The sequence below is a fragment of the Pipistrellus hanaki genome (assembly GCF_964339955.1).
Source record: "Pipistrellus hanaki genome assembly, chromosome: 1".
NCBI classification, from domain to species: domain Eukaryota; kingdom Metazoa; phylum Chordata; class Mammalia; order Chiroptera; family Vespertilionidae; genus Pipistrellus; species Pipistrellus hanaki.
In genome coordinates this window covers 134496198-134638020 of record NC_140503.1, presented here as the reverse complement: position 1 = coordinate 134638020, position 141823 = coordinate 134496198, and the positions used below count along the sequence as shown (strand labels likewise).

Here is a 141823-nt window from a genome sequence, read left to right as displayed (position 1 = left end):
ACTCATTTTAACTCAAAAGGGAAATAGTGCATCACATTCAGTCCTACAGGGAAAGCAAGATGTAGATCATAAACAAAGAAAATTTATTTTCTAGAAATCGGTTGTCTAATTTCTTTAAAAACAATTTCTAGACTTGATAGCTAATGGCAAGCATTATATGTTAGAATAAGTCACTTATTCAATGTAAGCGCTTGGAACTAGCTGCTAGCAAGGAGGTCCTGGAAAGTAATACAGAACAGCCACCTTTTGTATCCAGCTTCCATACCACCAGAAATCTCCACTGTACTAGTTCATTGTGGCAGCTTTAAGGCCAGTTACACAAGAATTTTCAAAGGCTAAAGAGCACAGAATATATGATTTTTATACTGAGAATAATTGTTATTTAATTTCTTTGAAAGAGAAACCTTCACCCAGGCTAGACGGCTCAGTGAATTGGAGTGTCTTCCCAGGCACCACAGGATCCAGGATTCGGTGACCAGTCAGGGCACATACCCAGGTGTCAGGTTTGATTCCCAGTCTCAGATACTGGAGTGGAGGCAACCGATAGATGTTTCTCTCATATCCATGTTTCTCTCCTTTTCCCTTCCTTTCCCTCTAACATCAATTAAGAAGAAAGAGAAATCTTCAAAGTTAGAAAAACTGAAATGAAAACTCATAATTAAAATTACTTTAAATTAATTCATATACAGTAGCAATGTCAAAAAAGTTCAGGAGGAAAGGAAATAGCACACAATGAGTACCAAAAAGTACCCATTTGGCTCTAGGAAGCAATAAAAAATAGTTAAGGAATTTTCTATTGTAAAAAGAAAACTGATTTCTCACATTATTAAACATTAAAGCATTTGAAACTATACTAGTAGTATGCAGAAATAAGTACTTTAAACTTTTAAATGAGAGTACCAAAGCTCAAAAGAACATGTCAAGTGGGAGGTTAACTAGAACTTTTTAAAAGTTTAACAGAGACATTTCATTTATATCCAAAAATAAAAACAAAATTAAACAAATGTAATATCCTCTGATAATTAAAGTAATTAAAAGGGAAATGAAAAATACTAAGGCTCATAAATTAAGCACAGGCTAAAAAAGATCCTCATAAGGTTTGAAACCTTTCATTTCTTTTTTAAGAGGAAATACTAAACTTTCTGTAACAAGAAAAATTTTATTTCAACAATCCTTGTTTTGGTAAGTAAGAAACTCATTATGTCAATACCCTTAAACCTCCCTTAAAAGGAAATAACTTAGCTGGATTGGAGCAGGAGTGGTAATTCTTCTCCAGTCCTTGCAGATGAGGGGCTCATCATGTCACAGCCCTCATTCCTCCTTAAGATAAGATGGCATCGGCATGCTGCACATCAGTAAGGTTATCACAGCTGCCAGATTTTTTTATGGCCACCCAGCACAGGTTTTTGTTCTCACAATATCTGGAAACGGCCTAGGAGGAGAAATGAGATAGAGCACAGAGACATTCAAAATAAGAGTTGCAGCCTTCGCAGAGAAAGCCACACATTCCCACTTCTTTATATGGATTATAGTTGCTGCTTTGTTGGAGAGCTGTGGTCTACACTGCTTGTCCTTGGGATCCTATTTTATGTTCATCCATGAAGTTAAGTAGTTTTAGGAACTCTGATTAGATTGACAGAGCAAAGGGGAACTTAGACTTTTTTAAAGTTTTTTTTTTAAGCATGTCAAAGGTGTGACAATCTCTTAACAATAATGTCATCTGTTGTCTGTACACTTGGTTCCTTAAATATAATAAATATTAGTGGCCCAGTGCATGAAATTCGTGCATGGGGGAGAAGGGGGTAGTGTCCCTCAGCCTGGCCTGCAACCTCTCCAATCTGGAACTCCTTGAGGGATGTCTGACCCTAAACTGGCAGTTGGACATCCCTCTTGCAATCCGGGACCGTGGGTTCCTAACTGATCACCTGCCCTGCTTGTCTGATTGCCCCTAACCATTCTGCCTGCTAGCCTGATCACCCCCAACTGTCCTCCCTGCCAGTCTGATAGCCCCTAACTGCCCCCCTGCCAGCCTGGTAGCCCTCAAATACCCACCTTGCCATCCAGCTCACCCCCTACTGCTCCCCCTGCTGGACTGATTACTCCCCAACTGCCCCAGTCCCCCTTCCAGCCTGATTGCCCCTAACCGCCTCTGCCCTACCACCATGGCTTTGTGCAGATGGAGGTGTGGAAGCATATTACCCGGTCTGATTAGCATATTACTCTTTTTTTAAATATAGATTCAGTTGGGAAAAGTCATTGTTTAGTCAGCTATTTACATTCTATTCAATATTCATTAGTTAGAATTTAAGCAAATTTTAATGAGGCAGGCATGTTCTGTATTTTACTGAAAGGTAAAAAAGGCCTAGTGATTGAAGCACCATAAAGGTACTATTTCACTGGCCCATCATGACAGAGCACATCTTATTCTAAAGGACCATTAAAGTACCACAGAAACTGTCCATTTCAGTTGTAATTTTGTTGTATACTCCCCAGAATTCATAAGTCATAAACATACTTTGTTGCACATACTTTACAATTGCCATTAAAAACTAATATACTTTCTACACCCAGTGTTTGAAATGCATATTCTATAATTTAAGTATCACTCTCTGAGGTTAGTTTTGTCTAACAAATTAAAGGTACTGAATTGTGATCTATACAGAAAAGACGTGAATTTGCAAATTGAATTAGGAGTGATAAGTAGAATATGGTTGGAGATATTATTAGTGATACAAATGTAATAAATTATTCATATATGGCTAGAAAATAGAATATAGTTTCAAAAATTCATCAAAGTTTAAAATGGATTTAAATTATTCTGAATCATGGTTACAGAAAAAGGTAATTTTTATAATATGGGATTCTTATATACACCCTAAAAAATACCGCTAACATAATATGAAAGAGTTAATAAGTCTTATTCAATGTGCTAGTTAAAACATCTTTTCATTTTCTTAATACTACAATACATAATATGACTTATCCACAGATACTGGTTTTCGTGTTTGGCAGCAAATCCCACTTTGTGAATCCACAGCCTTACCTCTTTCTTTTTGAAGAGGAGCAGGTACAATAGGCAGTCCATGGTTACTTGCTAAAGACCGAAGGTCAAAATAGTATTGGGCATAGACACTGGCAGAAATGTAAAGACGAAACCGGAGTAGACCTAGGTATTGCCTTTCCAACTCATTTCTGGGGGGAAAGGAAAACACAAAACCACCACAGGGCAATTTTAGTCAACTTGGTTCTCTTCAAAATTGTCATTCTAATCTATTAGGTTGGTTCTGAGTTTAGTTTTGAAACAAATAAAGGCTACCCAGCAGGGCTAATATGTTAATTTCAGACAGGCAAATAAGGGTCAACAATTTGTGGTCCCCTTTGCATCCCAGGACTTTGAGTTTGGGACAAGGGGAAGGAGGTTATGTCTCTTGTGCACAACAGCTGCTGGGTAGGGGCTCAGTCATCAGAGCCCCATTAGTGTAGCTATAGATTTATTCTCCTTGCTCACTCACAGGGCCCCACTTAGTGTTCAGATGGAAGGAATGATGCCTGCTATTTCTTAGCCCTGCAGAACTTGCAGACATTTTCACCTGGCTGATAACAGAAAGGGGATTAGTAAAGTAGAGATGTGCCAACAAAAGGATTGGGCACGTCACCACAGCAACAAATGGATCCATTCAGAGCCACCACTATTATTTCTGAGGGAAAAACTCTTGGAAAATTATCAGACACCAAAAAAGAAATTGAGGAAGAGACAAATAGATGGAAGCATGTACAATGTTCATGGTCATGAAGCATTAACACCTTTAAAATGTCTATTCTACCTCAAAGAATCTATTTCAACCAAATTCCTATCAAGATGCCAATGCCATCTTTTACAGAAGCAGAACAAATAATCCAAAGTTCTATACGAACCCACAAAAGACCCTGAATAGTCATAGCAGTTGAGAGAAAAACAAAACAGTTTAAAGGTATTACACTACCTGCTATCAAACTCTACTACAAGGCTATAATTATCAAAACAGCATGGTACTAGCATAAAAACAAACATAGATCAATGGAACAAAATAGAAAGCCCAGAAATAACCCCACACCTAAATGGTTAATTACTATTTGACAAAATAGGAGACTTTATTCAGCAGCATAAAGACAGTCTATTAAATAAATATTGTTGGGTAAATTGGACAGATACATTCAAAAAATGAAGCTAGACCACTTCTTACATCACATACAAGAATAGTCTCAAAATGAATTATTAACTTAAATGTAAGAGTCAAAACCATAAAACTCCTAGAAGAAAACAGAGGCACTAAAACCTGGAATATTTCTTTTAGTGATTTGCTGATAGATTACCCTGTGCAAGCGAAATAAAAGAAAAAAATAAAGAAATGGGACTACATAAAGCTAATAGTTTTAGTATAGCAAAAGAAAACATCAACAAAATAAAAAGACAACCCACTGATGGGAAAATGTATTTGACAATGATATATTTAATAAGAAATTTAATATTCAAAATTTATTTAAAATATATAACTCAACATCTTATAAAAATATACACAGCCCAACACCAAAAATACAAACAAACTAATTAAAAAATGGACAGAGGACCTGAACAGACACTCTCCAAAGAGAGCATAGAGCTGGCTTATATACATGAAAAGATGTTTACCATCACTGATCATCACTGAGATGCAAATTAAAACCACAATGAGATATACTCACACCTGTCTGAATGGTTAGCATCAATAAATTAACAAATAGCAAGTGTTGATAAGGATGTGGAGAAAGGGGAACCCTCGTGCACTTTTGGTGGCAATTATACTGGTGCAGACACGGTGGAAAATAGTATGGAAGTTCCTAAAAAATTAAAAGTGGAACTGCCTTATGACTCAGTGATTCTACCCTGAGTATATATCTAAAGAAAACCAAGATACTAATTTGAAAGAATATATGCACCTTATGTTCACTGCAGTATTATTTACAATCCTCAAACTGTAGAAACAACTCAAGTGCCCATTAACTGATGAGTGAATTAAAAAGCAGTGGAATATCATTACTCATCCATAAAAAAGAATGAAATCCTGCCATTTGGAAGAGAACAGATGGACCTAGAGGGCATTATGTTACTGAAGTAAGTCAGTCAGAGAAATACAAATAACATATGATTTCACTAAAGAGCAATATAAATGAACAAGCAAAATAGAAGCAGACTCACAGGTAAAGGGAACATTTTGAAGGTTGTCAGAGGAGAAGAGGGTTGGGGGGCTGGGTAAAGTAGGTGAAGAAATTGAGAAGTAAAGATTGTCCATTACAATGCAGTTATGGGGATATAAATTATGCCATAGGAAAGAGAGTCAATAATACTGGAATAACTATGCATGGTATCAGGTCAGTACTAAAAATATTGTGGAAAACACTTTGCAAAGCACATGTTTTTTTAACCATTATGCTGTACACCTGAGACTAATATAAAATAACTATAGGCCCAGTGCACAGATTTGTGTTCTTCGCAATCTGGGACCCCTTGGGGGATGTCAGAGAGCCAGTTTTGGCCCAATCCCCACAGGCCAGGCCAACGGACCACACCAGTGCATGAATCTGTGCACTGGGCCTCTAGTATGCATATAAGATCTTTGGTTAATCTCTTCCCACCCTTCCCTCTACCCTCTTCTCTCTGAGATTCATCAGTCTGTTCCATGTTTCCATGCCTATGGTTTTCGCTCCTGCATTAAGCATCTGCCCCCTGGTGGTCAGCGCATGTCATAACTACTGGCTGGTCAGCCGGTCACTTAGGCTTTTATATTTAGATATTGAATGTAAAGTCTTACTGAAAATAAATGAAATTTTTAAAAGGGGAAATAAAAGACCTAAACTGGTAGACAGTGTTAAGGAAGCCATGGAGGTATTTACATTACTGTTGTTTTGGAATGTGAGCTTCTACAAAGTTTGCTACTAAATTATCACACAGATTATTTTTAATACAATAATAACACATGAAGGCATACTAATTAATGAGGAGGAGTATGAAATGTTATAGCAAATGTGGATAGAAAAATGTATGTAATTTTATGCCTAGTTCAGTCCTTTGCACAATGTAACCTTTCAAAATATTTCTTATTTGGTAAATTTTATGGGGGCAAATAAGGCATTTGAAAATGGTTAAAAATGTCATCAAAACCTTGCAAACTTACAAGTCCTGGATTGTAGGGCCCCTTATCAATGAGGAGAAGTGACAATTCCATACAGGCAGATCGTGCAGATACTTGTAGGCCTGAATAATCGCTTCCAAAACAATGCGTTTCCAGTTAGATGGACACAAATCTATTTCAGCATAAATTAGAAGTCGTTCTATGTAAATCTGCAAAGTAGAACATTAGTCTTTGATTCTAGTTCAGTTTAAGTGCTGTGTTAAGAACTTTCAGTAATGACAGATTTCATCAGTTTTTGACATGCCTTTTATTCTTAGGTTCTAGACTAGGGGTGTCGAACTCAATCAGAGAAGGGGCCAAAATCGAAAATCCAGCCTAAATCGCGGGCCGAATGGTTTACTGAACAGTCATAAACTGACAATGTCATAAACTGACAGCGGAGTGCAGTGATGACAGCGCGGTGCGGGCCACATTGCAAGGCCTGGCGGGCTGGATTTGGCCCGCGGGCCTTGTGTTTGACACATGTGTTCTAGACTCTAGAACCTAAGAATAAAAGGCATGTAGAGAGACTGCTTGGCCAGCCAAAGCCACAGGCCAAGAAACAGTTGCAAATCAGACACTATTATTGCCTACTTTCCCAGGTTAATTTCCTGTGTGCTTACCAAAGAGTCTCTGGTTCAACTCTTGGCCCCAGTCAGGACTCATGTGGGAGGCAATCAATAGATGTCTCTCTCTTATACTGATGATTCATTCTCATATTCTCTCTCTCTCTCTCTCTCTCTCTCTCTCTCTCTCTCCCTCGCTCCCTCACTCCCTCCCTTCCTCCTCCCCTCCCCCCTCTCATTTCTCCTCTCCTCCACTCTCTTTTCTACTTTCTCTGAAAATCAATGGAAAACATATCCTCTGATGAGGATTAAAAATAATTTTTTTAAAAGACAGCTCCCCACCACCACCACCCCCATGCCGAAACCGGTTTGGCTCAATGGATAGAGCGTGGGCTTGGGGACTGAGAGGTCCCAGGTTCGATTCCGGTCAAGGGCATGTACCTTGGTTGCTGGCATATCCCCGGTAGGGGCTGTGCAAGAGGCAGCTGATCGATGCCTCTCTCTCATTGATGTTTCTAGCTCTCTATCTCTCTCCCTTCTTCTCTGTACAAAAACAATAAAAATATTTTTTTAAAAAATAAAAATAAATAAATAAAAGACAGCTCCCCCAGTGGCTGCTGAGTGCTGCAGCAGAAAAGGCACTGCAAACAGGTGTTTCTGGGGTTGGTTTCTACAATTGTCAAGTATTCTTGGACTTAGTGCCTTTGTAAGAAACACACATGCACATCAAGGGTAGTCCTTTTATGCCCACTGAGCCTCACATCTCCATCACGATTCTGAGAAATAAATCTATCTCTGTCTTACACAACCTGAAGCTTAGTCAGTTCTGTTGGTTTCAGGTGGAAGCAGAGCTACCAGTCTCTGTCTCCCTGGTTCTCTTCTAAACCTGCCAGGGAGCTGGTGAGGTCTCACGATTTCTTCACATGTATTACATGTCTATTCTACAAAGAACTGGGTGAAGGCAACAGCTAAGCAAAGATTATAGAGACAAGCTGTGATTTGTTGTTACATCAAAGACTTCTTTGAAGAAGAGTATGTTTACTGTCTGAGGTTATCAGATAATCTCAGATAGACAACTCATATTAGCCAAAGGTCTTCAAACCCAACTATATTTTAGAAAGCAAACAGTTATTGAACATTATGTGTTATTAGTGAAAGTTTGCACCAATCTCCCAAAGCTAAATGCTCTCAGATATCCTATGAATGAACCTCCTTTCAAGGTTCAACTGTCAACTTTCTGGGAATAATTAGAGACATATACAACACTAGAAATCACTCAACTTCCTGCAATCTTTACTGTAGACTTGGTATGTGCCATTAATCATTCATTTATACCACTTGCTTTCCTGAGTCACTGTAATTGGGATTTCTCTTTTCACTGAAACTCTTCTAGCAATGAAATCTATCCCATCCCACTTCTGAAGAACACCTCCCACAATTACCTCTTTTGAACACTTCCCTGTGGCCCAGACACTCTCCCCAATATGAATATCTTTATATGGTGCCCATCCCACCCCCACAACCCTTAGGGTGCTTCCTCTCTGTTTGCTCACAGTGAAGGCCCTGATGCTGCTTCTCAGCTCCCACTCTCCCCTTCTCCCACTGTAGTCTGCCCCTAACACTGTCACTTGACTGAAACTACTACTGCTAATGCATTAGCTCATACAAACCAGAGCTCTTCACCCCACTTCCCACACATTCCCTAATGTCATGTGGGGTACTGCCATTTGCCTAAGTGCTTGGCCAAAGACTTCCAATTGAGTTAACTTGCTGCAATCTGTTAGCAATTCTTGTTATCTCTGCCTGTCACTGGTAGTTAGATCACTTTCTAGTCTATTTGCCACTTTCCACCTTTGTCAGTTATTGCCATGACTTCTCGGCCTCTATTCAGACTCCCAGCTACAGTCATTCTCCCCAAAGCAGCCAGGATAGCCTTTTTAATCAAGAGCACTTCCCCACCCTGCTCAACTCTGCCAAAGGGTTTCCACCAAACAAATAAAAATGTCACTTCTCCCATGGCCTGCAAGCTTCAAGGACCAATCAGATGGCATATGCCCTCCTGGCCCTCATGTGCTACATCTTTCCCTCATTCCACTCTGACCATACTGCCATACCTCACTCTTACTCAAATACCAAGTATGAGTTCCTGTCTCAGAATCTGGTACTTGTTCCCTCTGCACATACACCAGAGTTCCTCATCTTCCTCAGTTCAGTCAGGCCAGGGTTCAGAGGTCATCTGTTTACAGAGGCTCTTTCTGATCACCTCTCTAAAGTAGCTGACCTAAGTAAGTACTCTTCCCTCAGACCAAGCAGGAGACTTTCCCTTTTAGGATTGCCCGAGGCAGGAGTGATACAATCCCCATTCCTTCTCACTAGAATGGACCACTCATTCCAAATGACACACTCTCTCCAGAGGAATCCTGGATGAATGACACAAAGGTCCTTACACGGCTATAGCTGAGCAGGCAACTAGCAACGCCTTTTCAGGTCCTATGGCACTAGAATCCTGGCAATGTCACAGGCAGGAACAAGAGGACAGCAAGGACAGAAGAATACCCATCATCCAAGGAACAGCAAATTCAGGGTTCTTGTTCTCAGTCAGGACACAGGTTACAACTGCCTGGGAAATGCAGCCTGGGACTCAGCTTAGACCTACACTGAACCTGTCACTGCCTGGGGCTTAGAAGGTTCTGTTATTGTCCCATCCTGCCCCATCAGCACACCTTGTAAGTGTGTGTGCACTGCGTGTGCCTATGTCTCCTGAGGTCGTGAAGGAGAAATTGGAAATCTTGCCCTCCTGCTGGCTTTAATAGCAACCATTTTGTGGCGAGAAAAGCAAAGACATTGTTAACCATAGTGATTATTAAGCTCAAATGTATGAACTTTACTTTATTTGATAGGTTTCCCTTAATAAAGTTCTGAAAGAAGAATTATCTTACCAAAGTCGTTATTGCATATCCTGCTGTTACATCATAGGCAATGAAGAAAGGTCGAATAAATTTGTAAATTGAGTCGGGATCGGGATTATGATGAAAGCATTCTTCAGGAACCTTTTCTTCCTGAAAGGAAGTACCCATTGAAGAAAAAATATTAAGTATTTTTGTAACAGCAGTGTTCCACTTGTGCCCATGTGCTGCTTAAAATAATTTTGATTGGGTGACATGTATTTTAGCCTTTTAAATAAAATAATGGGACCTTAAAAAACAATAGTGATTGAATATCGACACTCATTAAAGATACAGGCACAACCTCAGAATATTTATATATTCCTTTCCTCCTTCCCCCTATCACACTCTGTCTGAATGTGAACTATTTTTACGCTCCAAAGACTTGTTGGTCATCATGTCATAGTTCTCTGCAATCAACTTTGAGAATGTAACCATCGGGTTCTAAGACTGTGCTGTGTGTACAGTGCTCATATTGTTGTAGAGCATATCTGAAGTCATTTGAAAATTTTTGTCATTGTAATTAATTCAATATTTAAATAGCTGTTTAATTTTCTTCTAGAGATCTTGACATATTAAGTTTATGTACAAATATTCATATTGTTTGATGCTATTGAAAATTTTCTTTTAAAAATATACATTTTTGTTTTTTGAGTATGTTGACCCACTTTAGCTCACTAATTATACAAAGCTGAAATTCAGTTCTTACTGACATATCCTATATAATAAAAGGGTAATATGCAAATCAACTGAATGGCAGAACGACCAGTTGCTATGATGTGCACTGACCATCAAGGTGCAGAGCCTCAACACAGGAGCTGCCCCCTATTGGTCAGTGTGCTTCCACAGGAGGGGGGCAGGGGCGCTTCTCAGCCAGAAGCCAGGCTGATGGCTGGGGAGCTTAGCAGCTGTGGCAGGAGCCTCCCCTGCCTCTACCACAGCACTAAGGATGTAAGCCATCAGGCAGACATCCCCTGAGGGCTCCCGACTGCAAAAGGGCACAGGCCGGGCTGAGAGGCTTCCCCACTCCCAGTACATGAATGTCGTGCACCAGGGCCTCTAGTTTCTTATATAACACTAGAGCCCTGTGCACAAAATTCGAATTTGTGCATTGGGTGGGGGTGAGGGGTGGGTGGCCCTCAGCCCAGCCTGTGCCCTCTTGCAATCTGGGAATCCTAGGAAAGGGTTCCAAGGCTTGGCTGATGATCAGGGCATATCAGGGCTTTCCTTCCCCTGGCTGCCGGCAGCTGGCTGTATTACTTGCCATCAGTGCGGCTCTGCCACCCCAGTACCCAACACAGGGCACCTCACTCTGGGGGTGACAGGTGTTGGGTGCGATCATTGGCTGGCTTAGGATTTCCCTCTGTGGAGCAATAACTGGCTGGCCCCGCACACCTGCCACCACATCGCTAGCCAGTGGGCTGGGCCGCTCTCTTTTTTTTTGTGGGGCCATAGATCAATCACTCCTCAGAGGGAGGCCCTGCCCACGCACCACAGTGCTGACTGTGGATAGCCTGGGCCTTCCTTTTTAGGGCGACTGGGCAAGGCACTCTGCCCACCCACCTGGGGCTCTGAGAACAAATGGTCTCCGCAGAGGGTGGTCTGGGCCTCCCTCATTGGGGCAACTCTGGAGCCGCCCCACTGGATGGATCGCCCCAACAGCTGGTGGCATGAGTCTCCCACATTAGGGCAATTGATCTCGCAGAGGGTGGCCTGGGCCTCTAACTGCAGGGCGATCGTGGGGCAATGGCTGGGCCCCCTGACCAATTGCATTGCACCTACCTTGGCTGGCCTGGCACCAGTGCGTGTCATAATGTGGTCATTCAGAAGGTCATCTGTGAGGTCGTTCTGCTGTTCAGTTGTTTGGTCGATTTTCATATTACACTTCTATTATTATAGACTAAAGACTATTGGAGAGCAAGTTTTTGCCTGATCCCCATAGGCCAAGCCAAGGGACCCCACCTGGTACAGGGATTTGTGCACAGGTGGGGTCCCTTGGCTTGGCCTATGGGGATCAGGCAAAAACTTGCTCTCCAATATCCCTCAAGGGCACCTGGACTGCGAAAGGGCACAGGCTGGGCTGAGGGAGCCCTCACCCCAAGTATATGAGTGTTGTGCACTGGGCCTCTAGATTCTTATATAACTAAATGCCTGGTACACAGTTTTGTGCACAGATGAGGTCCCTTGGTTTGATTTGCAGGCATCAGGCTGAAACCAGCTCTCTGACACCACCCAAAGGGTCCCAAATTGCAAACGGGCAGTTCTTGGGTTGTGCACCCCAGAATCGGGCTCCCTCCTCGCTGGTTCTGGGTACATCATCTTGAGAACCACAGCTGCCAAGTCACAGCAGCTTGGCAGCTCCTGTGTTGAGCATCTGCCCCCTGATGGTCAGTGGGCGTCATAGCTACTGGTTGGACGGTAGTTTATGCATATATATATATATGTATGTGTGCGTGTGTGTGTGTGTGTGTGTGTGTGTGTATGTATGTATGTATTCCTTTTGCAAAATAATTAGATACAACATGGGATGGGGAAGAAAACTTAAAGGAAGGTAAGGTTAACTCCCAGCTGGAGAGAGTAATTTTCTACTAGTGATTAATTTAAAAGAAATCAGCATGGAATAAACACAAGTATCTGAGAGAAAAAGACAACCTCAATACAACTGGCACTTACTGTGACAGGATGGAGTCTCTCTTCAAAAATGTCCTTGGATCTATTTCCACTTCTAGAAAATAAGAACGTGATTTTAAAAACTAATCCAGGAATTGTATTAGCAACACATCTATTGGGAGTAGAGAGAATCGTGGCAGGAGTTTAACCTTCAACAAAGAAAGTCCTTCTACAAATTCTTCTCTTAGATCCTGTAGGAATTTTCTGACCGCTTTTTACTCAGCATATCAAATTCTGTGAAACCTTTTCTGTAATGACCTGCCAGAGCTGCCTTTATAAGCACTGACCCTCCATAATAGGCAATGCTAGTCAACCAAATCAATTGCCCTCCTCTAACCTCTCATTGGCAGACACAGGAACATTTTATAAAGCAGTAGTGGTGGGCAATTCTTCATGTGAAATGAGATTCCTGTTTGTTTTCTCTTACTAGTTTCCTATATTATATTCTTATTATATATTTCTTCTTTATTCTTTACAATAGTCTGAGTTTAAAATTTGCCTTTGTACTTCAAAAGTGACCACTCTATTTATTTGAGAGAGAAAGAGAGAGAGAGAGAAAAAAAAAAAAGGATTGGCTGCCTCATATACATGCTGAATTGTGGATGAAACCAGAAACCTAGCTCTGTGGCCTTACAGAATTGAACCTACAAGCTAGGTATGTGCTACCCTAACTTGGAATCAAACCTGCCACCTTTTGGTGTACAGGACAATGCTCCAACCAACTGAATGAGGGAAACCAGTCTTCTGGGTTTTTTTAGGTTTAATTTTCCACATAGTGGTTCTCCAAGAGTGTTTTGCAGGCTTCTCTGGTTCCACTAGACCAGTGGTCGGCAAACTCATTAGTCAACAGAACTAAAATTTAACAGTACAAGGATTGAAATTTCTTTTGGGAGCCACATTTTTTAAACTTAAACTTCTTCTAACACCACTTCTTCAAAATAGACTCGCCCGGGCCATGGTATTTTGGAGAAAAGCCATACTCAAGGGGCCAAAGAGCTGCATGTGGCTCGCAAGCTGCAGTTTGCCGACCACAGCACTAGAACGTTTTCAGGAGACCCACAAGGCCAAAACTGTTTGTATAGAAATATTAAGGCATTGCCTGCATTTACACTGACATTTTCAATGAATGACTGCATAAAAGCAAAAGTCAATAAAACTGGTTTTTGAGCAAGAATCAAGGCAGGGATCCCCTTCTGTACTAGTAGTCATTCTACTCTTCACTGCCACTTGTTGACAAGAAATCTGCTTTATTTAAGCACAATTTTGATAAAGCAGGGACAATGAATAATGTTATTAAAAATTGAATCTTTTTACACTCTAGAATAAGGGGAAGTATGCATTAAGCACTCCTGCATACTGAAATGTGGTTGTGTTAAGAAAAAGCACTTGGAATTGTTGTAAGCTGAATGCCCTACTGTTTTCAGATAATAATTTTTTATTTGATACTACAACTGTCATTCTCTCAAGACTGAAAAGTGAGCCTATCACTTCTAGGAAAATAACGTATTTTTCTTGCCAATTGCATAGTTCCAGCTATCAAGCTAAAAATCAAGATTGGGGAAAACTTGTACCCTTTTTGTGACCTAACAGCTTTTCAATATCTAAAGGTTTTTCTGGGAAGACTATTGGTTATGTGATACTAACTAACAAAAGTGAGTTTTGATACTGTATAAAGAAATGTGGAGGAGAATCCAAGATGGCTGCACAGGTAAACACCTAGCCGCAGCTGCACACAACAATTTCAATAAAATACAACTAAAATATAAAATGGACATTACCCAGAACGACAGGAAAGTCGACTGACTGGAAATTCTACAATGAGAAGCAATGAAAAAACCAGAAGTAAGAGCGGAGGAGCTGTAAAAGCCTAAGGTACGGAGACACGCTGCATGCGCAGAGGACGGAGCCGGAGAGGAGGGGCTGCTGAGTGCCTGGGTGGCGTTCCCTAGCGGGAAGGAGATAAAAGCTCCGCCTGTGCTGAACCCCAGACCCAACAGCGCTGAACCCCAGTTCTAGGCCAGACCCCGGGGACCCAGGCTCAAACAGAGGGAGCCGGGGCTGTGAGGCGGAATCCCAGGGGAACGGTGAAAGGCAGAGCCCCCGGAGGCGTGCACAATACGTGCAGAGGACGAACTGTTGACTCTGCTGCCAGATTGCCCTGGCGGGAAGGAGAAAAAGGCTTCTGACCGTGCTGAGCCCCAGTTCCGACTGCTCTGAACCCCAGTTTTAGGCCAGACCCCAGGGACCCAGGCTCAAACAGAGGGAGCTGGGCTATAAGGCGGAACCCCGGGGAAGCAGCGAAAGAAGGTACCGGAGGCGCGCACATTGTGCGCAGAGAAGGGACGGTTGGCTGTGCAGCGGGATTGCCCTGGCAGGAAGGAGACAAAAGCTGCAGACTGCTCTGAAGCCACCTCCAACCCCCTTACAACTGAACTGAACCCCAGTTCCGGGGTCATTGGGGAAGAGACTAGACTGTTTGGTAGCAGGCAAAAATCGAGGGCACCTTTCTCTCAGAGGTGCTCGCAGCGAGTACTGAAGGACCCGGGGGAAAACTGAGACTCAGGAGCTGCATAGGGTGTGGTTGATGGAAGCCAAGCCTGTAAGCTCCACCCTGAAACTCCACCCCATCAAGGAAGCTCCAAAAATGCCGAGACAACAAAATAGATCACAAACGAAAGAAATGGAGGACAAAAAGCGATTGGATATAGAGTTCAAATCTACGCTTATAAGGTTTTTCAAGAATTTCCTAGAAAAGGTCGATAAGACCTATGAGGATATGAAAAGGGATCAACTAGAATTAATAAGGAATCAACAAGAAATGATAAGGGATCAATAAGAAATAAAGAATACATTGTCTGAAATAAATAATATTATACAGAGTCCTAAAAACAGAATGGAAGATCGCAAGAATCAAGTCAAAGATTTGGAACATAAAATGCCAGAAGACACTCCTCCAAAGAAGCAAGAAGACAAGAGAATCCAGAAAATTGAAGATAATGTAAGAAACCTCTGGGACAACTTCAAGCGAACCAACATCAGAATTATGGGGTCCCAGAAGATGAGAGAGAGCAAGATATTAAAAACACACTGAAAGAAATAGTGACAGAAAACTTCCCCCACCTGGTGAAAGAATTAGACTTACAAGGCCAGGAAGCGCACAGAACTCCAAACAAAAGGAATCCAAAGAAGAACACACCAAGACAAATCATAATTAAAAGTCCAAGAGCAAAAGACAAAGAGAGAATATTAAAAGCAGCAAGAGCAAAGCAGGTAGTTACCTATAAAGGAGCACCTATACGATTGTCAGCTGATTTCTCAACAGAAATCATTCAGGCCAGACAGGAATGGCAAGAAATATTCAAGGTGATGAATAGTAAGAACCTAGAGGCAAAAATAATCTACCCAGCAAAGCTATCACTCAGAATTGAAGGCCAGATAAAGAGCTTCACTAATAAAAAAAAAAAAAAAGCTAAAGGAGTTCATCACCACCAAACCAGAATTATATGAATTGCTGAAGGGGTTTCTTTCAGAAGAGAAGGTAAATAAAGATAAAAATTATGAACAACAAATACGTAACTATCAACAACTAAATCTAAAAACCAAGGAAATTAAAAAAAAAAAAAAAAACCTGATGAACAATATTAACTGTTGAATATAATAGAATCAGAGGTATGGAAGGGGAGTGAACTGATGATTCTTGGGGAAAAGGGGAGAGGGGGATGTGGGAAGAGACTGAACATAAACTGTGCACCTATGGATGAGGACAATGGGGGTGGAGAAAGGGCAGAGGGTGGGGTGGGAACCTGGTGGAGGAGAGCAATGGAGGGGCGGGGGGGGGGGGGAGAGGAACATTTGTAATAATATGAACAATAAAGATTTATTTTAAAAAAAATTTTTTGAATATTAACCCCTTTATCAGATGTATCGTTGGCAAATATGTTCTCCCATTCAGTGGGTTGTCCTTCCATTTTGTCAATGGTTTGCTTCGCTGTACAAAACCTTTTTAGTTTGATGTAGTTCCATTTGTTTATATTTTTATTTTGTTTCCCTTGCCTGAGATGATATACCAAAAGAAAAAAAATTGCTATGAGAAATGTCAGAGGTTTACTGCCAATGATTTCTTCTAGTATTTTTATAGTTTCAAGTCTTACATTTAAATCTTTAATTCATTTTGAGTTTATTCTTGAGTATTGTATAAGAAGATGGTCTAGTTTCATTTTTTTTTGCACATATTTGTCCACTTTCCCCAACACTATCTATTGAATAGTCTGTCTTTACCCCATTGTATTTTTTTGCCTCTTTTGTCAAATATTAATTGACTATGGCCGAAGCCGGTTTGGCTCAGTGGTAGAGCGTCGGCCTGCGGACTGAAAGGTCCCAGGTTCGATTCCGGTCAAGGGCATGTACCTTGGTTGCAGACACATCCCTGGGCAGGGGGTGTGCAAGAGGCAGCTAGTCGATGTTTCTTTCTCATCGACATTTCTAGCTCTCTATTTCTCTCCCTTTCTCTCTGTTAAAAATCAATAAAATATATTAAAAAAAAAAAAAAAGAAATGTGAACTGATACTCTCCAAATGACCAATGTATAATGTGATTATGAAATTATTTACAATGTAAGAGATTCATTTAGCATAGAAGATGTATGCATGGGTACTAATTTAACAGAGACCTTAGTACAAGTTCAAGGATAGGATTTAAAACCGTGGTAACTACATTAAGAAGACAGCTCCTGTGGACTTCTGGTACAGTATGAAAGAATATCCAAAATTATCTGAAGGCTTTAAAAATAAAACTTTTCTAGCCATAAGGATACATGAGGCTGGGTCTTTATATTTTTTATTCAGAACAAATTATTGAGATGACATTGAGGTAAGCAAAAGGATTGAAGACAGGGTGTACATGAGAATCAGCTATCTTCTGTTGAACCAGACATAAAGAGATTTGCAAAATGTAAATGAGTGACAATTTCTATTTGGCATATTTGTTGTGGAAAGTGATTCTCCTTTATAAAGAATTATGTTAATGCTATAGCTCCTTATCAGGGGTATTTCTGTCCCCCAGGAAACATTCAGACATGGTAGACATGTTTTGTTGTCACAATGGGGCCTGGGAAGAGGATGCTACTGGCATCTAGCCAGGAGAGGCCAGGGATGTTGCTAAACATCCTGTAATGCACAAGGCAATCCCGCACAACAAAGAAGTATCCTGCTCAAAAGTTCAACAGTGCTATAGAAACTATGTTTTAACATACAAGGAACTTATTTTTAAATTCTCAATTTTAATTTATAATCCAGTAAATATCAACATAGCCCCATATCAATAAATCTTTGGGATCCTCAATAACTTAAGCATTAGGAGTCCTACGACCAAAAAAAAAGTTCGCTTCAACAATGTAATAAAAGCACTATAGCTTACTCCAATAATATCTGTAGTTAAAACCTAAGAATAACGTTATATCTTTGAATTTTATTAGCTAGAATAACAGGACTGGTTTTAAAACTCACCTGTTTTTTATGTTGTAATATATTGCTAGTGCCAGGCTGTAGAGAAAAGAAAAGGTTAACAATTGACTTTATGTCAGGTCTGAAGACATGTTTTAAAAAGGTTGTGGTGGGGGAAGATCATCCCATCTGCCCAGTAGCCATGAGATCTCATTCAAAACAGTATCTCCTAAGCACTTTTTGACTTGTTGTAGGTCTTTTTCAGTTAGTAAAATGAGGAAAACCAAAATGCTAAGGAATATGTTGTTAGAAGACATGTTTTGGGTGGTTATTAAAGCATATAAGTTATTACACTCTTGCCCTATCATTTGCCTTTCTACTCATATAATCTTTCATCATGTCCAAGTTAGATCTACTTATACACATGCTTAAATTTAAGCCATATAGTAGTTTTTCCACCTGCCCACCTATTATCCTTCATTCCCCTAAAGTTAAATAAAATGCTAAATGCTACACCAAACAGAATCATTTAAGGTCACTTTTAAATAATTGTTAAGAAAATTTAATGGAAAATATAAGAATACAATGGAGTAAAATTGTACACAGTGTAATATTAAATATATTTATTTCCAAATTAGTTTAAATACAATTTTAATGAGCAGATATAAGTGCTCAGATACTGTGTAAGTTACAATATCCCTACATTATTCCCAAATGCTGTGTAACATGAAACAAAGGGGTGCTGTAGATTAAGTTATATGCTTTTTCTCTTTGCCCAGATGTCAAAAATGAAGCTCCAAATAATTGAGAAAAAGAAAAACTGAATTTTGTAACTAGGTTTTAGAATATCAGCAGTTGTAAAAAGGCCTGTAGAATTGTTAGCAACAAAGATGGGCATTAAAATCATGCTTTAAACAGTTTCATCTTAAAAATAATTTTAAAATCATAGAAATTGAAACATATAAGTTGAAAGAAACCAATGAACTTGTGATGGATGATATTTAATTCAGCAACCCATTTTACAGAGAAGGTAATCAAGGCTTAAAACTGATTTCCTCAAGGTCCCACCAAGAGTGAGAAGCAGTTCTCCTCCCTCTAACCAGGCAATGTGTTTCCCAAGCTTAGCTGTGCATTGGGATCATGAGAAGGGTTTTAAAAACTGCATTCTATCACCATGAGTTGATCTGATTCATCTGGCATTGGGTATGTTCTGGGGTTATTCTGAAAGCTTCTCAGGTAATGGCAAAGTGCAGCAAAGTTTGAGAACACATGAATTAGGATTAAAATCAAAATCATCCCAGATGCTTTTCTCTATATAAAGATGCCTCGCATCTTTTCTCAGCTTATCAGAAGGCTTGCGAGAGTGAGAGTGTGTGTTGGGGAAGGAGAAAGGGAATTCATGTGTTTAGAGACACATTTAGATAAAAGTGATTATAATAAGGCTCACCCATCCCATTGGGAATAATGCACTACTACTTCACAATGAACATTTTTTCAAAACCATTCCTAAAAGCCAGTGAGCTCTATTAAAATTCTCACCAAACCTTTATTTTAACAATAGTAAATGTGCTGAATGGTCATTTTCAAAACTGGATAAGAGCAAATGAAAACCTACAGTACTTCCAAAAATTAGATAATTTTGGAGGAAAAAAGCATATATTCAAAACGACTCTTGAATGATATACTGTAACATCAGAATCATCTAACTCAAAAGAAGCTATGGCACACAACTAGAGTAGACTGGTTTTTTACTCACAGATTTAGTGGTCAGATGAAGAAAAAGAGTCAGAGATTGTGATATAGGTGTCAAAACTCAGGACTTTAGAAAGAGATGGGTTTAATTTTTGCTGAAACTCAATTTGATCTCAACTGTTGTTATGAGAGAAGAAACTTACATTATGATTGTGAACTCGCTGTTTTTAATTAATGTAGAAGTTACTGAGAATTTAATTAGCAAAAAATCTGGTACAATATAAACAAAATTAAGTTTGTAAAGAAATTATGTTTTATGATTGAACAATAAAATTAGAAATGAGGATTTTAATATTTTCAGGTAGCATTTTCCAAACTGTATTCTGGAAAGTCAACCCTCACATCCCAGGGAGACACTGATAATGATCCTTGGACAACCCCAGTTGGATTCAGGAAGCTCTACATCCAAGTTTGGTTTTATTTTTCTCTTAAATAAGCTTGAAGGTTTCAGATTAGGGTGTGTGTTTGTGTGTGTGTGTGTGTGTGTGTTTAAGTCTTCAATTGTGGACTATGAACTCACAAAATTTAATGAATAGTTTTCATCATCATGACACTGTTAAGTTTGCTTAAACGTAAACTTGACTGTGACTATGTTTCCAAAACTTCACCTCTCTCATGATTTTCTGCTTTGATTTTGTTATATATGGATCAATATAGGTCTTGAATATGCATTTATATATCTATACATTTATATAACTAAATTTAATATATCTATGAAATTAAAACATCAGCCAAACAAGTTTAACCCACAAAGAATTTAACTTGAGAAGTTGTTCCTTAAGACTGGTTTGATGCATTTTTCCCGAAAGGAGGGTGCATTTCAATATAGAAATAGTGCAGGAATAAAAAAGTACGATGGGGGAAATCTGACAAAATCCAATGAACTGTAAATGCAGATACACTCTGCTGCCAGTAGGGGACAAGCTGTCCCTTTTTCCTAAACTTCCAGGTTAGTACCATAGTTTTAGGCCTATATCACATGAAGAAATACTTTATTCCAGAAACATTCAGTAAAACACACCTCTCCTTTCATTGTGAAGTAGTAATGCCTCAAGTAAAGATAAATACTTTTGGGGGCCTTTTTAAATTGTTAAGTTGGTTTCTCTTCTTCCCTCCTCTCTAAGATTAAAATGGAAGTGGAAATCAATATATAATTGACACCAGTTTTTTAACCTCAGCACTGAAAAGGACAATCAAATGAAAGTACGTATGGGCCTATGTAAGAGGTCTGTCCCCTGTTTGTACTCACCACTGCACAGCAATTCTCAGATCAGGCTGAGAAATCGAGTAGTCAACATACATATTATTACATGAACTGTACTTTTCCCTAAGGTGACCAGGAGACACCTGAAGAGGTAGGAGAATAGAAGAAAATATCATAGTAAGTTAAACCTATAAACCAAACAATTAGGCATTACAATTGTTCTCATACTCTATGAACTGCTTTAGTTCAATACCATGTGCAACTCTATGGTAAACCCATTATATGCTCTAACTTCCAACTATGAGAATTGAGGAAGGGGTCATAAAATGCCGCCCTTGACATATTACCTATAATCCAACTTGGCAAACACCTATGATAAATTCCCTTTATAAGACTATAAAACATTTATAGATAAAACATCATTTTGCCTGTTTCAGATGCTTCTCTTCAAAGCTACTTACTCCTCATTAACCAGAAGCTCCAGATGGCATAATTTGAAAATCTCTATTTCGAGAAATAAATTATCCTTCAAGCTAGAAATATTTTAACTATAGCTAGAACTCTGATATGTTTCTTAAGCCATGCAGTTAACATGTAATTTACTTTTGGGATCTCATCAGACAAATACAGCATAAAGTGTGAAAACTCATTCAAATACTTTTATTCTAAATGGAAGGTTTACTATCATATAGGTGCAGTGTGGCATATAATACACCATGAATAAAGTCAATAACGACCAGAAACCTATATAGAGGGGAGTAAGAAGAATAGGAATCAAAGCACCAAAATATAGATTAGTTGGTAAAACATTAGGTGATATTTGCTCCCATTTCCCTCTATTTAAAATCTTTTCCATTATAAATGTACATTGTGTTCTATTTGAAAACAATGCTAAAATATTGAAAATTTTTAATCAGACATGGGGGTCACTGGTCTATGGGAGTTCATTTAGTAAAGCAACAATGTACAGTATAGTACTGTTAGATCCAATCAAGGAAATACTGAGCACTTCCCCATCAGTGTAGTCTACTCCCAATTTTTCAAATTTTCCAATACCAAATATCTAGTATCCACTATAGTGGCAGAACTAAACTGGTATCGAATCCTGCATATACTGGCTGTCAAATAATTACTTTCCTCTCATCCTGTTTGAAAATCTAAAACAATTGTTCCTTATGGTTAAAACCTTAGTATTGCTGGCTTGCAAGCTCAATAAACTACACAGAAAAACAGAGATAAAAAATGCAAATACTAAAAAAGAATCAAAGAGCCCAAATGCTAAAGACAAGGTAGTTTTTATAGGTATTCAGTAGGTCACTAGAATACACAGGCAAAAATCCTACTGTATCTTCACTCATTCAGAACAAATAGCAGAATAGATGGACTTTTACAATCTTTTCAAAAAAGGGAAGGGGTTCGTTACATTTATTTATTATTATTATTTATTTTCTAAAGTTTTACATGTCTCCTTTTCCTCCTGACTGCCCCAGTATCTATGTCCATTGGTTATGCTCATATGCATGCATACAATCCTTTGGTAGCTCTCTCCCCCTCTCCACTCCCCCCCACTCCCCACCCCCGCTGCCATTTGTCTGGATCTATTCTTTTTTTTCCTTTTTTAAAATATTTTTTATTGATTTTTACAGAGAGGAAGGGACAGGGATATAGTTAGAAACATCGGTGAGAGAGAAACATCCATCAGCTGCCTCCTGCACACTCCCCGCTGGGGATGTGCCCGCAACCAAGGTACATGGCCTTGACCAGAATGGAACCTTGGACTTTTCAGTCTGTAGACCGACGCTCTGTCCACTGAGCCAAGCCAGTTTCGGCGGCAATTTGATATTTAAGGGGGAGGGAGGCAGTTAAAGAATGAGTTATTAACAGTGAATTTTTTGCATTTCTTATGGTTCTAGGAACCTCATGTACAGTATATAAATATGTAGTGACATATTTAGGCATTTCGGTTCTCTCTTATGTTTTGAAACTTTATTTGCTATTTTTTATGTCAGTACATATTATTATTATTATTATTATTATTATTTTAACAATTTCGTTACTTATTTATTTATTTATTTATTTAAATAAATAAATCTTTATTGTTCATATTATTACAAATGTTCCTCTTTTTACCCCCCCTCCATTGCTCCCCTCCACCAGGTTCCCACCCCACCCTCTGCCCTTTCCCCACCCCTCATTGTCCTCATCCATAGGTGCACAGTTTATGTTCAGTCTCTTCCCACATCCCCCTCTCCCCTTTTCCCCCAAAATCATCAGTTCACTCCCCTTCCATACCTCTGATTTTATTATATTCAACAGTTAATATTGTTCATCAGATTTTTTTTAAATTTCCTTTCTTGTTCATCAAATTATGCTCATTATTATATTACAAATATGAGTGAGATCATGTAATATTTATCTTTCTCTAACTGGCTTATTTTGCTTAGCATAATGCTCTCCAGTTCTATCCATGCTATTGCAAAAGGTTAAAGTTCCTTCTTTTTTTTTTTTTAACAGCTCTAGAGGCATGGTGCACGAAATCTGTGCACTGTGGGGGGGGTGTCCCTCAGCCCAGCATGCACCCTCTCCAATCTGGAACCCCTAGAAGGATGTACAACTACTGGTTTAGGCCCAATTCAGTAGTCAGACATCCCGGGACTATTGGCTTCTAACCATTTGCCTGCCTACCTATCTGACTGCCCCAAACTGCTTCTGCCTACCAGCCTGATCACCCCCTAACTGCTCCCCTGATGGCCCAATCACCAACTTCCCTCTCCTGCAGCTTAGTCATCTCCACTGCCCTCCCCTTCTGGCCAAATAACTCCCAACTTCCCTCACCAGCCAGCCATCTTGTGGCAGCCATCTTATGATAATGTGGGGGCAGCCATCTTATGACATGGGGGCAAGTCATCTTGTGACAAGGTGGGGGCGGCCATTATGTGATGATGTGAGGGCATCCTGTGAGGGCAATAAGGCACGAAGGCCACCTAAGCTTTTATTAGTATAGACAGTATTCCATTGTGTAGATGTACCACCGTTTTTTAATCCACTCATCTGCTATTGGATACTTATGTTGTTTCCAAATATTAGCTATTGTAAATTGTGCTACTATGAACATAGGGGTGCATATATCCTTTCTGATTGGTGTTTCTGGATTCTTGGGATATATTCCTAGAAGTGGGATTACTGGTTCAAATGAAAGTTCCATTTTTAACTTTTTGAGGAACCCATACTGTTCTCTACAGTGGTTGCACCCGTCTATATTGCCACTAGCAGTACACGAAGGTTCCTTTTTCTCTGCATCCTCACCAGCACATGTAGTTTGTTGATTTAGTGATGACAAATATTTTGACAGGTGTGAGATGGTATCTCGTCGTTTTGATTTGCAGCTCTTGGAAAATTAATGACTTTGAGCATGTTTCCATATGTCTCTTGGCCTTCTGTATGTCTTCTTTCAAAACGTGTCTATTAAGGTCCTTTGGCCATTTTTTAATTAGATAGTGTATCTTCCTTTTGTTAAGTGATATGAGTTCTCAGTAAAATTTGGAGATTGAACACTTATCGGAAATATCATTGGCAAATATGTTCTACCATGCAGTGGGCTTTCTTGTTGTTTTGTTTGATGATTCATTTTGTTGTGCAGAAGGTTTTTATTTTTATGTAGTCCTAATTTGTTTATTTTCTCCTTATCTCCATTACCTTAGGAGCTGTATCAGTAAAGATATTGCTATCAATCAATGCAGAAAAAGCATTTGACAAAATCCAACACCCTTTCTTGATAAAAACTCTCAGCGAAGTGAGAATAAAGGGATCATACCTCAACATAATAAGAGCCTTAGATGACAAACCTACAGCCAACTTTGTGCTCAATGGGCAAATACTAAACTCACTTCTCCTAAGAATGGAGACAAGACAGGGATGCCCACTTTCACCACTCCTGTTTGATATAGTACTGGAAGTGTTAGCCATGGTAATCAGACAAGAGGAAGAAATAAAAGGCATCCAAATTGGAAAAGAAGAAGTAAAACTGTCGTTATTCACAGATGACATGATATTATATATAGAAAACCCCAAAGACTCTATCAAAACCTGCTAGACCAAATAAATGAATTCAGCAATGTAGTAGGATACAAAGTTAATACCGGAAATCTATGGCCTTTTTATACACCAACTAGTAGCCTAGTGCACAAAATTCATGCAGCGGGGGAGGAGAGGTTCCCACAGCTCAGCTTTCACCCTCTCCAATTGGGGACCCCTTGGGGGATGTCCAACTGCCAGTTTCATCCCAATCCCTGTGGGCAGTCAGACATCCCTCTCACAATCTTAAACTGCTGGCTCCTAACCACTCACCTGCCTCTGCCTACCTGCCTGATTGCCCCTAACCCCTCTGCCTGCTTGCCTGCCTGATAACCCCTAACTGCCCTCCCCTGCTGGCCTGATCTTGCCCCCAAATGTCCTCTCCTGATGACCTGATCTCACCCCCAATGGCCTTCCCCTGCCAGCCTGATCTCACCACTAACTGATCTCCCTTGCAGGCCTGACAGCCCTTAACTATCCCTGGCTGCCTTATTGCCCCTAACTGCCCTCTCCAACAGGCCTAATATCACCCCTAACTGCCCTTTCCTACCAGCCTGATCTCACCCCCAATGGCCCTCCCCTGCCAGTCTAATCTCACCCCAACCGCTCTCCCCTGCTGGTCTGATTGCCCCTAACTGCCTCTGCCTCAGCCCTCACCATTATGGCTTTGTTCAGAAGAAAGTCAGACATCCAGAAGATGTCCAGTGGACCCGGTCTAAGTAGCATATTGCCCTTCTATTGGTATAGATAGATTATATAGAATAGGATTGCTTAAATGGGGGGAGGAGTTTCAACAAGAGGAAATGCTAATGGCAGACAAAAATACATAATCCCTATATCTGGACTGAGAACCAGGCATATGCACTATACTGCCAAACTGATCATTAAAAAATTGAACCTCTTTCTTGCACCTTATACCAAAGAACTGTTGCCCTTAAAACCCTTCCTCAGCCCCCACCTTAGGTTCTGCCTTTGTAGTTCACCCAGATTTGGTTTTGATTGGTTGGTTTCTATGCCAGCCTATTGTCTCTGGGCCTATCTCCAGGCCTGATCAGAGAGGTGGGGTTGTTCAGCACTTGCCTCAGGCGGTTGGCAAGTGGGATGAACTGCTGACCTCTGGGAGAGAGAGAGAGGCGCAGCTGCAGGCAAGGCCTGGAGTGAGACAGCGAAGCAAGGGCTGATCAGCAGCTGATATGAGGCTATGGATCATACCCTGCTTCTCTCTCTGGGCCTTGCGAGCAGCTGCTGCAGCTGTTGATCAGCCCCATCTCTCTCTCTCTTTGAGAGGTCAGAAGTTCAGCCCATTTGCCAGTCCCCGCCAACCCAAGCCTGCTGTGCACACAGCCTGGAATTTGATTGTTCCTTCAGTTGTTTTGGACATTACAGACCCTGGCTCTTTATATATATTGTGAACTCATATAAAGAGAAATTAAAAAAGTAATCCCATTTACCATTGCACAAAAAAATAAATAAATAAATAAAATTTAAAAAAATTTAGATACCTAGAAATAAATTAAACTAAGGAGATAAAAGACCTGTACTCATAAAACTACAAGACATTGAAAAAGGAGATAGACAAAGACATAAACAAATGGAAGAACATATTATGTTCATGGGTTGGTAGAATCAACATCATTAAAATGTCCATACTACCCAATGCAATCTACAGATTCAATGCAGTCCCCATTAAAACACCAATGGCACATGTCAAAAATCTATAACTAACTTTCCAAAAATTCATCTGAAATAAAAAAGGACCCCGAATAACCACAGATATTCTGAGAAAGAAGAACCAAGTTGGAGGGATCCCAGTACCAGATATCAAGCTCTATGATAGCAAGCCATGGTTCCCAAAACTGCCTGGTACTGGCACAAGAACAGACATTTAGACCAATGGAATGGAACAGAGAGCCCAGGTTTCCTTAGATTTAAAGTTCAATAGCAAAGACTAGAAAAATTATCATGCTACTCTCTCCAAAAACCAACAAAAAAAAAAACTATCCTCAAGTCAGTATTAAAATTCTCTCTATATAAAAGCCTAATGACTGGAATGACTGGATGACCGGCCGGTGGCTGGTAGCTATGATGTGCACTGCCCCAGACCTTGTTGCTGGGGCCCTGACAGCCCTGATTCTGGTTCACTTGCTCCCCGAACCCAGACAAGAGCGAGGAGGGAGCCTGATTCCGCATGGAATTGCTGTTCCTTAGCCGTCATGCCTTGCTTGCTGCTGGAAATAAAGGGGGGCCAGCTAGCCAACTTCCCACGGTTCCTCTCCCCTGCAGACACCCCCCCTCGTTTGGTCCTGATCACCAAGACCCCACCCATGCACAAATTCGTACACCATGCCTCTAGTAAACAAACAAACAAACAAAAAACAAATAAATAAACCTTACAAAAGCAAACATTACAGTGGTAAAAGAATAAAATGCTATAAAAATGACAGGACATAAGTAAACACTATCAATTAAAAACTAGATAAAACAGAATATAAAGTGTTGGTGGCCCTAGCCAGTTTGCCTCAGTGGATAGAGCACCAGCCTGCAGACTGAAGGGTCCCAGGTTCGATTACAGTTAAGGGCACATGCCCAGGTTGTGGGCTTCATCCCTAGTAGTGGTTGTGCAGGAAGCAGCCGATCAATGCTTATCTCTTATCAGTGATGCTTCTATCTCTCTCTCAATCTCCATTCCTCTCTGAAATCAATAAAAACTAAAAAAAAAAAAACTAAAAAACAAACAAACAAAAAAAAAAACAACTAGAAAAAGAAAGTCTTGGCAAAGAAACTCAAGGAAATCTCCAGGAAGCAGAAAAAGACAAAATGGGAAATAAGAGGGGGAAATATTTAGAGATTTGTCCAGGAATACTGGTCTAAGAGTTCCAACTTCTGACTAATGGGAATATTAGTAAAAAGAAGGAATAAAGAATTTATAAAAGAAACAAAAATATCCCCTGAGAGTAGATAAGACCTGAAGTCTTGATGCCACAATAAAATGAAAAGATGCATACCAAAACATAACATGAAATTTCAGAATCCCAGGAATAGGTAAGCTTCTAAATATTTCCAGAGAAGAAAGGGTGACGGAAATTACTAAAGTTGCAAATATACAACATATCATACATTACCAATATATTTAAGAGCAACAATGTAATGAGAAAATAGTAGAAATGTCTTTGGAACTGCAAAAATTTATTTCAACTTATAATTCTCTGCTCTATTAAGTAGGATGCATTTCAGAGAGGCTACAACTCTGCCCATGTGTCCTTTCCCAGGAAAAAAGTTCTTCAGTGAAACAAAGGAGAATAACAATACAGAGGAAAACATAAACAAAGTGATTTTTTAACCAGTATTCCACCCAGCACACTGGTGTGTGGCAAGAATATTTACAAAATGCAATATCTATTTGGGCAGGGGCACTAACCTTTGCCCTTACATTGTCAAATAACAAAATGACAACAGCCAATACCACAATAGACATCAAAAGTGAATGAATCACAATTACACTTTTTTTTCATTGGTAAAAAAATATATTCTTTTGATGTGTCACAGAATTTTAGTCATTATTTTATGCATGCCATGAGATGAAAAAGTTTGAAAATCACTGACTTAAGAAATTGGGATCCAACACCAGTGTGTGTGAGATCCCAGATGACTTCAAAGAAATATGCTTAAAAGTAGGCACAGAACAGACCTTTTGAGAACAAGTGTATAGTAGAAGAGGATAACAAAAACCTAGGGAGATGGCTTCAAATAAGAAATAGAATGAATGTGTTTAGTACATGGAAAATATTTTTGACAGGCCTGTAACAAATGTCACAGCATGTTCAGGGGGGAAAAATAGAAAAGAACAAGTGATTACACTAAAAAACTAATTCCACACACATAAAAATAAAAACTTACTAGGTATTATGTTAATGTAGCATACATGTAGAATTTTTGTCCAATAATCATCTTTCTCTGCCAAATTACTAGATTGTTAGATATAAAACAGTTATTTCTGAAATCAGAAAGTCCAGCCTACTTTCTGAATTTGGCTATGTGAGATCATTTTGATGAGACAGAGAGGTGTGCATTATCGTGGAGAAGTGTAGCAGTGCTGAAATTTCAGTAATATAGAGGTGCCAAAAATGAATACACATTTTAACAGCTGATAACTCAATTTTCACTCCTTTTCAGGTTTAATTGATTCAAAATAATAGGTAAAGCCAGCCTATGCTTTGAACAAAGAAAACTTATTCTAAACTCTGACTAAACTTTTTTTTTTAATGGGGAGATATAAAACCGGCAATAGGTGACAAATTGAAGGCACACAATTATCAACTAAATAATTAATTCTTGACATTTGCTATTCCATTGCTTTATTTTGTCAGCAGTGCTTGGACCAAAATGGTCATAAGTTTGAAAACAGGTACTGACAAAAATTATTCACTTCTATAGTTTCTTTAAAATTTTTTAAATGAACTATCCTATATAATAAAAGACTAATAGCAAAATGAGGGAATGGTGGAATGACTGGTTGCTGTGATGTGCACTGACCACCAGGGAACAGATGCTCAATGCAGGAGCTGCTCCCTGGTGTCAGTGACTCCCACAGGGGGAGCACCGCTTGGCTGCTCTCCCAGTGGGCCTATGCCCACAGGCCACACCGCCCACCAGTGCATGAATCTCATGCACAGGGCCTCTAGTAAGTTAATAAACACCAGCATAATCATGCAGAGTGCATATACATTTTTTTATCTAAAGAATGAAGGGGGCAGCGTCCTAGGCTGCAGTGGTGGAGGTGGAGGAGGTTTGTAGCAGTAGCAGCATCCATGGCCGGTCCCCTGTAGTGGGCCGCAGCATTTATGCAGAGACATAGGACAGGCCTGTTGGTGGGTTCCTGTGTGGGCCTGTTTGAGGCCCAGATCTTGTACCACCTCTTCCCAGATCCTGTGGTTCTATGGCTATAGTACTGGCCTCAGGGCCAGCCAGCCCCGCTCTCCCCAAAGCTTCAGAGACTTTTCCAAGAGGTGCTACAGGACATTAGTGTCCCATCGGACCATGGGTACAAGGCCTTCACCACTTCCACCTTCCTGCCTGTTAGTGCTGGCTTTCCAAGACTCCCCGCTGGGGCTGTGGTGGGCATCCCCGCCAGCTTCCTGGGTGACTCAGTGACCAAAACTGACCACCCTATGATTGTCCACGGGCAAAGAGTGGACTGGAAAAGCCCAGAAGGTACCCGGCTGAAATACGCCCTGACCCTGTCCCATGATGCCCAGAAGCTTGTCTTGGCCAGGGAGGTGGTGTGCCTGGAGAGCAGTACAGCTGTGCTGCAGACCCTGTCGGCCCCAGCTTGGCTGGCAGGAACTTGGACACTGACCATAAGTGCCAAGCATTCCCTGGGGCTCTATGGAGGCCCCATGAACTTAAGAGTTGTCTTCAACCTGGTGGCAGCAGTGGTAGGCTTTGTGGCTTATGCCTTCTCTACAGACTCTCTCATTCACGCCCTGAAAGCCTGGCTGGACCAAGCACAACTTCCATGTCCCCAGCCTATTCTCAGGGTGGAGTGGAGTTCTATGAGAAGATTCTGTCTGGCAACCTGGCCCTGCGCAATCTCTTGGGTCCACCTGGAGAGAGGCTGCATATGTCCAGGGGGAACATCGTTCCCAGACATTGGTTCCTCAACAAACATTGACCCTACATGGCCTGTCGGGATTCCATGCTACAGATGTGGAGGGCAGCTCAAAACCCAGGCCACTCCTGAGGGGTTCATCTCACGGACAATTCCAGCTCATGCAGGCACAACCCTGCCATTGACCCTAGGGACTCTCCGTACCCACAACCCAATGTTTTTGGAGTGAAGCAACCTGGATTCTACCTCAACCCACCTCTTATGATCTAAGCGACCTTGGGCACATCCCTTTATGAATCTGAGCCTTGTTTTACTCCACTGTAAAATGGGGATGATGTACACTTCTGGCAGGATTGTGGGGTCCTCTGGCAAAAAGGGTATGGCATAAGTAAATGGATGTCCCTCCTTCTAGGTCTGTGAAACCAGTAGGCTGTGGGGATGAGTTCATACCTATCTCACCACCACAGGTGCTTGCAGGATGTGAACACTCCTACAGGGAAGAACCACTAGTGGTTTGCCTGTTGGTCAGATCCCAGTTTCCTTCTGCTGTAGAGGTTAAAAGCTTTGAGAGGTTGCCCAGCCAGTGTGGTTGAGCATTGACCCAGGAACCAAGAGGTTGCCAGTTTGATTTCCAGAAAGGGTACATGTCCGGGTTGCAGGCTCAATCCCAGGAGGGGGTGTACAGGAGGCAGCCAATTGATATTTCTCTGAATATTTCTATCCCCCCTCCCTCTCAAAAATCATTAAATAAAAACATTAAAAAAAAAAAAAAAAAAAGGAATGAAGGGTATACAAGAAAAAGGCATGGCCAGAGAACTAGATGGCTCAACAGTAACAAATAAATAAATATTTGCATAGTCATGATAATAGAAACACTGATTCTGATTTACTAAAAGCCATGATACATGTTGGGAGGACAGAAGGAAGGAAATAAGACCACATTGGAGGGAGAAAGCTAAGCTTTCAGCTGCTACGACAGTAAGTCAATAGATAACACAAAAATTGCCTTAGGCATTATATTACTGTTAATTTTGTTTAAAAAAATTAAAAGTTAAGGCACAAAATTAAGGCATATTTTTATACCACAATCATGTTACTGACATTTTACTTAAAGATCAGAACCCCTTTAAAAAATGACTATTACTGAGCCAAAAGCTTTCCTGAATATGTAAACTTGTTAATTAAGATAACAGAAGTGAATAAGAAAATCTTCCAAAAAAGGTTCATGCTAATGATACTGGGTTTAGAATAGATTTTTAACAATTATGGCAGACAATTTTTAATTCAAATTACTAATTTCTTACATAACTTTTCAACTATTTACTTACATGGTAGAAATAGTTGTTCTTTCTCTTTCCTCCCACTAAGAATAAAAAGAATGAACTGATCAATACTGATACAAATGACATAGAAAAAACAGAAGTTACTGATTACCTAAAAGATGACTAACATACAAAACTGTAGGCACACACTCCTCAGGACTGTAGAGAGGAGCACAGGATAGCATTTCCTTTACTCTCTCGCCTTCTCTTTACAGGTGAGCAGCCCATGGCTCTGGAAGAAACTGAGAAATACAGCAATCCTACCCGAAATGATCAGCTCCAGACAGTCATGCACACATGCCATGAAAACGAATGTTAAAACGCCCACTTTTTATTGAGCTGCATGGATGCAAATAAAATGGACCCTTCCCTGCCTGTACTTTTGCTGTCACAATCAACTGAAAGACTTGATCCGTGTGCCTTTTAAAGCAAGTAAACTCAATTGAACATAATGTTAAGGAAATAAGCAGGCAAGCAAAAGCATTAAAATCCTCCAGTTCTGGGTTTTTATCCTAAAACAAACAGGACAAAGGAAATTGACATAGTTGCACATGCTCCTGCTAAGCTTCTGGGGAACCCCATAAGGCTCTGTTCCTCTGACATACTCTGTCAGCATTACCTAGGGTGAGAGAGTTTGAATAGCTTCAAATTCTAATGTGACATAGCATTTGCTTGAGCACTATGTAAGATCACACATTCAATCCTCATATATAAACAACTGAAATGTTTTTTATTTGTTCAAACAAAAATCTGTGACCTAAATCCTATCTTGACTTACCGATCACTTGACTTTTCTTGAGGAAAATTGTGCCAGCCCTTGGATGGACAGAAGGGATTAAACCTGAAGCCCAGAAAAAGGCATACAATTTTGTTGAGTAGAAAAATTCATAATTAAAAAACAGCTACACATCAATTTGTATCACTTACTGTTGAGAAGACTTTTTAAGTAATGGTAATAAGCCAATTTTAATTTTAGTAAAGATAACAATATAAAAACTCTACTGGGAAAATTCAAAATTGCAGAATTTTGCTATACATGTGCAGTAAAACCAGGCTATGTCTTAGACTTTTTTTTTAACTTAGACCTAAATAATCTATGAATTATGTACTTATCAATTAGAAACAGTCAGTCTCTTTCATGCTAATATTAGCACATTTCAGAAAGAGTGTGAAGAAACAAGTTAAACTGTGGCCAATTATTGTCAAATACCTGCTAATATATCAAATATGCCCAAATCACATGAGCTGTATTTGGCAAATGTTCTTTACCATAAGTCTAATTCTAACTCCATTCACAAAATGAACTTATTTAGTTAGCTGTGGCTTACTTGGGGCTATTCAATGTGGCACATTAAAAAGAATAGTATCAATGTTTTATTCTACAGGGAACCTTTCATGACAGTGACTTTTTATACTTTCATGAAAGTGATTTTTTTTTCAATCTTTATTGTTCAAAGTATTACAGATGTCCCCTATTTTCCACAATTGTCACCTTCTAGCCCACCCCTAGGTCTTCACCACCCTACTGTCTGTGTCCATGGGTTATGCATATATATGCACACAAGTTCTTTGCTTGATCTATTCCCACCCATCCACCCATCCACCCACTCCAGCCTTCCCTCTGAGGTTCATCAGCTGTTTCATATTTCTATGTCTCTGGATCAATTTTGTTCATCAGTTTGTTGTTGTTTTAGATATGGATGGAGTGGTAATTGTTGCTTCTGAGTTGTATACAATAATTTCAAATCGAAATAATCAAGACTAGAGCAAGTTAAATAGACTCACTTTGTGGAGAGTTTATAATATATAGGCTGCATTCTAAAGAGCTCTGTATGCATCACCAAAATTAAATTTGGCACATTTGTCATCTGCATGTCAGCCTATTCTGTTTAGCAGCTGGTTACACAGTTGGTTCACATCTCTAAGTCTCTGTTTTTACATTAGCAATAGAAGGAGAATATACACAGGACTTGTTTGAAGTTAGAAGGACCAAATGGGCTATACATGGGAGTGAGTTGTAAATCTTAACTATATAAAGGTCCTTTTTGGTCTCTCATCCAACACTACTCATCTACTAACTGGTTTATAAAACACTCAGACAGAAGCACACCTTACAGCACCAAACAGAGTGAAGAGAAATTTCTACAGGTTCTCACTTGTTTTGTGTCTAAAGGTACAATTCATAAATTCACATAATTTATTCACTTTTTTCACACTGTTTTTATATTCTGAACAGGGAGTAGTTTTCAGTTATAAGGTGGATATAAAGACATATCCACCATGCAGGTGAATCCCTAGGCTTAATTATTCTATTTTTTTTTTAAATTAAAAGCTCAACTAGAGTTTAAATAGAATAAGAGCAATGATGTGTTTTCTCTATAAAATAATGAAATAATCTCTGACATTTAAAGAGAAAAAAAAGCCCAAAGAGGCTTTACCGTCTTTGTAAATGTATGTTTTCTACTTCACAAATCACTCTTCATTAGCTACATTGTTACCCAGGATTATTTTGAACCAGGTAGCATATCTCCTCTCTTCTCCCTCTCTCCTCCCACTTCTCCACTCCCCAAGCTCCTCTTCAGGCATCTGGTCTTTAGCACTTTTACCTCAACATTCTTACAGTTAAACAGGAATCTACTGGCAGTAGGGGAGATGATGAAGATAAACATTCTTGTGCACAATTTTGCCAAGACTTAACTGCCTTAGACTTTATGTTACAAATTAAAGTCTACATGTATGTGTTCTCTCTGGAAACTTTTGACCAACACTTTTGTGAACAACCCACCCCTCCTTTAGAACAAGCAATATGGCAAGGAAGTCTGTTAGGTCCCTGAAGTTAGACTGCGGGAAATTTGTGTCACCGTGGACATGTTAAAGTAATCAGAACTCCCTGGATCCTCCTAAATGTAAAAACCAAACAAATAACTATTCCTGTCATTTGAGAAATTTTGAGTTCCCTCTCCCACAATTTCCTTCTGTGTTCAAATTACAGTTGGAAGGAGTAAACAGCTTCTATTCAGGCAACTGAAAACTGCCTACGCAAGGACACTATATAGGTTCTATGTCAGTTATTGATTTTGAGTTTACATAACAAACCCTGCAATCTTTGCAGCTGAACTGTCCAGAATATCAACTATCTTAATAGGTGGGAGCAAGGGTTATCACTGGGCCCTACCTGATTCCTACACTAAATATCACAATGCTGGATAAGGATAGGGAGATGGGATGGAAATTGCAGTCGGGATGTTAAAGTTTTCCATGAGAAAAAGGAGAACATATACCCCAAATTCTTCCTGGAGCCCCAGGAGACGTTAAACAGAGCCATGAACAGGAAGGGACAACTGGAGTGTCTCAGGCTGAGCTGGGGATAGAAGGAGGAACTGGACATCTGGGTAGTAAACAGGGAGAGAAAACGGCCAGACATGACAGGGGAAATGAAGGCTCGGGATGCCAGAAAGAAGGCAAGAAGGAGTCTGAGGTGGTGCTCATCTAGAGGATCCTGCAGTCAGGTCAGCAGAGGCCAGCGGGGTAACGGACAGCAGTGAACACCTGCCACCTCCTTACCTGTGGGAATTTGCAGGTCACTGAGGTGCACCACAGGGTGGCATTTGCAGAACACAAAATCCGAGTTCTTATATGTCTGGCCAGCTTGAGTCACCTCACAGACATAAGACTCAGGGTGTGGATTCACCCACTCAAAGTTCCGGCCCACTTTGGGGCTGGCGTTGGGCTTCAGGCAGCAGCAGGTGAGTTTGTTCCCCATGAGGAACCTCTACTCCTAGCTGCTGGTACCGCCTTAGCTCAACAGTCCCTCCAACCCACCCTTTTACCCCAAAATGGCAAGCCACTCCCCTATTTCCCTCCTCCCCCCCTCCCCCGCACCCCTCTGCACAGCTGTCAGCTGCTGCTCCCTCCACTGAGATGACCAGTCTGTGAGGACAGCCACAGTCTCACTCAGCTAAAAGGTATGCCAATCAGCAACTGCTGAGAAACACAACTACTGCAAGAAGAGAGCACAGCCAAAGCTCCACCGCCTGCCACAGCTGCTTCTCAACTGAAAGCCTGTCTCCTAGCTGGGCCCAGCCAACCAGAACACATTCTGTGGTCACCTTGGTTACGAGGGACCAATCACGGCAGAGTTCCCTCCATGTGCACACCTTGCTGAGAAGGCAGTTGGTCATTACACTGGCCCTCCCTGCCCTGCAGCCCATCCACTCCCTTTCCCAGCGCACACCTGTGGCCCAGTCTGGGGTTCCATACAGAATTTCCTCAACACAGTCAAATGTTGTCAGGAGGAAAGGAAACCTACAAATGCCCTTGGCATGGCAACTGGGTGAAGAGTGAATACATTTTTTAATTACTGTACACGTTTTGGAGAAGAATATAAAACAATCAAAGAGAAAAAGATGTATACAATAATTACAAAATGTACAAACATTTACAAACCCTTCAATCAAATAGTTGTTTTCTCCCCCCCTCCCCAAAGGACCAGAGGGAATGTTCTCCTTTATTAAAAGGATAGGAGAGAAAGGTCACCTCAAAAAATCAGGGAAGCAGAGATTATTAATATTCAACAATATAAGGGACATAAGTATGTTTTGGTGACAAGAATGAGCAATGTATTAAAATGTGGAGACCACAGTGGGATGGGAAATGATCTAATGAACTTCAGCTGTGTGTTTTTTTTGTTTGTTTGTTGTTGTTTTTTAAATAGCATCTAGTTAAATCCTGAGAACCTGGATGTAACTAGATGCTATTAGTAATATTATTGCTTAAAGTCCTAGGAATGTCATTAGATAACATTTTGGATGATTATTGTAAGCTTGAGGCAACACTGAAGACTAAGTTGCAAAACAGTGCCTGCACTTAACAAGAGACACACCCCACAAAAATCAGACTTCATTTACCATACATTTAAGGCTTTTCCTCCAGGCCCCAGTCACCTAAGAAAATGTGCTCTTTCTGCAGACTCCGCTCCTTCTCCCGCCCTACCTTCCTCGGATCCACAAGAAGAAAGCCTGTCAAAGTGGGTGTACACCTGTCCCTACAGCACCAGGCAGCCCACTCTCTCCAACCCCCTTCTATTTTTTCCAACAGGGCCCCAAACACTGCTGCCAGATCTCAGGGAGCCAGGGCCCTGCGCTCACCATCAGACATCCTGTCATCATGGGGGTCTGCTGGCTTCTCCCTGCAGGGCAGGCTCCATGGATGCCTGGGACCCAGACACGGGAAGGAAGGAGCCAGCCCTACCCACCTTTTACCTCCACACCTCCATCCCGGAGAGGGGTATCTATGGAATCCGCTCGTGAGCTGGAGAAAGGGGCTACATCGCTGGCCACAGCCACGTCTGCCAGACTCCTCCCATCATACATGCGACCCCACAGAGCCCAGCAGTGAAGTGCCCACGAGGGCGGCAGTGGGGGCCCTGCCACCGCCCAGCACCCAAGCCCAGCCCTGGGAGCGTAGTCTGCAGCCTTTGCTGAATCTGAATCCCCACTGACCAGAGGCCCTGATCCTACGATCCACTTCCTCACTGTGGCCTCGGCTTAACCCGCTCTGGTCTTCCCGCAGCACAAGGCCAGCTGGGCAGGTCCCTGTTAAACCCTTCAGATGCCACCCCAAGTCCCAGCACCTGCTAAAGCCAGCAAGTGATGGCTGCGGGACCTCTGGGAGCCTGGCGGGCAGGTGGGGACCGAGCTGGATGACAGGTGAGTGCACACCTAGTGGGCAAGCCCGGCCCCTGTGTTCCCCGGGGGCTGAGGCTGACCAGCCCATCTCCTCGGTAAGAACCACGCTCCCATTTACTGAGGACGTGAAACCTGGACGGCCTGGTCCTTGTCCGTGTGGGGTTTGACCAGCTTTCCATCTAACTTTGGCAGATGTGTGAGGGCAGGCACCTGAGAGGGCAGGGCAGAGCTATCCTCCATTTTGTGTAACTGGACCCTAGCCCTCACCCAACCAATCAGGGTCAGCCAAAACAGTGACATCACCACCCATATAAAACCCTGGGCTTGTTGAAATTCGAGCTCTCATCAGCCATGCTGTTGGTATGAGTGGGACAGAACCCATGTTAACATGAAAAGGCTCTCTTGTTAATTGCATCGGACTCAGCTCCCTGCTGGTCCTTGGGCATCACGTAATCTCGGTACAACATCTGGGGTCTTGCCTGGGATTTTCCGGGATTCCCAAGACCCTGGGGGACCCCAAATCCGGAGATCCTGGCTGGCCGAGGTAGAGGTGTGTGGTGTGTGTGTGTCTGTGTGTTTGTGCGTGACTGAAGGAGTGAAGGATTCCTGTGGGTAGTGCCCAAACACATCTGGGAAGACGTGCCTTGAAGGACTATGGGCTGTGAAAGTTGGTGTGTGAACATGCCAGGGTCTGGAGACAGCAGCGTGAGCTGAGGTCTCAAATGTGGAAGAGGGATGGAGACCTCTCCCAGGTATGTTGGACTGGCGCTGTGGCTTGTGGCTATGGAGTGGGTTTCAGAGTCAGCGGCCGTGAGGTGGCACCGTGTCAGAGGCGAGCCCCGGGATGGTCCAGCCGCTGCGCCACGAGCGGAGTGGGGCAGCTCGGTTGCAGGCAGGCAGCACAGTTCCCAGATGGGGCCATGTCTATGTGCTGCCGAGCGTGGTCAAAGGAGGAGCCACTCCGGGGGTGTGGGACCTGTGGCAGCGCAGGCCGGGGAGCAGGCCAACCAGAGCGTGGCTGGGGCAGTGAGGCCTAGCTCGGGGGGTGGGGCCTAGCAGCGTGGCGGTTCCGGGGAGACCTCCAAACCCCCTTCGGGGCTTCAGGTCCGGGAGGGGAGGCCTTGTGCTCTCATGTAAGGCGGAAAGGCCAGTTCAAAATGAGTGCACATAGGGAGATAAATTAAAGCTGGTTTCTCAAAACAAAAGCCCTTCTGAAATTCCTGCCCTGATGCAGGTAAACAGAAAATAGATAACAGGTTTATTGAAGTGTTGATCCAAGTATGCCTTGCATGAAGTCTAGAGAATTGCTTTAAAAATGTAAAAATATTATTGATTTGGGAAATGCTAAGTATTTGATTTGCTACCTGAAAAATTTAAAGTTCTGAAAGTTTAGAGTCTTTTCTGGCCATGAAAACATTTTTTAATGAAGGAAGGGGTGGCACGCCCTTCCCCCCAGCTTCAGGTAGGCAAGTTCCAGCCTTCAGCCATCTTTAAAGAATGTGTTCATTTCTATTTAAATAGCTAAAGGTGGCTCCTTTGAAATAGCTTTCTGCCTGTGGTAATTTTTTAAAGGACAAGTTTACATATGAATATAATAAAGAACTGCTAAATATTTGACTTGCAAGCTCTGGAAGTTTAAGGTTCAAATTGAATTCAGAGAAGTATATGCAGTAACTAAATGCCTAGAGTACAAATAAGGGACAAGAGCCTGGAGAGAGATATTAGAGTGTTATATGGCAGGCTGAACTGTATTAGCAGTATTTTCCAGTTAAAATTATCAAAGATCTCAAGGATTGATTTGTTCTCATTTGTCAGATGAGGAATATATGTGATGTTTGAGCTCTATCCAAGTTGTTTCAAACGGACCTAAGTAAATTTGTTGAGAATTTATAGTGTGCCTCTTGTGAATGGTTTAAAAAGTAGGCCAAGTCATATTAATCTGTTTTGTTTTGCTTTATATGCCATTGTTGTTGTCATTTGTAATCACATTGTAAGCTTGAATTTGGGCTTGTACCTGCATCTTGTATTTTGTACATTCGGTTGTTTAAACTTTGGGAGTCATTTTTTTGTTTCAGTCATGTGTGTCTACTTTATAGATTTAAGTAGACTTCATCACGAAGGTTTGTAGTTTATTTAGACTTGTGCTAAAACAATGTGAGAATAATTATTTGTGTGATTTAACCCGCTGCGACGACTGCTTGGACACTTTTCACTGATGTTGGGGGGAGGGGAGGGGGCTTAGAGATGCAGATAAATCTGTATCTAGGAAAAATGTGGCATTTTAAATTTCAAGTGGCTGGAGGCCTGGGAACAGGGTACTGGACCTGTTCCCTTCTCCCTTGCCTTTTCTATAAGATTTGAGGCATGGTTATGTATTTTTTAAGGATATAGAAAGAAGGTTTAAAAGTTAATTTGATAAAGATAAAGATTTTTGTAAAGGTTGTAAAGAGAATGTCCTGATAGGTTAGCTAGGAGAGGCAAGCCTGTTAGTTTCCTCATGGACACTGGGGCAGCCTATTCAGTCTTGACAGAGCCGATGGAACCCGTACATCATTCCAGGGAGCCTCCTTGGACATCAAAGAAGGACTGTGGACCTCGGAAGGAACAAGTACTGGGGGAATGCAGCTGCTGAACTGGAAGTCTCAGTGCCTGCCCTAGCCTTGCCAGACACCGCAAAGCCCTTACATGAGTAAGGTAAGGGGCATTGCCAAAGGGGTTCTCATTCAGACTCTAGGTCCCTGGAAGTGACCTGTTGCCTAACAGACTGGACTCTATGGCAGCAGAGTGGCCAGCATGCCTCCGGGCAGTGGCCACCACAGCAATGCTGGTGAAGGAGGCAGATAAGCAGACTGGGCCAGGAGCTACACTGGCCGCCAGCCCTGCCTGCCTGCATCTGGATGATGGTTCAGAGGAGCCCATTCGTGGCTACATGGAAGTGATGCAGCGCTGCCATCATCAGAGGCAGCGGTAGTCACTCTGGACCACACCATTTGGGCACCGTTCCGAGATGGAGAAACTGTGCCATCCACAGAGAAAGAGGGTTACCAACTGCAGCCAGAAGGAATTGGCTGAACAGAAGCAAGCCACAGAAGGACCAGATGATTGGTGGACCCTCCAGATGACAAGACTGTTGGTCCCAGAGGCTCTAGGTCAGATGTTAGTTGCCCAGTGACACCAGGTTACCCACTTAGGTGTCACCAAGACTTCTGAACTTCTGTGAGGCAGATACTACCAAGCTTAGATAAGGTAATTAAAAGCCTAGTTGCTAGAAGTACTGTCTGTGCACAGGTAGATTCTAAGCAAGGTAAGGGGTCCCTCTGGGAATTCAGGTCCCAGGGAACTTCCCCAGGAGAGCATTGGTAGGTGGATTTCAGAGATAAACCACCAGCATTAAGGTCTAGGTTTTGTAGACATTTCAGATTAGGTTCCCACTAGACAGAAACTGCCTCTATAGTAGTCAAGAGATTACTCCAGGAGATTATAACTACCCGGTTTCCCCGAAAATAAGACAGTGTCTTATATTAATTTTTGCTCCCAAAGTTGCGCTATGTCTTATTTTCAGGGGATGGCTTATTTTTCCATGAAGAAGAATACGGTACACATTTATTGTTAAATGAAAATAAAGGAAATTTATTACCTGTATACGGTACAGTAGTACGGTAGTTGTCAACACAAACCAGACAAACTGTGAATCCTACAGTATCAAGAATTTACTCATTTATTCACTGACAATCATGTCATCATCTTCTGGAACATCATCATAACAATCCAATTCCTGAATTTCCTGGTGAATTTCTTGTGACTCCATTTCTTTCAGAATCAGTGGACCAAATCTCTCATGTTTAGCCTAGGGGGGGGCCTTATTTTCAGGGGGGCTGCCTTATATTTCACTCAGAAGGAAACCTGTAAGTAGGTCTTATTTTCGGAGGATGTCTTATTTTCAGGGAAACACAGTACTAGATTTGGGCTGCCAATATCAGATAACAGCCCCACCTTTGTAGCCAATGTATCTCAAAGTATAGCTCTAGCCTTAGGACAGGCATAAGCAGGACTCTGAAAAGGGGTTTAACTAAAGTGTCCTAGAATCAGTGAAAATTGGACCAACCTCCTATCCTTTGCCCTTTTAAGGGCCAGATGTACCCCTTACTGGGACGAGTTCCCCCTTTTTTGGGATCATGTATGGTAACCATTCCCTTGCTCAAGTCCTTACAGGCTCTGCAGTTTGCTTGTTCCAGATGCACTGCCAGTGCCCACCACAGACCTTGTAGCCCGGGAACTCGGTGTGGGTAAAGAAATTCACTGCCCAAGGACTCAAAGGGACAATCCTGAGCACGCCCATGGCGGTTGGAGTAGACGGCACCCAGATCTGACTATACCTCTCCCAGCTCCTACATGGCCTCGATCCTGGCAACTAGCGGCCTCACCTGTGAGATCCCCAGCCTGGGCTCCACACAGGCCAGGAGGAGACTTGATGCCTGCATGAGGGGAACTGGACTTCAGTGAGGACAATACTGATGGGAACTGTGGTACTAAGGGTCTTGGTAACTGTATTTGTTGTTTATGCTGAAAGGAAGTAGACTGAGTCAATGGTTTGACTCATGCACATAAGACAAGGGGGTAATGAGAGGGCAGGGTGGAGCTATCCTCCATTTTGTGTAACTGGACCCTAGCCCTCACCCAACCAATCAGGGTCAGCCAAAACAGTGACATCACCACCCATATAAAACCCCTGAACTTGTTGAAGTTCGAGCTCTCGTCCGCCATGCTGTCGATCTGAGTGGGACAGAGCCCATGTTAACATGGAAGAGGCTCTCTTGTTAATTGCATTGAAGTCAGCTCCCTGCTGATCCTTGGGGATCACAGAATCTCGGTACAACAGCACCCAGAGCAGGTGCACTTACCCCTCAAAATACCCTTTAATAGGTGCGAATTTTCAGCCGTGAAAACGTGCCGCAGGCTGCATGGCCCTCTCCCGCTGTTTCTCTCCACTAGCCCCTGACTGTCTCAAGCCCATCTCACCACACAGCCATTTCCACCCTTTCCCACAGTGCCCGACCCTGAGCGCTCCCGCTAACCGCTTTTCTCTAGTCTCTCCAGTTTGTTGCCCTGAAAGCGGTGCTGCAGAAGCGGCCTCTGTTCTGCTCTAGCGGCCGGGTGTGGGGGGAAGCCGCCTGGAGCTGGGCATGCACCCCTGACGTCCAGGGCACACGCTGGCCAAGCTGGGGCACGCGCTCTGACGCATGGGGCACGTGCTCCGACGCACAGGACGTGCATGCTGATACACGGGGCATGCGCTCTGACGCATGGGGCTGCGTGCACTGACGCATGGGGCACGTGGTCTGACGCACAGGGCATGTGGTCTGAGGCCCTGGGCCTGTGCTCTTGACTTCCGGGGCAGGAGCCGTGGGAGTGGAGCGCTTTGGTCCGGGAGGCTGGTGCGTGGTGCCGCCTTGTTGTCCCTGTGCTCCTTTTGCTCCAGGCTGGAGGCTCCTGGGTGTGGCTGTGATCACCTGCCCTGCGGGCCCTGCAGGTAAGCAGAGCCCCAGGGGAGCTCCCACCACCAGTGCGGGTGGAGGGACGAAGATCTCACTCCAGGCGCCCCTCTGAGTTTTTTTCTCCCGTTTGTCAGAAGCCATGGCTCGGTTGCCCCTCGGGAGTGAAGCTGTCTGTCCACAGGAGTGATGTCTGTGCAGTCCCATGTGCTGGGGAGGGGAGGCTGGTTCTGCACCACTTGTCTTGGACACTGAGGCACCAGGTGGTGGATCTGCTACCGGGCCCGGGGGAAGACCATGGGGCCTGCATCTGTGGATGCACCTGCTCAGTGAGCCTGGGAAAGTGGGGCATCTGGGCAGAGGTGTGCTCTGTTCTCTGAGGCCACCTTTCCTTTCCAGCCCCCAGTGTGCAGTCCTGTTCCCTGGAGGAAACCGGATTTCTGCCACAGAGGCTTTGGGGGTGAGGATGGGAGGTGTGTGTGGTGGCCCAGGCCTCCCTCCTGCCCCAGCTTCTCCCACCCGCCCCAGCTTCTCCCTCCTCCCTCAGCTTCTCCCACCTGCCCCAGCTTCGCCCCACTGCCCACAAACCCACCTCTCAGTCTGTTCCCACCTTCACAGTGCCTCCATAGGCACACACTGACACACAGTAGGTCTGTCACTGGGTTAGACCTGCCATCCAGAACAGTCAGGACAGGTTAGCATTAGGACATCTTCAGGCTGGGATAGGCACTGACCACGACCTGTGTATGGCTATTTACCCCATCTCTTTATCCTGCTGCACCAGGAACTGCAGTGTCAAACCCACTGGGGTCCTGTCAGGGCCCAGGATATCACTGTGCTCACTGAGCATGCCTTCAACACACCTGGCCTGGGCCCAGACAGGGTCCTTATCTGGATGGCATCATCCCTTCTTCCCATCCTGTGTCTGTTTTTGAGAAGGTGATTATTTCACTCAAGAGGTTCATTGAAATAGTCAGAGCTGCTTAGTCATTCCCACAGAAGAGCAGCCCCCGTGTCCGGCTCTGCAGAGCATCTGGCACTCCTCACAGTCCTTGGTGGGTCAAAGATGGGGTAAATCACAAAGCCCTAAGTACAGCTGCCAGCACTGCAAAATGATTGCCTCGCTGGTGCTTTCAGAGGGCAAGGTCTACAGCGACAGTCCTTCTCTGAATCTCATACTTGTTAAAAAGGGTAAAGATTCAGATGATCAGAAATCATGAACGACCAGGATAAAACCTCCACTTGCACGCTGTTTCTATGGTTGCTTTTTGGGGGAAGATCCTACCTTTAACAGCCGCCCAGCTTCTCTTCCCAACCTGGAAAGGTCACATGTTCACCTGCCAGAAATGGGAAGCTCTTTGGAGCCATCACAGCTATTGAAAGCATTGTAGTTCCTGCTTGTCCCCTGCTGGCTGTGTGACCACAGGGGAGTGCCCAACCTCTCTGAGACGGTTTCTTCCTGCTTACATCAAGTGATTAAACAAAACTTTGTCCTCCCAGTGTAGCTCAGTGGTTGAGCATTGTCTCAGGAACCAGGAGGTCATCTGTTTGATTCAGGTAAAGGCACATGCCTGGGTGTGGACACATTCCCCAGTGTGGGGCATGTAGGAGGCAGCTGATCGGTGATGTTCCTCTGTCATCAATATTTCTATCTATCTCTCTCTCTTACCCTCTCTCTAAAAATCAATAATAATAAAAAATAAAAAGTAAAAAACCCAAAAACTTATCCCTGGAATCCGGCACATCCATTTGCTATTGCTGATTGTGAACAACCAACATGCCCCTGGCACTCAGGTTTCAAATCTCGAAGATATACACATAGAGGATGCTCCAAGGTCAGCGGTCAAAAGGATTCATAAAGACCAGCCTACGGTGAAGGAGCCATCTTCCTGTCATGTTTCTGGAAATTTACTGTGATAGACATGGGAAATTATAATCTAGATAAATCTTTTGCAAATCTTGCTTCTGAGATGTTGCTGCCAACTTTCATAATTTTGTCTCCTCTATCCTCCGTACACTCATACATACACATCTGAGAGAAAATACATGCGCGCACACACACACACACACACACACACACACACATATGACATATACATATCTTACATTTTCCCACAATATGCAGCTCAAACCCCTGTGGGAAATCACCAGGCATCAGTACACAGGTTCTATTAAATGAAATTGGGGATGTAATTTGTTTTATTAACTAAACCAGTTTCCATGTGATGACAGTGAAAATTCTGTCTGGCAGCCTGGCTGTCTCTGTGGCGGCAGCATTACTTCACCAGGCTCATCTTGGCTGCCCTGCGAGAGCACTCCCAATTAAGAAGGCGCAGTTGAATGACCGAGTTGCTGTGCTCGGTGCTGCCAGCTGTGGAATGAGTGCTCCAACCTGGGGAACAGCTTTGGGCCTCCTCATGCCTGTTAACGACCTGCATCAGAATGGGATGCTTTCTTTGTCATTATACTTAGTTTTCTGTAGAGCCAGATTTGTTTTGTTCGTAAAATCATGACGGTGATAAATGAAGGGGGCACTATGACCCTTTGAGAGCCATGAGCTAAAAAAAATGGAAGTGCATATTTAATTAAAACAATTAGGTAGTTTCTGTTTCTCAAGGAAGGTGATGATAAATGTATTATTTTCACAAAATATCTGCTGACATCAACTATACATCACAGGGTGATATCACTGATCACAGAACAAATGGACTGAAGAAATGTCTGCATACATATTAAAGTGGTAGGGATTTTAAGACGGCTGTAAGCAGCCACAAAAGGTGAGTTTACATGTCACTCCATGAAGCATTGCTTTACTGGAAGATCAAATGACCATTGCAAATTAATTTATTCATTTTAAAATTTCTAATTTTCTTGTCCAAACACAAAACATGAAATGATAGCTGTCAGTGTGTTCAGTCCATTAGCAGAACAAGAACTTTTAATTTATTTTTTGTTAATCCTCATGAAGGAGATTTTTCCATTGACATTTTTAAAATTGAGAGTTAGTGGGGTGGGTGGGAGACAGAGTGAGAGAGACAGAGACAGAGACAGAGAGAGAGAGAGAGAGAGAGAGAGAGAGAGAGAGAGAGAAACATCAATATGAGAAAGACACTTTGATTGGTTGCCTATCGCAGGTGCCCCAACCGGATCAGGGACTGAACTCACAACTCAAGTGCCCTTGACTAGGAATCAAACCCGAAACCTTTGGCACAGAGGCTGATGCTCTATAAACCAGTGGTTCTCAATCTTTCTAATACTGTGACCTTTCAATACAGTTCCTCATATTGTGGTGACCCCCAAGCATAAAAATATTTTCGTTGCTATTTCATAACTGCAATTTTACTACTGTTATGAACTGTAATTTATAGGTCTCTTCCTGCATCCAACACTCCTCTTTTCCCCAAGAATTGTCAGTCCACTCCCCTCCCGTATCTCTGATTCTATTATAATCAACAGTTAATATTGTTCATCAGGTTTTTTAATTTCCTTGTGTTTTTTTTTTTAATTGATAAACTTTTAAATTTTAAGAATAGATGTTAAAATCTAATAATTTTAAACCTTGTTTTTTCTGCCTTGGGAACTGAGAAGCAAACTTGTTTCCATGTAAACTTGCCCTTGGGCTATCAAACATCATAGCCATTCAAATGTAAATGAACACATTGTTTAAAGATAGCTGCTGGCTGGAATTGGATTACCTATTCTGGGTGGGAAGGGCATGTCCTCCCCTTTCTCCATTAAAATTAAGGTGTTAGCTTTAAAACCTCTTTTTGGCAAGAGACCTTAAACTTTCAGAACTTTAAATTTTTCAGGTAGCAAATCAATTACTTAGCATTTTCTCAAATCAATAATACCTCCACACCCCCAAGGATACACTTCAAACAAAAGACACTTCCAAATAGATCAACCAACCTCATCCAGACCCCACACAAGGCACTCACAGATCAACACTCCAGAGCTACAACAACTCAACACATCCAGATCTAAGCCTTCATCACTTGATTCAGCAGACCCTCAAGTTCCCCAAAAAGTTTCCAGCCATGTCTGAGAAGCAGCCCTGTGTCATGGGCAGGTAAGGAGCGAGCTGTTCCAGGCCCAAATGATCCGGGCCTGGCCTCTGTTGCTCCGAGCTTCTCCGGGCGTGGCTGCTCCGGCCCCGGAAGGTGCCTCTCCGTGCCCAGCTGCTCTGGGCCTGACTTCTCCGGACCCGGCTGCTTCGGGCCCAGCCACTCCGGGACTGGCGGCTCCTGGCCTGGCCCCTCCAGGTCTGGCTGCTCCCGCCTGGCTGCTCTGGGCCTGGATGCTCCGGGCCCAGCCGCTCTGAGCCTGGCCGCTCCCGGCCTGGCTGCTCCGTGCCTGGCTGCTCCCAACCCGGTTACTTCGGGCCTGGCCACTCTGGGCCCAACTGGTCCCAGCCTTGCTGCTGCTGATCCTGGCCTGGCTGCTCCTGGCCTGGCTGCTCCAGACCTGGCGGCTCCGGGCCTAGCTGCTGCTGCTCGAGGCCCAGCTGCCACTGCCCTGTGCCTAGCAGCTCTGGGCCTGGCCGCCACCGCTCCAACATTCTGTCTTTTTAAAAAAAAAAAAAAAAAAAAAAAAATCATATATATTGCAATGTTGGCTGATGAGTTGAGTTCTGTCTTAATCTTCGATTTTTCAAGATCTTCTTTGTATTCTTTCTTAAGTAATTTTACTATCTTTGTGCTATAACTTGACTTCTTCACATTGAAAACTTCTTCAGTTTCTTCCTCCTCGTCCTGGAAGCTCAGCAGGCTGCCCCTTGGCGCCCCTTTGTTTTCCGGGGCCTCCTGCGCGGCTTCAGCCTGTTGCCATGGCCAGCCATCAGCAGTCGAGGGCCCAGCGGCACCTCCCCCGCGGGGGCCCTATCGCCCGGCTCCTTGCTGCTGCCCGGTGGCAGCTCCTGCTCCTCATGGCGCTCTTCCCAGTCTGGAGCTTTTGTCTCCTTTCCACCAGGCAATCCCGTGGCACAGCCAACAGACCCGTCTCTGCATGCAATGTAAGCGCCTCCTGGGGCTCTGCCTTCCGCCGCTCCCCCGAGTTTCTGCCTTACTGCTCAGTTTCTCTCTGTATAAGCCTGGGTCCCTGGGGTCTGGCCTAGAACTGGGGTTCAGAGCAGTCGGAACTGGGGCTCAGCACAGTCCGGAGCTTTTGTCTCCTTCCCACTAGGGCAATCTAGCATCAGAGTCAGCAGTCCATCATCTGCATGCTATGTGCGCGCCTCCGGGGCTCTGCCTTTCGCCGCTCCCCGGGTCTCCGCCTCACCACCCAGGCTCCCTCTGTTTGAGCCTGGGTCCCCAGGATCTGGCCTAGAAATTGGGGTTCAGTGCTTTCGGGTCTGGGGTTCAGCACAGTCCGGAGCTTTTATCTCCTTCCCGCTAGGGAACGCCACCCAGGTACTCAGCCTCACCCTCCTCTCCAGCTCCGTCCTCTCCGCGCGCAGTGTGTCTCCGTACCTTAGGATTTTACTGCTCCTCTGATTTTCCTTCTGGTTTTCTCTTTCTTTCTTGTTGAAGAATTTCCAGTCAGTCGACTTTCTGTAGCTTTGGCAATGTCCATTTTATATTTTAGTTGTATTTTACTGAAATTGTTGTGTGTGACTGCGGTTAGGTGTTTACCTGTGCAGCCATCTTGGATCCTCCAAAGATTTTTATTTTGATGTAGTCCCATTTGTTTATTTTCTCTTTAGCTTCCATAGCCATAAGGGCAGTATCAGTGAAGAAGTTCTTTTGGCATATGTCTGAGATTTTGCTGCCTGTGGATGCCTCTAGTATTGTTATGGTTTCCTGTCTTATGTATAAGTCCTATATCCATTTTGAGTTTATTTTTGTGTATGGTGTAAGTTGGTGATCATGTTTCATTCTTTTGCCTGTATCTGTCCAATTTTCCCAACACCATTTATTGAAGAGACTGTCTTGACTCCATTGTATATTTGTGCCTCCATTGTTAAATATTAATTTAGCATAGTGATTTGGGTTGATATCTGGGATCTCAATTCTATTCCATTGATCTATATGTCTGTTCTTGTGCCAGTACCAGGCTGTTTTGAGAACAGTGGCTTTGTAATACAGCTTGAAGTCTGGTATTGAGATCCCTCCTACATTATTCTTCTTTCTCAGGATTGCTGTGGCTATTCGGGGTCTTTTATTGTTCCAAATGAACTTTTGGAGAGTTTTTTTCTATGTCAGTGAAATATGCTGTTAGTATTTTAATGGGGAGTGCATTGAACCTATAGATTGCCTTAGGAAGTATGGATATTTTGATGATGTTGATTCTACCAATCCATGAACATGGTTTGTTCTTCCATTTGTTTACATTTTCCTCTATCTCTTTTTTCAGTGTCGTGTGGTTTTCCACATATAGGGCTTTTACTTCCTTAGTTAAGTTTATTCCTAGGTATCTTACTTTTTTTGGTGCGATGGTAAATGGAATTGCTTTTTTAGTCTCTGTTTCTGTAATTTTACTGTTGGTGTACAGAAATACCATGGATTTCTTGGTGTTAATTTTGTATCCTGCTACATTGCCAAATTCATTTATTAAGTCAATTAGTTTTTTAATGGAGTCTTTTGGGTTTTTTATGTACAACATCATGTCATCTGAAAATAAGGATAACTTTACTTCTTCTTTTACAATTTGGATGCCTTTTATTTCCTCTTCTTGTCTAATTGCAATGGCTAGTACTTCCAGTACTATGTCAAAGAGGAGTGGCGATAGTGGGCATCCCTCTCTTGTTCCTGTTCTTAGAGGTAATGGTTTTAGTTTTTGCTCATTGAGTATGATGTTGGCTGTGGGTTTATCATATATAGCTTTTATTATGTTGAGGTACGATCCTTGTACTCCCACGTTGTTGAGAGTTTTTATCAGGAAAGGGAATTGGATTTTATCAAATGCTTTCTCTGCATCAATTGATATGACTATATGATTTTTATCTTTCAATTTGTTTATGTGATGTATCATGTTTATTGATTTGTGGATATTGTACCATCCTTGCATTCCTGGAATAAATCCTACTTGGTCATGGTGTATGATCTTTGTGATGCTCTGCTGGAGCCAATTTGCTAGAATTTTGTTGAGGATTTTGGCATCTATGTTCATGAGGGATATTGGCCTGTAATTCTCTTTCATTTAATTGTCTTTATCTGGTTTTAGTATTAGGGTGATGCTGGCTTCATAGAAGGAGTTTGGAAGTGTTCCTTCCTCTTGGATTTTTTTTGGAATAGTCTGAGGAGGATAGGTTTTAGTTCTTCCTCAAAAGTTTGGTAAAACGCTCCTGTGAAGCCATCTGGCTCTGGGCTTTTGCTTGCTGGAAGCTTTTTGATGACTGTTTCAATTTCTTCCCAAGTCACTGGTCTATTGACATTTTTAGATTCTTCCTGATTGAGTTTTGGAAGGTTGTATTTTTCTAGGAATATGTCCATTTCCTCCAGGTTGTTCAGTTTGTTGGAATAGAGTTGTTCGTAGTATTTTGTAACAATCCTTTGTATTTCGGTGGGGTCTGTTGTTATTTCACCTCTTTTGTTTCTGGTTTTGTTTATTTGAGTCCTCTATCTTTGTTTCTTGGTTAACCTGGTTAGAGCTTCATCTATCTTGTTTATCCTTTCAAAGAACCAGCTCTTGGTTTTGTTGATCTTATGTATTGTTTCTTTGGTCTCTATGTTGTTTATCTCCGCTCTCATTTTTGTTATTTCCTTCCTTCTGTTTACACTGGGCTTTTCTTGTTGCTCTTTTTCTAACTCTTTGAGTTGTAGAGTTAGATAATTTGTTACCATTTTTTCTTGCTTTTTTGCAATAGGCTTGTAGGGATATAAACTTCCCTCTCAAAACTACTTTTGGGGTGTCCCATAGATTTTGGATTGTTGTGGTTTCATTGTCATTTGTTTCCAGGATGTTTTTAATTTCTTCCTTGATTTCTCTGGTAACCCAGTCCTTGTTTAATAGCATGCTGTTTAGTCTCCATGTGTTTGATCTCTTTGGATTACTTTTATTGTAGTTAATTTCCATTTTTATGCCCCTATTATCTGAGAAGGTGCTTGATACAATTTCTATCTTCTTGAATTTGTAGAGACTTTGCCTATCTTCCAACATGTGGTCTATTTTTGAGAATGTCCCATGTGCACTTGAGAAGAATGTATATTCTGTGGCTTTGGGGCAGAATGTTCTGAAGATGTCGATTAATTCCATCTGGTTTAGTGAGTCATTTAGGATTGATATTTCTTTGCTGATTTTTTGTTTAGATGATTTGTCAAAGGGTGACAGTGGGGTATTAAAATCTCCTACTATGATTGTATTGCTATTAATCTCTCCCTTAATGTTCTCCAGCAGGTTTTTTTTTTTAATGTATTTGGGTGCTCCCATATTGGGTACATATATATTTACCAGGGTTATTTCTTCTTGTTGGATTGCTCCCTTTAGTATTATGAAATGGCCTTCATTATCTCTTGTTATGTCCTTCACTCTGAGATCTAATTTGTCAGATATAACTATTACTACCCCAGCTTTTTTTTTTTTTCATTTCCATTCGCCTGGAAAACCTTTTTCCATCCCTTCACCCTCAGTCTATGTGCATCTTTTTTTCTGAAGTGGGTTTCTTGTAGACAACAGATATATGGGTCTTGTTTTCTTATCCAATCTGTTACTCTATGTCTTTTGATTGGAGAATTTAATCCATTTACATATAAAGATATTGATAGGTACTTATTTGATGCCATTTTTATTCTATACCCCTGTGTTCCTTCTTCGCTTTCTATTTATTTTTACAGTAAACCGTTTAGCATTTCTTGCATTGCTGGTTTGGTGGTGTTAAATTCCCTTGTCTGTTTTTGCCTGTGAAGCTCCTGATTTCACCTTCAATTTTGATTGGCAGTCTTGCTGGGTACAGTATTCTTGGATTCAGACCCTTCCTTTGCATGACTTTGTATATTTTATCCCATTCCCTTCTGGCCTGATAAGTTTCTGTGGAGAAATCAGTTGTTAGTCTGAAGGGGGTTCCTTTATATGTAACTTTCTGTCTCTCTCTGAATGCTTTTAAAATTCTTCTGTTGTTGGTGTTTGCCAGTTTAATTATAATGTGCCTTGGGGTCGGTCTTCTGGGATTCATTTTGCTTGGGACTCTGCGAGCATCTTGGATTTGTGTGGGTCTTTTCTTCTTCATCTCAGGAAAATTTTCTGTCATTATTTCTTGAAATACGTTTTCCAAGTCTTCCTCAGTTTCCTTTCCTTCTCAACCCCCTATTATTCTAATATTGTTTTGTTTTGTATTGTCCCAAAGTTCCCTTAGACTCTCCTCCTGCTTTTTCATTTTTTTTTTCCAGAAGCTACTCTAATTGGGTATTTTTTTCCATCTTGTCTTCTAGCTCACTAATGCGGTCCTCTGCTTCTTCTAGTCTACTCTTGATGCTTTCTATTGAGTTCTTTACAGTAGCGATGTAATTTTTCATTTCTTCTTGGTTTATCTTCATTTCTCTTGATTCTTACTCATAGTGTCAAATTTGTCTTCCATTCTTTTTAGCCATCTTACGATTATTACTCTGAATTCTTGCTCTGGTAGGTTGCTTGCCTCTAACTCATTTACTTCCTTTTCTGGTGATGCCTGCTTTTCTTTCATATGTGGGCTGTTTCTTTGTCTCCCCATGACCTTTCTTTTTAGGATGTCTGGTTGTGTAGTTCTCTCTCTTGCTTTGATTTAAAGGCTCAAAATACAACACAACCAGGTACAACACACAAGCACTGAATAGAAATGTGTTTGCGATATTCATAACCTCCAATAAAGGTTACTAGTACCCAGCTAACAAAAACATACAAACAAAAAAGAATAGGCAGATCAATCTTATAAAAAATGCATACAACTTCAATATAGCTAACATTCAACATACAACTACAAAGACTGTTTTTTTTTTGTTTGTTTATTTGTTTTAGGACAGTGACGAGGGAGGTGTAAATGGGCTTGAAGCAGGGGGTTGGAAATTAGATATAAACAAATAGGTGAAATTTTAGGAGGGGGTAAGCAGAAAGAATGGAGAAAATCTAGAGCAGGAAAGGGTTAAGATAAACAGGGCTCCAAAGGAAAAGGTTAGGAAGAGAGTGAAGGCATAAAGGTAGGGTTGAGATAGAATAAAGTGTTGGAGAAGTAAAGATAAATATATACTGTAGAACAGTAATCCTGAAATAAAATTTAAAAAATAAATAAAAATAAACAAAAGAAAATAAGATAAAAAAGGTAAAATAGTAGTAGTAATAATGTTGATTACATATACAATGTAATAATTAAAAAGGTAAAATCAAGTGAGGAAAAAGAAAAAAAATAGTTTCTTGGGTAAACGTTGCAAATAATGAAAAAAAAAATTAAAAAATTTAAAAAAATAAAATTAAAAAAATTTAAATAAAATTTGTAGTAATAAAGGTCATTTGCTCCCTCTATTGTTGTAATCCAGTCCTGATTTTTAAGCAGGTCTTGCTTTGGTTTTATTACACTAGGGTCAATTTGTGATTTAGCCTCTGGGTGGCAGTGTTTCTAGGTTGACTTCCCAGGCTCTAAAGTAGGGGTGTCGAACTCAATCAGAGAAGGGGCCAAAATCTAAAATCCAGCCTAAATCGCGGGCCGAATGGTTTACTGAAGAGTCATAAACTGACAATGTCATAAACTGACAGCGGAGTGCAGTGATGACAGCGAGGTGCGGGCCACATTGCAAGGCCTGGCGGGCTGGATTTGGCCCGCAGGCCTTGTGTTTGACACATGTGCTCTAAAGCTTCTCTAGCTCCCCCCCCCTCTCTGTTGCACTGATCTATGGAGTGAGAGAGGGGGCAAGTCTGAGCCAACTGTAATCTCCTATAATTCAACAATATCCCTCTGAGTCAGATCCAAATGTGTTGCTCTTTAGATATCTCCCCTATTAGGAGCCCCGTCCACTTTCGTGTGTGACACCCTCCCAACAGCCAGGAGCTTCTACTTGTAATCACCGCCCGTGTCCTCCAGTTTCCGTGCACCCTGTGTGTGCAGGCCTTTTGTCTTTGCTGCCAGCACTCACTCACCCTCTCCCTGCAAAGTCTGACCTTTTCGCCTTTTCACCGTGTGGTGGGGCACTCCTATGAGTCCAAGTGTTCCAGCCGCCTGGGATCAGCATTCTGGGTGTCACAGCTGCTTGGTGGTCGCTGCGGCTGTGGTTATTCAGGCCTCTGACACGATCAAATTTCCCTTTAAGATGGTGAGATTTCCCCGTCCAAGCCGGTAGGTAGCTCTGGGAAGGGACCTAGCCCCGCCGTGGGTGCTTCCCTGTCAGTTTCTTCTGGTGGTCCACTTTCTCTTGGCTTGTTAATAAACACTCACAGCACAAGACTATCAGCTTCTCTCTCTTTCTGCTTCGGGACAAGGCTCAGAATCCGCCTATCTATTCTTCCGCCATTTTGTCTCTCCTGGGGAGGGGGGGGTTGTTTCTTTATCTCCTCATTTTGGCTGCCTGTTTGGGCTTGATCTATATTAAATAGATGTGCCCTGTCTCTGACTTATTAGATCAGATAAAGACTCAAGCCTCCAGAAACTGCCTCTGCCTACTGACTGATAGGATTCCTATTTGAATTTCCCTCAAGCAATCAAGCAATCATTCTCAGGTGTGGCAAGAGGTTTTTTTTGTTGTTTGTTTGTTTTTTCAACAGAGGGGGGCAGTTGCTTTTGCCTGGAGGCTAGTTGTCATTTTTAGTCTCTTAAGTGGCTCCAGGAACTCTGCATTGTGGGGCAAGGTATTTTCCAATCAGAAAGGTCAATTGTCCTCTGTCCAGGCAAAGCTACCTGTATAGCAAGTGTCTGTGTGGGTAAGATGTCTTCCACTGCATGAGGGAATGCCTCAGCACAGGAAACTGGGATGTGTGCCTTCTGAGCTCTAACCCCTGAGCATCCAATCCTGGTTTCTGCTCACACAGCTCCAGTCCATTCTGTCCTCCCTCTGACAGAGCATAGGGTGGGTCGCTCCACAGGGAATTTTGTGCATTGACCCTTTAAAAGGGTGCCTATATTTCAAGCCATTTATCTCTGGCAGATGGCAACTGTGCTACTTTTCACAGCCAGATGTTATGTGGGTACCCTTCTCAGTTCTGGTGCTCTCTGCTAGGGAACCCAGCTTGGGGATTAGACACCAAGGATCTCAGTGGAGATCCCTCCCTCCTCACTGCCCACAGCTGAGATATCTTTTTGGAACGTCAGTTGCTGTCTATTGGCACCAGCTGGCTCTTTAATATTCCGCCCCTCTTACCTGTCTCTATGTGGTCTCCACTTTCGGTCCTCAGGTATTTTAGGGTTCTCTCCAGCAAGGTTTCTGTTGATTATCCAGGAAATTTTTCTGTAGTTTAGCTGTAATTCCAGTTTGGTCCTAGTAGCCTGTACATGCAGCCTCCACTTATTTCACTGCCACTTTTAATCCCATGATTCTATTTTAGAATGGGTATTTATAGTTGTCACAATGTAACTAATTGCTTATATTCATTTCTGGATACCTTAGGACAGTGTTTCCCAAACTTCTCTCATGATGATAATCACCTGGTGGAGTTGTTAAAATACAGATTCCTGAATCCCAACTAAAAAGTGCTAAACTAGAATTTTGGGGAACATATAGGTAAAATTGTATACTTAACTTTGTGCTCTTAGAGCACTAGTTAGGTATGCAATTGTATACTTAACTTAGTGCTCTGTCTTAGAGCACTAGTTAGATATGCAATTGTATACTTAGTGCTCTGTCTTAGAGCACTAGTTAGGTATGCAATTGTATACTTAGTGCTCTGACTTAGAGAACTAAGTTAAGTATACAATTTTACCTATATGTTCCCCAAAATTCTAGTTTAGTACTTTTTAGTTGGGATTCAGGAATCTGTATTTTAACAACTTCACCAGGTGATTCTCATCATGAGAGAAGTTTGGGAAACACTGCCTTAGGAGATTGTCCCCATATTTTAGTTTCAGTGTATATTTAAGTTTTCTAAAAGTAAAATTTGTCTATTTTGTCGAGTGTCAGCAGGTAAGGGAGGAGGGAAGAGAGTTGGTACTTGGTCACATGTTGCCATCTCTCTAAATTTAGGATATTCTCTCTTGTTGATGAAATTATTCAGAAAAACTTCCAAAACTTCCTTGACACCTTTTCTTGATGTTTAATATTTAGCATTATAAAAAGTCTTTGTAAATATTACTTGTAAAAGGTATTCCTTTCAGCTATATTTTTGACATCTACTCAATAAAAGAGTAACATGTTAATTGACCATACCTTAGTGATGCCCACCAGCCAATCACAAGTGAGTATGAAAATTAATCCAACAAATATTGTGGGTTAATTTGCATATACAGGCACTGAGCAACCTGGGATGGGGTGGGACGCTTGCATCGTCACCATAGCAATGATGCAGGTGTTCCACACCACCCCTGCCGCTCCGGGCCTCTGGGCATCTTGGGAAGGCAGAAAGGCAGCTCTGGCCAGAGCAAAGTGGTACTGGCAGCCAGGGGAACAAAGGCTGATTCTTTCACGAATCTTCATTCATTCATTGGGTCACTAGCATATATATTCTTCTATATATTTCACTCCTGATTTTTTAGTCCCAGTCATAAGGAAATAATATTATCACTATGTGAATCAGTTTTTTGGCTTGATAAAATCACTTAAATTTTTAAGTTATCATTTCCTAATACCTTAGAGAAAGTTCCAGAATAGGTATTTAGTCTTTTGAGTGAATTAAATACATTTTTTCATTTTTTATTAAGGTATTATATGTGTACAAAACTTACCTTTGCCCCTCCCCCCAACCGCCCACTTTAATATATGCCCTCACTCCCCAGTGTTTTGTATCTATTGGTTATACTTATATGCATGTATACAGGTCCTTCAGTTGATCTCTTATCTCCCCCACCACTCCCTAACCTTCCCACTGTAATTTGACAATCTGTTTGATGCTTTATTGCCACTGTATCTATCTTTTTGTTCATCAGTTTATAATGTTCTTTATTATCCATAAATGAGTGAGATCATGTGGTATTTTTCTTTTATTGACTGGCTTATTTCACAAAGCATAATGCTCTACAATTCCATCCAGATTGCTGCAAATGCTAAGAATTCCTTCGTTTTTATGGCAGCATAGTATTGATTATGTAGATGTAGCATATTTTTCTGATCCAGTCACCTAGGCTGACCGGCACCTAGGCTGTTTCCAAATCTTAGCTATTGTAAATTGTGCTGCTATGAACATATATCCTTTCTGATTGGTGTTTTTAGTTTCTTAGGATATATTCCTAGGAGTGGGATCACTGGATCAAATGGGAGTTCCATTTTTAGTTTTTTGAGGAAACTCCATACTGTTCTCCACAGTGGCTGCATCAGTCTGCATTCTCACCAGCAGTGCACGAGGGTTCCTTTCTCTCCTCATCCTCACCAACACTTGTCATTGGTTGATTTGTGGATGTTGGCCATTCTGACAGGTGTGAGGTGGTACCGCATTGTCGTTTTAATTTGCATCTCTCTGATAGTGACTTTGAGCATTTCAAATGTCTCTTGACCTTCCTTCTGTCTTCTTTCAAAAAGATTCTATTTAGGTCTGTTGCCAATATTTTTTATTGGATCATTTATCTTCTTTTTATTAAGTTGTATAAGCTGCCTATAGATGTTGGAGATTAAACCTTTATCAGTGATAACATTTGCAAATATGTTCTCTCATACAGTGGGCTTTCTTGTTGTTTTGTTGATGGTTTTTTTGTTGTTGTTGTGTGTGTTTTTTTTGTTTTTTGTTTTTTGTTTTGTTTTTTTGCTGTGAAAAAGCCTTTTATTTTGATGTAGTCCCATTTGTTTATTTTCTCTTTAGCTTCCATTTCCCTAGGAGCAGTATCAATGAAGATATTGCTTTGGCATATGTCTGAGATTTTGTGCCTATGGATTCCTTTAGTATTTTTATGGTTTCCCATCTAATGTTTAAGTCCTGTATCCATTTTGAGTTTAATTTTGTGTATGGTGTAAGTTGTTGATCTAGTTTCATTGTTTTGCATGTATCTGTCCAATTTTCTCAACACCATTTGTTGAAGAGACTGTCTTGACTCCATTGTATGTTCGTGCCTCCTTTGTCAAATATTAACTGAGCATAGTGTTTTGGGTTGATATCTGGATTCTCAATTCTATCCCATTTGTCTATATCTCTGTTCTTGTGCCAGTATCATGCTGTTTTGAGAACAGTGGCTTTGTAATACAGCTTGAAATTTGGTACTGAGATCCCTCCTTGTTTAGTCTTCTTTCTCAGGATTGCTATGGCTATTTGGGGTACTTTTTTTTTAAATTAAAGATGAATTTTTGGAGAGTTCTTTCTAGGTCTTAGAAATATGCCATTGGTATTTTAATGGGAAGTGCATTGAATCTACAGATTGCTTTGGGTGGTATGCACATTTTAATGATGTTGATTCTACCAATCCATGAACATGTACCATCCTTGCATTCCAGGGATAAATCCTACTTGGTCATGGTGTATAATTGTTCTTATGTATTGCTGGATCCGATTTGCTAGAATTTTGCTGAGGATTTTGGCATCTATGTTCATGAAGGATATTGGCCTGTAATTCTCTTCCATTGTGTTGTATTTATCTGGTTTTGATATTAGGGTGATGCTGGCTTCATAGGAGGAGTTTGGAAGTGTTCCTTCTTCTTGGATTTTTTGGAATAGTTTGAGGAGGATGGGTTTTCTTTCTTCCTTGAATATTTGGTAAAACTTCCCTGTGAAGCTATCTGGCCCGGGCTTTTGATGGCCTGAAGCTTTTGATGACTGCTTCAATTTCTTTCATAGCTATTGGCCTATTGAGCTGTTTAGATTCTTCCTGATTGATTTTTGGAAGGTTTTATTTTTTCTAGGAATATGTCCTTTTCCTCCAGGTTGTCCAGTTCATTGGAATAGAGTTGTTCATAGTATTTTTTACAATACTTTGTATTTTGGTGTTGTCTGTTGTTATTTCTTCTCTTTCATTTCTGATTTTGTTTATTTGGGTCCTCTCTCTTTGCTTCTTGGTGAGCCTGACTAGAGGTTCATCAACTTTTGTTATCCTTTCAAAGAACCAGCTCTTGGTTTTTTTTTATCTTTTGTATTATTTCTTTGGTCTCTATGTTGTTTATCTCCACTGTGATCTTTATTATCTCATTCCTTCTGCTTATACTGGGCTTCTCTTGTTGCTCTCTTTATGTTTGAGTTGTAGAGTTAGGTAATTTATTTCCTTCCTTCCTTCCTTCCTTCCTTCCTTCCTTCCTTCCTTCCTTCCTTCCTTCCTTTCTTTTTTGCAGTAGGCTTGTAGAGCTATGAACTTCCCTCTCAGAACTGATTTGCTGTGTCCCATAGATTTTGGATTATTGTGTTTTCATTGTCATTTGTTGCCATGATGTTTTTTATTTCTTCCTTAATATCTCTCGTAACCTAGTCATTGTTTAATAGTATGCTGTTTAGTCTCCATGTGTTTGCCTTTTTTTGGATTGTTTTTATTGTAGTTGATTTCCAGTTTTATGCCATTGTGATCTGAAAAGGTGCTTGGTATTATTTCTATCTTCTTGATTTTGCCTGTGACCCAATATATGGTCTATCTTTGAAAATGACCCATGTGCATTTGAGAAGTATATATATTCTTTGGCTTTGGGGTGAAATGTTCTGAAGATGTCAATTAATTTCATCTGTTGTAATGATGTTTCTTTGCTGATTTTTTGTTTAGAGTCCAATGGTGATAGTGGGGTATTAAAGTCTCCTACTATGAGTGTATTGCTGTCAATCTCTCCCTTGATATCCTCCAGGAGGTTTTTTTTTGTTGTTGTTTTTTGTTTTTTTTTTTATGTATTTCAGTGCTCCTGTATTGGGTGGGTATTTGTTTACCAGAGTTATTTCTTCTTGTTTAATTGTTCCCTATAGTATTATGAAGTAGCCTTACTTTTCTTTATGTCCTTCACTTTGAGATTTAATTTGTCAGATATAAGTATTGCTACCCCAGCTTTTTTTTTTCATTTTCATTTGCTTGAAAAACTCTTTTTCATCCTTTCATCTTCAGTCTGTGTGTATCTTTTTTCTGAGGTTGGTTTCTTATAGACAGCAGATATATGGGACTTGTTTTCTTATCCAACCCATTACACTGTGTCTTTTGATTGGGACATTTAATCCATTTACCTTTAAAGTTATTATTGATAGGTACTTATTTGTCACCATTTTTATCCTTTACCCCTGTGTTCCTTCTTCGGTATATATATATATATATATATATATATATATATATATATATATATATAATAGCAGACCCTTTAACATTTCTTGCTTTGCATTTCTTGCTTTGCTGGTTTGGTGGTGATAAAGTCCCTTAGTCCTTTTTGTCTGTGAAGCTCCTGATTTCACCTTCAATTTTGATTCATAGCCTTGCTGGGTACAGTATTCTTGGATTCAGACCCTTCCTTTGCATGACTTTGTATATTTCATTCCATTCCCTTCTGGTCTGATGAGTTTCTGTTGAGAAATCAGTTGCTAGGCTTATGGGAGTTCCTTTGTATGTAACTTTCTGTCTCTCTCTGTCCACTTTTAAGATTCTTACTTTGTTGTTGGTGTTTGCCAATTTAATTATAATGTGCCTTCGGGTCGGTCTTCTGGGGTTCATTTTGCTTGGGACCCTGTGAGCTTCTGGGATTTATGTGGGTTTTTCCTTCCCTATATCAGGAAAGTTTTCTGTCATTATTTCTTCAAATAGGTTTTCTATTCCTTGCTCAGTTTTCTCTCCCTGTGGCACTCTTATTATTTGGATGTTATTTTGTTTTGTGTTGTCTCTAATCTTCCTTAAGGCTCTTCTCATGATTTTAATTTTTTTTTTCTAGAAGCTGCTGTAATTGGGTATTTTATCTCATCTTCTCTTCTAGCTCACTGATGTGGTCCTCTGCTTCTTCTAGTCTACTCTTGATGCTTTCTATTTAGTTCTTTACAGCAGCGATGCCATTTTTTTTTAAATTTCTTCTTGGTTCTTCATTTTCTGTTTCTTATTGTCAAATTTGTATTCCAGTCTTTTCAGCCACCTTATGACCATTTCTCTGAATTCTTTCTCTGACTTGTTGCTTGCCTCTATTCCATTTACTTCCTTTTCTGATGATGCCTGCTTTTCTTTCATATGCAGGCTGTTTCTTTATTCTCCACATGGTCTCTCTTCTCTGGATGTCTGGATACGAAGTTCTCTCTCTCCTGCATTGATTTAAAGGCACAAAATACAACACAACCAGGTACAACACACAAGGCATTGAACTGAAATGTATTCACTATATTAATAACCTCCAATATAAGTGACCACCAGAGAAAGTAAAATTAGGGGATAGGAGAGAAAGAAGAGAAAAAAATAAAATAAAATAAAATAAAGGAGTGCCAAATGTAATTGGGAAAAGAAGAAAAAAAAGCAAGAGATTAAAAAAGAGACTAAGAAAGAAAAGGGGGAAAAATTATATATATGGGGAGAAAACTTCAAGAGAATAGCCATTAATACCAGAAAATGCCAGCAACAAGAACCTGGAGATTAATACAAACTTCAAACAACAACTAATATCAAGCAAGGCAAGGCAAAGCAGAAGTAACAGAAGCAAAAAATAAACAAACACAAAGGAAATCAAAAAAAAAAGAAAAAAAGAAAAAAGAAAAGAATAAGCAAAATAATCTCACAAAAAAGTATATAGAATCTATATAGTCAACATTCAAACAAACAAAAACATCAGGACAGAGAGAAAAACAATTTTTTGGATAGTTAAGACAGAGAAGATATTGAGAGTGAGGAGGAGGATCCATGATGGCTGCACAGGTAAACACCTAACTGCAGCCGCACACAACAATTTCAATAAAATACAACTAAAATATATAATGGACATTGCCAGAGCTACAGGAAATCTACTGACTGGAAATTCTACAACAAGAAGGAAAGAGAAAACCAGAAAGAAGAGCGGAGGAGCTGTAAAAGCCTAAGGTATGGAGACATGCTGCAGTGTGAGGTGGAAACCCAGGGGAGTGGCGAAAGGCAGAGTCCCCAGAGTCCTGCACATTGTGTGCAGAGGACAGACTGTTGACTCTGATGATAGATTGCTCTAGCGGGAAGGAGACAAAAGCTCCGGACTGTGCTGAGCCCCAGTTCCGACTGCTCTGAACTCCAGTTCTAGGTCAGACCCCGGGGATCCAGGCTCATACAGAGGGAAACTGAGCAGTTAGGCAGAAACCCAGGGAAGTGGTGAAAGGCAGAGCCCCAGGAGGCGCGCACATTGCGCGCAGAGAAGGGACGGTTGGCTGTGCCATGGGATTGCCCTGGCGGGAAGGAGACAAAAGCTCCAGACTGGGAAGAACGCCATTAGGAGCGGGAGCTGCCGCCGGGTGCGGCAAGGAGCCGGGCAACAGGGTCCCTGGGGGTGGGGGGGAGGTGCCGCTGGGCCCTCGACTGCTGATTGCAGGCCACGGAGCCAAGGAGCTGAGGCTGGGGGATGCTTCCTGGGCAGTGCCGACCCCGGCAACAGGCTGAAGCCACGCAGGAGGCCGCGGAGAACAAAGGGGCACCGCGGGTCAGCCTGCTGAGCTTCCAGGACGAGGAGGAAGAAACCGAAGAAGTTTTCAATGTGAAGAAGTCAAGTTATATCAAAAAGATAGTAAAATTACTTAACCTGTTAACCAGGGAGTTCCCTTCTTAATGACGCAACCTGTAATGGGTGAGTACTCTTTCACTAGGACATGTCAGTATGTCATGCCCAGAGGACGTAATTTCATATTTCTTTTTATTTATACTTCAAGAAAATAAATGAAATATATACATATTTTTGTTTATTTATATATATAAAGCACAAAGGAAAATAAAAAATTACCAAAAAAATAGAAAAGAATACCGACAAAAAAAAAAAAAAAATGGACACGTCAAATTAAAAAATTATAAATTTTTCAAACAATGATAAAGATTACAAAAATAGCTGAAACCGGTTTGGCTCAGTGGATAGAGCGTTGGCCTGTGGACTGAAAGGTCCCAGGTTCTATTCCGGTCAAGGGCATGTACCTTGGTTGCCCTTGTTTCTCTCTCATCTCATCGATATTTCTAATTCTCTATCCCTCCCCTTTCCTTCCTCTCTGTAAAAAATCAATAAAATATATTTTTTTTTAAATTGCAAAATATATATACCATCCCTCTTGGGGCGCAACATATATTTCAAGGACGTACTCATACATCCTACCCATTCCCGATATTGTTTATGTTTGACATATTTATAGGTCCCATTTGGTTAACAGGTTAAGAAAGAATACAAAGAGGACCTTGAAAATTCAAAGATTAAGACAGAACTCAACTCATCAGCCAACATTGCAAGATAATTGCTTCTAAAAAAAAAAGAAAGAAAAAGAAAAAAAAAGACAGAATGTTGGAGTGGCAGCAGCCAGGGCCAGAGCGGCCAGGCCCAGGGCAGTGGCAGCCAGGCCCAGAGCAGCAGCAGCGAGACCTGGAGCAGCAGCAGCAAGACCTGGAGCAGCAGCAACTAGGCCTGGAGAAGCCGGGCCCGGAGTAGCAGCAGCCAGGCCCGGAGCAGCAGCAGCCATGCCCGGAGCAGCCAGACCCGGAGCTGCGGAAGCCAGCCCCGGAGAAGCCAAACTGGGAGCGGCCAACCCAAAGAGGCCAGGCCTGGAGAGCTGAGTCAGGAGCAGGCAGGCCCAGAGCAGCAGCAGCCAGGCCCGGATCAGCTAGGACGGGAGCGGCAGGCCCGGAGCGGCCGGGCCGGGAGCAGCCGGACCCATAGCAGCCAGGTTGGGAGCAGCCAGGCCTGGAGCAGCAGAAACCAGGCCTGGAGCGGTAGCAGCCAGGCCCAGAGCAGCAACAGCCGGACCCAGAGCAGCCGGACCCAGAGCAGCAGCAGCCAGGCCTGGAGCAGCCAGACCCGGAGCAGTGGAAGCCAGCCCTGGAGCAGCAGCAGTCAGTCCCGGAGCATTCAGGCCCGAGGCAGTGGCAGCCAGGCCTGGGGCGGCCAGGCCCGGAGCAGCCAGACCAGGAGCGGCCAACCTGAAGAGGCCAGGCCTAGAGAGCTGGGTTGGGAGCAGCCAGGCCCAGAGCAGCAGCAGCCAGGCCCGGATCAGCCAGGCCATGAGTGGCAGGCCTGGAGCGGCCGGTCCCGGAGCAGGTGGGCCCAGAGCAGCCAGGCCCGGAGCAGCAGCAACCAGGCCTGGAGCAGCAGCAGCCAGGCCCGGAGCAGCAGCACCCAGGCCCAGAGCAGCCAGGCCTTAAGCAGCCAGGCCTGGAGGGGCAGGGCCCAGAGCAGCTGGGCATGGAGCACCCAGGCCCAGAGCAGCAGCAGCCAGGCCCGGAGCCGTCAGGCCAGAAGAGCAGCCGGGCATGGAGCAGCAGCAGCCAGGTCCGGAGCAATCAGGCCAGGAAAGCAGCCTGCCCAGAGCAGAGCAGCAACTAGGCTCCATATAAGTAATCTTAAAAAGCAAGTCTTATAACTAACTGTTCCCAAATAAATCATCTTCATCCAAGGAAAAAACTAAAAAATTTTTAAGAACATAAAAATACTCAGCATCCAAAAAGTTAAAATCATGATATCTGGCATCCAATCAAAGAGTAATCCTATCTAATAAAAAAGTAACATGCAAATTGACTGTCACTCCAACACATAAGATGGCCACCCCATATGGACACAAATGGCCATCACAAGATGGCCGGCAGGGGAAAGCAGTTGTGGACAATCATGTCAGCAGGGGAGGGCGGTTGGGAGGGACAAGGTCAGCAAGGGAAGGCAGTTGTGGACAATCAGGTCAGCAGGGAGGAATGTTTGAGGGGACCAGGCCTGCAGGGGAGGGAAGTTGGGGGCGATCAGGCCTGCAGGGGAGGGCAGTTGGGGGTGACCAGGCCAGTAGGGGAGGGAAGTTGGGGGTGAACAGGCTGGTAAGGGAGGACAGTTAGGATTGACCAGGCTGGTAGGGAAGGGCAGTTAGGGGCAATTGGGCCAACAGGGGATCAGTTAGGCATTGATTGGGCTGTCAGGGGAGTGGTTAGGAGGTGATCAGGCTGGCAGGCAGAAGAGGTTAGGGGCAATCAGGTAGGCAGGCAGGCAGGCAGGCAAGTGGTTAGGAGCCAGTAGTCCTGGATTCTGAGAGTGATGTCCATCTGCCCATTTAGGCTCACTGGGATTGGGCCTAAACAGGCAGTTGGACATCCCTTAAGATGTCCCAGATTGTAGAGGGTGCAGGCTGCGCTGAGGGACACCCCACATACATGAATTTCGTGAACTGGGCCTCTGGTGAGAATATAAAGACAGGGAAATATGGCTCATAAAATGACTAAATTAGTCAAAATTGACCCAGAAGTGACACAAATTTTAGAATGAAAGAAAAGTAACATAGAGAACATAATTGCATTCCACATATTCATAAGGCAAAGAAGAGATATGAAAGAAAAAAGCGACTAACCTAAACTTTTTAAATGTTTGAAGTAGTAATACAATGGATACACTAAAAGCATAGTAGACAATTCAAAGGAAAGATTAATTCATTCCTGTTGAGGAACAGAAACCATAGAAAGGAAAAGACTAAGAAACAAAATGACAAAATGAAGATTGTCAGTGAGATGTGGACAACACCAAGCAGCCTAATATTTCTGTAGACATAGATATTATCCTATCTAATAATGAGGGAATATGCTAATTGATCCTCACATTGTCACAAAAATGGCAGCACCCACAGCGAATAGAGAATATGCTAATTGACTGCCACTTCCTCAAAGATAGCGGCACCCTCAGCCACAAGATGGCAGTGCCTAGTCCCCTCAGCCCTACCTTCTTCTGGAGTCTCACAGTACCCTCAGCTCCCCAGCGTCCGAGGGCTGGCCTGAGGCACAGGCAAACCTTGGATGGTGGCTGCGTAGCTGCCCAGGGCCACTCGAGGCTCAGGTAACCAAGGTCGACATAGGCTTGTGCTGCTGGCAGTGGCAGCATCAAAGGTGTGCTGGGGCAGTATTCCCCTGATCACTGGGTTCTCTCTTGCCTCTGAGGGCTCCTGGACTGTGAGAGGGGGTAGGCTCAGCTGAGGGACCCCTTGCTCCAATGCATGAATTTTCATGCACCGGGCCTTTAGTTTGATAATAACGTTTATTACCTTTGTTTCCATTCTATATTATGCTAGAGGTTCTAGTCCATGCAATCAGGCAAGAAAATAAATACAAAGAGTAGAGAATTTGAAGAAAAGAAATAAAACTCCCTTTAATTACAGACCATTTGATCATTTGTATAGAATATCAATTGGCTTCTGGACATATTAGAACTAATAAATGATTTTCAATGATGCAGGATACAAAAGGAATATTGATTTTCTATATACTAATATTTCATTTGACAAAAGTATAAATACTAATAGTAAAAGTTATAAAATACCTAGGAATGAATATATAAAAATATATTTAAGACTTGTACACTGCAAATGTATAACATTGATAAGAAAAGCAAAGAATACTCATACAAATGGAGAGAGATATTTGGTTCATGAGTTGGAAAACTCAGTATTAACAAGAGATTGATTGTTCCTCGACTGATCTATTGAGTGAACACAATTCCAATCAAAATCTCAGCAAGATTTTTTGGTAGAAATTGATAAGCTGATTCTAAAATGTCCATGAATATGCTAGAGGGCTTCTATTATCCAAAACAACTTTATAAAGAAAGACCAAACTTGAAAGGCTAGTACTACTTATCTAAAGAGTTATTAAAAACATAATAATCAAGACAGTAAATTAGACAAGTCATAGAGGAAAAAAACTTAAAAAAAATACTTTTTTAAATCAATCTCTATTGTTCATATTATTACAAAAGTTCCTCATTTTTCCCCCCTCCACCAAGTTCCGACCCCACCCTCTGCCCTTTCCCCACCCCCATTGTCCTCATCCATAGGTGCACAGTTTATGTTCAGTCTCTTCCCCTTTTCCCCAAGAATTGTCAGTCCACTCTGATTCTATTATAATCAACAGTTAATATTGTTCATCAGGTTTTTTAATTTCCTTGTGTTTTTTTTAATTGATAAACTTTTAAATTTTAAGAATAAATGATAAAATCTAATAATTTTAAACCTTGTTTTTTTTGCCTTGGGAACTGAGAAGCAAACTTGTTTCCATGTAAACTTGCCCTTGGGCTATCAAACATCATAGCCATTAAAATGTAAATGAACACATTGTTTAAAGATAGCAGCTGGCTGGAATTGGATTACCTGTTCTGGGTGGGAAGGGCATGTCCTCCCCTTTCTCCATTAAAATTAAGGTGTTAGCTTTAAAACCTCTTTTTGGCAAGAGACCTTAAACTTTCAGAACTTTAAATTTTTCAGGTAGCAAATCAATTAGCATTTTCTCAAATCAATAATACCTCCACATCTCCAAGGATACACTTCACACAAAAGACACTTCCATATAGATCAACCTCATCCAGACCCCACACAAGGCACTCACAGATCAACACTCCAGAGCTACAACAACTCAACACATCCAGATCTAAGCCTTCATCACTTGATTCAGCAGACACTCAAGTTCCCCAAAAAGTTTCCAGCTATGTCTGAGAAGCAGCCCTGTGGCATGTGCAGGCAAGGAGCGAGCTGTTCCGGGCCCGGATGCTCTGAGCCTGGCCACAGTTGCTATGGGCCCGGCTGCTCCGAGCCTGGCTGCTCCGGGCCCAGCTGCTGCCGCTCCAGGCCTGACTGCTCCCAACCTGGATGTTCCGGGCCCAGAGCAGTTTTTCCAGGCCTGGCTGCTGCTGCTCTGTGCCCGACTGCTCTCCCGGCCTGACTGCTCCGGGCCTGGCTCCTGTTGCTCCGGGCCTGGCCGCTCCCTACCTGGCTGCTCTGGACCTGGCTGCTGCTGCTCTGAGCCCGGATGCTCTGGGCCCGGCTGCTCCAGGCCTGGCCGCTCTGGGCCTGGCCAATCCGAGCCCGGCCGCTCCAAGCCCGGCTGCTCTCAGCCTGGCTGCTCCCAACCTGGCTGCTGCTGCTCCTGGCCTGGCTGCTACCGACCTGGCTGCTCTAGGCCCGGCTGCTCCAGTTCTGGATGCTCCGGGCCTGGCTGCTGCTGCTTCAGCCCAGCTGCTCCGTGCCTGGCTGCTTCAGGCCTGGCCACCCTAGGCCTGGCCTCTGCTGCCCCAGGCCTGGCTGCTCCGGGCCTGGCTGCTGCTGCTCCGGGCCTGGCTGCTGCTGCTCTGGGTCTGGATGCTGCTGCTCCGGGTCTGGCTGCTGCTGCTCCGGGCCTGGCTGCTGCTGCTCCGGGTCTGGCTGCTGCTGCTCCAGGCCTGGCTGCCACTGCCCTGGGCCTGGCCACTCTGGGCCTGGCTGCCGCTGCTCCAACATTCTGTCTTTTTTTTTTTTTTTAAGCGCATTTATGTTGCAATGTTTGCTGATGAGTTGAGTTCTGTCTTAATCTTCGATTTTTCAGGGTCTTCTTTGTATTCTTTCTTAAGAAATTTTACTATCTTTTTGCTATAATTTGACTTCTTCACATTGAACACTTCTTCGGTTTCTTCCTCCTCGTCCTGGAAGCTCAGCAGGGTGGCCCGTGGCGCCCCTTTGCTCTCTGCGGCCTCCTGTGCAGCTTCAGCCTGTTGCCACGGTCATCGCCACCTAGGAAGCAGCCCCCAGCCTCGGCTCCTTGGCTCCGTAGCGCGCAATCAGCAGTCGAGGGCCCAGCGGCACCTCCCCCCCCCCCCCCCCCCGGGGGCCCTGTTCCCAGGCTCCTTGCTGGTGCCCGGCGGCAGCTCCCGCTCCTCATTGCGTTCTTCCCAGTCTGGAGCTTTTGTCTCCTTTCCGCCAGAGCAATCCCGTGGCACAGCCAACCGTCCCTTCTCTACGGGCAATGTGTGCGCCTCCGGGGGCTCTGCCTTTCACAACTCCCCTGGGATTCTGCCTCACAGCCCAGGCTCCCTCTGTATGAGCCTGGGTCCCCAGGGTCTGGCCTAGAACTGGGGTTCAGAGCAGTCAGAACTGGGGCTCAGCACAGTCCGGAGCTTTTGTCTCCTTCCCTCTAGAGCAATCTAGCATCAGAGTCAACAGTCCGTCCTCCGCAGGCAATGTGTGCAACTCCGGGGGCTCTGCCTTTCGCCACTCCCCTGGGCTTCCGCCTCACACCGCGGCATGTCTTCGTACCTTAGGCTTTTACATGCAGCATGTCTCCTCCGCTCTTCTTTCTGGTTTTCTCTTTCCTTCTTGTTGTAGAATTTCCAGTCAGTAGATTTCCTGTAGCTCTGGCAATGTCCATTTTATATTTTAGTTGTATTTTATTGAAATTGTTGTGTGCGGCTGCAGTTAGGTTTTTACCTGTGCAGCCATCTTGGATCCTCCTCTCAAATTCATCCAAAAATACTTACTTTTTTACAAAGATGCAAATCCAAAAATCTTTTAGAAATTTTTGTTTCGTAAGTCTAATTTAAGTCCATTATACAGAGAAAAAATAATCAGAATGTGAAATCTGAAAGAAAAGATATAAATATATTGATAAACACACGCAAACGAATTCAAAGGTTCTTGTAATAAAACATGACATAAAAAAGACAATTTCGAAAAACTCCATTTGAAATGTCAGTACTTCAAATAGCTCTGCTGTTAACACACCTTAAGCAGCCTATGATGTTTCATGCCTCCCACCAGGTTTCATGTCTAATGGGCACTCCCCATGCCAAGATTTATTCATTGTACTGGTTGACTTTAACATTGGCTAGAACTCATTGGAGAGAAATTGGCATCACGCAAATATTAAGGGGAAAATAGCAATATTTTCATAGATGTCTAGAAGAAAAATGAATAACTAAATAAAAGCCAACTTGAAGAGAACTCCCAGTCATAAAAATGGGGTGTAAAATTAAATAGTATAAAATAATCCTATATAATAAAAGGCTAATATGCAAATAGTCCCCTCGGGAGTTCAATCTTCAACTGGGAGACTGGGAGTTTGATCACTTGCTATGATGTGCTCAGACCATGAGTGGGCAGTGTGGAACATTGCAGGTGACCAGTGGCAATGGGGTGCTAAGAGAGCAAAGAAAGGAGGCGGCAAGGAGGCCCTGGTGGCCATTCAGGCTTAGGAACCCTATCCAGCACAAATTTCATGAAGCAGGCCTCTAGTAATTAAGTTGGAATGAGCTGAACTGCACCAGGCCTCTAATAATTAAAATAATTTGGAATGAGCTGAACTTGCCATCTGAGCAGTGAGTACTTAATAATAAATACTAAAACACACATGAGACAAAAGAATAATTAAAAGATTGTCAAACATATTTGATTTTCCAATATTAATGAAATTGTGATATGGCAGTATATATCAATATAACCAAAGTATGTAATTCTTTTAAAAAATATATATTTTATTGATTTTTTACAGAGAGGAAAGGAGAGGGATAAAGAGTTAGAAACATGGCCGAGACCGGTTTGGCTCAATGGATAGAGCGTCAGCTTGGGGACTGAAGGGTCCCGGGTTCGATTCCGGTCAAGGGCATGTGCCTTGGTTGCGGGCATATCCCCAGTGGGGGGTGTGCAAGAGGCAGCTGATCAATGACTCTCTCTCATCGATGTTTCTAGCTCTCTGGCTCTCTCCCTTCTTCTCTGTACAAAATCAATAAAAATATATTAAAGAAAAAAAAAAGAGTTAGAAACATCAATGAGAGAGAAACCTCGATTCAGTTGCCTCTTGCACACTCCCCCTACTGAGGATGTGCCCGCATCCAAGGTACATGCCCTTGACCGGAATTGAACCTGGGACTCTTTATCTTCGCCAGCAAACGTTCTGTCTACTGAGCCATACTGGTTTCGGCCAAAGTATGTAATTCTTAAACTTAGTCAAGTTTTGTAAAAAATAATTGACCACCCTAACCAATTTGGCTCAGTGGATACAGCATCGGCCTGAGGACTCAAAGGTACCGGGTTCAATTCCAGTCAAGGGCATGTACTTTGGTTGTGGGCACATCCCCAGTGGGGTGTGTGCAAGAGGCAGCTGATTGATGTTTCTCTATCATTGATGTTTCTAACTCTCTATTCTTTTTCCTTCTTCTCTGTAAAAAAAAAATCAATAAAATATATTTTAAAAAATTTGCCCTAAGATGATTATTTATAATTTTAGAGAAAATTTCTTGATATGGCAAATTGTCAATGTTATTTTAAAAGAGCAATCTATAAAATAGCATATGAGGTATAATAACATGAATTTATTTATTGGAATACATACACATTGATACAATATTATACAAGTGTGTGTATACCTATAAACCAATAGGCAAACACACTGAAATTACAATTTATCTTTCATTTTACACAGATTTTGACTTTAAATTGTAAAATATTATATATTATCTGAAATTCAAAATACTAAAAAATTAACTAGTGGGTAAAAGGAAGATTTTCCATAGAAATTCTGATTCTAAGAAAAAATTCAGTTATGTAATTTTTTTCTATGGGAATTACAAGTACAGTTTATAGTGTGAGATAAAGTTAAAAATATTTATGTCAAATAATAGGGCAGTACTTTTTATATTAGTCAGAATATAATATGGCCCAAACAGCAAAAACTGGCATAACTTTTAGTTTTGTGTAACGCATATCATTCCTGGGAGCTGATACACTGTCCTTTTGTATAGGGTACTTTCTTAAATCCAAGCTAACAAAAGCTTCTCCTCTAGCAGCCAGATTAGAGGTGAAAGTTAACTCTACCTGCTTATCATTCTCTCCTCTGCTTCTGTTCCATTATTCCTCTACTAGAGGCCCAGTGCAGGAAATTTGTGATTAGGGTGTGTGTGTGTCCCTCAGCCTACCCTACGCCCTCTCCAATCTGGGACATCCCTCTCACAATCCAGGGCTGCTGGCTCCCAACCTGCCTTCCTGATTGCCCCTACCTGCTTCTGCCTGCCAGCCTGATCACCCCCTAACCACTCACATGCCAGCCTGATGGATGTCTAGCTGCTCCCCTGCCAGCCTGTTTGCCCTCAGCTTCCCTCCACTGGGGCCTGGTCACCCCTAACTGCTCTCCCCTGCAGGGTTGATCACCCCCAACTGCCCTCCCTTGCAGGCCTGGTCCCTCTCAACTGCCCTTCCTTGCAGGCCTGGTGCCTTTCAACTGCTCTCCCCTGCTAGCCTGATTGCCCTCAACTGCCCTCCCCTGCAGGCCTGGTTCCTCCCAACTGTTCTTTCCTGCTGGCCATCTTGTGCCCAGATAGGGGCAGGATCTTTGCCCACATTGGGGCAGCTTTCTTATGTGTTGGAGTGATGGTCAATCTGCATATTACTTTTTAATTAGATAGGATAGAGGCCTGGTGAATGGGTGAAGGCCAGCTAGTTTGCCCTGAAGGGTGTCCCAGATCAGGGTGGGGGTTCCCTTGGGGTGGCCTGGGTAAGGGGCCTGTGGTGGTTTGCAGGCCAGCAATGCCCCCTGGCGACCCAAGCGGAGGCCCTGGCATCTGGAATTTATTTATCTTCTACAATTGAAACTTTGTAGCCTGGAGTGAAGGCCTGAGCTACCCAGGGCTGCAGAAGCTTTGCTTCCTCCATTGCCCAGGGAAATCCTAGCCTCTTGCTCTTCCAGCTCTGTGACTGCCGCCATTTGTTGGAATTTATTTACCTTCTATAATTGACTTTGTACCCTTGATTGGAAGCCTGTGCCCGACATGGTGTGTGGAAAGCCAAGCCTCCCTCCTGCTCTCTATGGCCGAAACCATCTTGGTTGGGGTTAATTTGCATACTTGCTCTGATTGGCTGATGGGTGTGGCTGGTAGGCTTGGCTTGTTGGTGTATGGAGTGATGGCTAATTTGCATATTAATCTTATATTAGATAGGATCACAGCTTCTCTGTTAACACCTTCTACAGCCTCTGTTAGAAGAAACATCTCATTTGTCTTTCATTCCTGGAGAGCAGTGTTTCTGTGCTTAGTGTTTATAGTAACCCCTTGTATTTTGTCCACAACCAACAAGAAAATTAGTACAAGTCAAGAGCCTAACAGGTTTAGTCATACATGGCTTTTTTCTTTCCTGCAGTCCTAGTAGGAATGCAGGCATGGTTATTTATGGCATGGCTATCTTTTATTAAAACTAACTTTAAAAAGGTATCCCCCTCACACTGAGGGCAATCAGGGAGTTAAATTGTATCTAGTAACTTCCACAATCCTCTCTTTAAGAGCAACTATTGATTCATATACACTGAGTGGCCAGATTATTATGATCTCTAAATGCATGTGTGTGTGTGTGTGTGTGTGTGTGTGTGTGTGAGTGAGATATATATATATATATATATATATATATATATATATATATATATAATTTATATTTATATATATATATTTCTTCAAATTTAATATATATATTGGAGACCCAGTGCATAATTTCATGCATGGGTGGGGTCTGGCCAGCCTGGCCAGGGGGAGGGGACATGGGCGGTAGGCTGGCCTGCCTGCTGGTTGAACTCCTGGTCGGCGGGACAATTTGCATATTAGCCTTTTATTATATAGGCCATACACTGAATGGCCAGATTATTATGAATTCAGAGATTATAATAATATGGCCACTCAGTGTATATAGTGTCAGCCTCATTATTTTATGTTACAGCTTATATATCATAACTATGAAGAAAGATTAATGTGGGTAAATTATTTAGACCTGAAATAACTTCAAGAAGTATGATAGAGAGCTAAAGTTATTTACAAATAAAACACTGCACACAAGTTTTCTCATATTTTAAATGTATCTCTTACCTCTTCATAGTTTAGGAAGACTAAGTTTTCTTCTTGTTTGTTCCTGCTGGCGTCCTTCTTTGTCCATCCAGAGGAGGCGCTGCTCTTCTCCTGTGCCCTCATGGTAGTCTAATTTCCTTCTTGCCATATCCAAATATCTAAATAAAGTGCAAATGCAGGTGAAGGTGAACTGGGTGTTTACCTTCTAGTGGCATCAGCTGCATAAAATGCCAAGACAACCTCCTTGCTCAATTTTTACTTCTTGAACTACAGGAATTCCACAGTTTTTCTTTCAGTTCTGATCAGGACTTGTAAGCCAGCTCTCACCACGCTTGGTCATACAGATCTCCCTACTGTGTCAGAATCTGTTCTTATGGCCAAGACAGTGGTAAAATGTGGAGCAGATTCCTTCCAAACACTGTGAACAGGAATCATTCATAACAGTGCGTTTAGGGATGTGAGTTTGCAAAGAAAGCTGGAATATCTGAAAATTGATTTCAAATCTAGAGAACAGATGTATGCATGGACTCTGTCCTAATGTTATTACATTATTTTTTTTTTTCGTTTACGTGTTTTTGCTCAGGAAAACAGAAGGTTTAGAAGTAACATCAAAACAGGAACTGGCCCACGTGAAAGGAGGCTGGAATGTGTGGGGATGTGGCAAACCTGAGAGCATCTGTCCTGTTTGCAGGCCCCCAATTCAATGTACAAGACTCCACAGTCCTGACCTGTCTGCAGGGACCCGTGTTGTTCTGTCTGGCAGCAGCCACGTCAGTCATGTGCTGAACACTAAGCAGCCTGGCTGGGTGGGATCCTGAAGGAACTTCCTTAATGTAGGTGGGAGGCTACTTCTCATGTGGGCAAAAGGGCAGATTGGTGGGTACTGGTAGGATGCTAGCTTTCCTTTTCATTTAAAGCTTCCTTGGAAAGTTTCTGTTCTCAGGCTCAACACTAGGCTTTAACCTCTTCCAAGGAGCCTACATCACAAAGTGTAATCATTCCTTAATTGCCAGTGCTTTTTTGAGAAGGAAGAGAAAGGAATTCTATGGGGCACTGTCTTGAGTTCAGTGAAGCCAGATATGAAGCAGCCGACAGTCGTGAGTCCAGGATTGGTCTGACTGTTTCTTTTAGAGGTTGACATTTAGCTCGTGACTTCTTTTAGATATTGACTTTAGGCTGTGATGAGAGATTTCTCAAGATCAAACCTGGGCTACTCAACCTATAAACAAAGAACACCTTTTAAATATTCCATTCATTGGAGCCAGGATAACCCTATGTTGTCATTTAAAACAACTGCCTTGATTTCCTTCAAAAAATAAAAAAACTGAAAGTGTAAATATAAAGCATTACTTCATTGAGGAGCTTTTATGGAAAGAAAAGGAAAGTTCTCACAAATTCAGTCTTCAAGGAAATAGCTTGGTGCCTAATTATAATTAAATAAAGACAATTGGGGGGGGAGAAGAACAAATGTAATAAGAATAGAGAGAACATATTTTTAATGATAGTTGATAAGCAAATTAGTATTTGACAGAAAATAGTAATACCCAACTATGTCAAATTCGCAGTAAATATATTTGAGGAAGCAGGCAAAAGAAAGACAGGGCTAAGTTTAGACACAAAAGAGGAGTAGTATAGGAATAGGTGGCAAGCATGCTGTAGGAAAGCTTGTGTCTGTGAACATGACCCAGTTAAATTGTGGGAGGTAGGCGTGTTTTTAATCAGCTTGCCCTAGTACAGTGGTCGGCAAACTCATTAGTCATCAGAACCAAATATCAAAAGTACAACAATTGGAATTGCTTTTGAGAGCCAAATTTTTTAAACTTAAACTTCTTCTAATGCCACTTCTTTAAAATAGACTGGTTCAGGCCATGGTATTTTGTGAAAGAGCCACACTCAAGGAGCCAAAGTGCCACATGTGGCTCAGTTACACAAGCCAGAGTTTGCCGACCACGGCCCGGGTAGAACAGATTAATAAAAAATTTTTAAAAAGTGGAAACTGGTTTGGCTCAGTGGATAGAGCATAGGCCTGCGGACTGAAAGGTCCCAGGTTTGATTCCGGTCAGGAGCATGTGCCTTGGTTGCAGGAAAGTCCCTAGTAGGGGTGTGCAAGAGGCAGCTGATCGATTACTCACTCTCATCGATGTTTCTGACTTTCTCTTCCCCTCTGTAAAAAATCAATAAAATATATTAAAAAAATATTTCCCAGATGCAAAACTTGCTTTAAGAAATCATGTTTACTAGGCAAGTATCAAATATCAAGGGGCCCTTCTCATTTCTGACATCACAGAGAAGGGTAGAAGATTACTCAGAATTGTTCTTTATAGAATTTTTTCGATATTAACCAAAGAAACCATTCCAAAAAATGTAGTGAAACTCCTTCAATGTTAGTGATTGAGTCAAGGACTGGAGAGGTGTGACAGTGTGTGTAGTGTTGAGGATTGTAAACAAGAAAGGATTTGAGGGAAGTACACACCATAACCCAGTATGATTTAAGTCATAAAACTATAATTATATAATAGTATTGAGTAAAATTATACAAATCACAGGCAATGCAAATTCCAGGGAAATATAAGCTCACTGAGGCTATGATAGGTCAGAAAAAAATATTGAAATATGGTTGAAATCCATAGACTGAGGAGAAGAGGAAACGGTACGCCAGGTTTAGGGGAAGGTGAGGAAAGGTACAGCATTACCATGTATGTGAGAAGAGGTATGAAAGACCCCAACTGGAGGGAGCAAAGGTTCTGGGTGGGGAGTAAGACTGGACAGAAGGTTGGGGAAATTATGGAGTGTCTTCCCAGAGGCAGAGCCTTCTTCCATTAAAGTGAAGTTACAGTACTGAAGCAAGTCAACTCATCTCAATTCCATTTTATCCACACTGTTGTGTATGAGATGGAATTTATCTTAAAACATAACCATAGAGAAGGTTGTGTAAAAATTCATTGGTTAAAATCATCAAATAATTAAATGTCAGCCAACAACATTAATTTTCTACCTTTGAACCAAATAATATTTATTTCTAAGTAAATAAAACTTCATTAAATCAGTATATCTTGTGTTGTTACCAAAAAAAAAGTTAACATGCTTCCAAAACTTAAGAGAGAACTAAGAATAACACCTGTCCATCCCATGATTCTGTGCAAGCCACACTAGAGGAAAGTGCTTGGCATGAATATTAAACAATACCTTGGATTAGATGTAGGTTTGACTTTTTTTCCCCTGATAATGTTAATGCAAATTGCCTTAATGGACTTTGTATAATATAGGACCCGACTTTCAAAACAAGTAGAAATTGGCAAAGACAACCAACGTCAAGGCTAAAATTACCTTTCCACTTAACTTCATCGTATGGTATAGATTATTGATTCCTGGGATCACGGGCAGCTTAACCCCAAGGGGCAGATCAAGTAGTGCAGCCACTTCCACAACTGGAAAGTGGGCTTTGTGCTCACCCTGTCAGGAACAAAGAAGAGTTTTGTCTTTCCTTTTAAATTTATTTCCTTAGTTCGGGCCTATCTAACCCTACTACTGTAACTAAAGGAAACAAAGGGTCATACAGTCAGGGTTGAAGGGGCCCGGCCTGAAGACCTCCTAGTCTGTCACCAGCCAGTTGCTGCTCCCCACTGTGCTGTAACAGGGTACCCCAAGCACCACAGCTATACCCATGGGACCTGTCTGTGGCTCTCCTGCCTGGCCCCATGGAAGACAGGGCCTCCTGCCACTCTCATCTCCATATAGCTGGCTGTCTTTCTGTCCTTGGCAAGGCTGCTGGTGGCTTTCTTAGTGGCAGCAAAGCCCCCAGCCTTAGAGTAGGTGCTGAGGTAACTCTCCTTAGAAGAACTGGGCCCCTGCCCTCCTCATCCCTTGTCCAGACCGCACCTGGAATGGCCAGTATGCCCTTTTTCCTGAGGCTCCAGTGTCTCAAAGTTCCAGGTTGGAATGTGGGGGCCCCACAAGGTATAGCCTTCAGAAGCTGGCTCCTATTGCTTGAGGCTTGAGCATCCAGAGCTGGGGAAATCAGTCCACAGGGCCTGGTCAAAAAAATCATTTGTCTCTGAAATCAACACGAAACAACAATCAAATCAAACCCAAATCACAACATATAATGCTTTGCTGGCGCATAGCTGGCTAATGTCTTCTGGCCTCCAAGGAGCATTGATTGCAGAAAAAGAAAACTCCAGGATTGACTGTGCCAGCCATTCTAGAGCCAGAGGCCTGGCTTTCGCCCTGTCCCCTCGTAGACACTATGACCACACCCTGTCCCAGGCTCCTGCAACCACTTCCCACTCCAGGCCTCAATGACCTTTCTTTTAACCCTTGTTTCTCATCCAGTTACTCTGACTGCTACCTTTAATCCTTCCTGATCCTTTGGTGTCCACTGTCACCTCTCTTACTTTAAACTCTCAATTTATAATCCAAAAGTTTAAAAATTAAGAGTTAAAGCAATTTAACATTCAAAGGGCTCAACAACATAGTATATTCATGTATCAAATAAGAACAGGCAACACTTAAGAGTTAAGGACTGCTTCTACCCTGCTTTGCTCCATAACAATTACTGCTCTCAGCTCCAGATCTCAGGCCTGCTCTGCCCTGCACAGCTATTTCCTCCAAAGGCTGATCTACCAAGCATGCCCAACTCCTTTCCTGGGTCTCAAGTAATATCAAGTGCTTAGTTGTTAATATTACAATGGTGACTTTAATTGTCTAATATACATACATGATTTCAAAAAATTTTATGGTATCTGCATACCATAAAATCAGTGAATATTCACTTCTAATGAAAACTGGATTTGAAATTCTTCCCCAGGATAATATGCTAATAGGAAAATTCAATTTAATTGTTCTAACTCACAGCATCTACCTTCCCAACCACTCCCAAATGAGAAATATCTGCAAACATTTATTCAATAAACATATAGGATTGCTTTCCTTTTCCTCAATTTTCAGCTTTTTCTGCTATCTCTTCTTCCTCTAAAAAGAGCCATAAAGGGAAAAACTTGGTAAAATGAAGCCAAAGACATGGTTTTGAATCCTAATTCTTCTTTTATTCTAATTTTGGTGACATAAAATCTAAAGTATTTCTGTATGATATACAAGGACCTTCATATTCTAAACCTTATTTATATAACAGCCTAGTCTCATCTCCTACAGGTGCCTTTCTGGTGTTCTATGTTGCAGTAAAAGCTTGTGTATGTTTCTCCAGACATGTTACATCCCCATTGATTAAACCTTTATACTCGCTATTCCCACTGCTTGGGAAATCTTTCCACAGCTTTTATGTCTAGGAAACTTTTCTTCATCCATCAAATGATCCCTATTATATAAAGTCTCCCTTGATTTCACCAAGTAAACTTATGCATATTTTTACTATTTTCCCATTTGCTTTGTGCATTCAACAAAAAAACACACATACCAAAAAAATGCTGCCAAAATGAAAGTGATCATTAATTATCAATTGTTGTTTAAAACAGCAAAGAGGAACCATTAAGTACATTTCTATCCCACACTAGCAGCCCAGGGCTTAATATAGGGTCAATAAGTCTTTGTCAAGTGAAAGAAGTCTGACTTCAGCAAGGCAAGTCTAGTTAGACAACTGAGATTAACAGGCCACTAAAAATATGAGATTGGCCCTTGACACTGTACATATTGGATTAAATACCTAGAGGTTATCTGAGAGAATCAATACCCATAAAAGAAGCAGAATACAGAAACTGGGGACTGAAATTTATGGAATATGAAAGCTTAGAGGAGAAAAGAAAGAACCTGGAGAAAAAAAGTCAATGATGGAAAGAAAGATATAAACAAAAAAGTAATTATGAGACATTACCGAAAGAGAACTTAGTACAATGATTTATCACTTTAGATAAGAAAACAGGTGGGGGATAGAGAGAGCTTCCACAAGGGGTTAAGGTGTCAATTGCCAGACATTGCTAAGAGCAAAGAAAATAAAATTCAGAAGAACTAAGCTCATTTCATAATTAGCACATTATTGATAACCCTTGCAGTCTGAAAGAGCAGGGGTGAAAGTAAGTTTCAAAGTGGTTAAGTAACAAGTGATTGGTGAGGAAAGGGAATTATTATCAGATGAGATTTTTATTCTGAGATTCAAAAACTATATTAGTACATGTTTCAGGAAAATATACTAAACTCAAACTAATAAAAGCCAGCAGAAGCATTTTCTTACACAAACCACTGTCAGTAATACAGAATTCAGGAAAAGCAATGCTCCAACTGTGCTTTCCCACCCCGAATACTGGTGCATGGCAGCGTCTTCTCATGTGGGTAAACTTCTGAAGGATCTTTTTCTAGGGGGTGAAAAGAAATTAATATGAGTACCATCATGATGTGTACTACATCCAAAGATGGGAAAAATCTTAAATTGTCTTATACATTAAAATGTACTTATCCAGAAGGAGATTTTTCTAAGTGTCTCAAATTTTCAAATACAAATTTAGCCATTAAAAACAGAGCTATTGCTGATAACTGTCACTATTCTATGTAATAAAAGCCCAGCAACCATAATGGCTTAATGACCAGAACGACCATTCAAGCAGTTGCTACAAGGTACATTGACCGCTTCTCAGTCCCACCCCCTTTCTTGTCCCCCTTCCTCCCTCCCCACCCACTCGCAGGCTCCAATCAATGGCAGCATGGAGAACAGAGAACCACAGGGAGCCAGGTGGGTGGTGGTGGGGTGGGACTAGGGACTGGTGAGCAGGTGAAATAGCTGACCTCTTGGTCCCTCCCCCCAGCCCACAGGCTCTGATGGCAGCATGGCGAATGGGGAACCATGGGGAACTGGGTGGGTGGGCGGACTGGTGATTGGGTGGAAGATGGTCCTGATCACAGACTAGGCCTAGGGACGCTACCTGCATATGATTTCATGTGCTGGGTCTCTAGTATATATATATAATATATCCAATTAGATAGAATGTCTACCTGGTAGGGAATCTTTTCATCTCTTAGGTGAAGTGTCTGGCATCAATAAATTCTTCAATAACTATACAGTTATTTAAGGAATAAGGTGAACCTCTTCTAAGATAACTTCAAGAAAAAACAAATCTTGAATTTTTAAAAGCCTGAAAATCATTAACAAATTTCTGAATACAGAATTTTCTGAAAGATAAGTTGTACATTTATTATTCTAACATTTTAAGTCAAATACTACTATACTTCTATCACCATAGCTATCCTACTGTTTCTTTTGGGGTTAAAAGTTTAAATTAAAACATGGCCCTTGAGGAGAAACCAAGATGGTGACATAGGTAAATGCTTAACTGCAGCCTCACACAACAATTTCAAAAATACAACTAAAATACAAAATGGACATTATCCAGAACTACAGAAAAGTTGACTGACTGGAAATTCTACAACTAGAAGGAAAGAGAAAACCAGAAGGAAAATCAGAGGAGCTATAAAAGCCTAAGGTATGGAGACACGGTGCATATGTGGGGAAAAGATGGAGCCAGAGAGGAGGGGTGGCTGTGTGCCTGATTGGCGATTCCTAGCAGGAAGGAGATAAAAGGTCCAGGCTGCACTGAACCCCAGTTCTGACTTCACTGAATCCCAGTTCTGGGTGAGACTCTGGGGACCCAGGCTCATACAGAGGGAATCTAGGCTGTAAGGTGAAAACTCAGGCAAGCGGCGAAAGGCAGAGCCCTGGAGGCATGCATGTGAATACACGCAGAGGATGGACTGTTGACTGTGCTGCTAGATTGCCCTAATGGGAAGGAGACAAAAGCTCCAGACTGTGCTGAGCCCCAGTTCCAGGACAGACCCTGGGAACCCAGAGTCATACGGAGAGAATTTGGGCTGTAAGGCGGAAACTTAGGGGAGTGGCGAAATGCAGAGTTCTGGAGGTGCACATGTGAATGTGTGCAGAGGATGGACTGTTGACTGTGCTGCTGGATTTCCCTAGTGGGACGGAGACAAAAGCTCCAGACTGCAATGAACCCCACTTCGAACTGCACTGAACCCCAGTTCCGGGCTCATTTGGGGAGAGACTAGACTATCTGGTAGCGGGCAAAACTCAAGGGCATCTTTCTCTCAGGGGTGCTTGCAGTGAGTACCGAAGGACAATGAGGAACACTGAGACTCAGGAACCTCAGGAAGCCAAGGCTGTAGGCTCCACCCTGAAACTCTGCCCCATCCAAGCTGAACACAGAGGCTTTTGCAATTTTTCAAGTCTAGTCAAATAAGGCTGTCTCCCAGCATAGACACGGCTGATCCTCACAGCCAGTTGGCCTGGAGGAAAGTTCCTCCCAGTGATACCAACAACAATCAAGACTTAACTACAGCTGAAACCGATTTGGCTCAGTGGTAGAGGATCAGGCTGCAGACTGAAGGATCCTGGGTTCGATTCCGGTCAAGGACATGTACCTTGGTTGTGGGCACATCCCCGGTGGGGGGTGTGCAAGAGGCAGTTGGTCAATGTTACTCTCTCATCGATGTTTCTAGCTCTCTATCTCTCTCCCTTCCTCTCTGTAAAAAATCAATAAAATATATTTTTTAAAAAAAAGACTTAACTACAACAAGGCTGTACACATAGTCCACAAAGGAGTGCACCAAGAGTATCCACCTCAGGTAACTGGGAGGCTGACCCACTGAATCATATAGGACACCTTAGCACACAAAACCACCCTAACAACTTGGGGAAGCAGTGAAAATGCCGAGACAAGGAAACAGATCACAAACAAAAGAAATGAAGGACATAAAGCGACTGGATATAGAGTTCAAAACCATGGTTACAAGGTTTTTCAAGAATTTCCTAGAAAGGCCAATAAAATAAATGAGACCTATGATGATATGAAAAGGGATCAAATAGAAATAAAAAATATTATAAAGAGTCCTAAAAACAGAATAGAAGATCTTAAGAATAAAGACAAAGATTTGGAACACAAAGAGCCAGAGGACACTCCTCTGCATAAGCTAGAAGAGAAGAGAATCCAGAAAGTTGAAGATAGTGTAAGAAACCTCTAGGACAACTTCAAGCAAGCCAACATCAGAATTATGGGGGTCCCAGAAAAAGAAAGAGAGCAAGATACCAAAACATATTGGAAGAAATAGTGACAGAAAACTTCCTCCACCTTGTGAAAGAATTAGACTTACAAGTCCAGGAAGTGCACAGAACCCCAAACAAAAGGAATCCAAAGAGGACCACACCAAGACATAGCATAATTAAAATTCCAAGAGCAAAAGTCAGAGAGAGAATATTAAAAGCAGCAATAGAAAAGCATGTAGTTACCTATAAAGGAGCACCTTTATCAGCTGATTTCTCAACAGAAACCATGTATGCCAGATGGGAATGGCAAAAAATATTCAAGGTGATGAATAACAAGAACCTATAGCCAAAAATACTCTACCCAGCAAAGCTATCACTCAGAATCAAAGGCCAGTTAAAGAGCTTCACAAATAAAAAAAAGAAACTAAAGGAGTTCATCACTGCCAAACCAGAATTATATGAATTGCTGAAAGGGGTTCTTTAGGAAGAGGAAGAAGATAAAGATAAAAATTATGAACAACAGATTGTAATTGTCAGAGAATCCAAGATGGCTGCCCAGGTAAACACCTAGCCGCAGCCGCACACAATAATTTCAATAAAATACAACTAAAATATAAAATGGACATTATCCAGAATGACAGGAAAGTCGACTGATAGGAAATTCTGCAACGAGAAGCAAGGAGAAAACCAGAAGGAAAATCAGAGGAGCTTAAAAGCCTAAGGTACGGAGACACGCGGTGTGCGCGGAGAGAACGGAGCAGGAGAGGAGGGAGGCTGAGTGCCTGGCTGGCGTTCCCTAGCGGGAAGGAGATAAAAGCTCCGGACTGTGCTGGGCCCCATTTCCGACTGCTCTGAACCCCAGTTCTAGGCCAGACCCTGGGGACGCAGGCTCAAACAGAGAGAGCTGGGCTGTAAGGTGGAACCCCAGGGTAGCAGCGAAAGGAGGTCCCGGAGGTGCGCACATTGTGCACAGAAAAGGGACGGTTGGCTATGCCGCGGGACTGCCCTGGCGTGAAGGAGACAGGGGCTCCAGACTGCTCTGAATGCCACCTCCAATCCCACTTCCAACTGAACTGAACCCCAGTTCTGGGCTCATTGGGGGAGAGCCTAGACTGTTTGGTAGCAGGCGAAAATCGAGGGCACCTTTCTCTCAGAGGCACTTGCAACGAGTACTGAAGGACCCTGAGACCCAGGAGCCGCATAGGGTGGGGCTGATGGAAGCCAAGGCTGTAGGCTCCTCCCTGAAACCCTGCCCCATCAGGAAAGCTGCAAAAATGCCGAGACGAAATAGATCACAAACCAAAGAAATGGAGGACAAAAAGCGACTGGATATAGAGTTCAAATCTACGCTTATAAGGTTTTTCAAGAATTTCCTAGAAAAGATCGATAAGACCCATGAGGATATGAAAAGAGATCAACTAGAATTAATAAGGAATCAATAAGAAATAAAGAATAAATTGTCCGAAATAAAAAATATTATACAGAGTCCTAAAAACAGAATGGAAGATCGCAAGAATCAAGTCAAAGATTTGGAACACAAAGAGCCAGAAGACACTCTAGCCAGAAGCTAGAAGGCAAGAGAATCCAGAAAATTGAAGATAATGTAAGAAACCTCTGGGACAACTTCAAGCGAACCAACATAAGAATTATAGGGGTCCCAGAGGATGAGAGAGAGCAAGATATCGAAAACATACTGAAAGAAATAGTGACAGAAAACTTCCCCCACCTGGTGAAAGAATTAGACTTACAAGTCCAGGAAGCGCACAGAACTCCAAACAAAAGGAATCCAAAGAAGACCACACCAAGACAAATCATAATTAAAAGTCCAAGAGCAAAAGACAAAGAGAGAATATTAAAAGCAGCAAGAGCAAAACAGGTAGTTACCTATAAAGGAGCACCTATACGATTGTCAGCTGATTTCTCAACAGAAACCATGCAGGCCAGACGGGAATGGCAAGAAATATTCAAGGTGATGAATAGTAAGAACCTACAGCCAAAGATAATCTACCCAGCAAAGCTATCACTCAGAATCCAAGGCCAGATAAAGAGCTTCACTAATAAAAAAAGCTAAAGGAGTTCATCACCACCAAACCAGAATTATATGAATTGCTGAAAGGGGTTCTTTCAGAAGAGAAAGTAAATAAAGATAAAAATTATGAACAACAAATACGTAACTATCAACAAGTAAATCTAAAAACCAAGGAAATTTAAAAAAAAATCTGATGAACAATATTAACTGTTGAATATAATAGAATCAGAGGTATGGAAGGGGAGTGAACTGACGATTCTTGGGGTAAAGGGGAGAGGGGGATGTGGGAAGAGACTGAACATAAACTGTGCACTTATGGATGAGGACAATGGGGAGTGGAGAAAGGGCAGAGGGTGGGGTGGGAACATGGTGGAGGAGAGCAATGGAGGGGAGGGGAAGGAACATTTGTAATGATATGAACAATAAAAATTTATTTTAAAAAATTATGAACAACCAATACTTAACTACAATAAGTGAATCTAAAAAATCAAGGAAATTAAAAATCTGACAAACAATATTAACTGGTGAATATAATGGAATCAGAGGTATGGAAGGGGAGTGGACTGATGATTCTCAGGGAAAAGGGGAGTGGGTGGTGTGGGAAGAGACTGAACATAAACTACGCACCTATGGATGAGGACAATGTGGGTGGGGAAAGGGCAGAGGGTGGGTGGGAACCTGGTGGAGGGGAGCAATGGAGAGGAAAAATGAAGAACATTTGTAATATGTGAACAATATTTATTTAAAAAATAAAAAATAAAAAATAAATAAGAAAAGGTGAGGAGGGGAAAAAATGGCCCTTTTAATCAAAAGTATAGAAAGTATATATTGACAAAAAAATAAATAATTCAAATATTGATTCTGTTAGCAATGTTTATACTTATCAGGACGGAGAAACAGTAAACTAAAATTATTTTTTCATTGTAATGATGAAAACGGTTTTGATGTTATAAAAATGTATTTTGATAGTTGAAGGCATTTTAAATGTTCCAAGGTTACTTACTGAATTAATGCATGAAATTGCTCAAAGCTAAGCTCTTTGGCAGCAAAGGCAACTGTACCTAAAAGACACTATTCAGCAATACACATGGCAAATTAATGACACAAGATACACAGTTGGAGGCAAACACTTTCAAGTAACCAAAAATTTTCCTCTTCTTACTCCATTTCAATCCTGTTTACTTGAAACTTCATTATAATATAAATTTATGTTTCAACATATTAGTTGCCATGATTTTAATGAAATGGATATAATATTAAAAGTAAAGAGAGTGAATAAATAACAAATACTTTTTCAGTTCAGGTATGCTACGATAGTTGTTAAAATATGAGAAATTATTGGCAATCATAGTGCTTCACACATCATTGTAATGTGTCCTATACTTTTAAAACATCTGTAAACAAGTGTGCATTACAAGAAGCCAAAATTATACACCACACAAGCAATTGAAATTAATGTTTGTACAGAATGTAATACTGACAATGGGGAAAATATCTCACAATTAGACTTTTGGGATAAGTAAAATTCTATCTAATATTTTCCAAAGTATACTAGATTTTTGTACCTGGTTATCTAAATAATTTTACTGTGCATAGACTACAAAAGTTGTCATAAAGAGCAATTTAGAGAAAGGAGGCAAGCAAGATATAAAGGTTAGCAGGCAGAATGGTGGGACATATAAAACCTGAGAAAAAGAACATAGCTTGGAAAGAAGGAAAAAAAAAACCTGGTAAAATAGATTGTTGCATGAAATAAAAATGTTCATGTATTTTTACTTCGTTGACATCTAAGATAAATTCTCATATTTTCACTTAACAAAACTTTTCAAATGTATACCACAATATAAAACAAATTTAAAATCTGGTTTTATTCATGTCCACTTTAAAAATGAGGCAAAGTAAATTGAAAAAGTATGAAACTATATTTTTCAAAGGGGAATTCACTGTAGTATGCCACCTAAATTAGTTACTGAAGTAGCAAACTTAATGTATTATGAAACCTTTTAACCTATCACTGTGGAACTTAACACCAATGTCCATAGTAAGTATGCAGTATATACTAAGATACTGATAAACAAAAAAAAAGTTACAATAAAAGATCTTACTATTTCCTTTCTTTTTAATATAGATACTGGCTTTAAGCACCTAATCTTTACAAAAATTTTAATTACTTCAACTATTCCTGCCAACATTTTGATAACTCTAATGAAATATTAAATATGCTTACATGCAACCCAATAAAACCTGAAAAATATTTAAATCCAATCTTACTGACACTTTTGACTGTCATCCTAGTGAATATTTTCTACTCACTTCCTTCAACTGTATTATCAACTCTAAACGTGCTAAATTTTTTAAAAGGTTATGCTTGAAAAGCCTCAAGAAGAAACATCACGGAACTGTTCAAATTTTAAAAATTCTTTCTTGCTAATGTGCTATTAGAATTCACCATTGTAACTGCAGAGGAAGGAGAGAAAATGCTGACATCACAGACTCATTTTAACTCAAAAAGGCAATAGTGCTACAGGGAAAGCAAGATGTAGATCACAAACAATGAAAATTTACTTTCTAGAAATCGGTTGTCTAATTTCTTTAAAAACAATTTCTAGACATGATAGCTAATAGCATGCATTATAGGTTAGAATAAGTCACTTATTCGATATAAGCGCTTGGAACTAGCTGCTAGCAAGGAGGTCCTGGAAAGTAATACAGAACAGCCACCCTTTGTATCCAGCTTCCATACCACCAGAAATCTCCACTGTACTAGTTCATTGTGGCAGTTTTAAGGCCAGTTACACAAGAATTTTCAAAGGCTAAAGAGCACAGAATATATGATTTTTATAATGAGAATAATTGTTATTTAATTTCTTTGAAAGAGAAACCTTCAATCTGGCTAGATGGCTCAGTGGATTGGAGAGTCTTCCCAGGCACCAAAGGGCCCAGGATTCGGTGACCAGTCAGGGCACATACCCAGGTGTCAGGTTTGATTCCCAGTCTCAGATACTGGAGTGAAGGCAACTGATAGATATTTCTCTCATATCCATGTTTCTTTCCCTTTCTCTTTCCTTTTCCCTTCCTTTCCCGCTAACATCAATTAAGAAGAAAGAGAAATCTTCAAAGTTAGAAAAACTGAAATGAAAACTCATAATTAAAATTATTTTAAATTAATTCATATACAGTAGCAATGTCAAAAAAGTTCAGGAGGAAAGGAAATAGCACACAATGAGAACCAAAAAGTACCCATTTGGCTCTAGAAAGCAATAAAAAATAGTTAAGGAATTTTCTATTGTAAAAAGAAAACTGATTTCTCACATTATTAAACATTAAAGCATTTCAAACTATACTAGTAGTATACAGAAATAAGTACTTTAAACTTTTAAATGAGAGTACCAAAGCTCAAAAGAACATGTCAAGTGGGAGGTTAACTAGAACTTTTTAAAAGTTTAACAGAGACATTTCATTTATATCCAAAAATGAAAACAAAATTAAACAAATGTAATATCCTCTGATAATTAAAGTAATTAAAAGGGAAATGAAAAATACTAAGGCTCATAAATTAAGCACAGGCTAAAAAAGATCCTCATAAGATTTGAAAACTTTCATTTCTTTTTTAAGAGGAAATACTAAACTTTCTGGAATAAGAAAAATTGTATTTCAACAATCCTTATTTTGGTAAGTAAGAAACTCATTATGTCAATACCCTTAAATCTCCCTTAAAAGGAAATAACTTAGCTGGATTGGAGCAGGAGTGGTAATTCTTCTCCAGTCCTTGCAGATGAGGGGCTCATCATGTCACAGCCCTCATTCCTCCTTAAGATAAGATGGCATCGGCATGCTGCACATCAGTAAGGTTATCACAGCTGCCAGATTTTTTTATGGCCACCCAACACAGGTTTTTGTTCTCACAATATTTGGAAATGGCCTAGGAGGAGAAATGAGATAGAGCACAGAGACATTCAAAACAAGAGTTGCAGCCTTCACAGAGAAAGCCACACATTCCCACTTCTTTATATGGATTATAGTTACTGCTTTGTCGGAGAGCTATGGTCTACACTGCTTGTCCTTGGGATCCTATTTTGTGTTCATCCATGAAGTTAAGTAGTTTAGGGACTCTGATTAGATTGACAGAGCAAAGGGGAACTTAGACTTCTTTAAAGTTTTTTTTTTTTTTTTTTAAGGATGTCAAAGGTGTGACAATCTCTTAACAATAATGTCATCTGTTGTCTGTACACTTGGTTCCTTAAATATAATAAATACTAGTGGCCCGGTGCACGAAATTCGTGCATGGGGGCGGGGGGAGTGTCCCTCAGCCTGGCCTGCACCCTATCCAGTCTGGAACTCCTTGAGGGATGTCAGACCCTAAACTGGCAGTTGGACATCCCTCTTGCAATCCGGGACCGTGGGTTCCTAACTGATCACCTGCCCTGCTTGTCTGATTGCCCCTAACCATTCTGCCTGCTAGCCTGATCACCCCCAACTGTCCTCCCTGCCAGTCTGATAGCCCCTAACTGCCCCCCTGCCAGCCTGGTAGCCCTCAAATACCCACCTTGCCATCCAGCTCACCCCCTAGTGCTCCCCCTGCTGGACTGATAACCCTCCAACTGCCCCAGCCCCCTACCAGCCTGATGGCCCCTAACCGCCTCTGCCCTACCACCATGGCTTTGTGCAGGAGGAGGTTTGGAAGCATATTACCCGGTCTGATTAGCATATTACTCTTTTTTTAAATATAGATTCAGTTGGGAAAAGTCATTGTTTAGTCAGCTATTTACATTCTATTCAATATTCATTAGTTAGAATTTAAGCAAATTTTAATGAGGCAGGCATATTCTGTATTTTACTGAAAGGTAGAAAAGGCCTAGTGATTGAACCACCATAAAGGTACTATTTCACTTGCACACTAATACAGAAGCACATCTTATTCTAAAGAATCATTAAAGTACCACAGAAACTGTCCATTTCAGTTGTAATTTTGTTGTATTACTCCCCAGAATTCATAAGTCATAAGTATTACTTTGTTGCACATACTTTACAATTGCCATTAAAAACTAATATACTTTCTACACCCAGTGTTTGAAGTACATATTCTACAATACAATCTAAGTATCACTCTCTGAGGTTGGTTTTGTCTAGCAAATTAAAGGTACTGAATTGTGATCTATACAGAAAAGACGTGAATTTGCAAATTGAGTTAAGAGTGATAAGCAGAATATGATTGTAGATATTATTAGTGATACAATTGTAAGAAATTATTCATGTATGGCTAGAAAATAGAATACAGTTTCAAAAAATCATCAAAGTTTAAAATGGATTTAAATTATCCTGAATCATGGTTACAGAAAAAGATAATTTTTGTAAGACGGGATTCTTATATACACCATAAAAAATACCGTTAACATGATATGAAAGAGTTAATAAGTCTTATTCAATGTGCTAGTTAAAACATCTTTTCATTTTCCTAATATTACATAATATGATTTATCCACAGATACTGGTTTTCGTGTCTGGCAGCAAACCCCACTTTGTGAATCCACAGCCTTACCTCTTTCTTTTTGAAGAGGAGCAGGTACAATAGGCAGTCCATGGTTACTTGCTAAAGACCGAAGGTCAAAATAGTATTGGGCATAGACACTGGCAGAAACATAAAGACGAAACCGGAGTAGACCTAGGTATTGCCTTTCCAACTCATTTCTGGGGGGAAAGGAAAACACAAAACCACCACAGGGCAATTTTAGTCAACTTGGTTCTCTTCAAAATTGTCATTCTAATCTATTAGGTTGGCTCTGAGTTTAGTTTTGAAACAAATAAAGGCTACCCAGCAGGGCTAATACGCTAATTTCAGACAGGCAAATAAGGGTCAACAATTTGTGGTCCCCTTTGCATCCCAGGACTTTGAGTTTGGGACAAGGGGAAGGAGGTTATGTCTCTTGTGCACAACAGCTGCTGGGTATGGGCTCAGTCATCAGAGCCCCATTAGTGTAGCTATAGATTTATTCTCTTTGCTCACTCACAGGGCCCCACTTAGTGTTCAGATGGAAGGAATGATGCATGCTATTTCTTAGCCCTGGAGAACTTGCAGACATTTTCACCTGGCTGATAACAGAAAGGGGATTAGTAAAGTAGAGATGTGCCAACAAAAGGATTGGGCATGTCACCATAGCAACAAATGGATCCATTCAGAGCCACCACTATTATCTCTGAGGGGAAAACTCTTAGAAAATTATCAGACACCAAAAAGGAAATTGAGGAAGAGACAAATAGACGGCAGCATGTACAATGTTCATGGTCATGAAGCATTAACACCTTTAAAATGTCTATTCTACCTAAAAGAATCTATTTCAACCAAATTCCTATCAAGATGCCAATGCCATCTTTTACAGAAGCAGAACAAATAATCCAAAGTTCTATACGAACCCACAAAAGACCCTGAATAGTCATAGCAGTTGAGAGAAAAACAGTTTAAAGGTATTACACTACCTGCTATCAAACTCTACTACAAGGCTATAATTATCAAAACAGTATGGTACTAGCATAAAAACAAACATAGATCAATGGAACAAAATAGAAAGCCCAGAAATAACCCCACACCTATATGGTTAATTACTATTTGACAAAAGAGGAGACTTTATTCAGCAGTATAAAGACAGTCTATTAAATAAATATTGTTGGGTAAATTGGACAGATACATTCAAAAAATGAAGCTAGACCACTTCTTACATCACATACAAGAATAGACTCAAAATGAATTATTAACTTAAATGTAAGAGTCAAAACCATAAAACTCCTAGAAGAAAACAGAGGCACTAAAATCTGGAATATTTCTTTTAGTGTTTTGCTGATAGATTACCTTGTGCCAGCGAAAGAATAGAAAAAATAAAGAAATGGGACTACATAAAGCTAATAATTTTAGTATAGCAAAAGAAAACATCAACAAAATAAAAAGACAACCCACTGATGGGAAAATGTATTTGACAATGATATATTTAATAAGGAATTTAATATTCAAAATTCATTAAAAATATATAACTCAACATCTTATAAAAATATACACAGCCCAACACCAAAAATACAAACAAACTAATTAAAAAATGGACAGAGGACCTGAACAGACACTTCTCTAAAGAGAGCATAGAGCTGGCTTATATACATGAAAAGATGCTTACCATCACTGATCATCACTGAGATGCAAATTAAAACCACAATGAGATATACTCACACCTGTCCGAATGGTTAGCATCAATAAATTAACAAATAGCAAGTGTTGATAAGGATGTGGAGAAAGGGGAACCCTCGTGCACTTTTGGTGGCAATTATACTGGTGCAGACACGGTGGAAAATAGTATGGAAGTTCCTAAAAAATTAAAAATGGAACTGCCTTATGACTCAGTGATTCTACCCTGAGTATATATCTAAAGAAAACCAAGATACTAATTTGAAAGAATATATGCACCTTATGTTCACTGCAGTATTATTTACAATCCTCAAGCTGTAGAAACAACTCAAGTGCCCATTAACTGATGAGTGAATTAAAAAGCAGTGAATATCATTACTCATCCATAATAAAGAATGAAATTCTGCCATTTGGAAGAGAACAGATGGACCTAGAGGGTATTATGTTAGTGAAGTAAGTCAGTCAGAGAAATACAAATAACATATGATTTCACTAAAAAGCAATATAAATGAACAAGCAAAATAGAAGCAGACTCATAGGTAAAGGGAACATTTTGAAGGTTGTAAGAGGAGAAGAGGGTTGGGAGGCTGGGTCAAGAAGGTGAAGAAATTGAGAAGTACATATTGTCAATTACAATGCAGTTATGGGGATATAAATTATGCCATAGGAAAGAGAGTCAATAATACTGCAATAACTCTGCATGGTATCAGGTCAAAAATATTGTGGAAAACACTTTGCAAAGCACCTGTTTTTTTAACCATTATGCTGTACACCTGAGACTAATATAAAATAACTATAGGCCCAGTGCACAGATTTGTGTTCTTCGCAATCTGGGACCCCTTGGGGGATGCCAGAGAGCCAGTTTTGGCCCAATCCCCACAGGCCAGGCCAAGGGACCCCACCAGTACATGAATCTGTACACTGGGCCTCTAGTACGCATATAAGATCTTTGGTTAATCTCGTCCCACCCTTCCCTCTACCCTCTTCTCTCTGAGATTCATCAGTCTGTTCCATGTTTCCATGCCTATGGTTTTCACTCCTGCATTAAGCATCTGACCCCTGATGGTCAGTGCATGTCATAACTACTAGCTGGTCAGCCAGTCACTTAGGGCTTTTATATATAGATATTGAATGTAAAGTCTTACTGAAAATAAATGAAATTTTTAAAAGGGGGTAATAAAAGACCTAAACTGGTAGACAGTGTTAAGGAAGCCATGAAGGTATTTACATTACTGTTGTTTTGGAATGTGAGCTTCTACAAAGTTTGCTACTAAATTATCACACAGATTATTATAATAATAACACATGAAGGCATACTAATTAATGAGGAGGAGTATGAAATGTTATAGCAAATGTGCATAGAAAAATGTATGTAATTTTATGCCTAGTTCAGTCCTTTGCACAATGTAACCTTTCAAAATATTTCTTATTTGGTAAATTTTATGGGGGCAAATAAGGTATTCGAAAATGGTTAGAAACTTCATCAAAACCTTGCAAACTCACAAGTCCTTGATTGTAGGGCCCCTTATCAATGAGGAGAAGTGACAATTCCATACAGGCACATCGTGCAGATACTTGTAGGCCTGAATAATCGCTTCCAAAACAATGCGTTTCCAGTTAGATGGACACAAATCTATTTCAGCATAAATTAGAAGTCGTTCTATGTAAATCTGCAAAGTAGAACACTGGTCTTTGATTCTAGTTCAGTTTAAGTGCTGTGTTAAGAACTTTCAGTAATGACAGATTTCATCAGTTTTGACATGCCTTTATTCTTAGGTTCTAGAGAGACTGCTTGGCCAGCCAAAGCCAGAGGCCAAGAAACAGTTGCAAATCAGACACTATTATTGCCTACTTTCCCAGGTGAATTTCCTGTGTGCTTACCAAAGAGTCTCTGGTTCAAATCTTGGCCCCAGTCAGGACTCATGCGGGAGGCAATCAATAGATGTCTCTCTCTTATACTGATGATTCATTCTCATATTCTCTCTATTTCTCTCTCTTTCTCTTTCTCTCTCTCCACCTCCTCCCTCCCTCTCTCTCTTTCTCTCTCTCTTTTCTCCTCTCCTCCCCTCTCTTTTCTACTTTCTCTGAAAATCAATGGAAAACATATCCTTTGATGAGGATTAAAAATAATTTTTTTTAAAGACAGCTCCCCCAGTGGCTGCTGAGTGCTGCAGCAGGACAGGCAGTGCAAACAGGTGTTTCTGGGTCAGGTTTCTACAACTGTCAAGTATTCTTGGACTTAGTGCCTTTGTAAGAAACACACATGCACACAAAGGGTAGTCCTTTTATGCCCCTTGAGCCTCACATCTCCATCGCGATTCTGTTAAATAAATCTATCTCTGTCTTACACAACCTGAAGCTCAGTCAGTTCTGTTGGTTTCAGGTGGTAGCAGAGCTACCAGTCTCTGTCTCCCTGGTTCTCTCCTAAACCTGCCAGGGAGCTGGTGAGGTCTCATGATTTCTTCACATGTATTACATGTCTATTCTACAAAGAACTGAGTGAAGGCAACAGCTAAGCAAAGATTATAGAGACAAGCTGTGATTTGTTGTTACATCAAAGACTTCTTTGAAGAAGAGTATGTTTACTGTCTGAGGTTATCAGATAATCTCAGATAGACAACTCATATTAGCCAAAGGTCTTCAAACCCAACTATATTTTAGAAAGCAAACAGTTATTGAACATTATGTGTTATTAGTGAAAGTTTGCACCAATCTCCCAAAGCTAAATGCTCTCAGATATCCTATGAATGAACCTCCGTTCAAGGTTCAACTGTCATCTTTCTAGAAATAGAGACATATACAACACTAGAAATCACTCAACTTCCTGCAATCTTTACTGAGACTTGGTATGTGCCATTAATCATTCATTTATACCACTTGCTTTCCTGAGTCATTGTAATTGGGATTTCTCTTTTCACTGAAACTCTTCTAGCAATGAAATCAATCCCATCCCACTTCTGAAAAACACCTCCCACAATTACCTCTTTTGAACACTTGCCTGTGGCCCAGACACTCTCCCCAATATGAATGTCTTTATATGGTGCCCATCCCACCCCCACAACCCTAGGGTGCTTCCTCTCTGTTTGCTCACAGTGAATGCCCTCTCTAAAGTAGCTGACCTAAATACTCTTCCCTCAAACCAAGCAGGAGACTTTTCCCTTTTAGGATTCCTGGAGGCAAGAGTGATACAATCCCCATTCCTTCTCACTAGAATGGACCACTCATTCCAAATGATACACTCTTTCCAGAAGAATCCTGGATGAATGACACAAAGGTCCTTACACGGCTATAGCTGAGCAGGCAACTAGCAATGCCCTTTCAGGTCCTACAGGCAATAGAATCCTGGCAATGTCACAGGCAGGAACAAGAGGACAGCAAGGACAGAAGAACACCCATCATCCAAGGAACAGCGAATTCAGGGTTCTAGTTCTCAGTCAGGACACAGGATACAACTGCCTGGGAAATGCAGCCTGGGACTCAGCTTAGAACTACACTGAACCTGTCACTGCCTGGGGCTTAGAAGGCTCTGTTATTGTCCCATCCTGCCCCATCAGCACACCTTGTAAGTGTGTGTGCACTGCGTGTGCCTATGTCTCCTGAGGTCATGAAGGAGAAATTGGAAATCTTGCCGTCCTGCTGGCTTTAATAGCAATCATTTTGTGGTGAGAAAAGCAAAGACATTGTTAATCATAGTGATTATTAAGCGCAAATGTATGAATTTACTTTATTTGATAGGTTTCCCTTAATAAAGTTCTGAAAGAAGAATTATCTTACCAAAGTCGTTATTGCATATCCTGCTGTTACATCATAGGCAATGAAGAAAGGTCGAATAAATTTGTAAATTGAGTCGGGATCGGGATTATGATGAAAGAATTCTTCAGGAAACTTTTCTTCCTGAAAGGAAGTACCCATTGAAGAAAAATACTAAGTACTTTTTTTTAACAGAATTGTTCCACTTGTGCCCATGTGCTGCTTAAAATAATTTTGATTGGGTGACATGTATTTTAGCCTTTTAAATAAAATAATGGGACCTTAAAAAACAATAGTGATTGAATATCGACACTCATTAAAGATACAGGCACAACCTCAGAATATTTATATATTCCTTTCCTCCTTCCCCCTATCACACTCTGTCTAAATGTGAACTATTTTTACGCTCCAAAGACTTGTTGGTCATCATGTCATAGTTCTCTGCAATCAACTTTGAGAATGTAACCATCAGGTTCTAAGGCTTTGCTGTGTGTACAGTGCTCATATTGTTGTAGAGCATATCTGAAGTCATTTGAAAATTTTTGTCATTGTAATTAATTCAATATTAAATAGCTGTTTAATTTTCTTCTAGAGATCTTGACATATTAAGTTTATGTACAAATATTCATATTGTTTGATGCTATTGAAAATTTTCTTTTAAAAATATACATTTTTGTTTTTTGAGTATGTTGACCCACTTTAGCTCACTAATTATACAAAGCTGAAACTCAGTTCTTACTGACATATCCTATATAATAAAAGGGTAATATGCAAATCAACTGAATGGAAGAAGGACCAGTTGCTATGATGTGCACTGACCATCAAGGTGCGGAGCCTCAACACAGGAGCTGCCCCCTGGTGGTCAGTGTGCTTCCACGGGGGGGCGCTGCTCAGCCAGAAGCCAGGCTGATAGCTGGGGAGCTTAGCAGCTGTGGCAGGAGCCTCCCCTCCTGCCTCCCCCACAGCACTAAGGATGTAAGCCATCAGGCAGACATCCCCTGAGGGCTCCCGACTGCAAAGGGGCACAGGCCGGGCTGAGAGGCTTCCCCACCCCCAGTACATGAATGTCGTGCACCGGGGCCTCTCATTTCTTATATAACACTAGAGCCCTGTGCACAAAATTCAAATTCGTGCATTGGGTGGGGGTGAGGGGTGGGTGGCCCTCAGCCCAGCCTGTGTCCTCTTGCAATCTGGGAATCCTAGGAAAGGGTTCCAAGGCTTGGCTGATGATCAGGGCATATCAGGGCTTTCCTTCCCCTGGCTGCTGGCAACTGGCTGTAACTCCACCGCTGCCACTGCCTGCCATCAGTGCAACTCTGCCACCCCACTACCAAACACCGGGCACCTCACTCTGGGGGTGACAGGTATTGGGTGCGATCATTGGCTGGCTTAGGATTTCCCTCTGCGGGGCAATAACTGGTTGGCCCCCCACACCTGCCACCACATCGCTAGCCAGTGGGCTGGGCCGCTCTCTTTTTTTTGTGGGGCCCCAGATCAATCACCCCTCGGGAGGGAGGCCCTGCCCACGCACCACAGTGCTGACTGTGGATAGCCTGGGCCTTCCTCTTTAGGGCGACTGGGCAAGGCACTCTGCCCACCAACCTGGGGCTCTGAGAACAAATGGTCTCCGCAGAGGGTGGTCTGGGCCTCCCTCATTGGGGCAACTGTGGAGCCGCCCCTCTGGATGGATCACCCCAATAGCTGGTGGCATGAGTCTCCCACTTTGGGGCAATTGATCTCTCTGAGGGTGGCCTGGGCCTCTATCTGCAGGGTGATCACGGGGCAATGGCGGGGCCCCCTGACCAATTGCATTGCACCTACCTTGGCTGGCCTGGAGCCAGTGCGTGTCATAATGTGGTCATTCAGATGGTCATCTGGGAAGTCGTTGTTTGGTCGATTTTCAATATTACACTTCTATTATTATAGACTAAAGGAAAGGCCTGGTGCATGGATTTGTGCACAGGTGGGGTCCCTCGGCCTGGCCTATGGGATCAGGCAAAAACTTGCTCTCCAATATCCCTCAAGGGCTCCTGGACTGCGAAAGGGTGCAGGTTGGGCTAAGGGAGCCCTCACCCCAAGTATATGAGTGTTGTGCACTGGGCCTCTAGATTCTTATATAACTAAATGCCTAGTACACAGTTTTGTGCACAGATGAGGTCCCTTAGTTTGATCTGCAGGCATCAGGCTGAAACCAGCTCTCTGACAACCCCCAAAGGGTCCCAAATTGCAAACGGGCAGTTCTTGGGTTATGCACCCCAGAATCGAGCTCCCTCTTCTCTGGTTCTGGGTACATCATCTGAGAACCACAGCTGCCAACTCACAGCAGCTTGGCAGCTCCTGTGTTGAGCATCTGCCCCTTGATGGTCAGTGTGTATCATAGCTACTGGTTGGACGGTCGTTTATGCTTTTATAAATATATTCCTTTTGCAAAATAATTAGATACAACATGGGGTGGGGAAGAAAACTTAAAGGAAGGTAAGGTTAACTCCCAGCTGGAGAGAGTAATTTTCTACTAGTGATTAATTTCAAAGCAAATCAGCATGGAATAAACACAAGTATCTGAGAGAAAAAGACAACCTCAATACAACTGGCACTTACTGTGACAGGATGGAGTCTCTCTTCAAAAATGTCCTTGGATTTATTTCCACTTCTAGAAAATAAGAACGTGATTTTAAAAACTAATCCAGGGATTGTATTAGCAACACATCTATTGGGAGTAGAGAGAATCGTGGCAGGAGCTTAACCTTCAACAAAGAAAGTCCTTCTACAAATTCTTCTCTTAGATCCTGTAGGAATTTTCTGACCTCTTTTTACTCAGCACATCAAATTCTGTGAAACCTTCTCAATAATGACCAGCCAGAGCTGCCTTTATAGGCATTGACCCTCCCTAATAGGCAATGCTAGTCAATCAAATCAATTGCCCTCCTCTAACCTCTCATTGGCAGACACAGGAACATTTTATAAAGCAGTAGTGGTGGGCAATCCTTCATGTGAAATGTGATTCCTGTTTGTTTTCTCTTACTAGTTTCCTATATTATATTCTTATTATATATTTCTTCTTTATTCTTTACAATAGTCTGAGTTTAAAATTTGCCTTTGTATTTTAAAAGTGAGCACTTTATTAATTTGAGAGAGAGAGAGAGAGAGAGAGAGAGAGAGAGAGAGAGAATTGGCTGCCTCCTGTACATGCTGAATTGTGGATGGAACTAGAAACCTAGCTCTGTGGCCTTACAGAATTGAACCTACAGCTAGGTATGTGCTGCCCTAACTTGGAATCAAACCTGCCACCCTTTGATGTACAGGACAATGCTCCAACCAACTGGATGAGGGAAACCAGTCTTCTGGTTTTTTAGGTTTAATTTTCCACATAGTGGTTCTCCAAGAGTGTTTTGCAGGCTTCTCTGGTTCCACTAGACCAGTGGTCGGCAAACTCATTAGTCAACAGAACCAAAAATCAACAGTACACCGATTGAAATTTCTTTTGAGAGCCAAATTTTTTAACTTAAACTTCTTCTAATGCCACTTCTTCAAAACAGACTCGCCCAGAACATGGTATTTTGGGGAAGAGCCATACTCAAGGGGCCAAAGAGCTGCATGTGGCTCGCAAGCTGCAGTTTGCCGACCACGGCACTAGACCATTTTCAGGAGACCCACAAGACCACAACTGTTTGTATAGAAACATTAAGGCATTGCCTACATTTACACTAACATTTTCAATGAATGACTGCATAAAAGCAAAAGTCAATAAAACTGGTTTTTGAGCAAGAATCAAGGTAGGGATCCAATTCTGTACTAGTAGTCATTCTACTCTTCACTGCCACTTGTTGATAAGAAATCTGCTTTATTTAAGCACAATTTTGATAAAGCAGTGACAATGAATAATGTTATTAAAAGTTGAATCTTCTTTTTATACTTTAGATTAGAATAAGGAGAAGTACACATTAAGCACTCCTACATATTGAAATGTGGTTGTGTTAAGGAAAAGCACTTGGAATTAGTTGTGAGCTGAAAACCCTACTGTTTTCAGAGAAAATTATTTTTATTTGATACTACAACTGTCATTCTCTCAAGACTGAAAAGTGAGCCCATCACTTCTAAGAAAATAACATACTTTTCTTGCCAATTTCACAGTTCCAGTTATCAAGCTAAAAATCAAGATTGGAGAAAACTTGTACCCTTTTTGTGACCTAACAGCTTTTCAATATCTAAAGGTTTATCTGGGAAGACGGGTTATGTGATACTAACAAAAGTGAGTTTTGATACTGTATAAAGAGATGTGAACTGATACTCTCCAAATGACCAATGTATAATGTGATTATGAAAATACTTACAATGTCGCCAAGACCGGTTTAGCTCAATGGATAGAGCGTTGGCTTGGGGACTGAAGGGTCCCGGGTTCGATTCCGGTCAAGGGCATGTACCTTGGTTGCGGGCATATCCCCAGTAGGGGGTGTGCAAGAGGCAGCTGATCGATGACTCTCTCTCATCGATGTTTCCAACTCTCTATCTCTCTCCCTTCCTCTCTGTACAAAATCAATAAAAATATATTTAAAAAAAAAAAAAAAAAAAAGAAAATACTTACAATGTAAGAGATTCGTTTAGCATAGAAGATGTATGCATGGGTACTAATTTAACAGAGACCTTAGTACAAGTTCAAGGATAGGATTTAAAACCATTGTAACTATTTTAAGAAGACAGCTCCTGTGGACTTCTGGTACAATATGAAAGAATATCCAAAATTATCTGAAGGCTTTAAGAATACAAACTTTTCTAGCCATAAAGATACATGAGGCTGGGTCTTCATATTGTTTATTCAAAACAAATTATTGAGATGACATTGAGGTAAGCAAAAGGATTGAAGACAGGGTGTACATGAGAATCAGCTATCTTCTGTTGAACCAGACATAAAGAGATTTGCAAAATGTAAATAAGTGACAATTTCTATTTGGCCTATTTGTTGTGGAAAGTGATTCTCTTTTATAAAGAATTATGTTAATGCTATAGCTCCTCATCAGGGGTGTTTCTGTCCCCCAGGAAACATTCAGACATGGTAGACATGTTTTGTTGTCACAATGGGGCCTGGGAAGAGGATGCTACTGGCATCTAGCCAGGAGAGGCCAGGGATGTTGCTAAACATCCTGTAATGCACAAGGCAATCCCCCACAACAAAGAAGTATCCTGCTCAAAATTTCAATACTGCTATAGAAACTATGTTTTAACATACAAGGGACTTATTTTTAAATTCTCAATTTTAATTTATAATCCAGTAAATATCAACATAGCCCCATATCAACCAATCTTTGGGATCAACATTAGGAGTCCTAAGACAAAAAAAAAAAAAAAAAAAAAAAAAAAAAAAAGTTCACTTCAACAATGTAATAAAAGCACTATAGCTTACTCCAATAATATCTGTAGTTAAAACCTAAGAATAACGTTATATCTTTGAATTTTATTAGCTAGAATAACAGGACTGGTTTTAAAACTCACCTGTTTTTTATGTTGTAATATATTGCTAGTGCCAGGCTGTAGAAAAAAGAAAAGGTTGACAATTGACTTTATGTCAGGTCTGAAGACATGTTTTAAAAGGGTTGTGTGGGGGAAGACCATCCCATCTGCCCAGTAGCCATGAGATCTCATTCAAAACAGTATCTCCTAAGCACTTTTTGACTTGTTGTAGTTCTTTGTCAGTTAGTAAAATGAGGAAAACCAAAATGCTGAGGAATATGTTGTTAGAAGACATGTTTTGTGTGATTATTATAGCATATAAGTTATTACACTCTTGCCCTATCATTTGCCTTTCTACTCATATAATCTTTCATCCTGTACAAGTTAGATCTACTTATACACATGCTTAAATTTAAGCCATATAGTATTTTTTCCACCTGTCCACCTATTATCCTTCAATCCCCTAAAGTTAAATAAAATGCTCTATACCAAACAGAATCATTTAAGGTCACTTTTAAATAATTGTTAAGAAAATTTAATGGCAAATATAAGAATACAATGGCGTAAAATTATACACAGTGTAGTATTAAAGACATTTATTTCCAAATTAGTTTAAATACAATTTAATGAGCAGATGTAAGTGCTCAGATACTGTGTAAGTTACAATATCCCTACATTATTCCCAAATGCTGTGTAACATGAAACAAAGGGGTGCTGTAGATTAAGTTATATGCTTTTTCTCTTTGCCCAGATGTCAAAAATGAAGCTCCAAATAATTGAGAAAAAGCAAATCTGAATTTTATAACTAGGTTTTAGAATATCAGCAGTTGTAAAAAGGCCTGTAGCATTGTTAGCAACAAAGATGGGCACTAAAATAGTGCTTTACACAGTTTCATCTTAAAAATAATTTTAAAATAATAGAATTTGAAGCATATAAGCTGAAAGAAACTAATGAACTTGTGATGGATGATATTTAATTCAACAACCCATTTTACAGAGAAGGTAATCAAGGCTTAAAACTGATTTCCTCAAGGTCCCACCAAGAGTAAGAAGCAGTTCTCCTTCTCCCTCTAACCAGGCAATGTGGTTCCCAAGCTTAGCTGTGCATTTGGATCATCAGAGGAGTTTTACAAACTGCCTTCTACCATCGTCAGTTGATCTGATTCATCTGGCATTGGGTATGTTCTGGGGTTGTTCTGAAAGCTTCTCGGGTGATGGCAAAGTGCAGCAAAGTTTGAGAACACATGAATTTGGATTAAAATCAAAATCATCTCAGATGCTTTTCTCTATATAAAGATGCCTTGCATCCTTCCTCAGCTTATCAGAAGGCTTGTGAGAGTGAGAGTGTGTGTTGGGGAAGGAGAAAGGGAATTCATGTGTTTAGAGACACATTTAGATAAAAGTTGTGTAAGTGATTATAATAAGGCTCACCCATCCCATTGGGAATAATGCACTACTACCCCACAATGAACATTTTTTCAAAACCATTCCTAAAAGCCAATGAGCTCTATTAAAATTCTCACTAAACCTTTATTTTAACAATAGTAAATGTGCTGAATGGTCATTTTCAAAACTCAATAAGAGCAAATGAAAACCTACAGTACTTCCAAAAATTAGATAATTTTGGAGGAAAAAAAGCATATATTCAAAATGACTCTTGAATGATATACTGTAACATCAGAATCATCTAACTCAAAAGAAGCTATGACACACAGTTTTTTACTCCCAGATTTAGTGGTCAGAATGAAGAAAAAGACTCAGAGATTGTGAGATAGGTGTCAAAACACAGGACTTTAGAAAGAGATGGGTTTAATTTTTGCTGAAACTCAATTTGATCTCAACTGTTGTTATGAGAGAAGAAACTTACATTATGATTGTGAACTGCCTGTTTTTAATGTAGAAGTTACTGAGAATTTAATTAGCAAAAATTTTGTACAATATAAACAAAATTAAGTTTATAAATAAATTATGTTTTAGGACTGAAAAATAAAATTAGAAATGAGGATTTTAATATTTTCAGGTAGCATTTTCCAAACTGTGTTCTGAAAAGTCAACCCTCACATCTCAGGGAGACACTGATAATGATCCTTGGACAACCCCAGTTGGATTCAGGAAGTTCTACATCCAAGTTTGTTTTTATTTTTCTCTTAAATAAGCTTGAAGGTTTCCGATTAGGGTGTGTTTTTTTTGTGTGTGTTTTTTGTTTTTTTAAGTCTTCAATTGTGGACTATGAACTCACAAAATTTAATGAATAGTTTTCATCGTCATGACACTGTTATGTTTGCTTAAACTTAAACCTGACTGTGACTATGTTTCCACAACTTCACCTCTCTCATGATTTTCTGCTTTGATTTTGTTATATATGGATCAATATAAGTCTTGAATATGCATTTATATATCTATACATATATATATAACTAAATTTAATACATCTATGAAATTAAAACATCAGCCAAACAAGTTTAACCCAAAATGAAGTTAACTTGAGAAGTTGTTCCTTAAGACTGGTTTGATGCATTTTTCCTGGAAGGAGAGTGCATTTCAATATAGAAATAGTGCAGGAATAAAAATGTACGATGGGGGAAATCCAATGAACTGTAAATGCAGATACACTCTGCTGCCAATAGGGGACAAGCTGTCCCTTCTTCCTAGAGCATCTTCCTGGTTAGTACCATAGTTTTAGGCCTATATCTCATGAAGAAATACTATATTTCAGAAACATTCAGTAAAACACACCTCTCCTTTCATTGTGAAGTAGTAATGCCTCAAGTAAAGATAAATATTTTTGGGGGCATTTTTAAATTGTTAAGTTTAAGTTTAAGAAGGTTTCCCTTCTTCCCTCCACTCTGAGATTAAAATGGAAGTGGAAATCAATATATAATTGACACCAGTTTTTAACCTGAGCACTGAAAAGGACAATCAAATGAAAGTACATATGGGCCGGATAAGAGGTCTGTCCCCTGTTTGTACTCACCACTGCACAGCAATTCTCAGATCAGGCTGAGAAATCGAGTAGTCAACATACATAGTATTACATGAGCTGTACTTTTCCCTAAGGTGACCAGGAGACACCTAAAGAGGTAGGGGAATAGAAGAAAATATCATAGTAAGTTAAACCTATAAACCAAACAATTAGTCATTACAATTGTCCTCATACTCTATGAACTGCTTTAGTGCAATACCATGTGCAACTCTATGGTAAACCCATTCTATGCTCTAACTTCCAACTATGAGAATTGAGGAAGGGGTCATAAAATGCCGCCCTTGACATATTACCTATAATCCAACTTGGCAAACACCTATGATAAAGTCCCTTTATAAGACTGTAAAACCTTTATAGATAAAACATCATTTTGCCTGTTTCAGATGCTTCTCTTGAAAGCTACTTACTCCTCATTAACCAGAAGCTCCAGATGGCATAATTTGAAAATCACTATTTGGAGGAATAAATTATCCTTCAAGCTAGAAATATTTTAACTATAGCTAGAACTCTGATATGTTTCTTAAGCCATGCAGTTAACATGTAATTTACTTTTGGGATCTCATCAGACAAATACAGCATAAAGAGTGAAAACTCATTCAAATACTTTTTTTCTAAATGGAAGGTTTACTACCATATAGGTGCAGTGTGGCATATAATACACCATGAATAAAGTCAATAATGACCAGAAACCTATATAGAGGGGAGTAAGAAGAATAGGAAACAAAGCACCAAAATATAGACTAGTTGGTAAAACATTAGGTGATATTTGCTCCCATTTCCCTCTATTTCAAACCTTTTCCATTATAAATGTACATTGTGTTCTATTTGAAAACAAGGCTAAAATATTGAAAACTTTTAATCAGACATGGGGGTCACTGGTCTATGGGAGTTCATTTAGTAAAGCAACAATTTACAGTATAGTACTGTTAGATCCAATCAAGGAAATACTGAGCACTTCCCCATCAGTGTAGTCTACTCCCAATTTTTCAAATTTCCAATACCAAATATCTAGTATCCACTATAGTGGCAGAATTAAACTGGTATCAAATCCTGGATATTCTGGCTGTCAAATGATTACTTTCCTCTCATCCTGTTTAAAAATGTAAAACAATTGTTCTTTGTGGTTAAAACCTTACTATTGCTGACTTGCAAGCTCAATAAACTACACAGAAAAACAGAGATAAAAAATGCAAATACTAAAAAAGAATTAAAGAGCCCAAATGCTAATGATGAGGTAGTGTTTATAGGTATTTCAGTAGGTCACTAGAATACACAGGCAAAAATCCTACTGTATCTTCACTCATTCAGAACAAATGGCAGAATAGATGGACTTTTACAATCTTTTCAAAAAAGGGAAGGGGTTCATTAGATTTATTTATTATTATTATTTATTGTCTAAAGTTTTACATGTCTCCTTTTCCCCCTGACTGCCCCAGTATCTATGTCCATTGGTTATGCTCATATGCATGCATACAATCCTTTGGTAGCTCCCTCCCCCTGCCCCTCCCCCCTGCCATTTGTCTCTGGATCTATTCTTGTTCATCAAATTATGTTCATTATTATATTACAAATATGAGTGAGATCATGTAATATTTATCTTTCTCTAACTGGCTTATTTTGCTTAGCATAATGCTCTCCAGTTCCATCCATGCTATTGCAAATGGTAAAAGTTCCTTCTTTTTTTTTTTTTAATAGCACTAGAGGCATGGTGCATGAAATCTGTGCACTGTGGGGGTGTCCCTTAGCCCAGCATGCACCCTCTCCAATCTGGAACCCTTAGGAGGATGTACGACTGCTGGTTTAGGCCCAATTCAGTAGTAAGACATCCCTCTCACAATCCGGGACTGTTGGCTTCTAACCATTCGCCTGCTTACCTATCTGACTGCCCCAAACTGCATCTGCCTGGCAGCCTGATCACCCCCAACTGCTCCCCTGATTGCCCAATCTCCAACTTCCCTCTCCTGCAGCTTGGTCATCTCCACTGCCCTCCCCTTCTGGGCTGATCACCCTCAACTGCCCTCCCTTGCCAGCCAGATTGCCCCCAAATTCCCTCCCCTGCCAGCCATGTTGTGGCAGCCATCTTATGACATGGGGGCAGCCATCTTGTGACAAGGTGGGGGTGGCCATTATGTGATGATGTGAGGGCATCCTGTGAGGGCAAGAAGGCATGAGGGCCACCTAAGCTTTTATTAGTATAGACAGTATTCCATTGTGTAGATGTACCACCGTTTTTTAATCCACTCATCTGCTATTGGATACTTATGTTGTTTCCATATATTAGCTATTGTAAATTGTGCTACTATGAAATAGAGGTACATATGTCCTTTCTGATTGGTGTTTCTGGATTCTTGGGATATATTCCTAGAAGTGGAATTACTGGGTCAAATGAAAGTGCCATTTTTAACTTTTTAAGGAACCCATACTGTTCTCTACAGTTATTGCATCAGTCTGTATTGCCACTAGCAGTACACGAGGGTTCCTTTTTCTCTGCATCCTCACCAGCACTTGTTTGTTGATTTAGTGATGACAACTATTGTGACAGGTGTGAGATAGTATCTCGTCATTTTGATTTGCAGCTCTTGGAAAATTAGTGACTGACCATGTTTCCATATGTCTCTTGGCCTTCTGTATGTCCTTTTTCAAAAAAGTGTCTATTTATGTACCTTGGCCATTTTTTTTTATTAGATAGTGCATCTTTCTTTTGTTAAGTGATATGAGTTCTCAGTAAAATTTGGAGATTGAACGCTTATCGGAAATATCATTGGCAAATATGTTCTACTATGCAGAGGGCTTTCTTGTGTTTTGTTTGATGATTCATTTTATCATGCAGAAGGTTTTTATTTTGATGTAGTCCTAATTTGTTTATTTTTCTCCTTATCTCCATTACCCTAGGAGCTGTGTCAGTAAAGATATTTCTATCAATCAATGCAGAAAAACATTTGACAAAATCCAACACCCTTTCTTCATAAAAAAAAAAAAAAAAAAAAAAAACTCTCAGCAAAGTGAGAATAAAGGGATCATACCTCAACATAATAAAAGCCTTAGATGACAAACCTACAGCCAACTTTGTGCTCAATGGGCAAATACTAAACTCACTTCCCCTAAGAATGGGGACAAGACAGGGATGCCCACTTTCACCACTCCTGTTTGATATAGTACTGGAAGTGCTAGCCATGGTGATCAGACAAGAGGAAGAAATAAAAGGCATCCAAATTGGAAAAGAAGAACTAAAACTGTCCTTATTCACAGATGACATGATATTATACATAGAAAACCCCAAAGACTCTATCAAAACCTGCTAGACCTAATAAATGAATTCAGCAATGTAGTAGGATACAACATTAATACCAGAAATCTAGGGCCTTTTTATACACCAACTAGTAGCCTAGTGCACAAAATTCGTGCATGGGGGAAAGAGAGGTTCCCACAGCCCAGCTTTCACCCTCTCCAATTGGGGACCCCTTGGGGGATGTCCAACTGCCGGTTTTGTCCCTATCCCTGTGGGCAGTCAGACATCCCTCTCGCAATCTTAGACTGATGCCTCCTAACTGCTCACCTGCCTCCGCCTACCTGCCTGATTGCCCCTAGCCCCTCTGCCTGCTTGCCTTCCTGATCACCCCTAACTGCCCTCCCCTGCTGGCCTGATCTTTCCCCAAAATGTCCTCTCCTGATGACCTGATCTCGCCCCCAATGGCCTTCCCCTGCCACCTTATCTTACCACTAACTGATCTCCCCTGCAGGCCTAATAACCCCTAACTATCTCTGGCTGCCTGATTGCCCCTAACTGCCCTCTCCTGGAGGCCTAATATCACCCCCAACTGCCCTTCCCTACCAGCCTGATCTCACCCCCAATGGCCCTCCCCTGTCAGTCTGATCTTACCCCAACTGCCCTCCCCTGCTGGTCTGATTGCCCCTAACCACCTCTGCCTCAGCCCTCACCATTATGGCTTTGTTCAGAAGGAAGTCAGACATCCAGAAGATGTCCAGTGGACCCGGTCTAAGTAGCATATTGCCCTTCTATTGGTATAGATAGATTATATAGAATAGGATTGCTTAAATGAGGGGAGGGGTTTCAGCAAGAGGAGATGCTCTTGGCAGACAAAAATACATAATCCCTATATCTGGACTGAGAACCAGCCATATGCACTATACTGCCAAACTGGTCATTAAAAAATTGAACCACTTTCTTGCACCTTACACCAAAGAGCTGTTGCCCTTAAAACCCCTCTTCAGCCCCCACCTTAGGTTCTGCCTTTGTAGTTCACCCAGATTTGGTTTTGATTGGTTGGTTTCTATGCCAGCCTAGTGTCTCTGGGCCTATCTCCAAGCCTGATCAGAGAGGTGGGGCTGTTCAGAGTTGTCCCAGGCTGCTGGAGAGTGGGATGAACTGCTACCCTCTGGGGGAGAGAGAGAGGTGCAGCTGCAGGCGAGGCCTGGAGTGAGAGAGAGAAGCAAGGGCAGATCAGCAGCTGATATGAGGTATGGATCAGACCCTGCTTCTCTCTCTGTGCCTTGCCAGCAGCTGCTGCAGCTATTGATCAGCCCCATCTCTCTCTCTCTTTCTCTTTGAGAGGTGAGAAGTTCAGCCCGTTTGCCAGTCCCCGCCCACCTGAACCTGCTGTGCACACAGCCTGGTAATCGGTTGTCCCTTTGGTTGTTTTGGATATTACAGAGCCTGGCTCTTTATATATATAGTGAACTCATAGAAAGAGAAATTTAAAAAGAAATCCCATTTACCATTGCACCAAAAAAAAAATTAAAAAATTAAGATACCTAGGAATAAATTAAACTAAGGAGGTAATAGACCTAAACTCAGATAACTACAGGACATTGAAAAAGGAGATAGACAAAGACATAAACAAGTGGAAGAACATACTATGTTCATGGGTTGGTAGAATCAACATCATTAAAATGTCCATACTACCCAATGCAATCTACAGATCCAATGCAATCCCCATTAAAACACCAATAGCACATGTCAAAAATCTATAACTAACTTTCCAAAATTTCATCTGAAATAAAAAAGGACCCCAAATAACCACAGCAATTCTGAGAAAGAAGAACCAAGTTGGAGGGATCCCAATACCAGATATCAAACTCTATGATAGCAAGCCATGGTTCTCAAAACTGCCTGGTACTGGCACAAGAACAGACATATAGACCAATGGAACAGAACAGAGAACCCAGGATTCTTTAGATTGAAAGTTCAATAGCTAAGACTAGAAAAATTATAAGACTAGGAGTCTAAGTAACAAGTCAAACCTTACTATCAAGTACCTGTTGAAATCCTGCGTATTGCCTCATCTTAACCTATCCTATATAATAAAAGCCTAGGTGGTTTAAGTGATGTTGTAACAAGATGGCCGCCACAACATCACAAGATGGCCAACACAAAATAGCTTCCATGATAGTCACAAGATGGCCTCCACAAGATGGTCAGCAGGGGAGGGAAATTGGGGGTGACCGGGCCAGCAGGGGAGGGCAGTGGGGGTGATTGGGCTGGCAGGGGAACAGTTAGGCAGGAATCAGGCTGGCAGCCAGAAGTGATTAGGCGGGCAGCAGGAAGGCGAGAGGTTAGGAACAAGCTGTCCTGGATTGTGAGAGCCTAAACCAGCAGTAAGACATCCCCAAGGGGTCCCACTTGGAGAAGTTGCAGGCCGGGCTGAGGGATACCCCCATCCCCATACACGAATTTCATGCACTGGGCCTGTAGTTAAAAAAATAAAATGGAAGTACACTGTTTTCTCTCTACTTTCTCACAAGTCTTGGATATTAATAATTAATAATGACTTCTAAATCACTTAAAATTTCAAATCCTTATATGCTTTAGAAATTTTGGCAGACAAAAATACATAATCCCTATATCTGTTCCATCTATGTGGCTCAGAAATGGGACAATCTGATGAAATGCATTGTTTGAATAGAACTCTTAACCAAGGTGCCAAAGCCGGTTTGGCTCAGTGGTAGAGCGTCGGTCTGCGGACTGAAGGGTCCTGGGCTCGATTCTGGAAGTACCTTGTTTGCTGGCACATCCCCAGTGTGGGGTGTGCAAGAGGCGGCTGGCCGATGTTACTCTCTTATAGACGTTTCTAGCTCTCTAACTATCTTCTTTCCTCTTTGTAAAAAATCAATTAAAAAAAAAAAAAGAACTCTTAACCAAGGTTTTAGTAGAAAAGTGCAGTATGCTAACTACAGATCTAATCACAATATTCTCTGAATTAATATTATTAATTTTATTGAATTAAAGCTTTAAACTTTGATTTACACTTTAAATATAAGTTCTATGTTTGAGATTTCTGAAATGACCACAATTCCATTTCCTTTCCCCTTCCTTTCAGAAATACATCCCTAGAATTAAAGACATAAAAAAAGAACAAAACACAGGAAGCACAACTTTGGTGTCTAAGGAGAGTGACTGGAATAGGAATAAGAAAGCCAGTTTGTTTTACAGAGTCCAAGGCAGGCTCAGAATTCAGCCCCCAAATTCTTGCAGTGCAGCCCTATCAGTAAAAATTCTGCTCACACCTTGTGCTTCCAATCCTATATAATAAAAGCCTAATATGCTAAGTGTCTCTGGTTGTCCAACTGACTGTTCAACCAAACAAAACCTATTATGCTAATGGTATGCTAAGTCTGTTCAACTGCTAACTATCACATGCACTGACTGCCAGGGGGCAGACAGTTGACTGGTCGACCAGTCTCTATGATGTGCACCACCACCTGGGGGCAGATGCTCCGAATGGTAGGTTAACTTGCTGCTGGGGTTTAGCTGATCAGGACTGAGTTAGATGGGCCAGACACATCCCGGAGCCTTCCCGCAGTCCTTCCCCAGCTGCTCAATCTCCCATGTCTCTCCTGGACCCTGATCATGCATCGGTGGGGTCCCTTGGCCTGACCTGAGCCCCCTTGGGGACCCCTCAGGGGATGTCAGAGAACCGTTTTCAGCCTGATGGTGGGATGACCAGTCACTATGACACACACTGACCACCAGGGGAAAGGTGCTCAACACAGGAGCTTCCCGTTGGTGGTCAGTGCACTCCCTCAGGGGGAGCACTGCTCAGCCAGAAGCCGGGCTCATGGCTGTTGAATGCAGCAGCAGTGGCGGGAGCCTCTCCCACCTCCACAGCAGCGCTAAGGATATCTGACTGCCAGATTAGACCTACTCCATGGAAGTGGGTCTAAGACAGCCGTCGGACATCCCTCAAGGGCTCTTGGACTGCGAGAGGGCCCAAGGCTGGGCTGAGGGCCCCCCCACACACATGTGCACAAAATTTGTGCACTGGGCCTCTAGTTAGACATAAAGACAGCCACGGACCAGCACAATTCCGAAGGAAGCCAACAAGGAAGATAGACCAAAGCAGAATGGCTACCATCAAGAAGGCAGATAATAACAAGTATTAGAGAGGTTGTGGAGAAAAAGGAACCCATATTCACTGCTGGTAGGAGCATAAACTGTACAGCCACTATGGAAAAGTGTATGGAATTACCTCACAAAAACAAGAATAGAATTACCATATGATCCAGCAAACCCTCTTCCGGTTATCTATCAGGAAAAAACATTTGTAAAGATATATGTTCATTGTAGCATTATTCCTGATGGCCAAACATGAAAATAAAGTGTCCTTCAGTAAATATTTGGATAAAGATGATGTGGTGTGTGTGTGTGTGTGTGTGTGTGTGTGTGTGTGTATGAATACTACTCAGCCATAAATGAGGAAGTACTGCCATTTGTCACAACATGGATATTATATGCTAAGTGAAGTAAGTCAGAAAGAAAAAGCTATGTGGGATATAAAACTAAAACTCAGACATAGACAACAGTATGGTGGTTACCAGAGGGAAGGGGTATGGGGTAAGTAAAAGGTAAAGAGGGCCAAATGTATGGTAAGGGAAGATTATTTGACTTTAGGTGGTGGACATACAATGCAATGTAGCAATCATATTTCAAAGATAGGTACACTTGAATCCTAAATAAGGATTTTAATCAAAGTCACCCCAGTGAATTTAATTTTTTTTAAAAATCTGAACTCATAAACAAAAAGCAAATTGAAAGCTTTTCTTAAAATCTACATGCTAAGAACATCACATTTCTTAGAAAAACTTAGAATCTGTGGTATCAGCAAATCAGTTGTCCTATTTATACTAAAAAAAAGGGTAATGTGCTAATTAGACTGGACGTTTTCTGTATGTCTGTTCTGACAAAGCTTGGGTTTGGCCGACTTGCAAACTGCCCCTGGACCCTTGCCTAGGCCGGCCCTGCCCCAGTGAGGACCCTCACACTGATTGGGGGCATGGCCAGCCTACAAACTGCCCTCAGCCCCTCCCCAAGCAGGGACCCCCACCCCCATTGGGGGTGAGGCTGGCCTGCAAACCACCCCAGGCCCCCCACCTCCAGCGAGAACCCCCATCCCGACTGGGGTCATGGCTGGCCTGCAAACCACCTCAGGCCCCTCACCCAGGCCAGCCTCATCCCCAGCAGGGACCCCAACTCTGATCAGAAATATGGTCAGCCTGTAAACTGCCCCAGACCTCTCATTCATGCTGGCTCCACCCCCAGCGGGGACCCCCACCCTGATCGGGGGTGTAGCCTTCCTAAAAACCCCAGGCGGCCCCTTGACCAGGCTAGTCCCTCCCCCAGTGGGGACCCTCACCCTGCCCCTGCCCCAATTCAAATTGCTGTCCATTCCCCCCCCCCCCCGATCTGAGACCCCCTTCAGGGCAGGCCAGCCGGCCCCACCCATGCACCAGGCCTCTATCCTATATAATAAAAGGGTAATATGCAAGTTGACCCTAATGGCAAAATGACCAGAACGACTGCTGGACCAGTCACTATGAAGCACACTGACCGCTTCTGGGTCCCTTCCCCCAGACATCAAGCACCGATCGCGAATGGGGAACTGGGGGGTGGGTGGCAACAGGGGGCAGGGCTAGCTGCGGGCAGCTGGGAAAGATGGCCCTGATCATAGGCCAGACCTAGTGCCGTACCTGCACATGAATTTTGTGCACTGGGCCTCTAGTGTAAAATAAAACTGTAGCAAAAAAAGAAAAATTAATGTGAGTGATAAAATTCAAAAGCAAAAAATAAATAAATAAATAAAAAATCCTTTGGCCAGTGATATTCAGTAGTTAGAGCATTGTCCTTCACACCAAAAAATTCGGGGTTTGATTCTAGTCAAGGACAAGTACCTGGGTTATGGGTTCACTCCCTTCTCCTGTTTCGGGAACATTTGAGAAGCAGTCAGTGGATGTGTCTCTTACATAGATATTTCTCTCTATCTCTCTCTTGATTACTACCTCCCATCCTTCTACTCTCTCCAAAAACCAAAAAAAAAAAAAAAAAAAAAAAAAAAAAAAAAAAAACTATCCTCAAGTCAGTATTAAAATTCTCTCTATATAAAAGCCTAATGACTGGAATGACTGGATGACCGGCCGATGGCCGGTAGCTATGATGTGCACTGCCCCAGAACTTGTTGCTGGGGTCCTGACAGCCCTGAATCTGGTTCACTTGCACCCCAAACCCAGACAAGAGAGAGAAGGGAGCCCATCCCGCATGGAAATGCTGTTCCTTAGCCGTCGTGCCTTGCTTGCTGCTGGAAATAAAGGGGGGCCAGCTAGCCAACTTCCCATGGTTCCTCTCCCCTACAGACATGCCCCCCTCATTTGATCCTGATCACCAAGACCCCACCCATGCACAAATTCATACACCATGCCTCTAGTAAACAAACAAACAAACAAACAAATAAACCTACCAAAAGCAAACATTACAGTGGTAAAAGAATAAAATGCTATAAAAATGACAGGACATAAGTAAACACTATCAATTAAAAACTCGATAAAACAGAATTATAAAGTGTTGGTGGCCCTAGCCAGTTTGCCTCAGTGGATAGAGCACCAGCCTGCAGATTGAAGGGTTCCAGGTTCGATTACAGTTAAGGGCACATGCCCAGGTTGTGGGCTTCATCCTTAGTAGGAGTCATACAGGAAGCAGCCAATCAATGATTATCTCTTATCATTGATGTTTCTATCTATCTCTCATTCTCCATTCCTCTCTGAAATCAATAAAAACTTAAAAAAAAAAAAAAAAAAAAAAAAAAAAAAGAAAGAAAATGAAAGAAAAAGAAAGTCTTGGCAAAGAAACTCAAGGAAATCTCCAGGAAGCAGAAAAAGACAAAATGGGAAATAAGAGGGGGAAATATTTAGAGATTTGTCCAGGAATACTGGTCTAAGAGTTCCAACTTCTGCTTAATGAGAATATTAGTAAAAAGAAGGAATAAAGAATTTATAAAAGAAACAAAAATATCCCCTGAGAGTAGATGGCCACAATACAATGAAAAGATGCATACCAAAACATAACATGAAATTTCAGAATCCCAGGAATAGGTAAGCTTCTAAATATTTCCAGAGAAGAAAGGGTGGGGGAAATTACTAAAGTTGCAAATATACAATATATCATACATTACCAATATATTTAAGAGCAACAATGTAATGAGAAAATAGTAGAAATGTCTTTAGAACTGCAAAAATTTATTTCAACTTATAATTCTCTGCTCTATTAAGTAGGAAGCATTTCAGAGAGGCTACAATTTCTGCCCATGTATCCTTTCCCAGGAAAAAAGATATTCAGTGAAACAAAGGAGAATAACAATACAGAGGAAAACATAAACAAAATGATTTTTAAACCAGTATTCCACCCAGCACACTGGTGTGTGGCAAGAATATTTACAAAATGCAATATCTATTTGGGCAGGGGCACTGACCTTTTCCCTTACATTGTCAAATAACAAAATGACAATAGCCAATACCACAATAGACATCAAAAGTGAATGAATAACAATTACACTTTTTTTAATTGGTGAAAAAATATATTCTTTTGATGTGTCACAGAATTTTGGACATTATTTTATGCATGCCATGAGATGAAAAAGTTTGAAAATCACTGACTTAAGAAATTGGGATCCCATAGCAGTGTGTGTGAGATCCCAGATGACTTCAAAGAAATATGCTTAAAAGCAGGGACAGAACAGGCCTTCGGAAAACAAGTGTATAGTAGAAGAGGATAACAAAAGCTAGGGAGATGGCTTCCAATAAGAAATAGAATGAATGTGTTTAGTACATGGAAAATATTTTTGACAGGCCTGTAACAAATGTCACAGCATGTTCAGGGGGGAAAAATAGAAAAGAACAAGTGATTACACTAAAAAACTAATTCCACACACATAAAAATGAAAACTTACTAGGTATTATGTTAATGTAGCATAAATGTAGAATTTTTGTCCAATAATCATCTTTCTCTGCCAAATTACTAGATTGTTAGATATAAAGCAGTTATTTCTGAAATCAGAAAGGCCAGCCTACTTTCTGAATTTGGCTATGTGAGATCATTTTGATGAGACAGAGAGGTGTGCATTATCGTGGAGAAGTGTAGCAGTGCTGAAATTTCAGTAATATAGGGGTGCCAAAAATGAATACACATTTTAACAGCTGATAACTCAATTTTCACTCCTTTTCAAGTTTAACTGATTCAAAATAATAGGTAAAGCCAGCCTATGCTTTGAACAAAGAAAACTTATTCTAAACTCTGACTAAACTTTTTTTTTTTAATGGGGAGATATAAAACCGGCAATAGGTGACAAATTGAGGGCACACAATTATCAACTAAAATAATTCATTCGTGACATTTGCAATTCCATTGCTTTGTTTAGTCAGCAGTGCTTGGACCAAAATGGTCATAAGTTTGAAAACAGGTACTGACAAAAATTATTCACTTCTGTAGGTTCTTTAAAATTTTTTAAATGAACTATCCTATATAATAAAAGACTAATAGCAAAATGAGGGAATGGTGGAATGACTGGTTGCTATGATGTGCACTGACCACCAGGGAACAGATGCTCAATGCAGGAGCTGCTCCCTGGTGTCAGTGACTCCCACAGGGGGAGCACTGCTTGGCCTCTCTCCCAGTGGGCCTATGCCCACAGGCCACACCCCCCACCAGTGCATGAATCTCATGCACAGGGCCTCTAGTAAGTTAATAAACACCAACATAATCATGCAGAGTGCATATACATTTTTTTTGATCAAAAGAATGAAGGGGGGAGCGTCCGAGGATGCGGAGGTGGAGGCGGAGGAGGTTTGTAGCAGTAGCAGCATCCGTGGCCGATCCCCTGTGGCGGGCCACAGGATTTGTGCAGAGACATAGGACAGGCCTGTTGGTGGGTTCCTCCTGTGCCGGCCTGTTTGGAGCCCAGATCTTGTACCACCTCATCCCAGATGTACCACCTCATCCCGGTTTTATATCTCCCCATAAAAAAAAAAAGTCATCCTGTGGTTCGATGACTATACCAGTACTGGCCTTAGGGCCAGCCAGCCCCGCTCTCCTCAAAGCTTCAGAGACTTTTCCAAGAGGTGCTACAGGACACTGGCGTCCCATCGGACCATGGGTACAAGGCCTTCACCACTTTCACCTTCCTGCCGGTGAGTGCTGGCTTCCCAAGACTCCCTGCGGGGGCGGTGGTGGGCATCCCCGCCAGCTTCCTGGGTGACTCAGTGACCAAAATTGACCACCCTGTGATTGTCCAAGGGCAAAGAGTGGACTGGAAAAGCCCAGAAGGTACCCGGCTGAAATACGCCTTGACCCTGTCCCATGATGCCCAGAAGCTTGCCTTGGCCAGGGAGGTGGTGTGCCTGGAGAGCAGTACAGCTGTGCTGCAGACCCTGTCGGTCCCAGCTTGGCTGGCAAGAACTTGGACACTGAGCATAAGTGCCAAGCATTCCCTGGGGCTCTATGGAGGCCCCATAAACTTAAGCGTTGCTTTCAACCTGGTGGCAGCAGTGGTAGGCTTTGTGGCTTATGCCTTCTCCACAGACTCTCTCACTTACGCCCTGGAAGCCTGGCTGGACCGTGCACAGCTTCCATGTCCGCAGCCTATTCCCAGGGTGGAGTGGAGTTCTATGAGAAGATTCTGTCTGGCAACCAGGCCCTGCGCGATCTCTTGGGTCCACCAGGAGAGAGGCTGTATATGCCCAGTGGGAACATCATTCCCAGACATTGGTTCCGCATCAAACATTGACCCTACACGGCCCGCCAGGATTCCATGCTACAGATGTGGAGGGCGGCTCAAAACCCAGGCCACTCCTGAGGGGTTCATCTCACGGACAGTTCCAGCTCATGCAGGCACAACCCTGCCATTGACCCTGGGGACTCTCCGTACCCACAACCCAATGTTCTTGGAGTCAAGCAACCTGGATTCTACCTCAACCCACCTCTTATGATCTAAGCGACCTTGGGCACATCCCTTTATGAATCTGAGCCTTGTTTTACTCCACTGTAAAATGGGGATGATGTACACTTCTGGCAGGATTGTGGGGTCCTCTGGCAAAAAGGCTGTGGCATAAGTAAATGGATGCCTTCTAGGTCTGTGAAACCAGTAGGCTGTGGGGATGAGATCATACCTATCTCACCACCAGAGGTGCTTGCAGGATGTGAACACTCCTACAGCGAAGAACCACCCGTGGTTTGCCTGTTGGTCAGATCCCAGTTTCCTTCTGCTGTAGAGGTTAAAAGCTTTGAGAGGGTGCCCAGCCAGTGTGGTTGAGCATTGACCCAGGAACCAAGAGGTCGCCAGTTTGATTTCCAGAAAGGGTACATGTCCGGGTTGCAGGCTCAATCCCCAGGAGGGGGTGTACAGGAGGCAGCCAATTGATATTTCTCTGAATATTTCTATCTCCCCTCCCTCTCAAAAATCATTAAATAAAAACATTAAAAAAAAAAAAAAAAGGAATGAAGGGTATACAAGAAAAAGGCATGGCCAGAGAACTAGATGGCTCAACAGTAACAAATATTTGCATAGTCATGATAATAGAAACACTGATTCTGATTTACTAAAAGCCATGATACATGTTGGGAGGACAGAAGGAAGGAAATAAGACCACACTGGAGGGAGAAAGCTAAGCTTTCAGCTGCTACGACAATAAGTCAATAGATAACACAAAAATTGCCTTAGGCATTATATTACTGTTAATTTTGTTTAAAAAAATTAAAAGTTAAGGCAAAAAATTAAGGCATATTTTTATACCACAATCATGTTACTGACATTTTACTTAAAGATCAGAACCCCTTTAAAAAATGACTATTACTGAACCAAAAACTTTCCTGAATATGTAAACTTGTTAATTAAGATAACAGAAGTGATTAAGAAAATCTTCCAAAAAAGGTTCATGCTAATGATACTGGGTTTATAATAGATTTTTAACAATTATGGCAGACAACTTTTAATTCAAAATACTAATTTCTTACATAACTTTTCAACTATTTACTTACATGGTCGAAATAGTTGTTCTTTCTCTTTCCTCCCACTAAGAATAAAAAGAATGAACTGATCAATACTGATACAAATGCCATAGAAAAAACAGAAGTTACTGATTACCTGAAAGATGACTAACATACAAAACTGGAGGCACACACTCCTCAGGACTGCAGAGATGGGCACAGGATAGCATTTCCTTTACTCCCTCGCCCTCTCTTTACAGGTGAGCAGCCCATGGCTCTGGAAGAAACTGAGAAATACAGCAATCCTACCCGAAATGATTAGCTCCAGACAGTCATGCACACATGCCATGAAAATGCATGTTAAAACCCCCACTTTTTATCAAGCTGCGTGGACTCAAATAAAATGGACCCTTCCCTGCCTGTACTTTTTGCTGTCACAATCAACTGAAAGACTTGATCCGTGTGCCTTTTAAAGCAAGTAAACTCAATTGAACATAACGTTAAGGAGATAAGCAGGCAAGCAAAAGCATTAAAATCCTCCAGTTCTGGGTTCTTATCCTAAAACAAACAGGACAAAGGAAATTGACATAGTTGCACATGCTCCTGCTAAGCTTCTGGGGAACCCATAGGGCTCTGTTCCTCTGATGTAGTCTGGCAGCATTACCAGGGTGAGAGAGTTTGAATAGCTTCAAATTCTAATGTGAGATAGCATTTGCTTGAGCACTATGTAAGATCACAGATTCAATCCTCATATATGAACAACTGAAATGTTTTTTATTTGTTCAAACAAAAATCTGTGACATAAATCCTATCTTGACTTACCGATCACTTGACTTTTCTTGAGGAAAATTGTGCCAGCCCTTGGATGGACAGAAGGGATTAAACCTGAAGCCCAGAAAAAGGCATACAATTTTGTTGAGTAGGAAAATCCATAATTAAAAATAACAGCTACACATCAATTTGTATCACTTACTGTTGAGAAGACTTTTTAAATAATGGTAATAAGCCAATTTTAATTTTAATAAAGGTAACAATATAAAAACTCTACTGGGAAAATTCAAAATTGCAGAATTTTGCTATACATGTACAGTAAAACCAGGCTATGTATTAGACTTTTTTTTTTAACTTGGACATAAATAATCTATGAATTATGTACTTATCAATTAGAAACAGTCAGTCTCTTTCATGCTAATATTAGCACATTTCAGAAACAGTGTGAAGAAACAAGTTAAACTGTGGCCAATTATTGTCAAATACCTGCTAATATATCAAATATGCCCAAATCACATGAGCTGTATTTGGCAAATGTTCTTTACCATAAGTCTAATTCTAACTCCATTCACAAAATGAACTTATTTAGTTAGCTGTGGCTTACTTGGGGCTATTCAATGTGGCACATTAAAAAGAATAGTATCAATGTTTTATTCTACAGGGAACCTTTCATGACAGTGACTTTTTATACTTTCATGAAAGTGATTTTTTTTTTCAATCTTTATTGTTCAAAGTATTACAGATGTCCCCTATTTTCCACAATTGTCACCTTCTAGCCCACCCCTAGGTCTTCACCACCGTACTGTCTGTGTCCATGGGTTATGCATATATATGCACACAAGTTCTTTGCTTGATCTATTCCCACCCATCCACCCATCCACCCACTCCAGCCTTCCCTCTGAGGTTCATCAGCTGTTTCATATTTCTATGTCTCTGGATCAATTCTGTTCATCAGTTTGTTGTTGTTTTAGACATGGATGGAGTGGTAATTGTTGCTTCTGAGTTGTATACAATAATTTCAAATGGAAATAATCAAGACTAGACCAAGTTAAATAGACTCACTTTGAGGAGAGTTTATAATATATAGGCTGCATTCTAAAGAGCTTGGTATGCATCACCAAATTGAATTTGGCACATCTCTTATCTGCATGTCAGCCTATTCTGTTTAGCAGCTGGTTACACAGTTGGTTCACATCTCTAAGTCTCTGTTTTTTCATTAGCAATAGAAGGAGAATATACACAGGACTTGTTTGAAGTTAGAAGGACCAAATGGGCTATACATGGGAGTGAGTTGTAAATCTTAAAAGAACTACATAAAGGTCCTTTTTGGTCTCTCATCCAACACTACTCATCTACTAACTGGTTTATAAAACACTCAGACAGAAGCACACCTTACAGCACCAAACAGAGTGAACAGAAATTTCCACAGGTTCTCACTTGTTTTGTGTCTAAAGGTACAATTCATTAATTCACATAATTTATTCACTTTTTTCACACCGTTTTAATATTCTGAACAGGGAGTAGTTTTCCGTTATAAGGTTGATATAAAGACATATCCACCATGCAGGTGAATCCCTAGGCTTAATTATTCTAATTTTTTTTTAATTAAAAGCTCAACTAGAGTTTAAATAGAATAAGAGCTATGATGTGTTTTCTCTATAAAATAATGAAATAATCTCTGACATTTAAATGAAAAAAAAAAAGGGCCAAAGAAGCTTTACCATCTTTGTAAATGTATGTTTTCTACTTCACAAATCACTCTTCAATAGCTACATTGTTACCCAGGATTATTTTGAACCAGGTAGCATATCTCCTCTCTTCTCCCTCTCTCCTCCCACTTCTCCACTCCCCAAGCTCCTCTTCAGGCATCTGGTCTTTAGCACTTTTACCTCAACATTCTTACAGTTAAACAGGAATCTACTGGCAGTAGGGGAGATGATGAAGATAAACATTCTTGTGCACAATTTTGCATCTTAACTGCCAAGACTTTATGTTACAAATTAAAGTCTACATGTATGTGTTCTCTCTGGAAACTTTTGACCAACACTTTTGTGAACAATCCACTCCTCCTTTAGAACAAGCAATATGGCACGGAAGTCTGTTAGGTCCCTGAAGTAAGACTGCGGGAAATTTGTGTCACCGTGGACATGTTAAAGTAATCAGAACTCCCTGGATCCTCCTAAATGTAAAAAGCAAACAAATAACTATTCATGTCATTTGAGAAATTTTGAGTTCCCTCTCCCACAATTTCCTTCTGTGTTCAAATTACAATTGGAAGGAGTAAACAGCTTCTATTCAGGCAACTGAAAACAGCCTACGCAAGAACACTATATAGGTTCTATGTCAGATATTGATTTTGAGTTTACATAACAAACCCTGCAATCTTTGCAGCTGAACTGTCCAGAATATCAACTATCTTAACAGGAGGGAGCAAGGGTTATCACTGGGCCCTACCTGATTCCTACACTAAGTACCACAGTGCTGGATAAGGATAGGGAGATGGGATGGAAACTGCAGTCGGGATGTTAAAGTTTTCACTGAGAAAAAGGAGAACATATACCCCAAATTCTTCCTGGAGCCCCAGGAGACGTTAAACAGAGCCATGAACAGGAAGGGACAACTGGAGTGTCTCGGGCTGAGCTGGGGATAGAAGGAGGAACTGGACATCTGGGTAGTAAACAGGGAGAGAAACCGGCCAGACATGACAGGGGAAATGAAGGCTGGGGATGCCAGAAAGAAGGCAAGAAGGAGTCTGAGGTGGTGCTCAGAGGATCCTGCGGTCAGCAGAGGCCAGCGGGGTAACGGACAGCAGTGAACACCTGCCACCTCCTTACCTGTGGGAATTTGCAGGTCACTGAGGCGCACCACAGGGTGGCATTTGCAGAACACAAAATCCGAGTTCTTATATGTCTGGCCAGCTTGAGTCACCTCACAGACATAAGACTCAGGGTGTGGATTCACCCACTCAAAGTTCCGGCCCACTTTGGGGCTGGCATTGGGCTTCAGGCAGCAGCAGGTCAGTTTGTTCCCCATGAGGAACCTCTACTCCTAGCTGCTGGTACTGCCTTCACTCAACAGTCCCCCCAACCCACCCTCTTACCCCAAAATGGCAAACCAGGCCCCTGTTTCCCTCCTCCTCCCCTCCCCCGCACCCCCCCACAGCTGTCAGCTGCTGCTGCCTCCACTGAGATGACCAGTCTGTGAGGACAGCTACAGTCTCACTCAGCTAAAAGGTGTGCCGATCAGCAACTACTGAGAACCACAACCACCTCAAGAAGAGAGCACAGCCGAAGCTCCAACGCCTGCCACAGCTGCTTCTCAACTGAAGGCCTGTCTCCTAGTTGGCCCCAGCCAATCAGAACACATTCTGTGGTCACCTTGGTTACGAGGGACCAATCACGGCAGAGTTCCCTCCATGTGCACACCTTGCTGAGAAGGCAGTGGGTCAGAACACTGGCCCCCCCTGCCCTGCAGCCCATCCACTCCCTTTCCCAGCACACAGGTGTGGCCCAGTCTCGGGATCCATACAGAATTTCCTCAACACAGTCAACTGTTTTCAGGAGGAAAGGAAACCTGGAGCCCTCTTGCAGTCCCTCCCCAGCCTGATCGTGCACCAGAGGGATCCCTCAGCCTGGCCTGTGCCCTCTCGTATCAAAATAAAATCAATAAAGATGTCTGAAGGCTGCACGCTGAGAATATAAACATCATGACACCTGACTTACCAACTGCTTCCCCTCATCCCCATTTCCCTGTGGACAGCCAGCCCCCCTGTGAGCCCGTTGGGCAGGTGTTCCATTCAAGAGACACTGCATGGGTCTCTGGTTGGGACCTGAAAAATAAGTTTTGAGCCCAAAATACAATGCAAGACTGAAATTTAATATTTTATTACCTGAAAAATGTCAATTTCAATGTTGAATTTAACTATTACCTACTTGATGATTACCCAGAAATAATAAATTAATCAAATATTTTAAAAATATTAAAAAGCAAACAATTCCATTTCCTTCCCTAAATAGAAGAATTATAGTTATTTGCTGCACAATATGAGTGTGTTCTGGTGATTAATGTGATAGGAGGTGGGACTTCCAAAGTTTAAGAACTGAGGGCTGAGGAAGCCCCTAAAACCTGCCCTAGGGGAGGGCTTTAAGGGGATCCTGGAAGTGTCACGTCTCCTCATAGTGCTCCCCAGGCCGCACAGCTGCTCACAATCCATCACAAAGGTCCGATGCTCCACTGCAGGCACTGACAGAGAGCTATGTCATGCCCGCCCTGGTGCAGGAGCTCACACTTTAGTGTGCAGCAGAATCACTTGGAAATCTCTTTTTAAAGTTCATATTTTGGGGTCCCCCAACCAGAATTTATGATTCAGCAGGTCTAGTGAGGAACTCAGGGGTCTGCACTTGTACAGTTCAGACCTTCCACGGGCCACACTTTGGAAATACATGGTGGATTTTCAGAGGAAGGAGAGAGGAGAGGGGGCTAGCTGACAAAGGAAGGGTAGCTGCCAGTTTTGACAGAGATCTGCCTGCTGTAGGGTCTTTCTAGCCATGACATCAGAAGGTTCAAGTGTGGCCTGAAAACCTCTGCGTATGTTCTTGTTCTCAAATGTAATAAGGTGTTTTCAATGTAAAAACAGCATGCTCCTATTCCTCATTCATAAAAGAGCATTTTCTACAAACAAAAGTTTCCTGTTTCAAGTTTCAGGCAAGTTTTCAAAACCAGTGTTGTAGAAGAGGAAGTGTCCCATCGGGCCATTTTTATGACTGGGCAGCTGAGTGCTGAAAGGGGTTTGGCCTGCATCCCGTGGCATTTTAAAAAAAAGTCCCGATTTTTGGAATCTTTCCAAAATATCGGGACTTTTTTAAAACGCCACGTGACGCGGGACAAATTGTTAAAAATCAGGACTGTCCCGCCAAAAGCGGGACGTCTGGTCACCTTACATCACCTGCACACAAGTGACACGACTACTTAATGGCAAACCTGGGACTAAGCGCCCTTTGTGTTCCCATTTGCACTTTTCCGAATCCTGTTTGGGAAGCAAAACGGTTGGCTTGGCTGTGCCATTTCCGACTGGCTGCCGTTGAGCACGGGCAGTCTTTCTTTCCAGGCCTCAGTGTGGTAGTCGCGTTGGGAGGAATCTAATGTGGTAGTCAGGAGCACAGGCTTCAGAACCATACAGGTCCAAGCCCTCCATGGTGGCCGATGCCCTCACCCTCTGAACTCCCGGATGGCAGGGGGACAGGAAGAGCTACTTCATTGCCTGACAGTTCTTTCCTGTAAAGTTAATCAGTCATTCACTCCATTTCTTTATATTGTATTTTCCAGCTGCCTAGAGCCAGCCTTTGGAATGGTGTCTTGTCCAGGTGAGCAGGAGTGAACACCTGTTTCACTGACCTTCCAGCCCCTGTACTGCTGGAGTTGATGACTATTGGGATGAGCTCAGCAAAGCTCCCTGAGAAGTTAAATGACACAAAGAAAGACAAGTATACTAGACTTTCCAGAGGCAAATCATGACATGTTAGCAGAAAATGTTCATTCTATGTCCCAGTGGAAGGAAGCTGATACATATTAACCCAAAATTTATATTAGCCTTGGGGTTAATTATATGACATCAGAAGGTAGGTAGCAGATTTTCATTCTGGATTATTTATGCACAAGAGACTATTAAGTTTTATAGCTAGTCTCTGAGGGCACATCAGTTCACAGGCTGGGAAGGCAGCCCAGAGGCCCCAGGATTTCATGGTTTGAGAGAATCTTGTGACTCACACAGACACTGGGAAGTTGTTAACCTTTGCTTTTCATTTGCCAAATGTATGAGAAGGCTTTGTTACTTTCTCCAATGCACAGAGAGTTTATAACATCTTCTCCTCTACGCTGTGTGAGCTGGCACTGGCAAACAGTGAGTGCCACAGCAGGCCCCTGGGGAGAGGGTGCAGTAGGGACCCCACTGACTGCACTGTTCTGGCAGCTCCATCCTTCACCACCTACTTTAGAACTGCAGCCAGCTCTTTATTAGTTTTATAGAAAAACTCCATTTGTGGTCTGCCAATAACTCAAATCCGATGTCGCCTGCATTCTGGCAGAGTTCTGTAGCAAGGAGCGCCTGGTCTGTTTGGGTTGGAAAGCTGCCATGGAGCCAGAGAGCCACTTCTTTGGGCAGGCCTCCCCGTAAGGCAGTGTGGCCAGGAGAAAGCATCCATGGCTTCACCAGGCAGATAGAGTTTGGAGCCCCACTGTACTCAGTGTCAGCTGTTTGATCTGGGACCATGTGGGCCTCAGCTATTCACGTGTTTGGTGGAGATCACTTTAGGTCCTGCTCCCTGGGTGTGGTGAGGACTGAAGGAGAATGTAGCATGTCATGTTCCAGCAGATGGTAGTTCTAATGATGTTTCCGCTCAGGAGGGGCACTCTTAGAACAACCTCTTCCTTTCTAAGATAAACTCTTTTATTAACCTTTCTAAACTTGTTTAAAAAAACTACACAAATACATGCCAATCTGAATAGAAACCTGTGAAACCACTATAGGACATCATACCAAGAAATGCTTGCCCTGAGCGAGAACCACTGGCTAGAGCCACATGGTTCTCATTTTTGGTTGGTACTAACCACATTTAGGACCACATTCTACTCTTAGGTAAGATAAACTTGGCAAGCTTGAGGACAGGAGATTTAGACATTTCTTGGCCAGGCTGAAAACAGAAGCCAGAAAGTAGCATATATAAGTCCTAAGCCAAGCCCTTGCTCAGGTGGGGACTCAACTGCCCGATGCTACTGTGGATTCTCACCAGCAGCTGAGCAGAGTTTGGAAGCATGTCCAGAGCAGATGATTTAGTAGGTAGGACGTGTGTTCTGCATCCTTCCCTCCTATCCTGAGGTTTTTATCCTCAGGCTGTACCCAGGGTTCCCGTTTCATAGTAGCTCCAATGGCCATGATATTCTCTACAAAAACGTCAGGCACCTACTCAGTGTCCATAGTACAAAGAAAGAATTCATTTATTTTTTTTCCCCTCAAACAGCTTATATTCTGGTTAAAAAGATAAAATACCAGACTCTCTAAATATTTAGTATTTTAAAGTAGTCACAAACGATTATTCCAAAGCCATAGGCATGTTTCTTTCTCAATAGAACCAAGACGTGCAATGTGGAGAATACCTCATGGAGATTGGAAACAGTTCGTATGTCTGGGCAAACAGAACTACTGACAGCAGAAGCAGGTTGGCATTTTTCTTTCATGCTTCATTTTATCGTCACCTTCTCCCATGTCAGTGTGGTCCCACACTTACGGTCCCGTGAAGAAGTGTATAAAATTCCAGGCTTACTACCACAGCTGACCCAGCATAGGTGCTCACCACTCTTTCAGTCCGCAGGCTGACGCTCTATCCACTGAGCTAAACCGGTTTCGAATGTGCTCACCACTCTTAAATTAAAATTAGTTTTTCCTTTGAGTCTCCGTTTCATCCTTTCCCCATGGAACCATGGCTTTGAATACAGACCCCATGCAGTGGGATCATGACTACTGTACAGAAGCAGTCTGTCTGCTGTTCCTGATATTAGGCAGCAGTGGAGGGGGGAGGGGGGAGGGGAGCATCCTGAGAGCTGCTCCCTGGGTCACACTCCCTCCATCCCTCTAATATGGCCGACTCAGTGTGACCAGACGGGCTTTCTCTTCTGGATGAAGGCCTTGATTCCCTCCTGCCCATCTTGCAAGGCCACATTGTTCACCATGGTCTGGGAGGCCAGGTGGTAGGCTGTTCTAAGGTCCTGGTGCACTTGCTTGTAGAAGGCGGCCTTGCCCAGAGACACCACAGGACGGCTCAAGGAAGCGATCTTTCTTGCGATTCTCATGGTCTCTTCCTCCAGCTGATCTGCCGGCACTACTCTACTGAGCAGCCCATGGAGCAAGGCCTCCTGAGCAGATATGGGCTCCCCAGTAAAAAGCATTTCTAAGGCAACCTGGGGGAGGAAACACGGGCAGTTATTAAGGCACTCTACTCCTGACCCCCTGCCACCTGAGTCCCACCCTCTCCATTTCACTCTGCTGAGATGGTTGGTGTCCTGACTTCCTGACAATCTGGGCCAATTCTCAGGAACAGATTGGATCTTTCCAGGAGCAAGGAGAAAGAAGGACCCTCCATGTCCTCCTGTTCCTTCCTCAAGCTGAACTCCCAGCCCTGCAGAGGCAGGAGATTTGAGCTGCCTCTTTCAAGGGTCACGCATAGGACAGCGGACAGTGGCTGCATCTGATGGTATGAAACTAAAAGCATCCATCGTCTGGCACAAGCCAGTGCAGTGGTTACTTCCCAGAATAAAGGGATGTTCATAGAAGCCACCACCTCAGCCTGAGTTGAAAGAGCAGCCTCATCTCCCAGAGAGGAGGGGAATAAAAGGAAATGCCTTCTAGGGACAGATGGAGGCGTCCAGCATGATGTTAACTTATAAGGAGGGAATGCCCTCTTCCCACAATCCTCTCCCCCCAGATTTCCGAGGCCCGCAGAAAGGGGGAGTACACCTTTCTCATTCTACAAAGTGTCCTCAGTTCTGTCGGCCTGCCATACTGTGCCTCAATTCTGTAATTCTAAAAGGCTGAGCTTCTTGAAACTAAAATGTATGATTTAGAAAAAGGGTTTCCAGATACACAAGAAATACAGTGCCTCTCCTATCCCTCTCCCCTTGCTCGCTCTCCTGCAGCCCAGCTGGATCTTTGCTGTTCCTTGAACACACCAAGTGTGCTGTCACCTCAGTCCTATACTGGTCGTTTCCTTGTTTTGCAATGCTGTGCCCCCACATAGCCTCAGGGCCTGTTCCCTGGTCTCCTTCAGGTCTCTGCTCACCTGTCACCTCATCAGTGAGGTACTCCATGACCATACCAGCCTAATACAATTGCAATCCTACCTCAGCACTACCTCATTTCTGGCTGTATTTTAATCCTTTGTACTTTCATCATTTAACAAACTATATACAAGGTAGCATCTCTGGCCTCTGTCCACTGGGTGCCAATTTGTGATGATCAGAAAAAGCTGCAGGCATTGCCAAATGTCTCCAGGGTCAAAATTGCTCTTAGTTTATTTTATTTATTTACTTTTTAATTGATCTTAGAGGAAGAAAGGGAGAGATGGGGAAGGGGGAGAGGAAGAGAAACATCGATGTGAGAGAAGCATTGATCCGTTGTCTCCCAACCATGGATCAAACCTGGGGATGTGCCCTGAATGGGAATGAATCTGCCGCCTCTGGTGCACAGGACTCTTAACAGTTAGAGTTTAACTGAACCACACCGGCCAGGACAACCTCCAGTTTAGAACCACTGATTTAGATGGTTTTTAAAATCATGAGACTAGATTATGCTTCTGCTATCCTGGCACTTCTCTGTCCGGGAGACCAAGGAGGTCTTAACGAAATTAAAGCTGCTCGTGAAAGACATTTTGACTGGAATAGGGTCAGGGCCCGAGTCCTGCACAGAGTTCCTGGCCTACCTTTAGCTTCCTAAGTCACCCACACCTAGCTTATGCCTCTTTCTGGGCCTCAGTTTCCTCACCTGCCTCGTGGGGCAATACTGTTTGGCACTGTGTTGATTTATGGGGACTTTATGCAGGCAGATTAGGTGATGGAGTGGCATTCCCTAAAGAAAAGAAAACCTGTTTATTTTATAGTGCACAAGCAACAATCTTTACTTGGGCCCCTGAAACCTGAGGTGAGAGAGAAGAAAATACCTCCTAATAAACTCTTGTTCATTTTAGGGTTACTTTTTGGGTCCCCCTAACAAGTTGGTGATTTACTACTTCCTCCTCCCAGGCTATTTGCATTAAAAACAATAAAAAGGACTGGAGCCCAGGCTTACTCACAGGGTGGTGGGACTTGTGTCTGGAGGTCCTTGAGGCCATTTACTAACCACAGACCTTAAGGGAACAATTTAACCCATCTGAGTCTGTTCCCTTATCTGAAAAACAGGAATATGACCACCATCCTCCTGCAGAATTCTCAAGGTTAGAGACAATGTATACAGCTTATACTATAGTCCTGGGCACTCAGTAGCACCCAATAAGTGCAATGGCTATTATTCACATGCTTATTCCAGCTTTAACCATGTCTGAATCTCTATCTGTGTTTTAGGGATATGGCCCCAGAAAGCAGAGCAGTCTTCCAGAGCCCCTCTAGTCACACCGATGACAAGAACCAGCTGGTGGCAGAGGAGGGGCTGGGATGCTGGAGGACTCAGAGGGGAATGAAGCTGTCAAGATCACCAGGCTAATTTCATTGGCTGGGAAGCCTGAGAAGTAAGTAAATTTGGGTGCTGAGCATGTTCTCAGAGGCACTGAGGCGCCTCTGACAGCCACAGGAATCACTGATAGAGCGCAGATTTGATGCAGTCGATCTGAGGGCTGAGATCTGCATTTCTCCAGGCTCTGGTGAACTGCACACCAGCTGAGGGTCAATGCCTTAACTCTCCTTCTAGCTTGGAAGTTCTACTCTGTTCTAATTAGACAACTGAGAAATCAGATTCTACAGATACATTAAGTTACCGTAGGTAAACAGGTGGCAGCAAGTGTTCCTACCGCAGAGAAATGACTGGTTTGGAAGAAGGGGATTCGGATCTTTCATGTGCTCCACAAGGGTGCCACCCGCTGAGGCACCAGCTCCACATTTCTGAACAAGGCCACATATGGGTCACCAGTACCCTCTGACAGGCAAAGGGGGCAGCTGCACCAGGACATTGTTTATATGGTGCAATGAAGAAACATTATTTAACTCACACCAGAAGAGAGAAACACTTTACAATCGTGGAAAATTATTCATGCCCGGGCTCAGCCTGGCTGAACACAAGGGCTCCATGCCATTATTTCTGCTCCCAGTGGGCCAGCTGCAGCCCTGGGTCTCTGTCACAGCTCAGCAGTTTTCCATGATGGCCAGCAGAGGGTAGTGGTGAGCCATGTGTGTGGCCTTAAGCTGCCTGAAAAAGGCCACGTTTCCCAATTAGGTCAGTTTGCAAAAGCACTGCTTGCTACCCTGTGGATGTGCATGGGGATACCTGCCCAACCACCCCAGAGTTTACAGGCCTGTGTATGGAATGTGTTCCTGTGGGTGCAATCAAGTAATGACAACAGGTAGGTGTGTTTTGTTCAGGTCTAGATCTTTATGAATCCCCAGTTTTCCTCCCAAAGAGGGCCCACCCAGGGTAAAATCTGCAGTCCTGAAACCTGGCAAAGGCCTTGAATGCCAACAGACTTTTCACCCCACTAAATCCCCTTTATCACCTCTGTGATTTCAGCTCATTAATACAAACCCAAAACCATTTTATGCCTCCAAGTAGCCCCGCATGCAGGGAGATCTGTTACAACTGGAAAAGCTCTGAAGATTTCAAAATAAGAATGCTACCCCTGACTAGTGATTCAGAGGCCTCCTGGGATCAGGACAGGAGGAGTACAGATCAGGGATCTGAAAGGGACAACACTGGAGATCCTCTCCCTTCTTCTGAGTGGGCCTGGGACTGCCAGAACTTTCTGTGGGAGGCCAAAGTTACTTTGGTCTTACAACATCCTGCCCCTTAACCTCTCATGCTGGATAATCATGCAACGAGGTTCTGAGAATTGGGCTCTGTGGGAACTAAAGTCCTGTTTTTGCCACATTTTCCTTCTCTTTCTTCTCAAAAACTAATTTAAATTTGACAAATATGATATAATGTTTATATTTTTAGAACTCAATTCTAAGCCTTGATTTTTAAAAGTTTGTTTTAAGAGAGAATGGATTCTTATCCTGACAGGACAATCATGATTTAAAGGTTTCAAATGCCTTAACATGGTTGACGATGAACAGCTGCAGGTGGGCTAACCAGACAACCACCCTTTAGTATGCAAAAGGCCTTGTGAGCTGATTTGCACAATTATAAGATAGTTTAATAAGCTCTGACAATGTTTTTAATGAATGCATTTTAATTTAATGTACTGGCACAAAGAAGGAAACACACACACACACACACACACACACACCCCACATTTAAAGTCCATGTGTATCCTGACAGGATGAAACCACCCCCTTGGGCTGAGCACATTTCAGAAGCTCTGTGTTTGGACAGGCCACTTTATGTAGTTGTGGAGCCCATGTTCAGCCAGTTTTCATGTGTGTGTGCTGGTAGGTATCTCTATTCAGAACATCTGCAAAAGCACACACCTCTGTAAAAACTAATGAAGAGACATTGTGAAAGAAAGGAGTGCTTTCCCTAAATGTCTCTAAGCCTATGACTTGGTTTCGCTTGGGTCTCATTTCTTTTGTGCCTCAGGCATCTGAAGAGCTGCTGACTTTTGTAGTAGATGCTAAATGGACATAATATCCTAGAAAGCAATTTAGTTTCCTACTTGCTATGGTATACAACACCCCTCTCCCCCATTTTTAAAAAAAGATTTCCCATTGAGAATGAAGATATATATATTTTTTACAACAAGGAAGCCACTGGTTTCTACTCACAAGATGTTCAATAAATATTGTTTTATGTCTTATAGGAAGGGAGAAAGCTTTGTAAAGAAAATGGATTTAGCAAGGACAAAACAATGTTGACACTATGGCTTCTGGGGCAGCCTCAACGTGCTGAGCTCAAGATGTTCCATGCTCCTAAAATACAACCATCATAAAGCCGACACACTCACTATAGCAGCTACTCCAGTCCTTTCTAGAATACGACAAGCTGACAGCAAACACTCAGCCAGTGACACTCATATCCCAGCCTCTTGGTACTGCCATGTCACCAGGCTATTACATGTCATGGACAACCTTTAGAGTGCAACTGTCTAAACTGCATTTCAAATAAGATTATAAAAAATGTGTGCCTTTATGAAAACAAACAAAAATATCCAAAACCATAACTAACCACATAGAGGGACAGGCAACAGCGAAATGCATGATTCACGGAGTAAAGTGAAAGGCAGGCACCTGTGAGAAGCTACACATTCCCCCCTAGACAAGAGGTCTTAGAAGGAAGCCTGCAGCGCATCCAGCCAGCTATGCTTCATGCAGAACATCCTGATTCAAATGGTACTTTAACAAGCGAATTTGGAGCCAACCCTCCAGTGCATGTGAGGGTTACAACTAGAGAGGAGGCTGCAGGGGGTCAGATTACCTTTCTTGGCACTGCTCTCCCCAAGGCCACTCCAGGGGTGGAGCAGAAGAGCCCAATGTTTACACCTGGAGTGGCAAATGAAGATTTGTCACTGGCCACGGCAATGTCACAGCTGGCAACCAGCTGACATCCAGCAGCGGTGGCCAAGCCGTTCACCATGGCGATCACGGGGACGGGATGATTCTGGATCAGCATCATGACCTGAAGGAGCAAACATAACCAGTTCACATCCATCCAAGAGTGAGGTGCAACATTAATGTTATTTCATGTGACTTTACTTCAGACCACTTTTCATCCCCATTAGTGCATCAGATTCTATGGAAAAGGACAGAAGCAGGCACAAAGAGAACCTGAATTGAATACTGACAGTGGACCAGATTGTGCCGTTTGACTCCTGAGAAGCCCAGGAGGAAGGAACACTAAGTTACAATTGAGACACAAGGCTCAGGGGGAAGAAAGTGGCCTAAGGCCACAAACCCACAAGTGGTGGCTGTGGGGTCTGATTGCACACATCTATCTGACTCCCAGCCCCTGGCCTCTTCGAGGTTGCAGTCCCCTCCTCTCCAGCTGCTTCCTCAGCAGCCCTGCATAAGAACCAAGCTGATTCTCTCTGCGGAACAAATAGTTCTGTTCTCGCTGAAATATGTGGAGCTCTAGTGTTAAAGGTATGAAACTGATATTTGGAATTTCCTTAAAAAATTAAGATGGAGAGGAGAATCCAAGATGGCGGCATAGGTAACACCTAACTGCAGCCTCACACAATTTTAATAAAATACAACTAAAATACAAAATGGACATTACCCAGAACTACAGGAAAGTCAACTGACTGGAAATGCTACGAGAAGGAAAAAGAAAACCAGAAGGAAAATTAGAGGAGCTGTAAAAGCCTAAGGTACGGAGACACGTTGCGCGCACTGAGAGGACTGAGCCAGAGAGGAGGGGGAGGCTGAGTGCCTGGCTGGCGTTCCCTAGTGGGAAGGAGATAAAAGCTCCAGACTGTGCTGAACCCCAGTTCCGACAGCACTGAACCCCAGTTCTATGCCAGACCCTGGGGACTCAGGCTCATAAAGAGGGAGCCTGGGCTGTTAAGCAGAATCTCAGGGGAGCGGCGAAAGACAGAGCCCCCGGAGGCGCACACATTACACACAGAGGACGGACCGTTGATTCTGCTGCTAGATTGCCCTAGTGGGAAGGAGACAAAAGCTCCAGACTGTGCTGAGCCTCAGTTCCTACTGCACTGAACCCCAGTTCTAGGCCAGACCCTGGGGACCCAGGCTCATTACAGAGGGAGCCTGGGCTGTTAGGCAGAATCTCAGGAGATAGAATTTTAAATTATCTTAAACTTTTTGTCCTTCCTCTTCAATATCTGTTGGAAATTTCCCTTGTTAATGTTGTTAAAGTGAAAATGAAGAGGTTAATTTTTATAGTTAGAGGTGTAAGAGGGTTTAAAAATGAATTTTAAAATTGTTATTGTTATTCCATTTATGAATGCTCTCTCTTTTCCACTGACAGAACTGTTTTAGTTAAAAAAAAAAAATTAAATTATAATCTTAGGTTCTTTCTCTATAAAGATGTACATTTCTACCTTTTACATCTTAAGACATATATACCAAGCCATACCCATGATGCTGGTCCAGGCAGCTATCAATACCAACATATATTTCCCTTTCTTTGGCATATCACAACTATGGTTGCTTTTTAAAAGTCTAAACCAAATTGTTGCTTGGATAAAGGACTCACCAATGGCCACAGAGGTTTTAGTAGTTCTGCAGTAGTTAGGTCTCAAAGATAAAACCTTACCTGTAAACTAGAAGCCTAACTCAATATTTAGAAGGTGTAATTATCATTTTCAGGTTTGCAATGCAAGTTGTCCTCCTGGCTTACCTCAGCACAGGTCTGAAATACTTCAGAGTGATGTTCTGGACCTTGCTCATCCGTCAGTTCCTTTAAATCATGCCCGGAAGAAAATACAGGTCCCTCAGCTACAAATGATTCCAAAAGAGAAAAGAAAATGAAAAGGTGTAAACAGCAGAGCTGAGAAGGCCACTTATTTGTCAATTGAATCATTTTAATAAACAATTGTATCATTGCTGTAGACAGAAAGTTAATGGCCCAATTTGGTAAGAATAATTCCGGTTAACTGGAAAAGTTATAGCCAGTATTTTGTGATGACAATTCAACGTGAGGCATCTGTACTCTAAAAAGTCTGTGGTGGAAACCAATGAACACGTGCAATTACACATGCAGTAACCAAAGCAGATGGACAACTTCTTTCAGAGTTGTCCCTCCAGTCTCACAGTTTGGTTTTTGAATTTGATCTGGCCTAAATTTTTGATTCATGCAGGTCCATCAAAATCCACTGTGCCTCCTGCAGCGAGCCTTGTCATTTAGTCTACAGACATTAGCCATTCGTACAGGTTGCGATCAGAAAGGTCAGAAGGTAAAGAGAACCTCTTTATTTTTAAAATATACATATTTGTTATTGATTAAAGAGAGGAAGGGAAAGGGAGAAAGATAGAAACACCGATGATGAGAAAGAATCATTGATCGGCTGCCTCCTGCACACCCAATTCTGGGGATTGAGCCTGAAACCTTGGCATGTGCCCTTTTCCGGAATGGAACACGAGACCCTTCAGTCTTCAGGCCAACACTCTATCCACTGAGCCAAACCAGCTATGGCGAGAACTCTGTATTTTTTACATGGACCTAAGGATGTGGTTTTATTGTTATTGTTAAAATAATAACAAAATGATAAGCTGGTAACACTTTCTCATATTATCCTTTTGTTGTAATTCTTTTGATGGGCAATATTATTCCCTTTAAACAAGTTAGGAAATTGTGTTGTATGGAAGTTAACTGTCTTTGCTGCATCTGGGTAACATCCCTGTGGCTGTTGAACGATATCTGACCTATATCTTTTTCCTTTGCCATAAAAAACAGTTGGTAATTTATATTCAACCACAGATAAGAAGGTAACATTCTGAGTATCTGCCTCCAGAAATACTGACCCTTAATTTCTATAACAATGAAAGTACAACCCATGGTATCATCCATTTTATATTTCTATGGATGCTTTAAAATGCTGACACTGATATTACTTTGACCAATGGTCAGCAAACCGCGGCTCGTGAGCCACATGCAGATCTTTGACCCCTTGAGTGTGGCTTGGCATTAGAACCACTTCTTCAAAATAGACTCACCCAGGCCAAAAACTGACTTCTGTGCATGGGCCAAGGAATTTCAATCGCACTGTACGTGCACGCCCGCACATGGTATTTTGTGGAAGAGCCACACTCAAGGGGCCACTGCATGTGGTGCGCGAGCCGCGGTTTGCCGACCACTGACTTGGACCATCACCATCATCACTAAATAATTCATTAGCAACTTTTACTGGAGAAGAGCAAGGAAAGAAATGAGCAAACTGCAGAAGATTGCAGATATTGGTTCAAAGTTTCGTAGGTACACACAAACAAACCAATCAAATGCTTGAGCAGCCTGATCCTGTCGACTTGCTAAGCTACCCAAAGGATCAGTGATCAAGCTCCTCTTATCCAGTCCATGAGGAAACCAATTATCTGATTTCAACTGGAATATTACGTATCTGGCAAAAAGGAAAGACACTTTCCCTGCACAGAGATCTTTGCTATAATTTCCAGTTAATAGTGTTAGGGGGGGCAAATAACGTCAACAACGAAATATAGTAAAGTGTTAGGACCAAGCCCCCCACTTCACCATAGTTTTTCATAACGAATGTTCTTGTAAAGGAGCTTCCAAACAATCCTCCCATTAACTGAGGGGATCCCCAATTAACAAACGAGTTTTGGGGAAAGCCTTCAGAACCCTGAGGAGGGATATAAGATCAGTACCTGAAATGACAATGACTTTCAGATCTTTGCTTTCAGCTTCATGAAGAATGTCGCTTCGGAGAGATTTCAGCATTGCCAGTGACAGTGCATTCCTCCTCTTTGGATTGCTCAAGACAATGTTCCTGTGAAGGGCATTTTATAATTACTGGGTCATGCACCAGTCAAAACAAGTGAGGGCCCCTGCATTTCCTTTCTAATTTGGGAGCTGTTTTGAAAACACCAGAAAAGAGAAGTGCTGGTGCTTTGAGGCAACTGAGATGGTCTGTCAACTCTCCGGAGTTACGGCTAAGTCAAAACAAGGACACGTCCCGAGATGCGGGCTGCATTTTCCCCCTCTTCCCTTCATTTGTTTCTTTTTCAGATTTGCTGTCAGAGACATTACTGTCAGCACCGAAAGGGCAAGTCAGAGTCTTCCCAAAATCGTTGCCGCCCATACATAGAGGGTTCGCAGTCTGTAAGACAGCGGCAGGAGCCAGAGGCATCTGACACACAGTGCCACCTTCAACTTCTTCCCATTGTTCCTCAGAAATAAATTAGGTTAGGGAAAGAACCAAGAATCTGCCCCCATCGCCTCCCACCCACCACACAGAACAGGCAGCCAAGGTGCAGCTGCCCATACATACATATGACAGCATTTTTCCATCTTTTATAGTGGCATCCTATAATTCTCCACAATAATTCATGCTGTCTGAACATGGGATGGTATGTGATGAACAGAAGGCCAGAACCTACAGCAAGAAGGCTCTTTTGGACATGTTATCTCACTAGAAGCTGGCATTCAGAGGCCTGCTCACTATTTTAAGTATGCTGATGAACCTGTATTGTCGTCTTACTGCCCAAACACAGAAATGTCTTATTTTTGCTGTTATACGGAACAAGCAGCAAACCAAACACCAGATTAATAGTATATGTTTTATATCTGTTTCCCACCCACATTTTTTCTGCCTTCCTCTTTCCTTTTTGAATCTGATATTCCTACTGCTATGTCAACTTGGATTCTCCACAAATAGCCTCCTATGCCACTGTTTTCTGGAAAACTACTTTGATGACTGAATCTGTGTAATACCATTTTCTTTGGAATGCCATTTCCTTTTTGCTGCCATCTTTAGGTGGCTATGAATGTGCTTGCTGTAGTATACTCAAAAAAGCTGCCATCCTATCCATGGCAGATGCTTAAATAAAAGTCTAAGGCCTCGGGCAAAATTGTGTAAAAAGATGCCAGCCCAATTCCAGTGCTTCATGGCAGTGTCTGCTCATCTGGGTCTCATTAATCCTTTGGCTTGCATATGACACACCCTTTGAGAGTGCTCCAAGTTGCTGAGTTCACTTTTCAACCAGTGTCATTAACCAGGCTTCCTGCCACTCCACTGGAACTATTCCCACCTGACAGCTCCTAATTGTCTGAACCAAACCCACTGGCCATTTGGATCATGCTCTCCTTCTGGAAACGCATTCCTCCTCTCCTGGCTTTTTAGTCCTTCTCTACTTCTTCCATGGGCTCCTAGCTTTCTGCTAACATCCAAATGCCATCCCTCTTCAGAGCTCCTTCTCGTGCCTAGAGCAGAACCCAATTCATAGCTGGCCCTTGCCTATTGTTGAGGCCCAGCTTTGAAAGGGAACACTGAAAGCTTGACTGAGCTGCTCAATTGAACTCACCTACTTAGTGAGTAACAATAGTACTGCTTCCATGCTGGATTTGGGGGCTTCCTTCTTCCTGAACAATTCTCAGTATTTATGATAGGAGATAGAGATATTCTTCTCTATCTCCCTTTCTGCTCCATGTTTCACTCTGGAGAACTCAACCAGGTCTCCTTTTACAACGAGGCCGCCATGCCACAAGTCAGGCTCCGGATCAGATGGAACCAAATGTTCAAACTGCCTTTGAAAATGGACAGGAGGGCCCCTGCCTGGGTCCTGCACTTTGGAACACGGAGCTCTGGGCCTCCGTCCAGTTCTGCCCATCCAAGCGAGCAGGAGACCACTGGGATAATGGGAAACGCTTCCCTGGAATAACCTCCCCTTGCAAGCTTTGCTGCAATTACCTGAGACCCTGAAGTTCCCTGGCTGTGCAGTGGGCACCCTAGATCCCAGGACTAACCAAGAGGAGTTGTCTGTGAAGAAAACAAGAGAGGGCATGTGGATGGGGTGTCTGCAGATTTATGGGCCACGCCTCTGGAAGAGCAGCGGGAAGGAGGGTTGAAGAGGCCAGAGTGGTGAGCAGAAGCTGGGAAGAAAAGCTGCAGGTCAGCAGCTGGCTCTCCATTTTGGGGGGATTCCTACAAGCCTGAGGGTTGTAAATTCAAACATGACCTTGGAGGTTTTATGAAGTACTGCTTGTCGAGGCAGCAGAAGAAAACACATTTAGCAGTTAGTTTGTAACTTTTAAATACTTAGATATGCTAAAAAAATAAAATAAAAAAAAAAAAAAAAAAAAAAAAAAACGGCCTCGCATGGGGTCCTTGCCTGGCCCGGCAAAGGTGAGGATGAGGCCTGGATGGGGCTAGAGGCCCTTCACCCTTGACTTCATGGTGCTGCTCCCACTGTGTGCACAGGTGTGGTTTTAAGGGGCTTGGGGCCTGTACAGACAAAGGCCAGGGCTCAGGACGGTGTGTCCTTCACTCTATTTATTGACTGGGCACTTCTGGGTGAGGGCCAAGCAGCAGCTCTGCCAGGCCTCCCCCGACCTTGGAGCCAGGTCCCCCCTGGCCCAGCCCCTCTAGGAAGGGCTTTCTCACAGTCGCGCGACGGGGGCACCGGCAGAGATGCGCACGCTGAGCCCGCGGGTCTGAGGGTTTGGGGCCGTCGAGGCAGTCCCACTTGGAGTCCTCCTGTGTGGCTCTTGCAGGGTCTCAAACGCCCCTGCGCCCAGGCAAGGGGCTCCCCTAAGTACCGCACCCGCGATTCCTTCCCCTGGACCACCTCGGGGCCAGATTCCGCGGTGACAGATAACGGGGGTCCAGGGCAGCGGGCGGCGCCCCCGGGGGGCTCCGCGTGGGGTGGCCTCTGTCCAGCTCTCTCCCCGCTCCCCGCCAGCCCGGCCCTCCCGGGAGCAGCCCGCCAGTCTGCAGCCTGACCTGATGCCGTCCCGCTGCCGCGAGCTAGTGAGCCGCGACCCCGGCTCCGGCTCCGGCTGCCGGGCCCCGGCCGGCCCTCCGCTGCAGAAGCCGGCGGCGAGCGGACCGCGCCGGCCGCGCCGGAGCCAGGCGGGAACCTTTGCCCCGAAGGCCCGCAGGCCCGCAGCAGCCGCCATCGGGGACCGGAGACGCGCTCCGAGGGCGTAGGTGCAAGCCAGGCCGCGGGGCTCAGGCCGTGGGGAGACCCGGACGGAACTCCCAGGTCCCGGTCCCGACCGACTCCCAGGCCGGATCCCTCCGCGCCCCGCCCCTCGGGCCGTCCATCCACAGCCGGTTTCCCCGCGGCCCCGCCTGGCTCCGCCCCCTCGCTGCCATGGCCCCGCCCCTGAGCGCTCCCCTTCTGATCCGCCTCCGCGGTCCTGATTCCACTCTGGCCATTGGCGCCTGGCCCCTCTCCACCCCGGAGAGGATGAGGCCAGGCCAACCTGTAGGCGATCTCCGCGATCTGTTTGCCTTGCAAGGCCAGTTAAAGAGGTGAGGAGTGGGTTGTCTTCTCCTTTCTGCACCAACACCAAGAATGGGGTGGTTTGCCTAGATTAGAAATATGAATGGTATAATGTGGTGAGCGGTGTGATTTCTGGACTTCACTTTGTTACCTCTCCCCACCCATGAAAAATCGCCAGGCCTGGCAGATGACCATACCTCAGGAGGTGAAGTATATCCCACTCAGGCGTTGACTTTTTTTTAAATATATTTTATTGATTTTTTACAGAGAGGAAGAGAGAGGGATAGAGAGTTAGAAACATCAATGAGAGAATCATCGATCAGCTGCCTCTTGCACACCCCCTACTGGGGATGTGCCGGCAACCAAGGTACATGCCCCTGACCGGAATGGAACCTGGGACCTTCCAGTCCGCAGGCCTATGCTCTATCCACTGAGCCAAACCGGTTTCAGCAAGGCATTGACTTTTGAATGCTTTATGTCCTCCCTTAGAGAAACCCTAGGGTCTACATTTATGTCTTGAGTTTTTCAAATGCACAGGGGGAAGAATGGGAGACCCTTTCAGGATCTAAGTGGCTGCCACAGACAGGGCATGTTCTACACTTAAAGTGTAAATATGAAGAGAATGTTTTCATTGTCATTTGTTAGTTAACTGCTTCCTGTATCAAATTCTCAAAGTCTGGAGATTTCAGGAAACTTAGGAGAGATGCTGTCATCCTTCAAATATCTTATATATGCTTTCTGAAGAGACATCATGCCCAAGAGCCTACACACCTTTCTTTCACACTGACTTTCGCAAGAATAACAATTGTACAAAAGCACACTAAAATGGGGCCATTGAGATTGTACAGTGGCTTAAAATAGTCACACATTGGGTTCCTCTCAGCCAGGCTCTTATTAATTCTCAGCTTCATAATTGGTCAGAACGCATGTACAGAAGGATATTTTGAAATGTCAGTTGAGATCACCTGCACCTTGGTCATTTCCTTGGTCTCCACTCCATTCAAACAACCTGGTGTATTCTCATTCATTGCCTCCAAGGATGAAGGGCTCTGGCAGAATTCAGAGACAAAGAGAAGGCAATTCTTGGCTTTTGAGTTGTAAAAGTCCAGCAGATGGAGGTTGGGAAACACCGAACAGGCATAAATAGATTAGGGTATGAAGGGAGCTACAGATAAGTCAGAACATGGCTCTCTGGATAGGGCAAGTAGAGCTTTTAGGAAAAGCTAGAAGAAGGCATACTATTTTAGTATTTGGGACAAAGCCTCCTGGAGAAGTGGGAATGGTGGGAAGCCCAGCTAGAGAGGAGGCAGGCTTGCTCATTTTCCTTGTTAGTATCCCAGGGGAGTCATGAGACTCCAGGTGGCATGGAATGCCTAAACACCTCCCAGAACTTTACATGGCCCAGTGTGATGCTGTGGCAATTGGGTATTGCACTGGGCTCAGAGACAGCTGGGAAAGGAAGACCTGAGGAGGCTTTGAGGTGGGGAATGGACGATGATTTAGCCAGTGTGGATTTGTTAGACAGACATGAGCAGAGCAAGAACGATGGGCCAGGTACAGAAGGTCACCAGTGGACAGCCCTGGATGCCTAGCAATGTACAATTGTAGGGTGAGACCTCATCTCCATGGTTACCTTTCCTCCTTTAGCACATTGATGGTCAAGCAGTTTAGACCTTCCTTCACTGGAGATAACATCTAAGCCTCACTTGTTTTTCAGCTCCAGGCCCAGAGAAGCAGCAAAATCAGACAAACAGTAGACCTCGGGTCATTATTCAATTTCCAATGGTCTCAGACTCTACAGCAGCGGTTCTCAGGTTGGGAACTATTACCCACAGTTGGGAACTGCTAGCAGGGTCGCCTAAACATTAAAAAACACAGATATTTACATTACGTTTCATAACAGTAGCAAAATTACAGTTACAAAGTAGCAATGAAAATAATTTTATGGTTGGGGGTCACCACACATGAGGAACTATATTAAAGGGTTGAGGCATTAGGAAGGTTGAGAACCACTGGTCTATGGAGATTTTCCCCTGGGACTGTCCCTGAAGATGACACCCTTAAAACTGTTAGGAGGGAGGACCTAGCTGCTCTCCCAGGAGTAAGGCTGCACCTTGCCCTTCCCCATTCTCCTCCCCATCCCATCAAGCACATCACCTTGACTTTCCTTTGCCTCCATAACTTGTTTCCTTAGCCCACTTCTTCTACCAATTACT

General features: G+C 42.2%; 3 protein-coding genes and 2 pseudogenes across 5 annotated transcripts; 2 read left to right on the top strand and 3 right to left on the bottom strand.

Moving 5' to 3' along the window:
• Nucleotides 1-1187: 1187 nt before the first annotated feature.
• Nucleotides 1188-20911, bottom strand: LOC311629384 (cyclin-Y-like protein 1). Its single transcript, XM_084897395.1, has 7 exons — nucleotides 20812-20911; nucleotides 17874-17909; nucleotides 12373-12424; nucleotides 9694-9813; nucleotides 6192-6358; nucleotides 3044-3192; nucleotides 1188-1432 (listed from the first exon to the last, which is right to left on the bottom strand). The coding sequence occupies exons 1-7, from the start codon at nucleotides 20862-20864 to the stop codon at nucleotides 1413-1415; spliced, it is 597 nt and encodes a 198-aa protein (XP_084753521.1). The 5' UTR covers nucleotides 20865-20911; the 3' UTR covers nucleotides 1188-1412.
• An 8719-nt stretch (nucleotides 20912-29630) lies between these two features.
• Nucleotides 29631-30580, top strand: LOC311629390 (transmembrane protein 177-like; annotated as a pseudogene). The gene has a single exon. The product of its transcript is annotated as a transmembrane protein 177-like (transcript).
• Nucleotides 30581-80583: 50003 nt separating this feature from the next.
• Nucleotides 80584-122090, bottom strand: LOC311620947 (cyclin-Y-like protein 1; the record flags this gene model as incomplete). Its single annotated transcript, XM_084880690.1, has 11 exons — nucleotides 80584-80688; nucleotides 85678-88596; nucleotides 90214-90362; nucleotides 93346-93512; nucleotides 95617-95736; nucleotides 98191-98242; nucleotides 101080-101115; nucleotides 104012-104109; nucleotides 118338-118372; nucleotides 119109-119171; nucleotides 121892-122090. 10 exons carry the CDS (start codon nucleotides 122088-122090, stop codon nucleotides 88577-88579), a joined length of 939 nt encoding a protein of 312 aa, XP_084736816.1. The 3' UTR covers nucleotides 80584-80688; nucleotides 85678-88576.
• Nucleotides 116125-117156, top strand: LOC311612474 (transmembrane protein 177-like; annotated as a pseudogene). The gene has a single exon. The product of its transcript is annotated as a transmembrane protein 177-like (transcript).
• A 3937-nt stretch (nucleotides 122091-126027) lies between the features above and the next one.
• On the bottom strand, nucleotides 126028-139424 carry ECHDC3 (enoyl-CoA hydratase domain containing 3). The gene is made up of 5 exons (XM_084897359.1): nucleotides 139103-139424; nucleotides 136029-136150; nucleotides 134047-134144; nucleotides 132163-132363; nucleotides 126028-127010 (listed from the first exon to the last, which is right to left on the bottom strand). The coding sequence occupies exons 1-5, from the start codon at nucleotides 139276-139278 to the stop codon at nucleotides 126699-126701; spliced, it is 909 nt and encodes a 302-aa protein (XP_084753485.1). The 5' UTR covers nucleotides 139279-139424; the 3' UTR covers nucleotides 126028-126698.
• Between the last annotated feature and the right edge of the window lie 2399 nt (nucleotides 139425-141823).

What these genes read in the sequence shown, in the direction of transcription:
- LOC311629384 (XM_084897395.1), bottom strand. Translation starts at nt 20,864, where the DNA reads ATGTATGTTGACTACTCGATTTCTCAGCCTGATCTGAGAATTGCTGTG. An exon ending in CTGAGAATTGCTGTGCAGTG is followed by an intron (nt 17,910 to 20,811) that starts GTGAGTACAAAC and finishes TTTTCTCTACAG; the next exon opens with CCTGGCACTAGCAATATATT. An exon ending in TCCTCTTCAAAAAGAAAGAG is followed by an intron (nt 1,433 to 3,043) that starts GTAAGGCTGTGG and finishes TTCTCCTCCTAG; the next exon opens with GCCGTTTCCAGATATTGTGA.
- ECHDC3 (XM_084897359.1), bottom strand. Translation starts at nt 139,278, where the DNA reads ATGGCGGCTGCTGCGGGCCTGCGGGCCTTCGGGGCAAAGGTTCCCGCC. An exon ending in CGGCAGCGGGACGGCATCAG is followed by an intron (nt 136,151 to 139,102) that starts GTCAGGCTGCAG and finishes TGCCCTTCACAG; the next exon opens with GAACATTGTCTTGAGCAATC. An exon ending in GGAGAGCAGTGCCAAGAAAG is followed by an intron (nt 127,011 to 132,162) that starts GTAATCTGACCC and finishes TTCCTCCCCCAG; the next exon opens with GTTGCCTTAGAAATGCTTTT.